At 40.5% G+C, this 132,898-nt stretch overlaps 1 protein-coding gene across 1 annotated transcript; it reads right to left on the minus strand.

Annotated features, from left to right (window-relative positions):
- Nucleotides 1-2,527: 2,527 nt before the first annotated feature.
- On the minus strand, nt 2,528-49,058 carry LOC126248041 (microsomal glutathione S-transferase 1-like). The gene is made up of 3 exons (XM_049948666.1): nt 48,871-49,058; nt 16,627-16,706; nt 2,528-3,390 (listed from the first exon to the last, which is right to left on the minus strand). Exons 1-3 carry the CDS (start codon nt 49,030-49,032, stop codon nt 3,147-3,149), a joined length of 486 nt encoding a protein of 161 aa, XP_049804623.1. The 5' UTR covers nt 49,033-49,058; the 3' UTR covers nt 2,528-3,146.
- Nucleotides 49,059-132,898: the final 83,840 nt, after the last annotated feature.

Genomic DNA, 132,898 nt, shown 5'->3' on the forward strand with positions numbered 1-132,898 from the left:
CTAAAATAACTGAGCCATTGGAAGTCAAGTGTGACCATGCAAATAAACGACATCACAGATTCCAGGCTAGTACTATGCCATCTCATACTCTCAGTGATGTTTCACAGTATTCCAGTTCCATTTGCTTTTGATACAGAGGCCTCAACTTCAATTATTAATCAAATCATGTATCTCCTATTGGGGTCTCCACCCTCAAATCAGTAACAGAAAAGCTGTGGACTTGTACTGATCATCAAATTAATTATGAGCAAGTAACCAGAAAACTTCCTCCCTTTGCAGTAGCAGAACTCTCAATGAAAAATATTTTTGGCCTTGATGCATATGCAACCTTGGGTTTCGTATCCAACAATCAATTCAGTTAATTCATAATGGAGTCCCATGTGCAGAGATGGATTCTTTGTGTCTCCAGTATATTCCCTTGTTTTCTTCTGGCCTGGGAAAGCTAATTATTTCAGCCACATTACATTAAAAAAAGCCAGAAACACCAAAATTTTTCAAAAGCCACCTGACACTTATAGCCTTGTGGGATGATGCAAAAATAGAACTGGATCACTTAGAGGGATTGCAACTACTACTCTAGATTCCTTATAGCAGATGGGAATCAGCTTTATGCATTGTTTGCAATTCTAGTGGTGCACTGTGTGTTCTGGGACTTCAGATATTAGGTAACCATTTAGTTGACTTGACTCATATCCCCTTCTGCATCCTGGTGAATTACTTCCTAAACTTAGTATTTCTCTAAGATAAATCTTTCAGAATCTTATTTCCAACTTCCTTTTGATGAATCTTCTGAGGCCATTTTTTTTATTATACAGCCTCTATCAGTATATCAGGTTACCTGTTAAAGTGTAACATGTCAAAATGCTGTGCCTTTCAGCCTTCAATTAAGTATAGGATATACACTTAGGTGGAAGTTCCTTACACTGTCAGAGAATATGACAGTTACTTCCCATATCCCAATGCCAAAGAATGTAAAGGTTCTGCAGATTTCAATGGGCATTGATAAGCATTATGCCCAATTTATACCCCAAACTGCAATAATTGCCCATTCATTGGATCAACTATGGAGAAAAGAAATCTATGATCACCAAGCATTTCTGAAGCTGAAGCAATGCATCCAAGCTGATCCATTCCTAACATTGTATGAGCCTCATTTATCATGTGTTTGGCCGTGGACACTTCACTAGCATCGGGGCCTTTCTGCCAAGCAAGTACCTGAATGTTCAGAATGATTATCATTTTACCTCTAAGATACTGACCCCAGTATGAGAAAATTATTCATGGATAGAGAAGGAGACACTGGCAATTATATTTAGTATCCAGAAGTTCTGCATTTTCTTGTATGGCAATGGATTTAATCTGGTCACAGATCACAAGTTGTTTTGGTTCATATTTGGCTGTAAGTGAAAGTTCTCTTAACAAACACTGCACAGGTTACAACACTGGGATTTTTTATATCAAATTTATGATACTCCATTTATTATCATACATCAGCTCAGCATGTGAATACCAATGTGCTGCCAACATTCCCTATGGTTTCTAAAGAGGAATTTGGTAAGCAAAAGACTGTTTGTTTCTACATTGATTCACAATTGGAACAGCCACTTCCAGAGAAGTTGCAGCAGCCACACAAAAAGATCCACTCTTGACACAAGTTGGCCAGTTCATACAAACTGATTGAGCACATACTCTTCCTTTGGCAGCGTCCACAGAATTTTGTAATATATTTTTTCCCTTCATGACACCATGCCTTACATCTTTTCAAAGGAGTCCTCTTGTTGAATTAAGATAGATGGTGAGTGTTGATTCCAGAGGTTTTGTGCTCCTGTCTATTGTGACTAATGCATCAGTTTCACTTTGCAGAATGAAGAATCATGCCCGACAGTATGTGTATTTGCCACATGTAGATGAGTATATTGTGCAAGTGACTCAAAAGTGTCAGGTATGCAGTTCCAGCAACAAGCACCAGTGCAAACCTACCAGCCATGGTCTACACCATGCAGCCATGGGACTGGATGCATTCAAATTTTGTGTGTCTTTTCTATGGGGCCATGTGTTTGATTTTGATAGGTGTATACTCTCATCTCTTACATGTAATAAAAGTGCTACAGACCTTGATGGAAAATACCACTAAGGTACTCACAACTATTTTTTATGTTGAAGGAGCCACACAAACTCTTGTTCCAGATAATGGTCTGCATTTGACATCCTCAGGTTTTCAGCAATTTTGCACCCACACCTTCATTTTCCCCTATGTCTAATGGCATGGCAGAATGCTTCATGAGAACATTTAAGATGTACATGGAAAAAAATCTTCACATGTACTCCTATGCAGTGATCTCCTTTCTACCATCATACCAACAACACTGGTCAAAGGCCAAAGCCCAGCATCACTTTTAAATACTTAACTGGTGTCCAATAACATCTGTGCTATTGAAGAAGTGGACATACAACATCCACTTTTTTATTGTCATATAAATCAGATTTTTTGTATGAAGTAGCATTGGAGCAGTTCCAACAGTAAATGTTATAGGAAAAAAGCCAAGTTTTATTGCACCAACAGAACTTTTGTTAATGAACACTTGTAAGGAATTCAGCATATAAAATTAACTTGTGATAGCTGGCATAGCCCAGTGATGTGTTTCCTGTCCATTCCACACCCACATTTATTCATATTTCATACTCTATCGAGCCATTATGGAGGAGAATGTTTATAAATATGCTATGAGTCATTTGAATACAGTAGTGAAGTGAGTCAATTGTTAAAGTCATTCCCTAACAACAAATCTTTTGGAACTTTATTGTCAACTATACTTACAAAGCTTAAATGTGTGTACAAAAGAATGAATTTATTAATGAAACTTAAAGTAGCTCAGTTTTTTAATAATTACAAATCTTAAAAATATATATTGCATTTCCAAAATATGATTCATATTTGTTTACTTATAATGCCTGTAAAAAAGTAGAAAAACTGCTAAATTTACTGACACATTGTAATAATCCAAACTACAGCAAAAATGTGAAACACTAAGTAAATATATAAGTAAACATTGTTAATTTGGATTAATAGTACACGTTTTGCATGTAACACAAAGATGCTGGAAGTATGAGCTAATGATTGTGTTTCTTTAATCAAACAATCTGTCTTAATAGAAAAACTTTAAAACCTTAAATCCCATAAAGACACAAATCGATAGTGCTCCAAAATGGCAAAGTGCTCTTGCCGGCTGTGGAACTGGATACACTGCATACACAATAGTGTGTGCAAGTCGGAAAGCAAAGTATCCACGGTACAGATTTAGTGCCAATTCTCGATCTGGATTAGTCAGTGTATACAAACCACCAATCAACATGAAAACAGGGATGTTTTCTAGATCATTGTGATGGGCCCTGAAACAAGATGAAGATTTTATTTAAAAATACATTGAATTTCAGCCTTGAGAATTGTGGACAGAATGTATTAATACATAATATGTGAACCCAAAATCTGATTCATTTTTCCATTCACTGTTTGTCTAAAATAATCATAATATCTACATCTCTTAGAATCTGCTTTCATTGTCATAAAATACAGTGAAAGTAACAGACAAAACTGATAAGTAAAATTTGTTCCTTGATGCTGTACATATCATTGTTTCAATATTGTATTTCTACTGAAAACGCTTCACTGCAGTCTATTATATAAGATTACTAGCAACCTGCCCTGGCTTCACATGGGTAGCACTAAGTATCTACAGCCAGACAATTTGTCTGAAGCAGTGGTAATAAATTATGTACATAAACCTTCCTTTTCTATTAGGCCGTCTGTTGGTGAAAACTGTACCCACCCCTCTACAGTAGTTCATGACATTAGCCTCCACACACAGACAGAAAAAGACACAGTGGGAGCTTTAATTTTTAGTATGTACTGATTTGTGTAAAAGATACATACAGGATGTTCAGTAGGAATGGTCAGTATTCAGGGATATGACAGGAACAATTATTCAAACAAAAATGTCTAGTAAACATGAGTGCTAAAATGAATACCTTGTGAGCTATGAGCACTTTATCTTCGATACTGTAAACAACTTTTGCTATCCATATTTTGAGAAGTGGTAGTAAGAACTAAAAGAAGAAACAAAAAGCCCAGTAATTATGGATTCTAAAGGGCATATCTTAAGAGCTATGAGCACTTGTTCATCTTTGTTAATATGAAATTTACCCTGTTACTGAACAAGTGTTCATAACTTAAGTTGTGCATTTTATGGGCCATGTTTATCACACAATTCTGTCTTATTTTGATCTACACTACCTCCTCCCTAAATATGGAAAACAAAGTGCTTGTGGTAGAAGAGATTCGTTTCACAGTACTGATGATGAAATGCTCATGGTATGGATTAAAGCCCATGTTTACTAGACTTTTTTTGCTTCGGATTATCATTCCTGCCATATCCCTGAATACTGACCATTCTTTTTGAGACATATATACATTCAAGTCGAGCTTCAGTGCTCGCCTGTGTTGTGACAGCTGTTTACTTTACTACTTTTCCCACCAGATACCACCTCCTATGCAGTTGACCAGCTCGAAGCTCCAATCATTGCTACGAGATGTCACTCTGAATGGAAATTAAATACAGAATGACTGACAATACATGTATCACACATCAAGCAAAACACCCAGAAGTGGAGGAGGAATCAAAATGAAACTTCATAGTTTGAGAAAGTATGTGATGTTATTTCAGTAATTACAAAACTGAGTCAAATTTATGAAGAATTTGTCAGTATGAGCCCACTTATCAGTATAATGTTGCACCATTTCTGGTCTGGATGCATGCACTGATTCAGTTGGGAAGAATGTAATAAAGCTGCTGTATTCTCTATAGGGGCATGCTGGTGCATAACTGCTGTAACTGATCTGTTACAGCCTGGGTATTGGGGTTGGTATGAAGTTGATCTCTGTGCTGCTTCCACACATGTTCAGTTGGTGACAGATCTGGGGAATCTTGCTGGGTACAGGAGTACCTCAGCATCATGCAGGCAGTTTATACAGACACAAGCCACGTGTGGACAAACATTATCCTGTTGAAAATAGCACCACCATATTGTCTCATGAGACGTAACATATGAGGGTGCAGGAGATCTGTGATGTACCGTTGCGCCACCAGTGTTCCCTCAGTCTCTACCACCTGCGACTGAAGTGATACCTTATGGGTCCCCATGTCATGACACCAAGAGTAATACTGCTGTACCTCTCAAAAACATTGGAAGAGTGGGATCCTTCCCCAGGTCGCCACCATACTTGCTGACAGTGACCATCTGGGATAGTGCAGAACTGCAATTCATAATCAGTCCATGCTTCCTAGTCATGGAACTGCTCCAAATACAGCTCTTTGTGTTGTGATATTAATGGCAGTCTACACATGGGATGACAGTTATATTGTCTGACTGCTGTTAGCCTCGGACCAATGGTTTTAAATGGTGCAGAATGTAGCAGTGAGTTCATTACTTGTCTTCAGATGGAAAGTGCAGATGTTAAGGGTTTCTGCTGTACTTGGTGTGTACTATGGTGCTCATCCCTTGTGGTAGTTAGCTGTGGTTGGTTGGACTTGTGATGATGTGTTTGCCTACCCTGACATTCTCATGCATCCAACATTGGGCTAATGGAGACCCACAATGGGGCTGCCTTCAAACTGCCAAATACTCATAATGCTCTCTCAGATGAATATGTGGCATCTCCATGCCCTTCACAGTGATCATTGAACTACAGATGCTGTTCATGCCTCTTATAGACTATCAGGCCTGGTAATGACACTAAACACAAACAACACTAATCCACTTTGGTGGCTGTTCTACCTGTCACAGAAAATTGCAGCTCCAGTCATTTACCAATTCACCATTGATGTGTACGTGTATGAAGTTACATTGACATCAATCTTTTCTTTTGGGTGCTTCACTTTTTTTATCAGGCAGTGTGTATACACAAACCTTCCTTGCGACTCATTCTAGGTATTAGTGAAAACTGAATCAAAATCCCTACAGTAGTTCCTGAGACTGTCCTTCACATGCAGACAGATTATTTATAATACATATAGATACAAATAAAATTAAATCATCTAACAGTAATGAAAAACTTATTACTGTAGTACAAAATTTATGAGAAAATAGTAATTAAACTAGAAGGATTGAGTAATTTATTGATTGGCTGACATGACTAATTTGCTTCTTCATTGACCCTTTTATGTGCTCATTGTAAAGAAACCTGCAGTGGCTACTTATGCTTATTAGTGTGTGTTCTGTAAGAATTATTAACAGGTAAAAGCAATGTGCTGGACCTGTACGTAACCTCTTGCGAAGACTCTCCTCTGGTACAATGTTGATTGCTAAAGACAAAAGTATGATCTTGCACAGTTTTAAGTTCTCTAAAAGATTCCAGGAAGCTCAGTACCACAAAATCTTAAGACCTGACTAAATTTTATCTGATATTAAACCTTACTTCAAACATCTTTATGCTGAATGTAAAAAAAAGAAATACTCAATAAAATCCACAAACTGTGTATTAGTAGCCATTAGTAGCTAAAAGCACATTCATAGATTTCATGTGTCAACCATGTAGAGTATGTTCTGTTATTAGCAGTCAGTGGCTAACAAAGAGGTAAAAATGGCAACTTATTGCAAAAATTGTAAGTAACACTTAATTTACATTAATTTATAGTTGTGCACTATGTCAACTGTCCCCCTCAGGAGACAACACCTTAATGAAACACTGTCCTTGTAGGTGAGGGGGTTTGCGTGACCCAATGAAGTGGAGGGCTATACTGGCGGTAGTCTAACTACTGGCAGGGCCCCCCCAAGCTGGAAAGGTCTCCATAGAGGATCCAGATGAAGTGTGTCTCACAACATCCTGTCTAGTGCCCTGTCCTGTCCTATCCTATCCTATCTCATCCCATCTTATACTCCCTCTTCCTTTACTTTTCCTCTAGGTGATTGTGTGGCAGCAGGCACAGTCCCCTAATGTGGACAAAAACACATATCATAGAAACTAAAAGGAGAAGGAGAACTATGTCAACTGCAAAAATTGATGTGTCTTTGACTGCAAGATTGATGGACTCCGGCTGCAGTTAATCATGTTCTAAAAATACACTGGAGTAACAGTGCATGTTGAAATGGGACAGTCACACTGGCTCATTTGTAGCCAAAGCAAATGACAGGCTTTGATATCTACAACCTACCCCCATGAACCATGGACCTTGCCGTTGGTGGGGAGGCTTGCGTGCCTCAGCGATACAGATAGCCTTACCGTAGGTGCAACCACAATGGAGGGGTATCTGTTGAGAGGCCAGACAAACGTGTGGTTCCTGAAGAGGGGCAGCAGCCTTTTCAGTAGTTGCAGGGGCAACAGTCTGGATGATTGACTGATCTGGCCTTGTAACAGTAACCAAAACGGCCTTGCTGTGCTGGTACTGCGAACGGCTGAAAGCGAGGGGAAACTATGGCCATAATTTTTCCCGAGGGCATGCAGGTTTACTGTATGGTTAAATGATGATGGCGTCCTCTTGGGTAAAACATTCCGGAGGTAAAATAGTCCCCCATTCGGATCACCGGGCGGGGACTACTCGAGAGGATGTCGTTATCAGGAGAAAGAAAACTGGTGTTCTACGGATCGGAGCGTGGAATGTCAGATCCCTTAATCGGGCAGGTAGGTTAGAAAATTTAAAAAGGGAAATGGATAGGTTACAGTTAGATATAGTGGGAATTAGTGAAGTTCGGTGGCAGGAGGAACAAGACTTCTGGTCAGGTGACTACAGGGTTATAAACACAAAATCAAATGGGGTAATGCAGGAGTAGGTTTAATAATGAATAGGAAAATAGGAATGTGGGTAATCTACTACAAACAGCATAGTGAACACATTATTGTGGCCAAGATAGATACGAAGCCCACGCCTACCACAATAGTACAAGTTTATATTCCAACTAGCTTCGCAGATGACGAAGAAATTGAAGAAATGTATGATGAAATAAAATAAATTATTCAGATAGTGAAGGGAGATGAAAATTTAATAGTCATGGGTGACTGGAATTCGACAGTAGGAAAAGGGAGAGAAGGAAACATAGTAGGTGTATATGGATTGGGGCTAAGAAATGAAAGATCATAACTTAATCATAGCTAACACTTGGTTCAAGAATCATAAAAGAAGGTTGTATACATGGAATAAGCCTGCAGATACTGACAGGTTTCAGATAGATTACATAACGGTAAGACAGAGATTTCAGAACCAGGTTTTAAATTGTAAGACATTTCCAGGACCAGATGTGGACTCTGACCACAATCTATTGGTTATGAACTGTAGATTAAAACTGAGGAATTTAAGGAGATGGCACCTGGATAAACTGACTAAACCAGAGGTTGTACAGAGTTTAAGGGAGAGCATAAGGGAACAATTGACAAGAATGGGGGAAAGAAATACAGTAGAAGAAGAATGGGTAGCTTTGAGGGATGAAGTGGTGAAGGCAGCAGAGGATCAAGTAGGTAAAAAGACGAGGGCTAGTAGAAATCCTTGGGTAACAGAAGAAAAATTGAATTTAATTGATGAAAGGAGAAAATATAAAAATGCAGTAAATGAAGCAGGCAAAAAGGAATACAAACATCTCAAAAATGAGGTCGACAGGAAGTGCAAAATGGCTAAGCAGGGATGGCTAGAGGACAAATGTAAGGATGTAGAGGCTTATCTCACTAGGGGTAAGATAGATACTGCCTACAGGAAAATTAAAGAGACCTTTGGAGAAAAGAGAGCCACTTGTATGAATATCAAGAGCTCAGATGGCAACCCAGTTCTAAGCAAAGAAGGGAAGGCAGAAAGGTGGAAGGAGTATATAGAGGGTCTATACAAGGGCAAAGTTCTTGCGGACAATATTATCGAAATAGAAGAGGATGTAGATGAAGATGAAATGGGAGATATGATACTGCGTGAAGAGTTTGACAGAGCACTGAAAGACCTGAGTCGCAACAAAGCTCCGGGAGTAGATAACATTCCATTAGAACTACTGACAGCCTTGGGAGAGCCAGCACTGACAAAACTCTACCATCTGGTGAGCAAGATGTATGAGACAGCAAAATACCCTCAGACTTCAAGAAGAATATAATAATGTCAATCCCAAAGAAAGCAGATGTTGACAGATGTGAAAATTACCGAACTATCAGTTTAATAAGTCACGGCTGCAAAATACTAACACAAATTCTTTACAGATGAATGGAAAAACTGATAGAAGCCGACCTCAGGGAAGATCAGTTTGGATTCTGTAGAAATATTGGAACACGTGAGGCAATACTGATCCTACAACTTATCTTAGAAGCTAGATTAAGGAAAGGCAAACCTACGTTCCTAGCATTTGTAGACTTAGAGAAAGCTTTTGACAATGTTGACTGGAATACTCTCTTTCAAATTCTGAAGGTGGCAGGGGTAAAATACAGGGAGTGAAAAGTTATTTACAATTTGTACAGAAAGCAGATGGCAGTTATAAGAGTCGAGGGACATGAAAGGGAAGCAGTGGTTGGGAAGGGTGTGAGACAGGGTTGTAGCCTCTCCCCGATGTTATTCAATCTGTATATTGAGCAAGCAGTAAAGGAAACAAAAGAAAAATTCAGAGTAGGAGAAGAAATAAAAACTTTGAGGTTCGCCGATGACATTGTAATTCTGTCCGAGACAGCAAAGGACTTGGAAGAGCAGTTGAAAGGAATGGACAGTGTCATGAAAGGAGGATATAAGATGAACATCAGCAAAAGCAAAACAAGGATAATGGAATGTAGTCGAATTAAATCGGGTGTTGCTGAGGGAATTAGATTAGGAAATGAGACACTTAAAGTAGTAAAGGAGTTTTGCTATTTGGGGAGCAAAATAACTGATGATGGTCGAAGTAGAGAGGATATAAAATGTAGACTGGCAATGGCAAGGAAAGCGTTTCTGAAGGAGAGAAATTTGTTAACTTCGAGTATAGGTTTAAGTGTCAGGAAGTCGTTTCTGAAAGTATTTGTATGGAGTGTAGCCATGTATGGAAATGAAACATGGACGATAAATAGTTTAGACAAGAAGAGAATTGAAGCTTTCAAAATGTGGTGATACAGAAGAATGCTGAAGATTAGATGGGTGGATCACATAACTAATGAGGAAGTATTGAATAGAATTGTGGAGAAGAGAAATTTGTGGCACAACTTGACTAGAAGGAGGGATCAGTTGGTAGGACATGTTCTGAGGCATCAAGCGATCACCAGTTTAGTAGTGGAGGGCAGCGTGGAGGGTAAAAATCATAGAGGGAGACCAAGAGGTGAATACACTAAGCAGATTCAGAAGGATGTAGGTTGCAGTAGGTACTGGGAGAAGAAGAAGCTTGCACAGGATAGAGTAGCATGGAGAGCTGCATCAAACCAGTCTCAGGAGTGAAGACCACAACAACGATATCTACAATTACATCTACACTCTAAAAACAACTGTGAAGTGCTTGACAGAGGGTAATTTCCATTGTACTGCAAAGGATTCTGGGATACTGTAAATTATCTACAGTTGAAGATTGCTTACAAAATACTAATATTGTGCATATTGAAGTACTGATCATGTGTGTGCAGTCTGTGTGTGTGTGTGTGTGTGGGGGGGGGGGGGCATCATGAGAGGCACATGACATGGAAAAATAGATTGGGAGGGGTAGATAGAATGGAAGAAGAGGAGGGGGATATTAGAGATGAAAGTGTGAGTGTAGATTAATGGTGTAAAGTGGGAGGCATGGGAAAAGGATGTAGCTGGGTGTGGGACAGTGGCTAGCAGGCTATGTTGGAAGAAATATTCTCATTTATGTAACTCACAATTTAGTTTGGGGCCCACACCCCTCAGCAATATTCTAGGAAGGGTCACACAAGTATTTCATAAACGATATCGTTTTGGATAGCCATTTCCCATTTGTATGGATTCGGAGTACATTGGTGTTGGGAGAGAGAATCCTGATGACCAGTTTGGTGAACTGAGTGCCCAAATCTTTGCTGCTACACGGCACCGAATGCTTAACAGCAGGCTAGGGTTTTTCACATTATAGATACGTTTTGCCAATGGTAGGGCTGGAGTATTTGGTACTGGTACTGGAAGGTGTTTATGACAACATATGCAATGGGGTCAGTCACTTTTGTAATATCTACATGCAGCTAATACAACATATGTCTCACAAAAAATGTAGCAATGGTTTTTATTTAAATATTCTGGGCTCTTGTGCCACGATGGGATGAACTTCTTGTTGTTAGTTTTGAACAAGAAATTCATCTGACCATAGCAAAATAGCTTGGAATATTTTAATTAGTGTGACATTTACAGCCATGAAAGTTTACATTTTGATAATGGTTTTTGGGAAAACCAAAAGGCTGCAGGGATGCCTTGAATTTTTATATCCAGTGAATGTTGTAAAAAATTGAAATTATTTTCAAAGATTTTAAATATTAGTTTTGTCTAGCATTTAATTGTAGCTTGTATTCTGAAACAGTTGAATAATACAAGTTATGTCAATATGAATATGGGTTTTCATGCTTATTACACCGTACCTCAGTATGTGTTACACTCTACCCCGCACTGGGAAACATTGTAACAATTTACATTCATACTTAACATGCTCAGTAACTGCACCAATTTCAAAGCCTCACTCAGTCTGTGAGCTTTAAATGATTGTTAAGGGATCCTTAAAAAAATACATAAAAGAAAAATGTCTTCACAAATACATTTTTCAAAATATAAGAAAATAACTTTTTTGTTACACAGTGCCCCATCTTCCCCTATGTATCATGTTCCATAAATCGTGTCATGCAGGAGGGAATACTTGGATGTGGAATGAATCAAATTACACATTAATATGCAGAAGCAGCAACTGTAGACTACTCCCATAATGTAAGATAACAACAAATTTTGACTAGGTATAGTCTACTTATACTGATGCTTATGGGAATGACTTCTAAGTTATTTTATATAGGTTTATCACATTAGTAAAAAAGCAACTGTTCTGATAAAAGCTATGCTCCTCTAATGTGACCTAGTACTCAAATGCTGATTTCATCCAATAAAAACTATGCATGCCAAAGACTCATTTGGTATCTTTTGGGCAGGCAGTGAGCCCAACCTTAATGAAGAGGATCAAAACTTCATTGAAAAGGCACGAGCTCAATTTGAGAGAGACAGACTAAAAGTAATCATAGAAAAATACATTATGTATTCCTGACATTGTATCAGTGTGGGGGCAACCTGCAGCAGGGTGGACTCTGAAGAAGCATTCAAATGCAAGATGGCTAGTAAGGCATGGATAAGCAGTTTCAGCAAGGCTACGTTGCCATCTTTGGATCTTGTGCTTGATGATGTAGTGTTATAAAACATTAAGATCCAAAGAGGCAACATAGCCTTGCCAAAAATGGTTACCTAAGCCAAATAAATGCTTTACTAGCGATCTTGGCATGTAAATGTTTCTTCAGAGCCAATATGAAAAACAAATATTAATTATGTTAATGAAAGAAGACATTAAGGTCATAAATAGTAGTGTGGAAATTCACAACAATGATATCTGGCATAAAACAGATTTCATGTGGGTACCAGAAGATTAACAAAAAAAAAAAAAAAAAAAAAAAAAAACTTTATGTCAAAGAAGCTGTAGGTGTTGATGAGAGCTGTTTTCTACAATTTGCTACAAAATGATCTTAAGATGTTGGCAGGAAGTACTTTTAGAAAGTGGCTTAAACAATAGTTTATACATAAAAACCCATATAACTTGGAAATAACAAATAATAATGTAAGTGCTACAATCTTCTCCTAGCAATAAATGTTGTACTTAATTACATATAAAATCAGCTGTTCATTTTGGGGTGAATGACTGTCCTACTGTATGAATTAAATCATAGAAGAGAGTGAAAATCTTCTTTGTGTTCACAAATAATGCTGTAAATGTTCTTTATATTTTACAGTTGTTTAAAACAACTTTATGCACAGAAAATAAATTACAGCATACAAGATCTGTGTAATATGAATGAACACTGTAGTGCAGACTCTATAACGCGACAGATGCATGCAAGTGTAACTAACAAGAGCTTAGACAGCCCAGAGAGGAGTGGTGCTGGGGAAAAAACCCACCACTCATGCAGTGCTAGCAGCGTACACCACTGTTTTATGCTTCTGCAAGAGCAGACTGGCACATTGTCAGAGGGAACACCAATTCCTTCTGATATTGTGAAAGTCATACCTCTTCGTGGAATACAATTAGTCTCTTCACTCATTTAGAAAAGAAAAGAAGACGATCAGCAATGCACAACCCAAAGCAAGCCAAAGTACACAAATTGTTTGGTAATGGTTACCCCACGATTACTTGCTTAGGTTGCTACTGTTATAAATGTGATACTTGAGATCCAACATCCAGCAGTAAGTTATATTACCATAACTCAATACACCTTCCACCTAAAACTGTCATGTTAAAGTGTCCTCAAAATAATAATTATTTACAACCAAAACAGAAACTGTTGGATTTCAGCTGAGAGAAGTAAAATTTCGTAAATATTGTTTGATCTCTGGTTTTCTGAATTTTCTAAAATTCTTTTGTTATGATAGTGATTAGAAGCAAGAAAAAGTGTTTTGCAGCAGTTTTCAGCAAAAACATTTCATACCTTCTTTACCTTCTTCTTGGCATCTATTCACACCCTCAAACCTTAGAAGTTGACACTCCTGTTGGAAACAACTTTATCTTCTACAAATAAGTCAAAGTGAAGCTGAAGTTATTGGACAACCATTCTGCCAACATACACATGTGTTAGTTATCATCATCATCATCATTATCAGGTTGCATGTTCATTTTTCCAGGTGCTGATGATGAGCCTCTTGCAACTTTTTCTATTCTTGTACAGCTCTTCTGTATGGACCCTCTCCTAGAGGAGACCACAGCATTCACAAAATTCTTATGCAAAAGCTAGAACTTTACAGAGTGAGAGGTGCACCATTCAGTCTGATAAAATCCTACTTAATGAACAGATATCAAAAAGTAGAAATATGAGATTAGCAGATTAATAAATGCTACTCATATATGGGGATGATTCTAAATGGTGTGCCTGAGGGAAGTGTCCAAAGGTCACTCACCTTTCAGATGAAATCAATTTTATTTGCAGATGACACAAATAGTTCAATTAAGGGGATGCATCTAAAAACATCTACACATGGAGCTGAAAGTGTGTTCATAGACTAGATAACAGGTTTGGAAATAATACACTGATATCGAATTAGAAAAAAAGAAACAGATATTATGAGCTTTAAAAACAATCATTAAAAAAGTAAAGAGTTAATGCAAAAAATCGGACAACAAACTTGCGCAAGTACTTTGTGTAAACTCTTTAGGGTCTCCACCTCAATGATAAATCAACATGGACTGAATACCTCAGTAGTATAAGCAGTAAATTAAATTCAGACTGCTATGCGCTATGAAAGTTAGCCAAAATTGTTAGTACTGAAGTCCTTTGCACACTTAGAATCCATAATGTCATATGGAACAGAACTATGGGGAAGGTAAATAAGTATGAAGGAGGTACTCATCTTACAGAAAAGGCCAGTATTCTTAATGACCAATGTGAAACAATGAACAAGATGCCTTCAAACATTCAAACTACTAAATATTTAAACAGTAACAGATATTTATGTATACACCAGATGTCTCCCCTAAAAGTCATAGGCATATTGTCTCTAATGTTTTGGCAGATATTTACAATTTTGTTCTTGAATTGTGTAATTGGAGTCAATCCAAACAATTACTGCTGATAAGGTTGTGACGGGATACTCAATGTAAAACAAGAGGCGTTAGTTTGTTATCCATTACAAAAAACTTATTTTTAAATCAAAATTTTACATGCCCATTTGATAGAGCTCTCCTAGATTAGTCTAGCCTTTCATTCTACTGACATGTATTAACAGGAATAGTAACTCATGATGAATAAACAGGAATCCAGCAGTAACTTAGTAGTGCTGCCTGCTTGGCGGTAGTAGTCAGAATGGGTCAGGGCAGTGCTGGGCACTTTAAAAAAATTCGTTGTGTGTGTGTGTGTGTGTGTGTGTGTGTGTGTGTGTGTGTGTGTGTGTGTGTGTGTAATACTAGTACACTCTGAGAAGAACATTAGTAATTAGAATTAACAAAAAAACATGAGGTTCATCTGTACGAAACAGTGAACTGTTGGATACTGAGAATAAACCAACGTGGGACTGGTCATTATGAGAAAAGTGTATCACATTCAACTGTCTTCAAAGCAATATTAGTCAAGTAAAGAATATTAATGCCTTTAAGCACACAGCAAGAGAAATACTGGAGAATAGCCTATTTTATTCTTTAAATGAATTTACTGATTGTTGCAAGGAAAAGCCAACAGTATGAGTTATGCAAAAGCAAGAAAAAAGAATTAATCATCATTCAGTCTTGATAAACAATGTATATGTATGTAAATTTAAACAAAAGGGAATTAGTCATATACTGTAAAGAAGAATTGAATATATGAAAATATCATACACCGCAGGTACTATGCTGCAGTTTGTGCTATAAATGCACTAAATTGCGAATACTGTATATAATTGTCATTAAGTGATCAAAGTATCAAGATCCATTTGTAATTATGAAACATGTATCAACTGAAGTACATCAAATAAATAAACTTTCAGTGACACCCTTATTATTTTGATCCATCTTCCCCTTCAACCATTCATCATGTTAACAAGGGGTTAAAAAATTTCACACATCACAGTGACCTCATGCTGAAGTGTGTAGGTAACCATCTTGCAAATATACACATGTATTAATAATGGTGTTGTAATTTTGTATATCTGTATTGACAGAATTAAGAATTTTAACTTCTGGAGTTAAATAATGGTCAACAATTTGGTGTCATAAGTTAGAAAGTATTAAAGACAATGTTAAGAAATACCAGTTGCAGAGAAGTAGGAAGGATTTTGGAAAGAAAATTTGTCATTTTGGTTCAGAATATGGGGATAGTAAAAGTTCTGACAGAGGCTGTGGTTCAGCTGATCCAGTCTATGATTTATTGTTAATGAGAGGATAATGGATGTCACCTGGTTGTGGGAGTGGTTGGAAAGTTGGAGGATATGCCACAGAAATTTGTTTATGATTAGTTTTGTGTGGTACTCGCAGCCTGTGAAGACAATGACCACAACTTCAGATACTGAGTTGGAATTGATCATCATGGCAGCTGTACTGTTTATGTATGTGGGTGGCAAGACTTTATGAAAAAGGCATATTTATGTACAAGGAGAGTGGTCAGGAAACTGGAGGTGTTGTTGGTGTACTAAATACGGATGGAGACTGACATCACAAGACTAAGTTTGTTTTAACAATAGTGAGATTGTAGAAACTGATGATAAAAATTTATCAATTTTTAAGGAACAAGTGATTTTTAATAAATTAAGAGTGGACTTTACATGTAGATCATTTTGTAAATCAGTTACAGAGTGATAAAATTACAGATTTATCATCCACTTCCTCCATTAATACAAGAAACTGTCATTTCAGCCTGCTTCAAAAAATTGTTCACTTGACTGAGCATCTCAAACATATTGTACCAACACGTGAACTTCCCACAATAGGTAATAAGTTTACCTGCGAACTCTTTCCACATCTGGATCATCTTGTTTTAAGGAACCATCAAAAAACTTTGCATCTTCAGGATTTACGAACACCTGAAAAGAAAGAACTTGATTAAGAGGTTATGACTTTATTATACAGAATTACTGATGAGCAATAATAAAAATATTTTTTTCATATAAATGACAATAAACAAGTTGTATTTACAACAGCAACTTAAATATCTCAATCATAAGGAGAAGGAATAGTGATGAACAATAACTATCATTACATTTTGTCATATAAAATAGTTTTTTAAATGCTCATACAAGGTTAGAATGAGATTATTGACTTGTCTTATCTCACTACATTACTGTTTATGAAAGCTCAGCTTGAAATATATGTTGGCTTTGTAATTAGTAGTTGACATGTTGTTACACAAATTTACACCACTGACCTTAGCCTGCAGCCATATTTCAGACATTCCCCCCACATAAACAATCTTCATTCATTAACACCATCATGCATCCCTAAGAAAGATCATTAAGTTCGTCTGGTACTGATCATAGTTGCATATTGTTACTAATTAGCAGATGTACGGTATGTTCTGTATAGAGCCGAAAAGCCATTTTAAAATAGGCTAACATTTCTGACTCTCATATCTAATTTTCGTCAGAGTTCATCAGCATGCCACTATGGTTCAAGAAGAATTAATGTTAGATATACATCTGCACACATGTTGTATGCAGTGATTATGTGCTCATCCACTACTTTGGCAACACAGTTTTATTGCTTCAATTGCACATCATCTGTGCAGACTCCCAGAATAATTTGAATCTTCAAGAAAAGAGCCAAGGAATGTATTAGTAGGCAATAAACAATTTTCAAACACTACTTCTAACTCATTTCACAGAAAACAATTACATGTTCTGAAAAATTACTTCTATATTTTATGATCACACTATTCATCATTTGTCTACATACTTAACAGATATGTGATCTAATGAATACTTGCAGGAGGAATGTACTGAATGAATGCAGGTTTTTAACTGTGATCGCTAACTCTTATAATCCCAAAAAGGATAAGTAATCTTTACAGTTTATTGATATAAATTACAGAATTGGCTCTGTGGGTAGTATTTTAGCTTTTTGAAATTTGTAATGGGCTATTCAGATATGTTTTGTGATGTAGGAAACTGTCAGTCTTTCTCAAATTACTTAAAGAAACAAGAACTTACTCTTGTATGGTGAGAGGTGGGAACACGTAATGCATCCAGGAACATTGTCAAACATGATTGTTTTGGATAAGATCATTTGACACTAACTAAAAACCAGTAACTTGTTTTGTTACCTTGGCATGTCCAGGGAAGCATTGAAATCTTGTGTGGACATGACTGGACTCAGCCATGTTAGCAGTCAGCTGCATGACCCAAGACATATTTGATAGCTATGCTGATGTGCTCATGTATATAATTGGGAAAAGGAAGGAATCTCTAAATATGGATCCCTTACTTTTCTGACAGTTATGTCAAAGGATTTTAAGAAAGTGTGATAAAATACATACACACTTCTTTGAAAGTAACTGATTAATAAGATCTTAGTTTGGATTTTATAAGAGAAAACTACTTTTATGTCTCACTTTCATTCATTCATTTGTTGTCAAGTTAAGATGTGATAGAATAAAATAAGAAAATAATCCTGCTTACATTTTCCATGATTTTTCTTCCACGCTGAATTGTGAAATTGCACTTCGGGTACAAAAATGTTACTTCATCAATAGCACATTATTTGCGTGGCACCGGTCTGGGTGGCCGAGCGGTTCTAGGTTGTAATGATGTATGTAGGGGTGACTAATTTTTTGTTGAGTGAGCTCACTACGTAAGAGTCTGGAACCGCGCGACTGCTATGGTCGCAGGTTCGAATCCTGCCTCGGGCATGAATGTGTGTTATGTCCTTAGGTTGGTTAGGTTTAACGAGTTCTAAGTTCTAGGGGACTGATGACCTCAGTAGTTAAGTCCCATAGTGCTCAGAGCCATTTGAGCCATTTGCATGGCCTAAATCTTATGCCCAAAATAGGAAATAGAAGACCATATTGACAACATTCATTAACAAACTTTAAAAATCATTAGAAGGTATTAAAAAACCTGTTATGCTCATTGATGATGCATAAAGTACTACTAAAAGACCTAATCTATACCACAACAGAACCAGTGACAAAGAGATGAACAGGGATATACTTGATTCAAAACAAACATCTAACTCTTGTACCTATAAGAAAATTATTATGCAGTTTCAAACCAATAGCAACTATTAATATGTCTCAGAGACAAATATTGTTGGTCACTTACAACATGAAATTTGTGCTCTTGTATGGCAAGAGGTGGGAACATGTAATGCATCCAAGAACATTGTCGAACATGATAGTTTTGGTGATCCAAATGTTACAGTGTAGAGAGACATAATATTGCATCCAAATCTTTGAACATGTTACACTCACCAATCAGCCCAGGTATGTCTTTTCAGGAGTGGATTTGGTTTTGACTTCATTGTTATGGATGACAATCTGCAAACACACTGAACTGTGCAGGTGGAGAAGCTTTAAGATATTCAGCAAAATGGACTGATCTGTCCATTCCCCCAACATAAATCCCATGGAGCATGTGTGCGATGCTTTGGGGAGATGTACTGTAGCACATCAATATGCACCAATGATCATCCAGTAGTTGTAAACCATGCTGGTGGAAGAATTGAATGCCCTACCACAGGAACTCCTTACCAACCTTGTGGCCAGCTTGGGAGCAAGTTAAAGAGCATGCATTGCCATCTGAGGTGATCACACACACTGAAGAACTATGTCTCAACTTTTGTAACATCCAGGGGACCATCATAAATCGTGTTGGCTTCAGTTAATTATTGTATTTGAATAAAAGTGTCATTTCTGTTCATCTCATTGCATATTTTTTTGTTTGCTTCTGTACTGTGCTGTGGCAGTTCTTTTTATGTGCAACCCAAGTTTTATTGAGCCATATTACTTGGTAGTGACACATTGTTCAAAAGTTACATTTATCCTTAAGTTTTGCTTACTAGTGTATTTGTAGTCTGTTGTAATTTAATTGTAAAAGATGGAAATTCTTGGTGGAAGGCAGTGATTATGGCAGAAGGAACTGCCTCTATAGCTGATGTGAAAAAATAAGGTGTGGTCTGGACAGTTCTTACAGTGCATATTTTACTTGACTTTCAGTTTTCTTATTATTCTCCTCATGGTTTATAGTCTCTTAAAGGTTCTCATTTGAGTCGCTGTCATTATCTCGCTCATTCCATATGATGTTTTAGAAGTTTACAAGTATTTTCTAGTGGCTCAGAAATTCCTATCTTTGCAGGAAAAAACATTTCAGTGGTCAAAGTGGAGACTTGCAGGCATTTATTTAGTGGCCAGCTTTAATTATGCAATATGGCAGGGCAGACTGAGGAAACAAGGAGCCAAATGGGGAAGTTTAGCTTCCTGGAGCCTTTTTATAAAGGTAAATGACGGCCTGGGAAGGATGAGGCACGTGGTCCAAGGATGTTCCAGTGCCTTGATCCCAAATGAGTTTCCTCCAGGCCTGCAAAATAGTTGTCAACTCCAGCTATCAATTCTTTGTTTGAAGTGAATCTTTGTCCACCAAGAACAATTTTCAGTTTTGGGGGAAAAGGAAGTCTGATGGAGCCATATCAGGTGAATGAGGCGGGCATGGCAACAATTCATACCTTCGTTCAACTAATTTTGCTATGGTGACAGCACATGTTTGCGGGTGCACATTCTCTTGATGGAAGATGACTTTCTTCCTTGCTAAACTGTCTTTTTTATTGGGTATCTTTTGTTGTAATTTGTCCAGGAGGTTATCATAGTATTCCCAGTAATTGATTGCCCAGTGGGGAGATAATCTACAAACAGAATCCCCGTCACATCCGAGAACACTGATGCCATGACCTTTTCCGCTGAAAGAATTGTCTTTGCTCTCTTTAGTGGCAAAGAATCAGCATGTTTCCACTGCTTTGACTGTTGTTTTGTCTGTGGGGTACAGTAGTGCACCCAAGTTTAATCTTAGATCACAAACTGGCACAAAAAATCTTGTTCGTTTCTCCTAAAATGAGCCAAACATTGTTCCGAGATGTCCATTCTCATGTGTTTTTGATCCAGCATCAAGAGTCATGGCACCCATCTTGCAGATATTTTTTTCATTTCCAGTTCTTCAGTTAAAATGTGTTATACACTTTCAGATGACATCTGCCAAATGTGAGTAATTTCATGCTCTTTCAATCAGCGATCCTCCATGACCATTTTGTGCACTTCTGCAATGATTCTGGAGTAGTGACAAATCTTGGCCGACCACTGTGCAAATCATCATCCAAGCTCTCCTGACCAAATTTAAATTCGTTTGTCCACTTGGCAACAGCTGAATATAAAGGAGCAAAGTCCCTCAGTGTATTCTGGAAATCGGCATGAATGTCCTTTGCTTCCATACCTTTCTTTATGAAATACTTAATCACTGCTCAAATCTTGATTTTTTCCATCTTTGCAAATCACTATGTGGGAACAACAAAAGAGCCACATCACTGCTACAGCTCTCTTCCAAGAGCACTGACATGGCATGTGTTTACAGGCAACGGTCCAATGAATATTACGTGAACAACTCATTGCACTAACACTGACCTCTCGTGGTGATTCCGAGAACATTTCAAACTACCCATCATGTTGTTGTTGTTGTGGTCTTCAGTCCTGAGACTGGTTTGATGCAGCTCTCCATGCTACTCTATCCTGTGCAAGCTCCTTCATCTCCCAGTACCTACTGCAACCTACATCCTTCTGAATCTGCTTAGTGTATTCATCTCTTGGTCTCCCTCAACAATTTTTACCCTCCACGCTGCCCTCCAATGCTAGATTTGTGATCCCTTGATGCCTCAAAACATGTCCTACCAACCGATCCCTTCTTCTGGTCAAGTTGTGCCACAAACTTCTCTTCTCCCCAATCCTATTCAATACCTCCTCATTAGTTACGTGATCTACCCACCTTATCTTCAGCATTCTTCTGTAGCACCACATTTCGAAAGCTTCTATTCTCTTCTTGTCCATACTAGTTATCGTCCATGTTTCACTTCCATACATGGCTACACTCCATACAAATACTTTCAGAAACGACTTCCTGACACTTAAATCTATACTCGATGTTAACAAATTTCTCTTCTTCAGAAACGATTTCCTTGCCATTGCCAGTCTACATTTTATATCCTCTCTACTTCGACCATCATCAGTTATTTTACTCCCTAAATAGCAGAACTCCTTTACTACTTTAAGTGTCTCATTTCCTAATCTAATTCCCTCAGCATCACCCGATTTAATTTGACTGCATTCCATTATCCTCGTTTTGCTTTTGTTGATGTTCATCTTATATCCTCCTTTCAAGACACTGTCCATGCCGTTCAACTGCTCTTCCAAGTCCTTTGCTGTCTCTGACAGAATTACAATGTCATCGGCAAACCTCAAAGTTTTTACTTCTTCTCCATGAATTTTAATACCTACTCCAAATTTTTCTTTTGTTTCCTTTACTGCTTGCTCAATATACAGATTGAATAACATCGGGGAGAGGCTACAACCCTGTCTCACTCCTTTCCCAACCACTGCTTCCCTTTCATGCCCCTCGACTCTTATAACTGCCATCTGGTTTCTATACAAATTGTAAATAACCTTTCGCTCCCTATATTTTACCCCTGCCACCTTCAGAATTTGAAAGAGAGTATTCCAGTCAACATTGTCAAAAGCTTTCTCTAAGTCTACAAATGCTAGAAACGTACGTTTGCCTTTTCTTAATCTTTCTTCTAAGATAAGTCGTAAGGTTAGTATTGCCTCACGTGTTCCAACATTTCTATGGAATCCAAACTGATCTTCCCCGAGGTCCGCTTCTACCAGGTTTTCCATTTGTCTGTAAAGAATTCGCGTTAGTATTTTGCAGCTGTGACTTATTAAACTGATAGTTTGGTAATTTTCACATCTGTCAACACCTGCTTTCTTTGGGATTGGAATTATTATATTCTTCTTGAAATCTGAGGGTATTTCACCTGTCTCATACATCTTGCTCACCAGATGGTAGAGTTTTGTCAGGACTGGCTCTCCCAAGGCCGTCAGTAGTTCTAATGGAATGTTGTCTACTCCCGGGGCCTTGTTTCGACTCAGGTCTTTCAGTGCTCTGTCAAACTCTTCACGCAGTATCGTATCTCCCATTTCATCTTCATCTACATCCTCTTCCATTTCCATAATATTGTCCTCAAGTACCCATCATATGATTAGTAGAAAAGCCTAAGCCCCTTACAGCCTTTACCACTGATTGGTTATGAGTTTAATAGAGTCTCATTCAAGTTATCAATCAGAACAGCTGTACTTTCTCAATTAATGAACCAAATATTTTCCGATATTAAATTTTCTTACATCTAAAATTGTTCAGGCAATTTAGTCATAAAAAAGTAAGACTACAGAAGAACATTTTCAGCACTTAGTTAAAGTTTTTTTTTCTGTCTTTGTGAACCATTTCTTATAGTTAACCCATATAAAATGAAGTTAGCGTGTCTTACAATTCAGTGTTTGGAGTATGTGGTTTCACCGGATGGCATTACTATAGATCCAGAATGGTTACAATCCATCCTGGGCTTTCTGCCTCCTAAAAATAATAAATTTATAGCCCATTTTATTGGGATGGCAAACTTCTTTAGAAAGCTTATTCCTAGATTCACCCATAAAATGACATCATTAAATGAGTTATGTAAGAAAGGCCAGAGTCTGAGTTTATCAAATCATGGAAGCCATCCTCTAGAGCTTTGAAGCACATTAAGCACCCCAGTGCTAGCTTTACCATATTTTAATAAACAGTTCACACTGTTCTGTAAACTGATTCACCCATAAAATGACATCATTAAATGAGTTATGTAAGAAAGGCCAGAGTCTGAGTTTATCAAATCATGGAAGCCATCCTCTAGAGCTTTGAAGCACATTAAGCACCCCAGTGCTAGCTTTACCATATTTTAATAAACAGTTCACACTGTTCTGTAAACTGATGCATCAGTGTTGTGAATAAGAGAAGTTTTACTGCAAGAAAGTGAGGAGGGGCAGTTAGAATATTGGCTTTCGGTTTTGAAGTTTGTAACATTTGAGAGAATGATAATGTCGTGGCCGATACTCTTAGTAGTGAAGCCTATACTCTCATGGGTGACATTTTATACTGTAATGCTCAAAAAGATGAAAAACCTAAAATTTTGAGCCCTCAAGATTTAGTAACATATACTTTCACCTACTTTCATGAGTCACCATTGGGGGGGGGGGGGGGATGTCATTAGATGTCTTTCAAACTAGAAATAGAGTAAGAGGGAATTCTTTATATGGCAAAATATGGGTGCAGATATTAATAACTGGATAGCAGTTTGCAAATATTGTGCTGTGAGCAAACCTGCACAGAATTCAGAACTTACTGTTTAGCATGGAATACAAATGACAGTCCAACTTAGCATTTTTCACTTACACGAAGCATTATTAGAGATCAAAGAAGTGATAAAAATAAAACCTGGACTAACGGATTTCTTGTTTACTGACACTTATCCACACAGCTATACACTCATCAAATATTGCGTCATTTTAAAAATGTATGAATAATAACAACTGATCAAACTGTGGGAGTGGTAGTTGCGGACATCACATAGCATTAGCATTGTGTTATGTCAAATACAGTGCCTGACAAAAAACATGAATCACCTAGAAGAGATAGTGAAAAGTCGGTGTAACTTCATACATGTTCACACCATCAATGAGTATTTAAATGGTTAGAGTTGCAACACTGTGACAGGTAGAAAGGCTGCCAGGGTGCATTTCATTGTCAGGCCTTGTAGGGTATGTAAGGGATGGAAATGGAACCAGATGTTGAGTGTTCACAGTGAAGGACATTGAGATGTAGTATACTTGTGTGAAACTGTGTTGTCAGCACCTGACAGTCTGAAAGGGGCCTCATTGTGGGCTGGTTGAATCATGTAATATCCAGATTTGTAGGGCAACTGGATATGACAATGGTCCAGTTTTGGACAACATGGGAATGTGAGGGCAGGAATAGTCATTGTAAAGGTTCCAATTGACCACATCTGTCCACTACAACTGAGTATGATGAACTATGCACCAAGCACGTAGCAACCCCTACATATCTACACCTGCCCTCCAAAAACATGAAACATTCTGTTCATATCGCACCATTGGTTGGAGACTAGTTATAGTTGGACTAAGGAGTTACAACCCTATATGTAGGGTGCCTTTAACACCACAACGCAAAAGACTGCATTTGGACATGGTGCAACATCATACAGATAAGTGGGGTCAAACTGCCCAGTCCTTGATAAATTTGACTCAATTTTGTGATCATTGAAATAACATAGCATACCCTCCAACACACAAATTTTCATATTGTTGGCTGCTCGCCTTCTGGGTGCTTCACTTTTCTCAGTCAGTGTAGTTGACAAAAATATACAATGTAGATGTTACCACATAGACATCCCCAGGAAAAACTTTTTACTTTATGTATAAAGGACATATAATTAGCAGGCAAAAATCCTTTCTTTTTGGGTTTGGCCAAAGGTTTAGTCAATAATTAACGTCAAAGGCTTTTGTTTATAGGAATGATCTTCGTACATTGACTGATCAGACAGATAACTGCGTGTGGATGTCTGAATAGGTACCTAGCAGTGAAGCCTGGAGGAAGTTCTGTGTTTTTAGAATTGTAAACCTCTTTTGCTTGATTCACTATTGAAACTTTTTGCACATTTTATGACCAATACACTCTGATAAGCTGACGCAGCTCCATGCAGTATCTGTAATCTGATAAGTACTAATTAAATAATAAATATGTTCTTTCAACTTGTTATTTGTGAGCTGTAGAGAAGTTCAGTAGCTCTGTAAATATTTATTTGTGTCAGAAATTGTGTATAAATTTTTGATTCCTTTCATCATTATCCATGTCATTTGATTTTGGCAGATATTTGTGATTTGTTTTTATAATGTGTAGATGAAGGCAGCCCAAATGAACAAGGCCATAACGTATTTAATGCAATGGCTAATAAGGAATAGTTATTGTGTGAGATGTGTAATTCAGTGGACCAGGTTGCACATAGTGAAATATACGATACCAGTCACTCATAACTAACATGATAGCCTTTTTATAAATTTTTCAAAGTTCAATTAAACTATTAATCATTCCAGATTAGGTTATTCAATATATCAATAAAACTCTAAATGTAAAAGGAACCCATGTCATTGATAGGAATACATGAATTAATTAATGGATTAATAAAAACTCAAACGTCTCTCACCAGAGTGAGTGGACAGTCCATTAATCCAATAGTTGTACATTACAACTGACACTATCCATGCACTGATAAAATGAAATTCCCACTATCTGCTGATACAGCATCTGATGTCTCTTTGAGAGACACCTGGAATACAGAGGCACTTTGACTCCTTACCCTCTCCAACATCACCACTTCTAAGCAACATTTAGTTTTACTGATGTACTGATATTCACTATCCAAACTGGTGATACTGATCACAACTTTTCTCCGTAGGTGATATTCGCGGGTAATCAGTATCTATGATGCCACTAAAGAGTTAGAACTTCAACCAGAGAAGTCCGCTTCTAATGTGCAAGTTCTAGCAGACTATAGCGTTGTATGTAATTAGTTACAAGTCTAAAAATGTTTATTTCATAGCATTGTATTGGAAATGAATTACCATTCTTCTTGACAGAGCATAGGGTAACGATGCGGGAGACCCGCACCGCCGTACTAGGCAAGGTCCTAAAGGAGGTAGTTTGCCAGCAATGTCCGTAATGGTGATGAAGACGACACAATGACACCAACAAATCTCGGAGCAGGTGAAAATCACTGACCCCGCAGGGAATCGAACCCGGGACCCCGGCTGTCAAACAATGTATCGTCATACGGGAATACTTTTTTAAAAAGCAGAATTTAATATTTCGGCTTTCTGTATGGTGTCTTCTCTTTTATCTCCATATTTATTTGTGAGAGACTGGATGGATAGTTTGAATCCGTTCGTTGAATTTATGTACGGCTAGAACTGCCTAGGATCCAGCGATTCACATCTTCTCTGTCTTTAAATGTAAGTTTCTTTGAAACCTACTTGCGAAGCCGAAAAATGCGTTTTATCATTTTGTGGTGTTGTTGTCCTTTATCTGGCCCCTGTTTAATGAAGAGTTTGCCTTGGGTGAAGTAAAAAAATATTGTTGTTGTGGTTTTCAGTCCTGAGACTGGTTTGATGCAGCTCTCCATGCTACTCTATCCTGTGCAAGCTCCTTCATCTCCCAGTACCTACTGCAACCTACATCCTTCTGAATCTGCTTAGTGCATTCATCTCTTGGCCTCCCTCTATGATTCTTACCCTCCACGCTGCCCTCCAATGCTAAATTTGTGATCCCTTGATGCCTCAGGACATGTCCTACCAGCCGATCCCTTCTTCTAATCAAGTTGTGCCACAAACTTCTCTTCTCCCCAATCCTATTCAATACTTCCTCATTAGTTACGTGATCTACCCACCTAATCTTCAACATTCTTCTGTAGCACCACATTTCGAAAGCTTCTATTCTCTTCTTGTCCAAACTGGTTATCGTCCATGTTTCACTTCCATACATGGCTACACTCCATACAAATACTTTCAGAAACGACTTCCTGACACTTAAATCTATACTCGATGTTAACAAATTTCTCTTCTTCAGAAACGCTTTCCTTGCCATTGCCAGTCTACATTTTATATCCTGTCTACTTCGACTATCATCAGTTATTTTGCTCCCCAAATAGCAAAACTCCTTTACTACTTTAAGTGTCTCATTTCCTAATCTAATTCCCTCAGCATCACCCGACTTAATTCGACTACATTCCATTATCCTTGTTTTGCTTTTGTTGATGTTCATCTTATATCCTCCTTTCAAGACACTGTCCATTCCATTCAACTGCTCTTCCAAGTCCTTTGCGGTCTCTGACAGAATTACAATGTCATCGGCGAACCTCAGAGTTTTTATTTCTTCTCCCTGGATTTTAATACCTACTCCAAATTTTTCTTTTGTTTCCTTTACTGCTTGCTCAATATACAGATTGAATAACACCGGTAGGAGGCTACAACCCTGTCTCACTCCCTTCCCAACCACTACTTCCCTTTCATGTCCCTCGACTCATAACTGCCATCTGGTTTCTGTACAAATTGTAAATTGCCTTTTCGCTTCCTGTATTTTACGCCTGCCACCTTTAGAATTTGAAAGAGAGTATTCTAGTCAACATTCTCAAATCTTTCTCTAAGTCTGCAAATGCTAGAAATGTAGGTTTGCCTTTCCTTAATCTTTCTTCTAAGATAAGTCGTAAGGTCAGTATTGCCTCACGTGTTCCAACATTTCTATGGAATCCAAACTGATCTTCCCCGAGGTCGGCTTCTATCAGATTTTCCATTCGTCTGTAAATAATTCGTGTTAGTATTTTGCAGCTGTGACTTATTGAACTGATAGCTCTGTAATTTTCACATCTGTCAACACCTGCTTTCTTTGGGATTGGAATTATTATATTCTTCTTGAAGTCTGAGGGTATTTCGCCTGTCTCATACATCTTGCTCAACAGATGGTAGAGTTTTGTCAGGACTGGCTCTCCCAAGGCTGTCAGTAGTTCTAATGGAATGTTGTCTACTCCAGGGGCCTTGTTTCGACTCAGCTCTTTCAGTGCTCTGTCAAACTCTTCACGCAGTATTGTATCTTCCATTTCATCTTCATCTACATCCTCTTCCAATTCCATAATATTGTCCTCAAGTACATCGCCCTTGTATAGACCCTCTATATACTCCTTCCACCTTTCTGCTTTCCCCTCTTTGCTTAGAACTGGTTTTCCATCTGAGCTCTTGATATTCATACAAGTGGTTCTCTTTTCTCCAAATGTCTCTTTAATTTTCCTGTAGGCTGTATCTATCTTACCCCTAGTGAGATAAGCCTCCACATCCTTACATTTGTCCTCTAGCCATGCCTGCTTAGCCATTTTGCACTTCCTATCGATCTCATTTTTGAGACGTTTGTATTCCTTTTTGCCTGCTTCATTTACTGCATTTTTATATTTTCTCCTTTCATCAATTAAATTCAATTTTTCTTCTGTTACCCAAGGATTTCTACTAGCCCTCCTCTTTTCACCTACTTGATCCTCTGCTGCCTTCACTACTTCATCCCTCAGAGCTACCCATTCGTCTTCTACTGTATTTCTTTCCCCCATTCCTGTTAATTGTTCCCTCATGCACTCCCTTAAACTCTGTACAACCTCTGGTTCAGTCAGTTTATCCAGGTCTCATCTCCTTAAATTCCCACCTTTTTGCAATTTCTTCAGTTTTAATTGACAGTTCATAACCAATAGATTGTGGTCAGAGTCCTGGAAATGTCCTACAATTTAAAACCTGGTTCCTAAATCTCTGTTTTACCATTATATAATCTATCTGATACCTTTTAGTATCTCCAGGATTCTTCCATGTATACAACCTTCTTTTATGATTCTTGAACCAAGTGTTAGCTATGATTAAGTTATGCTCTGTGCAAAATTCTAACAGACGGCTTCCTCTTTCATTTCTTAGCCCCAATCCATATTCACCTACTATGTTTCCTTCTCTCCCTTTTCCTACTGTCGAATTCCAGTCACCCATGACTATTAAATTTTCGTCTCCTTTCACTACCTGAATAATTTCTTTTATCTCATCATACATTTCTTCAATTTCTTCGTCATCTACAGAGCTAGTTGGCATATAAACTTGTACTAGGCATGGGCTTCGTGTCTATCTTGACCACTATAATACATTCACTATGCTGTTTGTAGTAGCTTACCCGTACTCCTATTTTTTTTATTCATTATTAAACCTACTCCTGCATTACCCCTATTTGATTTTGTATTTATAACCCTGTATTCACCTGATCAGAAGTCTTGTTCCTCCTGCCACCGAACTTCACTAATTCCCACTATATCTAATTTTAACCTATCCATTTCCCTTTTTAAATTTTTTAACCTGCCTGCCCGATTAAGTGATCTGACATTCCAGGCTCCGATCCGTAGAATGCCAGTTTTCTTTCTCCTGATAATGACATCCTCTTGAGTAGTTCCCGTCCGGAGATCCGAATGGGGGACTATTTTACCTCCGGAATATTTTACCCAAGAGGACGCCTTCATCATTTAACGATACAGTAAAGCTGCATGCCCTCGGGAAAAATTACGGCTGTAGTTTCCCCTTGCTTTCAGCCGTTCGCAGTACCACAACAGCAAGGCCGTTTTGGTTAATGTTACAAGGCCAGATCAGTCAATCATCCAGACTGTTGCCCCTACAACTACTGAAAAGGCTGCTGCCCCTCTTCAGGAACCACACGTTTGTCTGGCCTCTCAACACATACCCCTCCGTTGTGGTTGCACCTACGGTATGGCTATCTGTATCATTGAGGTATCGCAAGCCTCCCCACCAACGGCAAGGTCCATGGTTCATGGGGGAAGGAAAAAAATTATAAGCAACAGATAAGGACACATCATTGGCCATCAGTGTGTCGCAGGAAGGGCGTACATTCCGTAACAGAGATCATAAATTCCGAAAATTGCCTAGTGTTCACCTTGCACAACTCAAGTAATGCATGCAATTGTCGAGCAAATGGGATACGATCTGTCTACAAAAATATAACATTAGGCATTTACATACCAAAAATGAGTAGAAACGGAATAAAGAAAGTAGCTTATCTCACAGAAGGTCACACTTAATGGACTGTAGAAATTAACCAGCCCTAATTGTTCAGAAGTCGAGGATTTCTAGACAGCAGATCACATGTATTTCATCATCAGTATCATCAGGGTTATATATTTTATCCGCAGACACGAGACAAAATTATTACAGTCACAATAGAATACGACGCACAAACAAGACCCAAAATGTTTACGCGAAGTTCAGTCAGATGTGCGCAAGATCATATGCGGAAGATCTTCCAGAACGAGCCGACATATGAACTGTAGTGTGTGGAGGAGTTACCAAGGCTGCTCATAAAAGTGACGTCAGGAGCTATTACCGAGTACGTGCCGTCAGACGGAATGTTCGCCGCTGACTTCACTGAAACTTCTCTGAAGGGGAATATCGACAGTGCGATGTCCTAGCTGTCATATATTATAGATTTCTTCACAAGACAGCGTAGAGATGAGACCAGGCGTTCAGCATTTGATTTCAACGATACTTTTTGACTAGCTGCTGGCAATGTACTGTACTTTATCGCGAACTGACGCCACAAAGCCAAAGATTTTCCTGACCTTAACAGTCCTACACTGACAGCTGTTCTGTAAAATACTCAGTACAAATATTTAAACGTTATTTTCAGGAACACCATGGCAACCGACGTTCGATGTCCTTTTCTTGTGTCTCTTTGAAGCTATATGACCGAGTTTATAAAACGCTGAAATTGTTGTAACTTCTGTAGCAGGAGACAGGCAGATGTTAATCGAAATGAACGAAGCTTTTAGTGACAGTTTTATCAGAGGATCACTCCCACATATGTCTAAGACATTTCCGTCCTATCTTAACCCCAACTAAAGTTGCCAATGAATTTAAAAATTAATGTTGGCAACAATGATAATGCTATATACAATTTAATTGTTGCAAGCAGTTATGGACATTTTTCTTGGTTGTTTAAAGTTTGAAGTATCAGTACTCAGTCTGTTGTTGCTGTTTACGAATGTTAAATCTGTTAGTGTGTGTGAGTGTTGAAAACCGCTTCGACGAAAAATGTAAGTACAGCACAATATATGAGCATTTGAATTAAATTTTCTTTGCATGATGCATGTTGGGGAAAATAGGTCTGGCATCTTCAGTTGCCACTGGACACTTGTGTTGTCTTTCAGTTGTGACGATAATTTATGGACTGTGGACGAAACAATAAATGTTCTTGAAGCAGATCGAAACAGACACTATACGATCAGTTGGTATCATCCCTCCTTACGACACACTGATGAAGATTCTGATTTAGCAGGTGATAAAGTTCAAGGAAAACCATGTCATTTCCCTGCACGTACTACACATATACTAAGGGCACCGACACCAGTTCGAGCATGTCAAGGCAAAATTTTGCACTGAGTGACAGAAGTAAACGAGAAGAAGAAATTGAGAACTCTGCAGACATTCAAATTAAACTTCCTGGTGCAAATACTGAAGAAAGTAGGAAATGCACGTCATGTCAGAATTCTGCAGTGAGTGGAGAAAGTCAAGGGCTAAAAGAGGTAGAAGCTGAGGTTTGCTCCGAAACCCCAACCACACCAACTGCTATAAATATGGAGGGAAGGAAGAATGAGAGATTAAGTAAAAATTTTGCAGTCGGAGGTATAAGCCAAGGACAAGAAGCAGTACAAGATATTGACGATTCTGCAGAGCCTCCAACCGTATCCAGACGCTCAAGGACCAAATCATATATAAAATCCATCATCTGAACTTGGAACCAGATGAAGAAGCCAAGCTGGAAAGTAAAAGAAGTGAGAGAGTCTTATGGTCCACCTTTGTTAGATTTTCTTTCAAATGCAATAAAATCCCAACTGGATTCTTTTAAAAAGTTATTCTCTGAGGAATTAATAAATTTTATTGTTTCTCAAACAAATTTATATGCTGCACAGAAAGTTAATCAGAATCCGAAAGTTTCCTATGATGAGTTGTGCACTGTCCTGGGAATACTGATTCTCTCAGGTTGTCATAAATTTCCAAATAAAAGAATGTGATATATACACTTAAATCCAAATATCTCTTGCACATTGTGCAGCTGTAGATGAAAAATGGATCAATAAATCAAAAAAAATAAAAAAAGACAACACAAACATAAACGAAGATGGGTTTTGTAAATAAGGCCACTATCAAATACAAGCCAATTAGATATGGTTTCAAGCTATGGGTTTTGGCAAATCCTGATGGCTACATTATACCTGCAGAACCTTATTGTAGCACACACACGAAGATACCTAAAATTGGTCTTGATCAGGGTGAGGATGTAGTGATTGTTTGATTCAGCGTGGAAATATTCCAGGTGGAACAAAAATCTACTTTGACAATTTGTTTACATCAGTTCCATTGCTGGAAAACTGTGTAGAAGAAACCTGGGTGTCACAGGGACAAAGCGAGAGAACGAAGTTGGAAAGCAACTGAATTTGCCATCGAAGAATGAGTTATGGTTCAAATGGCTCTAAGCACTATGCGACTTAACTTCTGAGGTCATCAGTCGCCTAGAACTTAGAACTAATTAGACCTAACTAACCTAAGGACATCACACACATCCACGCCCGAGGCAGGATTCGAACCTGCGACCGTAGCGGTCGCTCGGTTCCAGACTGTAGCGCCTAGAACCGCACGGCCACTCTGTCCGGCGAAGAATGAGTTAGAAATACAAGAAAGAGAAAATGCGTTTCGTTATCTAACGGCTAGATGACAACAGTGAGATGGAATGACAATGCAGTAGTGATAGTTCGTTCCAACTGTGATAATGTAGAACCTTTAAGTATGGAAAGATTCAGCAGAACCGAAAGAATCGATAAAGATGCCTGATACTGTGAAACAATATAACCTGCATATGGGTGAGGTTGGTCTGAATGATCGATTCACACATCCATAATGTACAAAAATGAGGATTAAAAAATTGTGGTGGTCTCCGTTTGCGTGGAGTATTGACGTATGTTGCGGATAGGAATGGTTGTTATATCGGAGGTTGGAAAATGATGTGCCGTATTTCAGTTTCGAAGGCAAGTTTTTATTCAAATTTTGAAAACCCGTGGAACTACGAGAGCAAAACCTGGTCCATCATCACGATTTCTTCCATTAGATGATATAAAGCAGGACAGAAAAGATCGTCTCATCGTCAAAGGACAGCCTAAGTATTGTAGATGCCAGGTATACAAGAATCGAACTGGGTATATATATGAGAAATGCCAGGTACCACCACTTCATCCAGATTGCTTTTGAGGGGGTTCATAAATTTTGAAATAGCTGTAAGCTACGGTTCAGATCAAAATTTTTCTAATGATTCAAAACTGTTTCGCTGTTTAAATACCTTTTTAAAAAGCAATGTAAGAATGTATAATAAAAACAGTTAGGAAAATAAATATTGTAATAAAACCGGAAATGTGTTTCATTTGTTACCTTAACGTTCGTGACTGTATAAATGAAAATTAAACTGAAATTATGTTTTTACGTAAACCTGTTACAAAACAATAACCTACAATTATTTTAAGCAGAAAAACCGAACATAATAATTCTGGGCACTAATGGATTAAAGCTGTTTGTAGTAAGCAAGTTCTGCTGGATGAGTTAAAATCAAATACTACAGTGAAGGACAACTGGAAAAAATAACACATTGCCCGAATTTTAATCGTACCACCCTTGTTATGAATTTCGCATTCTGAATATGAATGCATCCTTGCCTTGATTGAAGACGGAAGTTACAGTTGAGTTTCCAGTTACAGTTACAGTTGAGTTACAATCACAACTACTCATAGTCGGTCGTAGTTGATTGGCCTCTTTCATGGAAAGGAACCGTAAATTGTACACTAATTACAAGAAAAGTAGCAGTACCGATTTATTCCGATCTCATATTTGTGTGCACTATACTTAGTCTAATTTTGTGTTCTCAGTCTTCACGGGAGCGATTACGAAGTGGCTGTAGTATACTCCTAGATTCCTCGCTTGATACTGATGGTTGCAAGTTTGCAACTGGGTTTTAATAGAATAACTGGCGTCTATTTTCAAGCAACTGCAGTTCAGATTTTGAGCATTTCCGTGAAGCTTACGTATGGATCAAAGAAACCTGTGATCACTCGTGCTGTCCTTCTCTGTATACCTTTTGTATTCCCTGTTACTCCTATTCAGTATGGATCTCACACAGTTGAGCAACAATCCAGGAAGAGTCGCACAAGTGGTTTGTCAGCAATTTTCTTTATGGAGTGACTGCCTTTTCCCATATCCTAGCAGTAAACTGAAGTCTGACATCTATTTCACCTACGACTGAGCATATGTGGTCATTTCATTTCACGTACGCACAAATTGTTACACCGAACTATTTGTGTGACGTTGTTGATTCCGAAGCTGACTCATTGATATTGTGGTAATAAGACATTATGTTTTTGCGTTTTGTGGAGTGCACGAATTTACATTTGTGAACATCGAAAAGAAGGTGCCAGTCTTTGCACCAGTTTGCACTCTTACCAAGAACTGGCAGAATGTGTGTGCAGCTTTTTTCAGGCTGCCTTTCATTATAGATAACTACATCATCAGCAAGAGCCTGGGTTATTATTAATATTTTCTATCGGGTCGTTATATACGACATGGATAGTAAGGGTCAGAAACTCTTCCTTGGACACAATTAAAATTACTTCTACATCTGTCGATGACTTTACATCCAAGATAACTTGCTGCATTCCTGCTAAGAAATCTTCAGTCCAATCACAGATTTAGCTTGTTATCCCATACGATAATACTATCATTAATAAGCACTGTTGTAGTACTAACTGAGTCAACTCCGACTTTTGGTGAAGCAATTTAGATGAGAGGTGTAGGGAATGATCGCATGGGCTGCACGGAGGCGAAGAATGTGACTGTGCTGACATTACGACGTTGTATTCGTGCTTGCGACTGTAAATGATCACGACCACGCCGGAGCTATGTGAACAGACGGAAAACAGTTTTCAGAGTCGCGAGATCTGCGCTGCAGATCAGTCGCAGTATGAACGCTGAAAGTATTTATACCCGCCAGGGTCAAGTTAGCGGACTGGAAGTTTGCAGAAGCGCACTCACAGGGCATACGAATTATTGGAATGTTTGCTCGCAAAGACGCTGACTATTTGCTTGCTTGTCGCGGGCTACGGTGGGAGATAAGACTGATATGCCTATTATGTAAGTGTTTCTCGCTCTCTGTTTTTGCTGTAGTTGTAGAACGTGTGCACTATGATCAAGTGGGTAATATTTAGCTCTCATCATAAAACTGAAGATAAAAGTGATCAATAGTATTGACTAATATGTTCACAGTTATTCAGCTTCGTATGTTACCGACACTACTTCTAGAGAAATTCAGATATGGTAGTAGTGACACAGGTGAATCGAATAAGGTATGACCAACACTTCGTCAAGGGGTTTTCCTAGCATCTGAAGGCTCCACAGTAAACAGGAGAGGTGTTGTTGTATGGTGGAGTCTTCCTCATTTACAGTCTGTGTAGATAAATTCTTCTGGTTGTGGCGTCGCATCGTGGCGCAATGATATGCACTACCGTTTGGTCCACCAATGCAGTGCTCCTTGTCAATGTGATGATGTTTCCTGCCCTACTTGCCTAAACGCTGAAGTATTTTCAATCATAATGATGTCACACAGAGGAACTTTATTTATTAGGTTGGTGCATAAGTTCGTAGCGTTTTTGTTTTGCATGTTGGTATTTCGGCTGCTATGGATTTGTTTATCGATTGTAATTTTTTATTTGTAGTTCGCTGTTGCTATTTGAGTTGTCATTTCGAGGTAGTAAGTGGCAATGTGGACGCTACGAAATGGAGTGCCATGTGGAGAAATTGGAACATTTCTGACGTATTCTTCTGTTTGAGTTCAAAACAGAGGTGACAGCAGCGGAGGCAGCCAGAAACATTTGCGCCATATATGGGGATAATGCCATTGGACAGAGCACGGCAAGAAAATGGTTTTAAGGAGGATCGTTTTGACATTGGTGACTCTCCACGTTTAGGAAGACCTTCGGGGTTTGATGAAGATCGTTTAAACACATTAATCCACAATAATTAACGTCAGTGTAGTCGAGAAATGGCAAATCTGAATACTCTACCATCGTGCGACATTTACAGGCAATGGGGAAGGTTCAACGCCGGCCGGTGTGGCCGAGCGGTTCTAGGCGCTTCAGTCTGGAACTGCGCGACCGCTACGGTCGCAGGTTCGAATCCTGCCTCGGGCATGGATGTGTGTGATGTCCTTAGGTTAGTTAGGTTTAAGTAGTTCTAAGTTCTACCAGACTGATGACCTCAGATGTTAAGTCCCATAGTGCTCAGAGCCATTTTTTTGAAGGTTCAAAAATCGGGTGTATGGGTACCGCATGCTCTAAGCCAAAATCATAAAAATCAACGGATGACCATATGTTCATCTCTGCTTGCTAGTCATGAATTGGCCCATCTATAACACCTACCATTCCTGTCCCGTAGCATTACTGGTGATTAGAAATGGTTTCTGTATGATAACATAAGGAAAAGAAAGATGTGGTTGAATCCAAAAATAGTAACAACTCCTCGTTCAAAGACCTACGCCCATCCGCAAAAGATAATGCAATGCATCTGATGGAACAGTAACGGTATGGTGTACTATGAATTGCTTCACTGAGGTGTAACTGCCACTGCTGACATTTGTTGTCAACAATTGAGACGTCTTGCAGTCGCAGTCCGAGAACAACGACAAGGACGACGGCGTGAAGTGATGCTACTCTACGGTAACGTTGAAGAAGCAATCCAAAAGCAACGACCAACAGGCTGTGTGAAGCGATGCTGCTCCGTGAGGACGCCCGCCCGCATTCTGCACTATTCACCTGATCTTGCGCCCTCAGATTGTCACTTTTTCGGCTCTGTATCGAACGATCTTCAAGGAACTTTCCAGATGAAAATGCGCAACGATTTCTTCGCCTCACAATCACGTGATTTTTATAGTCGCGGAATCTAGAAGCTACCCCAGCGTTGGCAGACTCTTGTAAATTGTGAAGGAGAATATACAGGATTATTGATGACGGAAGTCTTTGTTACGTGTATCTGTTGTGTTTATTAAACTTCTGGTAAAACGCTTCGAACTTTTGCACCAACCTAACAGATACCAGCATTTTAATGATGAATCCACTAGCCGAACCTGAAGTGAAGATGAAAACCATATACGGAGATGGCATTTGTGTCAAGTGAAGATTTTAGTTAAAGTTCGTTGTAATATTTGTACTACGTAATTTGGTTTGTGGTCCAGTTAGTGTCACATTGGTCCTAATACATTCAGTTCACATTGGCCATCTACCAGATTGAATTAGTTATATGGGCACTTCAAACACTTCTATGGGTCTGTAACTCCTGAAGATGGAAATTACACTACAGACCATTAAAATTGCTACACCACGAAGATGACGTGCTACAGACGCGAAATTTAACCGACAGGAAGAAGATGCTGTGATATGCAAATGATTAGCTTTTCAGAACATTCACACAAGGTTGTCGCCGGTGGCGACACCTACAACATGCTGACATGAGGGAAGTTTCCAACCGATTTCTCATACACAAACAGCAGTTGACCGGCGTTGCCTGGCGAAACGTTACTGTAACGCCTCGTGTAAGGAGGAGAAATGCGTACCATCACGTTTCCGATTTTGATAAAGGTCGGATTGTAGCCTATCGCCATTGCGGTTTATCGTATCGCGACATTGCAGCTCGCGGTGGTCGAGATCCAATGACTGTTAGTAGAATATGGAATCGGTGGGTTCAGGAGGTTAAAACGGAACGCCGTGATGGATCGCACGGCCTCGTATCACTAGCAGTCGAGATGGCTGTAACGGATCATGCAGCCACGTCTCGTTCCCTGAGTCAACATATGGGGACGTTTGCAAGACAACAACCATCTGCACGAACAGTTCGACGACGTTTGCAGCAGCATGGACTATCAGCTCGGAGACCATGGCTTCGGTTACCCTTGACGCTGCATCACAGGCACGAGCGCGTGTGATGGTGTACTCAACGACGAACCTGGGTGCACGAATGGCAAAACGTCATTTTTTCGGACGAATCCAGGTTCTGTTTACAGCATCGTGATGGTCGCATCCGTGTTTGGCGACATCGCTCTGAACGCACTTTGGAAGCGTGCATTCGTCATCGCCATACTGGCATATCACCCGGCGTGATGGAATGGGGTGCCATTGGTTACACGTCTCGGTCACCTCTTGTTCGCATTGTCGTCACTTTGAACAGTGGACGTTACATTTCAGATATGTTACGACCCGTGGCTCTACCCTTCATTCGATCCGTGGAAACCCTACATTTCAGCAGGATAATGCACGACCGCATGTTGCAGGTCCTGTACGGGCCTTTCTGGATACAGAAAATGTTCGACTGCTGCCCTGGCCAGCACATTCTTCAGATCTCCCACCAACTAAAAATGTCTGGTCAATGGTGGCCGAGCAACTGGCTCGTCACAATACACCAGTCACTAACTACTCTTGATGAACTGTGATATCGTGTTGAAGCTGCATGGGCAGCTGTACCTGTACACGCCATCCAAGCTCTGTTTGACTCAATGCCCAGGCGTATCAAGGCCGTTATTATGGCCAGAGGTGGTGGTTCTACGTACTGATTTCTCAGGATGTATGCACCCAAATTGCGTGAAAATGTAATCAAATGATTCAAATGGCTCTGAGCACTATGAGACTTAACATCTGAGGTCATCAGTCCCCTAGAACTTAGAACTACTTAAACCTAACTAACATAAGGACATCACCACATCCATGCCCGAGGCAGGATTCGAACCTGCGACCGTAGCGGTTGCGCGGTTCCAGACTGTAGCGCCTAGAACCGCTCGGCCACTCCGGCCGGCAAAATGTAATCACATGTCAGTTCTAGTATAATATATTTGTCCAATGAATACCCGTTTATGATCTGCATTTTTTCTTGGTGAAGCAATTTTAATTGCCAGTAGTGTAATAGATACAACCTGTCGTACAACTTTTGTCTGATAATAGCATTTATTTGAATCATTTTAAATTTTATAGCTCTTTAGTCATTATGTACTGTTTCAGGCAGCTGAAACGCGACGTTTAATTACATTTTTTTTGCCTGGGGCATACATATACCGTGGAAAAGGATATATAAAAAGACTTCAAAATACGGCGGCTTCCTATTCTGATTGAATTACTTTTAAGGTTAATTTTAATTTCATTAGATATACTTTTGGTGCAGTGGTCTGGCGAACATATCATAAAACAAGACTGCATGATACATATTTACAGAAAAAACAAAAGAAATATGCTGATGTCCTTTTCATAAATCCTAACTAGAATGGTCCTAATCGATGTGGAATAAGAAAAACAATTTTAAACATATTTTCATTAAGAGATGGTAACAAATTCGTCAGACACTATGTAAATGTTCAGTGCATCGAGGTGCATAACCGTTATAATTGTGAGGCCGTTGTAGGCAGGTACCATCGTACAGAAAATCAGTTTATAACATTTATTTACATTGAACGAATTAACAATTATTAATAATATGTATGTCAGTCGATACTACGAACAAATTCGGCAGTGGAGTAGAAGGAGGTCGTCACCAATAAGTTCTTTAAGCCCCTCTTAAACTGAACTGTTAGTAGTTCGACATCTTATAGTTTCAGCTGATTGAGAATGAGGGGCATGGTGTTATAGCACGGGGACTTAATTGAGGTTATTGTAGTGTCCTATAGGAAGTAGGATATATTTCATTTCCAGCAGCAACTGGACCCAGTGTGTGGGTATCTACAGTGCAAGTGACTTAGCATGATTTTTCGAAACTGATAGCGTAATTGACGTTTCAGGTTCATGTAATCAGCGGGGAATGGTATGACACAGATTAAAACTGTCTGCCAGTGATGTGCGCTGTCATGTTTACCGTATGAAACTGATAAGAGGGTCAGCTATCCTTTTTTTACCCATGATAACATATAAGCTCTATGCTGCAGTCGAGATCTTACTTAGCATAGCTGTTGTTAACGCAACATTCTGTGAATGAAGAAAGGCTAAACACTGGACGTGCGGCTCCAAGGTCTCTGCTGCGAAGATCCACGTCCTTCAAATTGACGGAAGACAAATTACGAAAAGAAACAGGGTAATTAAATCACATCAAATTGATAACTTTTTATTGCAACAGCTTTATAAATAGATTCATTCCTACATTTCGTACTGACGTTTATGAAACGCGCAGAGGCAATATTATTTTTGTGTGTTACCTACCGCGAGTGACCACGGATTGGATATTTATTTTCAAACACCCCACACCGCAAGTCATTTTCGTTACGTTCCAGCATTTCACTAGAAATTCTCCTTCGCTCCATGCGGAACAGTGTGGATGCACTACATGAGTACTTTCTGTTTATGAAATAAGACAACATGTTCGTTCTGCTATTATATCTGTGAGTTTTTACTGGGGATTTATTTCCTTTTACCAATATATGACGGTATGCTTTTGTTAATACTAGATATCTTCCTTTGTCCCAATGCGAAGTAAAGCCACACACGAGATGCTGAAGAACGATCTTTTATCGATGGGGTGAGTGAATACCGAAAGTAGTAATGCACTGTTTTCTGTCATTCTGACTACATCGTCTGTCTCATTCTATATTCATTAATATAGTTGCGAAGATATTAAATGATTGCCTGTCTTCTGTCTCCCTTTTCTTATGCGGTTTTATACAGAAAGACACTCTTCTCAAAAATCGCATTTGCACAGTTTGGATTTATGAGTACTCGCGAATCCAGCAATGCTTCACAATTGCTAAATATGTAAGGACATCGGAAGTACGTCATAATCTTCTTCTCTCCCTCTCTCTGTTCATCACCTCCTTCTCCACCCCCCCCTCTTCTCTCTGCCGATCTCCTCCTTCCCCCCTCCCTGTCCATCTCCTCCTTCAACTTTCTATGCCCAATTCTTCCCGCCCCCACCCTCCCTCCCTCCCTCTCTGACCACGAACAGCTTTTATTGTTACTGCAAACGGAACGTTAATTGGGAGTTGAAGTCGCTTAAAATGAATTGGTAAATCAGATGGGATCAGTGGTAGACGGATATGAGAGACTGCTGGATCTGTGTCGATATTAGCTTCAATGCCAGTAATTCGCATACTTTTGATCTGTGGGCGGCCAGGACGATTCAGATTCCGTAGTAGTCTAATCATAAGCCATAAATATAAATCTCCTGTTTTCGATTAAAACCGATTGCATTTACAATTTTTGTTCAAAATTATATACAAGGCGAAAGAATATACTTGGGAGAGACAATTTGCCCTGCTATCGTAGCTGAGGGAAAAAAAAAAAAAAAAAAAAAAAAAAAAAAAAAAAAAAAAAAAATGAATCGCACGTGTCGCAGCACAGCGTTTTCTTTCAACAGAAAACCTGTACAGTGTTGTTTAACAATCTACATAACCTATGTCCTTCAGAATATTTATTAGCCTATTGTGTAAACATGTGAAGTAAGAAGTTTTCGAGATTTTACGTTTCCGAATTATACACAGAATGATTTAGCAGCCTCTATCGACGCCGTTTTATGCAACCCGCAATGTTATATCTAGCCTTCGAAAACCACGAGCGAGATTTTCATATTTTCTAGTTCGCTACGCGAAACTGTTAGTCTTACAGAAAAAAATGAAAAGGATTTTTTGTAGGAAATTGAATGTAGCTAAATTTTGTTGTGGGATACATATTTGCTAGAGGCCGCAATTTTCGAGTTATTCAAGAAAAACATACTGAAATGTAATTGCTACAAAGTACTATTGTATGGTACTACCGCTAAGAAAGTTGGTTGCTAAGATTTGCGCTGACTCGCCACGCCCCGTGAGAAGTAAGAAGTTACATGCGTGTATAGTTTGGAAGAGAGTGAACGCTTACGAGAGATTAAAACTATGCTGTACCAGCATTCGCATCCACAGATCTGCCCGTGGTGGGCAGTGTTTTTGTGATTGATCAGTACCTACAAGCTTCTGCGGTTTCATCATGCTATTTCCTACATCTACTCGTAAGTTACTGTGAAGCACATGGCAGAGATTATTTCCTATGTTGCCGAATGTTAACATTTTCCATCGTTCTAATCGTAGCTGGGGCCCGGGGAAAATGATTTCTTAGAAAAATATCTGTACGATCTGTATTGAATCTGCGTTTAATCTTCACTGTCTCTGTTGAACCAATGTCTTGTGGATTGAAAAATTTTCGTTGGTCCACTCTGAAAACTCCTTGTCAGATATCAGACTCTTCGTTCGAGTGCTGAGATTTTCCGGCATGCTTGTTACAGCCAGCCGCAAATTTAGGAAGACTCTGAGCAATCATGCTGGACTTCCTTGTTCACTCTCGATTAGCTGAACCCTATTTTGATCTCTCACATTTGATCATCAGGGCCGTTCAAGTACCTTGTGAGCTATCTCTGTCATCGATATTGTTATGACTTGACGGAACTATAGTCTTCTCGTCATAACTGTGGGTTACTCTGGGAGATGGCAGATCGGAATTACAAAATATGAAACATTAATTCATACTAATAAAGAATGTTAAAAGATTTACTTAACTTTATACAATAAATTGCCACAGGAATGGGTTGAATGTTTATAACTGTCTTCGAAGGCATTACTTAATGCACACAAATACAAACTCTTCTCTTGAAGTACAAGTTCAACATTTACAAAAGTACAGAAAATGTGGGACTTGAGTAGCACTAGTGTCCTTACTAGATGATGCTGACTGCTTCATCGGAGGTCATGAACTGGGGGTGAACGAGTCCTAGCTCGTTTCTTTATCGACCTCCATACGATGGCACTGAGGGAGAGGGCGTCTTCAGAAGCACCTCGCACTCGTCGTTGTAGATTGCAGCTCGACATAGCTGATGTCTATGGTATCGTTCCGTGCTCCCAACTTTGGTACTGCACCGCGATATTTGGACGATACTACATGTATACCGTTTTTTCGCCAATCGCTATATTTACTTTTCACCTTCCACAGACATGAGTAGATTCCAGTAAAAAACAACAAGCCAATCATTCGGGTTAGCATACGGCATGATTCGCGCTTCAGCTAGGTCAAGTATGTGGCGATTCCCAGTCCGTACTCACTAGTTTGTCTGTGGTATTAAGACCGGCATCGGTGCAGACAAATTTGAGCAATTCCAGTTAAACATGAGACTCAGTACTTTGGCTTGCCATTACTGTGTGAACTGGGCAGGCAGCTCATAAGAGTGTGCTCAGACCCTAAGAGACAAATCGTTTACGTTTGATGTAGACATTGTAATGGTCATCATTCATCGCAGATTGAAATTTCGTATCCGACAGACATACAGCTTAGGTTAAGCAAATGGCTCTCTTCAGTTTACTGGAACGAAGATGGATGACTACAGTATACTGCAGGAGCGGATCGAAGGGCGGGAGGAGGGTGCTACGGTGGGAGTCATGATCCACTCCACCCATCCCCCTTCCCCATCTCCCCAAAGAATATTTTACTAAAAGCGTTCATATTTTTAGGTGTATCAATTTCCAAGTTGTTTAGCTAATTTCTAGAAAAAAGCACGAAAACAGTTCATAAATGGCAAGGGATTCTAGAAATTTGTAAGGGATGTTTAACACAGGACGCTTTTCAGGTGCTCGATTGAGGATTAGGCCATGCGCATGAGCTTGCGAACTGGCGGATTGCAGACAGCATTCGAAACAGGTTCACATTCACAGGTTGGCCACACCTGCTATCAGCAACGAACCCGAAGCAGTTCTTGAGTCCGTAAGTGGTACCGGAAAATCACAGCAAGTTGCGTAAGGCGAGACAGAGTGGCAACATCTTCGAGTACGGAAAGAATGATAGAAATGCTGACTTTCCTGATTGTAGGCGAAACGATTTACAGGTGAGGCTTTCCTGTTATTTACACGCTCGCACAGCCGTAGTCTGCAGACCTGTGTTCACAATCGTAGTGTTTAGTGAAATACTGATAATGGTGATTGCATACTTCGAATTCATGTCGTGTTAAGTATTATTCTTGTTAAGTTACGATAAAGTTACACACTGAGCATTATTGTAAGCAAATTATTATTATATTTAAAATATTTTATTTCTGTTATTAAATCCTAGGCAGCTTTGGTACCTACGTTAAAAGTGGAAGTGAAAGTACATTATATTTCGGGGAGGGTGGGGAGGGAGGGGGGAGGGGGAAGTAAGAAACTTATCTCCTATCCAGAACTCAACCTTGGATGCGCGAGCCTGCCAGCATATCCCTTTAAAGCCCATTTTACAAGAGAGAATTTCTGGTCAAAAACGACTTTCTGTACTCGATGTGGGTGCACTTAACCTGCGTATGTGTAAGTCAGCCTTCAACCACGTTACGAGGGGGCACTATCGTCAGTGGTCAGTTAACTGTACCTAGTTTGAGTATGCTGCACGCTGCGCATGCGCATAAATAGTGTACTGTGGCGCCGTTTACTAAAATCGGAAGCTTCTCATTGAGTTCGTACCTACTTCTTCTTTGTTTCCTTTTGCCTTTTCCCGTTTCTGTACGGGGTCGGCATTGTTAAAGGTCGGTTTTGGCAGTGAGACTGGTGTTTTTAAAGAGTGTATTTGAGTATTTGAGGGGGACTTGGATGCGAGCCCGGTTAGGTAGTTGGATGTGGAAAACCCCCTAAAAATCGCAACCTTGCTGGCTGGCTGGCTGGCTCAGCAGTCCTCATCGTTAACCAGCGAGGTGGATTCGGGCCGGGAGCAGGCGCGTTAGCGCTCTCGGCTATCCAAGTGGGTAGATCTCTTCTATTATAGTTATGCATTTTGTGGTTTTATGACTTTTTAATCTTTATTTGGTTGTTTGTTTTGTTTTCATGACGTACTGCAAAGGTTACACGATCACTTGGTATTTTTTCCACTAGCATTTTGCCACAAGTAATATCTAAACGTAAGAAATTTATGTTTTAGAATACAAACAGTACTACACTATTCATAAATATGAACGTCAATACATAACTTTTGTAATGAAATTTGTTTCAAGAGTGAAGAATTTTACTCAGAAAAATGATTTTCGATGTTGATAGCTTGAGGTGTAGGGTGATATGCTGGATATAAGCTGATATCCTGTAGCACCTGATGAACATAACGAGTTACGTTGTCAAAATATTGTGCCTGAACGGGTTTTATCTCAGGCGGTATACCAGTCTCAGGTAGCTCTGATGAAGACAACGAGTCACGTTTTGCATAACGACGCTGATTTCCAGTAGAATACCCGAAGCCTCAAGATGTTAATAGAGCACTGGGAAAGCCCAGAGAATTAAAATTTTCGATGTTATTTAGCACACAGAAAGGAAAAAAGGTAGAACGGATAAAATAAAAGCCGGCCGGCGTGGCCGAGCGGTTCTAGGCGCTACAGTCTGGAACCGCGCGACGGCTACGGTCGCAGGTTCGAATCCTGCTTCGGGCATGGATGTGTGTGATGTCCTTAGGTTAGGTAGGTTTAAGTAGTTCTAAGTTCTAGGGGACTGATGACCTTAGAAGTTAAGTTCTATAGTACTCAGAGCCATTTGAACCATTTGATAAAATAAAAAGGCAGTAATTACTGCCATCTAAATATTGTCTGATGTATTTGTAAGTATATGTTTTCTCGAGGAAATAAATGTAGACTTCTGAAATGTTTGGACAACAATATTCATATTCTATCAGTTATCGGGGATGAGGAACATTTAGCATATGACCTTTATCAAGAGCATCCACTGTGAATTTCTATTTTTGGTCATTAATAAACTCTATTATCATTGCTTCTTCTTACATTCATAACTGTATTCCGATTTTTTCTTAAAAAGGATGATCCCTCGTAACCTCACTTTCACCTTATGGCTGCCAAACTGCCCAGCAGAGAGCTCACACAAAACGTAAGTATGTCAGTGACGTGTAAACGAAAACGACCTCTCGACAAAGGTGAGACTCAGTACAGGAAGCATACGCCACGAGCGCTACTGAAGACTCGCTTGCTACGGGTGGTGGATTGAGACACGAAAGTCGCTCGTGTGAAAGGGACTAGACCTATGGTTCCGAACCTTTCTTAGACCCCTAAGTGCAATGATACATTAGCTAGTACCTCCGTCCTCCGCTTCCCCCTGCCGTCTGTTGCCACCCGACACATCATCACCATCTTTAGCACCTAACTAACTATAGAATGAAAGACTTTTCTTGGAATACTTTATTTTTAAAAATATAAAGATAAAATGGTATTTAGTTTGTGTTTGTGTGTGTGGGAAGGGGAGAAGGGGCGGGGTGCGGGGTGGGCGTGGGGGCGGGGGGTGTTAGAATGAATGACGAAGGAATTTTTAAAAAAATGGTTCAAATGGCTCTGAGCACTGTGGGACTTAACATCTGAGGTCATCAGTCCCGTAGAACTTAGAACTACTTAAACCTAACTAACCTAAGGACATCACACGCATTCTTGCCCGAAGCAGGATTCGAACCAGCGACAGTAGCGGTCGCGCGGTTCCAGACTGTAGCGCCTAGAACCGCCCGGCCACACCGGCCAGCGAAGGAATTTGTGGTGCATCGCAAGTGCTACCCTCAACTCCTTCTCATACAAGAAACCTAACTATTGACAGAGAGGATAGACACTTGTTACAAAACATACTTCCCCTGCATTGGTCCTCTCCATTGATGCACTTGCTTGACCTTCATACTGGAACCCCATTTCAAATCAACCAAGTTAAAATGTGTGCACTATACCTACTGTTCGTAAATCACTTGATTGCTGAACTATTTACTTCTGAACTGGCAGAAATTGGAAGACTTCGGGCTGTTAATGCTTTGTGTCTGACCACAGCCACGAATAGTGATAATAATAGTAATGTGTACAGCACTATAGTAGACCTTACGTAGTTACTGTTGTGTCGTGGTGTCAATTTATTTTTCTGTTTCGAAGCGAATGAAGAAGCAATTGCTGGACTACTGCAGGCAGTATGGTTCAAATGGCTCTGAGCACTATGGGACTCAACTGCTGAGGTTATTAGTCCCCTAGAACTTAGAACTAGTTAAACCTAACTAACCTAAGGACATCAGAAACATCCATGCCCGAGGCAGGATTCGAACCTGCGACCGTAGCGGTCTTGCGGTTCCAGACTGCAGCGCCTTTAACCGCACGGCCACTTCGGCCGGCGCAGGCAGTATCTACGTCTTGCAGAAGATATTTTCTTGATATATTTGGCATTTGTTACGTTTATATGCCTCGTTTTTATCATCAGCGATGTACGGGACAAAGCACAGCATACGTGTGTATTGGGTGGACTGTGTGAGGAACTTGTAATCTCCATAGTATTAATACTACTAACTGAAAAAAGTAATTATTGATAACTTATACAGTATAATCAGTACTAGAGTCTTACAAAATTTTAGCCGGCTGGAGTGGCCGAGCGGTTAGTCTGGAACCGCGCGACCGCTAAGGTCGCAGGTTCGAATCCTGCCTCGGGCATGGATGTGTGTGATGTCTTTAGGTTAGTGAGGTTTCAATTGAACGGAATGGACAGTGTCTTGAAAGGAGGGTATAAGATGAACATCAACAAAAGCAAATCGAGGATAATGGAATGTAGTCGAACTAAATCGGGTGATGCTGATGGAATTAGATTACGAAATGAGACACTTAAAGTAGTAAAGGAGTTTTGCTATTTGGGGAGCAAAATAACTGATGATGGTCGAAGTAGAGAGGATATAAAATGTAGACTGGTAATGGCAAGGAAAGCGTTTCTGAAGAAGAGAAATTTGCTAACATCGAGTATTGATTTAAGTATCAGGAAGTCGTTTGTGAAAGTATTTGTATGGAGTGTAGCCATGTATGGAAGTGAAACGTGGACGATAAATAGTTTAGACAAGAAGAGAATAGAAGCTTTCGAAATGTGGTGCTACAGAAGAATGCTGGAGATTAGATAGGTAGATCACATAACTAATGAGGAGTTATTGAATAGAACTGGGGAGAAGAGACATTTGTGGCACAACTTGACTAGAAGAATGGATCGATCGGTAGGATATGTTCTGAGGCATCAAGGAATCACCAATTTGGTACTAGAGGGCAGCGTGGAGGGTAAAAATCGTAGAGGGAGACGAAGAGATGAATACACTAAACAGATTCAGAAGGATATAGGCTGCAGTAGGTACTGGGAGATGAAGAAGCTTGCACAGGATAGAGTAGCATGGAGAGCTGCATCAAACCAGTCTCAGGACTGAAGACCACAACAACAACGACAGCAGCAAGTAGTCTAAGTTCTAGGGGACTGATGACCTCAGAATTTAAGTCCCGTAGTGCTCAGAGCAATTTGAACTATTTTTGAACCATCTTACAAAATTTTGATAGTAGTAATGATCTTTTGAAAATAATTTAGTTTCGTGATTAAAATAGAATCGAATCGTTTAGTTTCTAGCCCTCAGGGGTTAATTACCCCCCGGTTGGGGACCACTGGACCAGGCAGTACTAACCTTCTTGCGGAAGCGCTGGCGCGCCGTGAGCGGCCCCAAGGCGAGCACCTTGAGCCCGAGCAGCGCGCTGTAGTAGGCATAGTCCCTGAGCACGGGGTTGGCCACTACCAGGGCGGTGGTGGCGGCGGTCGCGGCGCCGCGGAGCTCCGACTCGAACGACATGCTGCTCGCTTCTGCGCGGCTGCAAGTGCCGCCTGCAAGCTGACCGCGGCCGTGCCTTGCGTCATCCCCGCCAAGGCCACCGCGCCGGCCGCGGCCGAGCGATAATAACCCAGCTAGCTAGCGGAACTCGGCGTTCGCCGAGCGCAGCTTCTTACCTCCTAGGTGCGCCCTCTGCGCCAAACCGGTTTTCTGCGTTGAACCCTATAGATGAGGTCAATCCCAGTCGCCCAACCTTGTAGGGGGCGAGCGGAAAACTTGCGTCCTTTCCAGCACAGTGAGTCCAAAAAGTATTATGTATATAAAGTCTGTAAATTTTATATACAGACTGATTCACGAAGATATGCAAATGTTTTAATACGTTATTCTACACGTAAAACTGAACAAAAAAATTCATATAAACATAGGTCCACAAATGTTTAGTTACGCCTAAGAAAAAATTTTGCCCGAAATTTAACAACTTTGCTAATATGAAGCCATCGTAAAACAGTACGAGGTTAAAGCACAATTTCCACCTGTTTTGTTATTACTGGTCTGGTTAATCTAATAAAACTTGCCTCTGACTTGTATCTGCAGTAGTTTTCCTGAAAGTCCAGAGCAGCAAAGATTATTATACAAGTAAATTTATAATAAATGAAAAGCACCAGTTTGCTTTTGTTCCACAATTTTACTTTTATTGTTAACCGGTTTTCGGCTTACAAGGCCATCTTCAGACGTTTACTGAGTATTATCACCAAAGAAGTTAAATGTTAACAAACGACATTGGAAGAGAAGTAACACATCTAGAATGAAGTAGAAACATACAGTAAGTAACATCTTTGCGATGAAAAAGTAAAAACTGAGCAGTACATAAATAACAATGGAATAGACAGGAAAAACTTTAGCACAAAATAGGAATAGCATGCCTGCATAACAGTTTCTATTAATAAACAAAACTAATAAAATAAAATAAAATAAGTACTAGACAAGGCTGCATCAGGAGGTATGAAACGTGGAGAGTGATACACAACCAATTAAAAGAAGAGACAGTTGTCAATGTAAATACAGAATACATAAGGAACTTAAGCAATGTCAGTAACATAAACAGAAATAAATAAATGCAGGAAAATGGAGGTGTTTGAGGGAACCTACAGTTTGAGAGTGTGGTGGTACTGCATTTTAACATTAACATTATAATCAAAGCAGTGGCTGTGTAACAGGTTTCATTAAATAAATGAGCAAAGTAGAATATGAACAGTATTTGATGAGACAAATACAAGGAGTGTTAAACATGGGTAGTAATACGAGTACCAGTTAAAAGAAAGCCTTAACTATTGAAACTACAGTCTATGTGGAATACAAAGATAACTTCAACAAAACAAAACAACTTAATGAATACAGGAAAATGGGAATATGTAGGAAGAGAGAGTGTGGGAAATAATGAACAACAAAGATGATTATATGAAGTTTAGGAGAGGGGAAGTGTTGAGCTGTGTCTGGTCATTTAGGATGTGATCTGGACTGTGAGCAAGATGTTAATTTCCAGGGCTTCCAGCAGGTTGAGTTTATGGCCTTTGTTTGCTAAGTGAAGTACATGGGACACTGGCTGGTAGTTGTGACCCTCACTCAGTACATGCTCAGCAAATGCAGAGTCTGAATTCTGCAACCTCCAGCTGCGTTCATATTCAGCCAGCCTAGTTGATATGTCTCTGCCTGACTGACCAATGTAAAATTTGTCACAATCAGAACAGGTACTGCTCAGTTTTTACTTTTTCATTGCAAAGATGTTACTTACTGTATGTTTCTACTTCAGTTTAGATGTGTTACTTCTCTTCCAATGTTATTTGCTAACATTTAACTTCTTTGGTGATAATACTCAGTAAATATCAGAAGATGGCCTTGTAAGCCGAAAACTGGTAAACAATAAAAGTAGTATTGTAGAACAAAAGCAAACTGGTGCTTTTCATTTATTATAATGTTGTTCTACCAAGAACCGACGGAAGATTCTGTTAATACAAGTAAATTTGTTTACTTTCCGTTAAGAATGCAGAAACGTTTATGTCGTTGTTGGCAACCGTTAGTGATTTTTTTCTGTCGTTTACTACCTTGAAACGAGTTAGTTTTCTGTATCGTTTAGTGAAAGAACACAGTAAAAACAATGCATTTAAGTGAAACCACATAGTAACTGTTGTAATTTGTATATTATTTATGAAATAGGAATGCCTTTCAAATTTACGGCTGAGGAATACTCCGATATTGTGTTTATTTATGGCAAATGTGATGGTAACGCTACGGCTGCAGTTAACGAATATCGCGTAAGTTATCCAACTCGGAAGATTCCGAATGCACGAGCTATTAGTGGAGTATTTCGAATGTTACGGGAGGCAGGTTCTCTATCTAGCGATCATAATCAGTACGAGCGCTCGATAAGTGAAGACGATGACGAGGATATTATGGATGCTGTTCAACGTAGCCCGGGTACCAGTACACGACGTATCTCTCAACGATTAGGCATTTCACAATCTAAGATACGGCGTACATTGAAGTGCAATAATCTGTGTCCTCACCACAAACAAAAAGTGCATCATTTACGCCTGGGAGATCTTGCCCTTCCCTTGGAGTTGTGCGACTGGTTAGATACTAATCGGCAATTACGCAAATACATTTTATTTACTGATGAGGCACTGTTTACTCGAGATGGTATAAACAATTTACATAACTAGCTCGTATGGCCTGAAGCAAACCTACATGCAACAGTGCAAAGCAATTACCAACAGTGATTTAGCATAAATGTGTGGAGTGGTATAATCAACACACACTTTATTGGACCATTCATTTTCCCAGGACGTCTAATTGGCGAGACGTACTTACAACTCCTTCAAGAAGAAATGTCCCGCTTGCTCGAAGATGTTCGACTTCCTACGCGATTGTAAATGTATTTTCAACATGACGGCACGCCTACACTTTTCACCAACGCCGTTATTACACATTTAAATGAACATTTTTCCCAGAAATGAGTTGGTCGTGGTGCGACACATCTGTGGCCTCACAGATCGCCCGATTTAACACGAACGGATGTTTGTGTATGGGGATGGATGAAAGACATAGTTTATGAGGACAAAGTCAATACACATGAGGCACTATTTGCTCGCATTGAGAATGCAATAGACGAAATTAAGAACAACCCTGTCAAACTGAAAAGAGCAACAAAATCTTTTCATGAATGTGGAACAGCAAATAAATTGACGCCACCACATGTAACTGCTCTAACACAGCATGCGACAGCTTTATGTCATTGAGTGGGTTACTATACCCCACGTATATAGCTTTGAAATTTTAACTTGCAACGTTTTCATTTTCATAATGACGTGGCCGGCCGCGGTGGTCTAGCGGTTCTAGGCGCTCAGTCCGGAGCCGCGCGGCCGCTACGGTCGCAGGTTCGAATCCTGCCTCGGGCATGGATGTGTGTGATGTCCTTAGGTTAGTTAGGTTTAAGTAGTTCTAAGTTCTAAGGGACTGATGACCACAGATGTTAAGTCCCATAGTGCTCAGAGCCATTTGAACCATAATGACGTGTATTATATTTGACGACTGTCTGCTTTCAGAATGCTTGAACAGGACCACGTATCGAAATTTCAGCCGCAATAAATAACGTTTTAACAACCTAAAGCGGAATTATTTCATTTAAAAATACAAAAATTAATATTTAGTGGGACTTCCCTTTAATGTTACGAGGCGTGTTTTTTTAAGTAAGTACCGTTTTGAAATTAAAAAAAGACATGTTAAGATATCTCAATAATTTTATTTTTACATGAAAGCCTGTACCTTAATCTACGCACTGACGCCATTACAATCTGATTCTTCCTTGTTTACGTTGTGTACTGAGTGTTTAAGATGCCTCCGATAATCGTGAGTCCCGCCGACTGTAAAGTACGGGCTGTTATAAGATTTCTTAGTGCTAAAGGCCTAAAAGCGATTGATATTCATCGTGAGATCTGTGCAGTTTACGGAGAAAACATTATGAGTGATGGAATGGTAAGAAAGTGGGTGAGAGCATTTAAAGATGGTGGCACAAATGTGCATGATGAACAACGGAGTGGGCGTCCTTCGGTCGTTAATGAAAGTTTGGTGCAGGAAGTGGACAATAAGGTGAGAGAAAACAGACGCTTTACGATTTCCTCCTTGCGGGATGACTTTCCTAATGTTTCTCGTAGTGTTTTGTATGGCATTGTGACCGAGCACTTGAATTACCGAAAATTGTGCGCACGTTGGGTACCGAAAATGTAGACGGATGTGCACAAAACCAGACGTTTAGGCAGTGCATTGACTTTCCTTGAGCGGTACCACAACGACGGTCATGATTTCTTAAGCCAAATTTTACGGGCGATGAAACATGGGTGGCCTATGTCACACCAGAATCAAAGCAACAGTCCATGGAAGTTGAGCGAGGACATCGTTTTGCTGCAATACAATGCCCGTCCGCATGTGGCGAATCAGACCAAAGATCTCATCACATCTTTTCGATGGGAAACTCTAGATCATCCTCCTTACAGCCCCGATCTTGCGCCCAGTGACTGCCATCTGTTCCTGCACTTGAAGAAACACCTGGGCGGTCAGCGTCTTCAAGACGATGACGAAGTCAAAGAAGTGGTGATGCAGTGGATAAGTCAGGCGGCAGACTTCTATGAGGAGAGTATTCAAAAACTGGTACAACGTTATGACAATTGCCTCAATATTGACGGAAAATATGTAGAAAAGTAGATTAAGGTACAGGCTTTCATGTAAAAATAAAATTATTGAGATATCTTAGCACGTCTTTTTTTAATTTCAAAACGGTACTTACTGAAAAAACACGCCTCGTATACTGCTTGCAGTTGTCTGGGTATAATGCTGATTAAATCTGCTGTCACAGAGGATGGAATTTTGTCCCATTCTTCTTGAAGAGCTTGTTTTAGGTTTCTCTTGTAAGAAATTTGTCTTTTTTTAATGTTCTGTTCTATCACTTTCCAAAAGATGTCCAGTGGGATTAATATCCGGGCCCTGAGGAGAGATGTTGAGTTGTTTTGGTGCAGGAACCACATCCTCGTGTTTCTAGCCGTGTGCTTCGAGTCATTGTCCCGTGGAAAGGTGTAGTTTCCTTAGAGATCTAATTTTTTCGGCACTGTAGACTTTGTGATATATCGTAACCTCAATAAAATGTAGTTTTCCAACACTTGCGGCACTCATACATCCACATACCATCAGGGACCATCTCCCCCTCCCTTTGGCCCCTCAACGTGTTTCACCGTGGGGACGAGGTTCTGCTGCAGAATATTCGTGTTCTTCTTACGCCACATCATGCGCCTGACATCCGAACCGAATATGTTATATTTATTTTCATCAGGAAATATAACTCTATTCCAGGAGGCTTCTTTCTTGAATCTGTGCCCCTGGACAAAATCAAAAAATTTCTCCTGATTCTGTTCGCTGACACAAATTTCTTGCGAGCCACCCTACCATTAGGCACGTACTTCTTGCAGGTATTTCTGACTGTTGGCACATATCTTCCTGCCCCTCGACTCTAACTCCCTAGTCAGCATCGAGCGATGATTTTGGAAGTTTTCGTGATTTCTCGCACGATAGCCCTCGCGTCTGCATCGATCAACGTGCGAGGGCGTCCGGTCCGTGACCGGTTTCTCAATGTTCTGGTTACACGAAAGAGATCTATTATTATGGACTGAACCGTCGATCTAGGCCTGTTGACTACTTTAGCAATTTCTTAATATGATCTGGACTGGTTATGCAAGCATAGTATAAGTTTTCTTTCAGTTAGGGTCGTCTCGCTATCCTTACAGCCCATGTTGCAAATTGTACCGTCCCCGAACGGCTCAAAACAACAATAGTGGTTATGGACGTTTGACGCCAGAGCCTGAGTCAGCATTAACATTTCATCCGCGGGTCTGAATTTTAGGCGTATTCAGATGGTGGACGAATACTTTATGTTGTAGGTTTTGTATGAGATTTTCTATTTTGTTAATCTCATTAGTGCTACGAATGTATGTTGTTCCTTGTTTTTCAATAAAAATGATTTGCTGAAGTAGTTTCCACAAGATTGGTTCTTCAGATTTTGTATTCGTCTCTTTTCACGTACTACATGCTTACTTTTTAAAACAATATACAACTAGGCGAATACTTTTTGGACTCAATATATATCGTTTTCTAGTCCTGATGCATATAAACCAAATACGATTTGGTTCCCAGAAAATCCCAAATTAAGATAATTAAAATTGTTACACATTATCCAGACCGTATTCTGCGCCAACATCTTCAAAGTAGTCCCCTCGGGAGCGAATACACCGATTCCAAGGTTTCTGCCACTTTTGGAAAGCATGCTGGAAGTGTTTCTTTGTTGTGGTGTTTAGAGTCATCCGTGAGTCCGCTTGAATCTCGTCCACTGCTTTAAATTGTCTCCCCTCCAACTTGATTTTCATCTTGGAGAGGATGAAAAAGTCACGTAGGGTTAAGTCGGGTGAATATGTCTGGTGGAGAACAACTGTCATCTTGTTTTCAATCAAAAAATATCTGAGTGATGTAGGCCGTATTGTCATAGTGGAGTACCCAGCCGCTGGTATACTGCTTTTGTGGACGTTTTCTCCATTTGTTCTTCCTCAAACGTTGTAGAACTTATCAATATGGATTTAATGTTACTCTTCATGAGCTTTTTTTTTTTTTTTTTTTTTTTTTTTTTGCAGAGCTGCTGCTGAGGTTGACGGCCATAACCACTGATTCATTTTTCGTCACCTGACAACCTCTGAAAAGTTTGGAATGTCTTAGAGCAGTTAAGTCCCTTGTAGACTTTCAAGCGATAGAGATGAGAGAGAACAGAGCAAAGTGAAGAGAAGGGAGAAGAGAGAAGGCACAAGAGAAGAAAGAGGAGAATAAACAACAGTGACATGACAACAATTGTTCAGTTCGTTTAACAGAATACGTTATGTATTCCTTAACTTATTGCCAGGCTATTACAGAGGTTCTGAACTGTCTACTATCATGCCAAATCTTATCTCTCACTTCATGAACATATACTAGTGTGATGTTGGTTCTGATCGTCTTTCTTATTATTTGCCCATATTAATCTCTTTTTCATATATAATCACAAACATGATGTTGCACAGAAAATCTTTTCACCTGTTGATTTTACAACTTATAAATGTATGTAATTTTAATTAATATAACAAATTGGATCTATAATGAACAGTTAAAAATTTGAGCATATACTGTATTTACATCTTCTTTATGCTATTAATAGTACGCTGCATGAGGTACTGTGAGATTGAGGCAAAGCAGTTTTGCAGGAATTAGGACGTCACAATTAAAGGGGCACTCCTCTGAACCCCATAATTGTCTCCCACTGCTACGAAGAAGTTTGAAATTTGGCGCAAAGGTGCCTACAGCCATCCTCTGTAGTGGTGCAAAAGCCTGGCACCCTGCGGAATCACGTATCGGGTTCAGCGACGCTTCAAACAGCAAGGTGTCGACAAATGCGAAAGAAACGCCAGGACACCGAAGTTCATGTGAGGGGTAAGGTGTGATAATGATTTCACGTTAGAACCACAGTTCTGCCCGACGTAACCGTGGATGTGTCAAACTATATAGAAAGGTCGTCACACCCCGTATTGCCGGTCGGGGTGGCCGAGCGGTTCTTGGCGCTACAATCTGGAACCGCGCGACCGCTACGGTCGCAGGTTAGAATCCTGCCTCGGGCATGGTTGTGTGTGATGTGCTTAGCTTAGTTAGGTTTAATTAGTTCTAAGTTCTAGGGGACTGATGACCTCAGAAGCTAAGTCCCATAGTGCTCAGAGCCATTTGAACCACGCCCCGTATTACTACACACTTCACCCCTTCACTTGATGCCTCTACGACGGATGCTAGAACTGCGACTCCCAGCGTTGAAATCACTCCGTTTTTTTTATGGGTAGACGAAGAAAACATTTCAGACACACTGTCACTCAGTAACTGACATGAAAAGATCGCAGGAGGTGGCATAAAGAGCGTCAGTGAAACCACACGTTACGTTATGGCGGATTTCCACGCATTTCAGGTCGAAAACAACAGTTCGCAGTGCGGTGAATAACAAAGACGACGTTCTTGACAAGTTTCACACTGCTGACACTCCCTCCCTCCCAAACGTTCAACACTTTTCTAAGGACATCGTGGGTCCGCAATCCCCTTGAAGGTGTCTGACTTCTTTGGAGTGTAGCGTAGCAGAATTAACCACTGAAGACCTTTCAATACTATTCGACTATATCTGAAAGTGAAAGTGATTTAAAGCAGTAAAGGGTGTTTCAGCCCTACTGTTTCACGCCCTCCTGTGGCGTGACCACAAGGGGGTGTGACATTGCACGTGCTTGAATAAAAGGGAAAAGGATCTCGTTAATAAATCCTCTCCCCCCCCCCCCCCCCCCCCAATGTCGGCAACACCCACCCACACATTGTTGTTGGGTACTTTAAAACAGTTCCTGTACGTGATGATGATGTTTGGTTTGTGGGGCGCTCAAGTGCGTGGTTATCAGCGCCCATACATATTCCCAATCGGTACACAGTCCAATCTAGCAACTTTTATGAATGATGAGAACAACACAAACACCAGTCCCCGGGGCAGAGAAAATCCCCAACTCGGCTGGGAATCGAACCCGGCACCCCGTGACCCACAGGTAGCACCGCTAGTCACTAGACGACGAGCTGCGGTCGTTCCTGTATAGAGACAGCCATTCACTGACTCCTATGCTTCAGCATGACAGGCACCCCTTTAGACACTCTTTAGTTTTCGCATGCGGCCAGCAGACGTTAGTTTAACGACGTGGCGCCACTCAAAATCGTTGCCTGTTACTCCTGCGCCAAGGAATCAGTGAACAGCTGTCTCTGTACAGGGACAATTTTGAAGCGCCCAACAAAGATGCGCAGGTGGCACCGAGGGTATTGCCGGATTGGAAAGCGGCGGGGGTTCTTAAAGGGAACCACTGCCATTTTATTCACGGGATGTCAATGTCGCACCCTCTGTTATCACGCCATAGGAGGGCGCTGAAACAGGAGTACTGAAAAAGCTTAAACACTATTTCCTGCTTCAGATAAGGTTCAAATTTTGTCGAATGGTCTTCAAAGTTCCCGAGTGATTCCCCTCTGTATACCAGAGCAAAAAATAGCGATCGCACTACACTCCAAATGGCTCATATCGCTTTCAATGAGACTGTATCCCCACAACGCTCTTACAGAGTTGTCGAATCGTCTGGAGCGGTATCAGCAGCATCAAAGATTGACAAGAACGTCGTCCTGTAAATCACAGCACTGCGAAGTGTCACTTTCGACAGTGAAATGTGTGGGAATCAATGACTGAAGGGAAGGGCTGGTTTCATAGACGCCCTTTATGTCACCCTCTGACGTTTTTTAGTGTCGTTTCTGAGCAGTGGTGTGTCTGCCTCGGCCACCAATGAGGGAAGACGCATCAAGAGAAGGAGTGAAATGCGGATAAGATGGGGCGTGACGACCTTCCCATGGTGTGACACATTCACCGTGGCAGTGGACAGAATTGTGGTGAAATATGGTGCTAGTGTGACATCACTAACCCACCTCGCGCCTCACATGAACTTCTGAGCTCTGACTTTCCTTTCGCATGTGTCAACACATTGTTGTTCGAAGCATCGCCGAGCTCATGCAGAAAATCGCAGAACGCCACGCTTTTGCACTTCTACAAAGGAAAGTTGTAGGCATCCTTGAGCCAAATTTCAAACTTTCGCGTCGGGACAATTACGAGTTTTCGAAAAAGTGACTCATTAATTGAGTTATGCAATGTAGTTCAAAACGACATTTTTGTGTGTCTGGCTGGTCTGTTGTACAGTATCAATCTTCCACGATACACACATTTATGGCACAAGGTGACGTTAAAACGAGTAATATGTAAGTCATTGTTGAACTTGATACTGTAATGATACAAAATTTTTTTTGAATAAAAACAATTTTCTTTCGTCAGTTCTCTTTGATGATATACATAACTGCTTCCAGTATATAAATGCTGCGAAGGAGTAAGTGTTTCATACTGAAATACAGAATGAAAGGGTAATTTTTTATACCCCGTCATTTTCTTCCATTGCGATGCACAAGATCAAAATAGGCTCGAAGGTGCCTAGAACCTTCCCTTGTAATGGTGCAAAAACCGTGACGCCTCCTAGGAATCGGCGTCACTTCAAACATGAAGGGGCTGACTCACACAAAAAAGAAGCCAGTGCTCCGAGGTTCATATGAGGTGTAAAGTGGGTTAATGATGTCGCGCTGGCACCACATTTCCTCACTATTCTGTCTGTGGTGTGCGTACTGTAAGACTTTCGGTACACACACCATCAGATTATTTGACTTGTCGCTCTAACGAAGTAGGCGAGTGTCAGCAATATGTCTCTTGGTCTTATCGTGGCGTGTTTATCTTCTGCCTTTAGGTCAGACGATAGAAGTGCCACTTTCACGCTTAGAGTAGCAGATTGACGGTGACCAACTTTAAACAGAACTTGATTAATTTTCACACACATTTATTTAAATAATAAAAAAGCATAGACATTACGTGACTTGATTCTGGATGCTGTTTACAAGTTCCTTTGGTCTTGGTACGTTAATCTTGTTCTCACATATCTCTGATACCTGACAAAGTGTCTATTCATTTATCTTCATGGCTATGTACAGGAATATGATAATCTTCTTAGGTGCAGACTGAAACTTGACTATAGACTGGTACAGACTAATGCAGACTGGTACAGACTGGTGCAGACAAATGCAGACTGACTAATCGGAGGTCTGTACACTCGTTATAATACCTCGCGCGTTCAGGTATCACTGCGCGAGTGTGATCCGCGAGGAGAAAAGGTTCTACGTTAGCAGCGATCTCATTGGCTGCGTTACATATTAATACGCGGATCGGCGGAAGCAGAATTTGGTCCGTCTCTAAGGCAGCGCCATCTTGTAGTGCGGAGACGGACGAGCGCTGCGCCTGCGCTGTTGTGCTTAGCGGGGCGCGCTCTAGTGGGAAAGTTGTGTACGCGCTGACTACGCGGAACTATGTACAGAACACTGTCCAAACCCACCGTGGACGCGTCGCGACCCACACCCATATCTCACCGCTTCTCCGGACGCCTCTGCGCTGGAGGTCAGAACCGCAACGCGCAGCGTTGGAATCACGTGGTGTTCTTGTGGGTGGCAGAGGAAAACATTTCAGACAAACTGCTGCTCAGAATAGACACTCAAAGGCCTTTGGAGATGTAAGGGAGTGAATGAAACCACTCCTTCTCTTGGAGCGTTCATTTTCACCCTTTTTGTGGTCGAAAACGACAGTTCCCAGTGTGATGTGCCACATGACGACGTTCGTGACAACTTTTGACACTGATGGCATCTTCCAGACCGCCGGGAAAGTCGATCCTTGTCTGAGGACAAGGGTCTACAACTCTATTGAACGTGATCTCACCCACTTGGAATCTAGCATGACCGCAATTTTTGCTCTGGTGCACAGAGTGCAACCACTAGAGACCACCCTAAACCGTCAGACGAAATTTGGCCGCGATCGAAGCAGAAAACGTTGTTTATGCTTTTTCATCCCCCCTTATTCGCGCCGTCCTATGGCGTGTGCATGGCGCAGGGGGTTCCAAAATGACACGCACGCGAATAAAACGGCAAAGGGTCCCTTTAAGACTCCAGATCACCATACCCTCGATGCCACCCGCGTATCTTTGTTGGTCCCTCTAAACGTGTTACTATACAGACACACCCACCTAACAGGCGCCGGCGGGATAGGCAACCCTTTCGACACTAGTGTCTGCTGGCCACACAAAATCTAACCTCACGAGAGGAAGATTGTAGTTGTCGGATCATGCGTCATTGATGGAATTGCTAGCTCACCTCGACTAAATCTCAGACGAGTCATTTGGCAAGCAATTTCGAGCAGTATTACGGGACGCCACCTTGTCAAGTATTTCTTCTATGGAAAATGAACTGCTACGTTTAGTAGCAGCTGCAGTTGACATCCGTAACCCTATTAACACTTGCAAAAAATATATTAAATAAATGGGAGCTGTAATTTACTAAACTTGTTTTGTAACACTACAGGCTATCTTACGGATCAAATCTCACTTTTCAGCCGGCCGCGGTGGTCTAGCGGTTCTAGGCGCGCAGTCCGGAACCGCGCGACTGCTACGGTCGCAGGTTCGAATCCTGCCTCGGGCTTGGATGTGTGTGATGTCCTTAGGTTAGTTAGGTTTAAGTAGTTCTAAGTTATAGGGGACTGATGACCACAGATGTTAAGTCCCATAGTGCTCAGAACCATTTTTTTCTCACTTTTCACTGACGCCAAGTGAGTTGTGTACATCTTTCCATTGTGCTAAAACAATTCGTTTTTAGTTTATTAGACCTCACTTCCTTTCTCATTCACTTGTTTCATAGCTTATCTGCAAGTATTTACACAGTTTGTTTCGCAATGTTGACGTGTTATAGAAATGTTGTCAGTAGCAGCACTGCTGATAACCATAACTCTTTTTTATAAATTATATGAGGGAGAGTGATAGTTTATGAAGTGACTATGGACTTGAATATTGCTGTACAATGGATTTGCCCTTAACAGTTGATTAAAATGCCCACTAAATATTACATTAGGTCATTCTATTTAGAAATAAAGTAATTAAATAACTCGGGAAATAGTTTCATAAGTAACTGAAAAGCATCAGCTGCAGCTCAGTATCTTGTGACTAAAGCAGTGAATTTCCGATCATTTCTACTTCTTCAGCACAAGGTTAAAAATACTATTTACTGAAAAATTGGAGGGTGTATTTTGTGGCACTTCTTAATATGAATGGCAGCTCCAGCCTTAACTTCATTTCTTAAAGTGGTTTGTGGTCCCTGAATATCTACAAATTCTAATGTAAAGTTTTTATTCAGCGTTGGCAAAGGGAAACGAACCAAAACTACGTAACTGTACCTGGTGCATAAAAATTTCTCGGTTCACTTGCCGCATCAATTGAACCAAGAAATTTTTATGCAAGGAGTCCGTCGCGAAAAACTTCGTAGCCAGCTATGCCTAATAACTATCAAATGAGTCACAGTCATATTGTCACACACCGTTGCTAATTAGCCAGTCAGCCATATTGCATATGCAAATCGTATGTGATCTATAAGACTGTCTGGGATTCCCATGCAATCAGTGACCAATCGCTGTGATTTGCCCACAGGTGAGCGATATACGAAGCGATTAAATGCCTATGCGACGCATCACTGCAATCTGTAGCTCTTGTGAGACTCTTAAAGTGCCCAACAGTGGTGTACGGGAGGTTGACACCCAACAGTAGTGCGCGGGAGATGACACCGAGGGTGTTGCCAAACTGAGGTATCATAGAGAGAGCCTTTGCCCGTGTCAGTGTTTTATCCCCCTCCCCTCCCCGTGCAAACGCCACAAGAGGATGCGAAAAAGGAGGGATGAAAAAGCATAAACACCGTTTTCTGCTCTGAATTTCGTCGAATGGTTTTGATCGGCCCCTAATGGTTCCACCCCCTGTGCCAAAGCAGTAATTCTTCACAATTTCGCTAGCAACACTGCGGTCCTCAGGATCCCATCACATGTCTCAGCCTTTCGTAAACTTTGTGAACTTCTTCGCCATACTTCACTAACAGTGCTGTCATCTGATTGCAGCGTTGTTGTACGTACACTATGTGATCAAAAGTATATGGACACCTGGCTGAAAATGACTTACAAGTTCGTGGCACCCTCCACCGGCAATTCTGGAATTCAGTATGGTGTTGACCCACCCTTAGCCTTGGTGACAGCTTCCCATCTCGTAGGCATACGTTCAATCAGGTGCTGGAAGGTTTCTTGGGGAGTGGCAACCCATTCTTCGCGGAGTGCTGCACTCAGGAGAGGTATCGATGTCGGTCGGTGAGGCCTGTCACGAAATCGCGTTCAAAAACATCCCAGAGGTGTTCTATAGGATTCAGGTCAGGACTCTGTGCAGGGCAGTCAATTACAGGGATGTTGTTGTCGTGTAACCACTCCGCCACAGGCCGTGCAGTATCAACAGTCGCTCGATCGTGTTGAAAGGTACGGTCACCATCCCGGAATTGATCTCCAACAGTGAGAAGCAGGAAGGTGCTTAGAACATCATCGTAGGCCTGTGCTGAGATAGTGCCACGCAAAACAACAAGGGGTGCAAGCCTCCTCATGAAAAGCACGACCTCACCATAACCCCACCCCCTCAGAATTTCACTATCGGCACTACACGCGCTGGCAGATGACGTTCACCGGGCATTCGCCATACACACACCCTGCCATCGGATCGCCACATTGTGTACCGTTTACGCTTCTTACACCAAGCGAAGGGTCGTTTGGCATTTACCGGCGTGATGTATGGCTTATGAACAGCCGCTCGACCATGTAATCCAAGTTTTCTCTCCTCCCGCCTAATTGTCATAGTACTTGCAGTGGATCCTGATGCAGTTTGGAATTCCTGTGTGATGGTCTGGATAGATGTTTGCCTATTACACATTACGAGCCTATTCAACTGTCGGCGGTCTCTGCCAGTCAACAGACGAGGTCAGTCTGTACGTTTTTGTGCTGTACGTGTTCCTTCAGGTTTCCACTTCATTATCACATCGGGAACAGTTGACCTAGGGATTTTTAGGAGTGTGAAAATCTCGCGTACAGACGTGTGATACAAGAGACACTCAATCATGTGACCACGTTCGAAGTCCGTGAGTTCCGCGGAGCGCCCCATTCTATTCTCTCATGATGTCTAATGACTACTGAGGTCGCTGATACGGAGTAACTGGCAGTAGGTGGCAGCACAATGCACCAGATATGAAAAACGTATGTTTTGGGTGGTGTCCGGATACTTCTGATCACATAGTGTATAAAGTATCTCAACAATGTCGTGTCGCCGAAATTTTAACTGTTATGCTTTAATTATTTTCTTGTATTCATAGTTTAACCAAGAACTTACGTCATGCTTTTAAAATCATTAAGATATGTAGCTATTACTGGCAATTCATTAACATGTGATTTTTAATCTATCCTGTATGAATAGCTGAAATCACAGCGAGCCTTCTCTTTATGATGGACCGAAGTTACACTCAAGGGGAACAAAATGGAAACCTTAAATAATGGCAGGATTCATGTGGTTTACTTTGTGCAATTTATCTCCCTAATTTCATACGGACTAATTCTATGTAGCAACTCAATTCAAGCACAAAAGGTATCTGTAGTCCATAAGAATGTTACAAGAATCGTATGTTAATTCATGAAATTGAAGGAAAGTAAAAATGAGCCAAGGTACCACACTGAAGGATGGATACATCATGAAAGAAGAAGTTGGGCTTTAACTGCAGCACAGAACAGTATATCCGCTCTCTCGTGCGATTTGCTATTGATGAAATGCACTTGTTCAGAAGAAACAACTGTGTAGCTTCGATAAACAAAAGACGCTGGTGGCGGTGATGATTCTGGTGGCACTGAACAGCTTGCGACGACAGTATTTCCAGTGAGCCACTGTATAGTTCGGTGCGAGAGCGTGCAGTAAGTTTGTTAGAAACTTTTTGCCTCAACACCAGCTATCTTCTGTCCACCGAGTGTAGTCGTATGTGAAATATTGATTTAGGAGTGCATGAGCACCCGACTCACTCTACGTTACTCGTTTACTTAATCAACTAGAGAGCTTCGAGCAGTCGGCAAAAGGTGTTTTGTTACTCTTCCAGAGCAGTTCTGAAAATATCTCCTGACGAACTAAAGCATATTAATGAGACTGACATCTCGCAGTGACGTAAATTACAACATGAATTTCTACATTCATCAGAAAGATCAGGATATATTGCTTGAAATAATTTGTACACCTGACTGTTTTTTTACAAAATCCTAATATTGCTACGTAATTGATAAGTGGCGTGACTATACAAGCCAAAAAAATTATAGGCTGCAATTACACAAAAGTGTACTGCGGTGTTACACTTTGCATAGAGTGCGTGTGCTGTTTTGTTTCCAAGAATACCCAGAAACGGTGACACTGCTAATTATGAGATTTAATATCACATTATTGATACAACTAGATGATCACAATAATTCAAACGCTGATATGGAATCTGAGGGAGAATTGAACTGATCTACATCTACATCTACACGCATATTTCGCAAGCCACTGTATGATGTGTGTGATCATCTAGATGTTTCCAGGCGTAATGAAGGTTCTTTGCATAGCCGAAAATCTGACTGGTATATCTGTTACTTCATCAGGTCGTCCGCTGTTATCTCAGAGGCACAGCCGTTTCCAACTTCTTCCCTAGAGTAGCTAGTGTATGTGTGTCTGTTGGCTGGAGAATTACTCAAATGAAACGCATTGATTTGAGTGTCGAAAGTGAAGTTTCAAGGTTAATACAATTTGAAGCTGCAATACATCTCATATTCTAGTTGAATGTAGAGTAATTTTTCTAGATTACTTAACTTCATTTGTATATGAACTGGTATCCATGTATTCCTCAACAAGAATAAGAAGACCAACACAGTACTATGATTTGTATCTCAAGTCCTTTAAGATAGCCGGCCGGTGTGGCCGAGCGGTCCTAGGCGCTTCAGTCTGGAACCGCGCTACCGCTACGGTCGCAGGTTCGAATCCTGCCTCGGGCATGGATGTGTGTGATGTCCTTAGTTAGGTTTAAGTAGTTCTACGTTCTAGGGGACTGATGACCTCCGATGTTAAGTCCCATAGTGATCAGAGCCATTTGAACCTTTAAGATATAACTTTTTTGCAGTATTTGACCTTGTGCTAACAACGACGATGCAAAAAATATTTCACACTTAGGCATGGTTAACGTAACTGTTGTATGGCTCATTTTCCTCGAATAGAATAAAGCTAGTAAGTGAAGACTACGTTGTCCTTACACACACTCTAAACGCTTTATAATGAAATTTATCAATTGGTTTGGAAACACTGAAATGCATAATTCGTCTATGGCCATATTAAGTAAAGAGATAATCTTAGTCTAATATCTCCATCCGCTCCCCAGACCACATCCACCATAGCAGGCAAATTATTGCTCTAATTTTCCCAGTTTACGACGAATGCAATGATATGAGTCTTCCATCCGTTTCTATTATCACTGTAGGTTCCAAAGTACTATCTTCGTCTCTGTTGTTCAGCTGTACCTTTCAAACATTACCTCCCCTGGACGTCTCATTGTCCTTATTTGCGTATTCGGGAATTATTTGTGTGTGGCACAGCTTTCATGGAACTGTAGCACATATACGTTTCATTCATGACGCTATAGAGTTTCTAATATCACAAAAAGAAGTTTTACACCCAAATTTTGTAAATTAGGAATGCATCGGAAAGTAACTCTTCTTTTAGTATGTAGCCTCACACATAAAAGTACGGGTTGTTTCAAAAACTTTCATCCGATTTCACAAGACTATCAGTATGAGTGAATGAAGATACATCCATAGGACCATCCATAGGACTACAAAGTTTATTTTTTCAGAACAACCATCCGATTTTACAGCAGTGATATACATAAGGGGCGATAAAAACAGTTTCCGTTCGGAGACCGTACCATCCAGATCGGTATGCCAGTTAGGCAAAATTGCCATGAGCACAGAGGCAATCGTGCCACTGGCACACCAGGTTGAAGATATCTTTCTGGTAAAACGCCGTGTCCTGCTGCGTGAAGAAGACAGGAATTGTCTGCTGCATATTCTCGTCCGACAGGAATCCCCGACCCTTCGAGGTCTTTTTGAATGGAGTATAGGTGTGATAATCGCTTCATTCCGCTAACCTAATGTAAAACAGACATTTACACTGTCGTTGTAGAGGAGCTCAGGGTTTCTAGGACAGGTACTACAATATCACTGTCTTCTTGGTCGCCGCAGGCTTAATAAATTTCATATGCTTATTTGACTGAATTGTCTACACTTACTTCTATACTCTGCAGACCGCCATGCATTAGGTGGAAGAGGGTACTTTCTGTACGACTATGAAGAGGATGTAGATGAAGATGAAATGGGAGACATTATACTGCGTGAAGAGTTTGACAGAGCACTGAAAGACCTAAGCCGAAACAAGGCCCCGGGAGTAGACAACATTCCATTAGAACAGGGCTTCACAACATACGTGCTCGCGGAGCAAGCTGTGAGCAGCAAGGCGCGAGCACGGAGCAGCGCGAGCACGCTACCCCCACTACCGGACCAGAGCGGAGAGTGGGGAGAGTCACGTGGGGCACACAACAGCTGCCGCCAGTCAATGTAAATCCGCGGCCACCTGCAGGGATATCACTCACGAATTATTACTGTGACGAATGAAACAAATAAAGGAGAATGTACACACGCCACATAATTTTATTAGCTTAGTGTATGCCTCTACATTCGCATTAATTTGTGAACTGTTACACAATAAAAGGTGTCACTGAAGTGTGTGATTCTCGGTTATCTTGTACTTTTTGCCCTTTACAGTTGCGTCTATGTTCGGAGTAATTATTCTTGTGCATCGTAGGCGCAGCGTGCAGTTTAAATTTCGATCAGACAATGCGTTTCTCAGGTGCGTCTTGTCACATTTCATTGCAGAGAACAGTTGTTCACAAACATACCTGGAACCGAACATTGATATTATTGTAGCCGCCAGTTTGTGCAAACGAGGAAATCTATCCTGAGGGAAGTGTCTGTAGAATTCCAAAATGTTTTTCTTGTTCTGAAATTTGTCTGTGTATTTTCTGTCACACTGCAGGTCAATAATTTCTAGTTGCAGCTCAGGACGAATCTCTTCAATATTTGCTGAATATGGAGAGGAGAACAGATCAAAATCACTGTCTAGTGCTGTCAGATCTTGAAAGCGTTGATCAAATTCTTCCTTAAGGGCAACTAAACTATGTGAATAACGTTCACAGTCTTTGTGAACATCTTCCATGGATGATAATTTAGGAAAATGAGCTAGATTTCCTGTTTCCAGCTAACTCACCCAAAGTGTCAATTTCATTTTAAAAGCTCGTATTCGATCTATGAAATGAGTAATTAGCAGATCTTTACCTTGTAGTGAAATGTTCAAAGCATTCAGATGGGTAGTTAAATCTGCTAAGAATGCGAGATCACATTTCCATGAAGACTCAATTCAGGAACACACATGTTATTTATTTCCATGAACATATTTATCTCATCTAATAGGCAAAAAAATCGATTTAATAATTCGCCACGACTAAGCCAGCGGACCTCGCTGTAGTAAGGCGGGCTACCACACTGGCTTTCTACATCCTCAAGAAAGCTTTTAAATTGCCTGTGTTGTAGCCCATGCTTCCTTATATAATTGGTTGTACGAACAACAACACTCATTGCATTTTTTAGAGTGATACTCTTTGCACATAAGTTTTCCTGGTGGATCACACAGTAAACGCCCCATATTTCATTCGGCACGGTCAGTTTTTGCATTTTCTCCTTCAACAGCGCAACGAAACCTGATTTTTTCCCTGTCATCGCTGGTGCACCATCTGTAGACAATGAAACTAAAGAATTCCACGACAATCCTATATTTTCAACACTTTCTTCAATACTACTTAAAATATCACCTCCGGTTGTAGTGTTCTTCATGGCTACTACATCGAGGAGCTCCTCCCTCACCTGAAGATCTCTTTTAACACCTCTAATAAATATGGCAAGCTGCGCTGTTCCAGTGATATCAACACTTTCGTCTAGAGCTAGAGAAAAGCCATAAAATCTATACAGATATTTGCAAACTGGCTCTGGACGTCGTTTGCCATGTCCTGTATGCGACGCATAATGGTCATGTTAGATAATGGCACAATCCGAAACTGTTCAACTTGAGATGGACACAAATGTTCCGCTGCAACTACCAAACATTCTTTTATTAAATCGCCATCAGTGAAGGGGCGCTGGGATTTTGCTAAAAGCAAAGCAATTTTGTAACTCACTCTGAGACCTCCCTCAGTTGATTTTCCTTCGTCGTCCAGATCTTCTTCGGACAGCTTTCTTTTAAGTTTAATACCTTCCTGTGCACGATCTGGTCCATCACATTTTCCACTTCCGTAGTCTTTCGCGTGGTACGACATATAATGTCGCTGCAAATTAAATTTCCTAAAAGAATTCAGCGTTTTGTGACATACTAAACATTTTGCAACACCATCTTTTTCTGTAAACAGATACAATTCCTCCCAACTGCGAAAGCATCGTTGTGGTTACACAACGGCTACTTGACATGATTCTTAACCAGCGAAGTGACTGTTAGAGCTGATCGTAGTACTTTAAACGTTACACAGTCAGCGCTATTTCAATAGGCAAGCTGCGGCCCTATTCAAACGTGCGCGCGCATTCCCCTGCCTCCCCTCCCTCCCTATTCCGCGACCATGCACCTGCTCGCGAGCACGTGCCTGAGCAGACGCGGGTACTCGAGCTCAAAACCGGCCAGTTGTTAAGCCGTGAATTAGAACTACTGACAGCCTTGGGAGAGCCAGTCCTGACAAAACTCTACCATCTGGTGAGCAAGATGTATGAGACAGACGAAATACCCTCAGACTTCAAGAAGAATATAATAATTCCAATCCCAAAGAAAGCAGGTGTTGACAGATGTAAAAATTACCGAACTATCAGTTTAATAAGTCACAGCTGCAAAATACTAAAGCGAATTCTTTACAGACGAATGGAAAAACTAGTAGAAGCCGACCTCGGGAAAGATCAGTTTGGATTCCGTAGAAATAATGGAACACGTGAGGTACTACTGACCCTACGACTTATCTTAGTAGATAGATTAAGGAAAGGCAAACCTACGTTTCTAGCATTTGTAGACTTAGAGAAAGCTTTTGACAGTGTTGACTGGAGTACTCTCTTTCAAACTCTGAAGGTGGCAGGGGTAAAATACAGGCAGCGAGGGCTATTTACAATTTGTACAGAAACCAGATGGCAGTTATAAGAGTCGAGGGACATGAAAGGGAAGCAGTGGTTGGGAAGGGTGTGAGACAGGGTTGTAGCCTCTACCCGATGTTATTCAATCTGTATATTGAGCAAGCAGTAAAGGAAACAAAAGAAAAATTCGGAGTAGGTATTACAATCCATGGAGAAGAAATAAAAACTTTGAGGTTCGCCGATGACATTGTAATTCTGTCCGAGACAGCAAAGGACTTGGAAGAGCAGTTGAAAGGAATGGACAGTGTCATGAAAGGAGGATATAAGATGAACATCAGCAAAAGCAAACAAGGATAATGGAATGTAGTCGAATTAAATCGGGTGATGCTGAGGGAATTAGATTAGGAAATGAGACACTTAAAGTAGTAAATGAGTTTTGCTATTTGGGGAGCAAAATAACTGATGATGGTCGAAGTAGAGGATATAAAATGTAGACTGGCAATGGCAAGAAAAGCGTTTCTGAAGAAGAGAAATTTGCTAACATCGAGTATAGATTTAAGTGTCAGAAAGTCGTTTCTGAAAGTATTTGTATGGAGTGTAGCCATGTATGGAAGTGAAAATTGGACGATAAATAGTTTGGACAAGAAGAGAATAGAAGCTTTCGAAATGTGGTGCTACAGAAGAATGCTGAAGATTAGATGGGTTGATCACATAACTAATGAGGAGGTATTGAGTAGAATTTGGGAGAAGAGGAGTTTGTGGCACAACTTGACTAGAAGAAGGGATCGATTGGTGAGACATGTTCTGAGGTATCAAGGGATCACCGATTTAGTATTGGAGGGCAGCGTGGAGGGTAAAAACCGCAGAGGGAGACGAAGAGATGAATACACTAAGCAGATTCAGAAGGATGTAGGTTGCAGCAGGTACTGGCAGATGAATAAGCTTGCACAGGATAGAGTAGAATGGAGAGCTGCATCAAACCAGTCTCAGGACTGAGGACCATAACAACAACATGATTCCCCCCTCCCCCCGTTTTTTTCCCAGTTCCAGTCGCTAGTAATACGCGAGGCAAATGACCGTTGCTAAGCCTCCGTATCACCTGTAATTTATTTAATTTACAGTCATCGCTATTTCATGATTTATATGTGGGAGGACGTAGTATATTGTTTGACTCCTCTTGAAACATCGGTTCTTGGAAGTTTAATAGTAACACTCTCCATTATGTAGAACGCTTCTTTTGTTAGTGTCTGGTACTGGAGATAGATGAGTATTTTCGTTCATCCTCCCCCTAGCTACACGAACCCGTGACGAAACGCACCGCTTTCCTTTGGATAGTCCATACCCCATTTCTTAATCTGGTAAGGGTTCCAGATCGACGGGAATTGTTAAGAACCTATGGAACGGGGAATATTTAAACTATCATCTTAGTAGATGAATTCCAGTGACTCTCAGTCTGGGATCTGCAGTAAATTTGGTCGCTATACTAGAACTGTTCGCATTACGTCTCTTCGAACCGAGTGTCCCTACCTTAAGTTTCAAAGGTAGAACATCTAGTACTAGACGAAGTATATGACAAAAGTGTTTATACTGAAGGTCTGAACTAAAGTGTCTTCAGAATTAATGACTAAATAAAATTCATTACCGAAGAGCTTTCTTCTCGTTGCCACTGGCGTCCATCTTGACTAAGATATCTTTTGAATTTAATCTCATCAATTCAAGTGTTAGTTTTGAAATGCACCAGAAGACTTGAATTACCAGATACAGAATGTGTCTTCTTTTACCTTTAACTTGGTTTGCTCCTTGGAGTCAACACTTTCTTGTTTCTTCTAAAGCGAACAATACGGGGCATGATATTCCACAGCCGTCGTTTCCCGGTTACCAGCAAGGAATACCTCCTGCGTTTCCCCTTGACAAGCCTTCAGACTCTCCTCAATCTGGCTTTCCTTAGTAAGTGAAGTTCATTAGGACCCATACCGCATACTACTGAATCGAACTATTTTAATCAAAACTGACATGAAATGGAACAAGAAGAATCTCCATCTCCAATTAAAAGTGGATTGCTCAATCAATATAGGAGACTAATAGATTTCTTGTAAACTTTTCTCCTTGTCTAGGTTTCGGGATGGTATTCTACGCTCCAATAAAGTCTTTGCGAAGTTTCCTGTAATCACAGGGCTAGAAATTGGTAATTCCAAAAATTTCAACAGAAAATTAAAAATGTACCTTACTTGCCATTCCTCCTGCAAATTATACATTTCTCCTGATAAATAACAAAGCTCATAGTAAATAAGCTAGCATTTTTATAGCATGTATATCAGTGGTTTCCAACTTTTCTTAGACCATTACCCCTGAGAAGATTAGAAATTAGCTAGAATCCCCCCTCCTGCCAGCTGTGCTCAGAGCCATTTGAACCATTTTTTTAACCTTCGTGGTAAGCCATCATGGGCTTACATTTCAGAAAGACAAAACCCGCCTGCACACAGCAAAAGTTTCTACTGTTTGTCTTCGTGCTTTCCAAGCCACACCTTGGCCATCAAGTCCGCCGGCTCTCTACTCGACTGAGGAAGTTTGGAGCATTATGGGCAGGGCCGTTCAACCAGCTCGGGATTTTGACAGTCTAATGCACCAATTGGACAGAATTTGGCAGGACATCCCTCAGGAGTACATGCAACAACACTGTCAATCAACGCCAACCCGAATCAGTGCTTGCGCAAGGGCTAGAGGGCAATGACTTGCTCAGTTTGTGAAGCTCTTTCCCTTGAATAAATCATGCTATTTTTCTGAAAATGTAATAATCTGTTTGTTCGTACATGTACATCAGTACCAAGCGAGGGCGCATTAGTTAGCACACTGGACTCGCATTCGCAAGGACGACGATCCAAACCCGAGTCCGGCCACCCTGATGCAGGTTTCCCGTGATTTCCCTAAATCGCTTCGGACAAATGCCGGGATGGTTCATCGAAAGGGCACAGCGGCTCTCCTTCCCGACCCTTCCTTAATCCGATGGGACTGATGACATCGCTGTTTAGTCCCCTCTTCAGAATCAACCAACCAACTATGTATATCACATCTACTGATTTCCGTACCATTCGGATAATTCCTTCGCAGTGCTCCGTTTTCTTAAGCCTTAGAGTTTATATTATTGTTGTCTTCAGTCCGAAGAAAGTTTTGTTGCAACTCTCCTCCCTAGTTTATTCTGTGCAAGTCTCTTCATCTCTGCATAACTGATGGAACCTCCATCGATTTGAACACGCGTGTTGTAATCGAGCGTTCGTCTCCCTGGGCAATTTTTACCTCCGCCTCTCTCCCACTTTCTACACACACACATTTCTCTCCATTACCAAAATGACGATTCCTTGAGGCCTCAGAGTACGTTCTATCAATTGATCCATTGTTTTACTCATTTAGTGCCATAAATATCTCCAGTAGTTTGATCCAGTACCTCTGCAATAGTTATACTTTCTACCCATCTAACCCTGAGCATTGTTCTTTAGCACAACATTTACAAAGCTTCTACTCTCTTCTTGTCTGAACTGCTTATTGTTCACGTTTCACTCTCGCAAAAGGCTACACTCCAGACAAATACCTTCAGAAAACGCTTCCTAATACTTAAATTTAAATTCGATGTTAACAAATCTCTCTTTTTCATAAACGCTTTTCTGACCATTTCCAATCTGCGTTCTCTATCCTCTTTATTTCGGCCTAGTCTTGTTGTTTTGTTATTCAAGTAGCAAACTCACCTACTTTTAGTGCGTCGCTTCCTAATATAATTGTCTCATCGTCGCATGATTTAATTTGATTACATTTCATTACCTTTGTTGTGCCTTTGTTAATATTCACCGTATAACTTCTTTTCAAGACGTTGTCAATTCCATTCAAATAATCTTCCAAATCTTTCACTGTCTGCGACAGAATTACAATACCATCTTATAATTTTTATTTCTGCTCTCTTTCCGGAATTATTCTTGGTTTCTTTTTACGGTTGCTCAATGTATGGATAGAGTATTATCACGAATGCGTCATAAACTTGTGTCACTCCCTTCTCAATATCTGCTTACCAGTCATGTCCTTCGACTCTTATAATTGTTGTCTAGATTCTGTACAAGTTGCAGGTAACCTTTCGCTTCCTGTATTTTCTTCCTGCTACGTTCAGAATTTTAAAAATTTTACCCTGGTGAACACTATCAAAAATCTAAATATAGACATAGGTTTGCATTTCTGCAACCTATCTTCTACTACACATCGTAGACTCAGTATAACCTCTCGTGAGCCTACTTGGACGTGCTGAAAATTAATATCTCCGACTATATGAGAAAACTCTAAAAAGATTTTTTTAAAAAACAAACATTATTAACATTGTACATCTTTAGTCTTCATGTCCACATGTTTATTTTTCGACATAATTACCCTCGCGACGAATATGTTTCTACCAACGACAGATCAGTTAGTTGATACCATCGCTGTAGAATGTTTGAGATTGTTCACAGAGCAACAACCTCACTTCTGCTTACACCGCTTCTTCACTATCAAAGTGAAGTCCTCGAATGTTTACTTTAAATTTTGGAAACAGATTAACATCGGATGGGGCCAATTCGGGACTGTATGGGGTACGATCAATGACAGCGAACCGAAGGCGTCACATTGCTGCAGATGTCGCAGCGCTCATGTATGATGTGGCATTGTCATGCTGAAGGAGAGGATGCTCCATGTGTGTACGAACTCTTCGAATTCGAAATTTCATTACTGCACTCTGTTTGTCACGAAACGTCATAGTTACACTACTGGCCATTAAAATTGCTACACCAAGAAGGAATGCAAATGATAAACGGCTATTCATTGGACAAACATATTATACTAGAACTGACATGTGATTACATTTTCACGCAATTTGGATGCATAGATTCTGAGAAATCAGTACCCAGAACAACCACCGCTGGCCGCAATAACGGCCTTGATACGCCTGGGCATTGAGTTAAACAGAGCTTGGATGGCGTGTACAGGTACAGCTGCCCATGCAGCTTCAACAAGATACCACAGTTCATCGAGAGTAGTGACTGGCGTATTGTGACGAGCCAGTTGCTCGGCCATCATTGACCAGACGTTTTCAATTGGTGAGAGATCTGGAGAATGTGCTGGCCAGGGCAGCAGTCGAACATTTTCTGTATCCGGAAAGGCCCGTACAGGACCTGCAACATGCGGTCGTGCATTATCCTGTTGAAATGTAGGGTTTCGCAGCGATCGAATGAAGGGTAGAGCCACGGGTCGTAACATATCTGGAATGTAACGTCTACTGTTCAAAGTGCTGTCAATGCGAACAAGAGGTGACCGAGACGTGTAACCAATGGCACCCCATACCATCACGCCGCGTGATACGCAAGTATGGCGATGACGAATACACGCTTCCAATGTGTGTTCACCGAGATGTCGCCACACACGGATGCGACCATCATGATGCTGTAAACAGAACCTGGATTCATACAAAAAAATGACGTTTTGCCATTCGTGCACCCAGGTTCGTCGTTGAGTACACCATCGCAGGCGCTCCTGTCTGTGATGCAGCGTCAAGGGTAACCGCAGCCATGGTCTCCGAGCTGATAGTCCATGCTGCTGCAAACGTCGTCGAACTGTTCGAGCAGAAGTTTTTTGTCTTGCGAACGTCCCCTTCTGTTGACTCAGGGATCGAGACATGGCTGCACGATCCGTTACAGCCATGCGGATAAGATGCTTGTCTTCTCGACTGCTAGTGAATGATACGACGCCGTTGGGAACCAGCGTGGCGTTCCGTTATTACCCTCCTGAACCCACCGATTCCATATTCTGCTAATGGTCATAGGATCGCGACCAACGCGAGCAGCAATGTCGCGATACGATAAACCGCAATCGCGATAGGCTACAATCCGACCTTTATCAAAATCGGAAACGTGATGGTACACATTTCTCCTCCTTACACGAGGCATCACAACAACGTTTCACCAGGCAACGCTGGTCAACTGCTGTTTGTGTATGAGAAATCGGTTGGAAACTTAGCACGTTGTAGGTGTCGCCATCGCAGCCAACCTTGTGTGAATGCTCTGAAAAGCAAATCATTGGCATATCACAGCATCTTCTTCCTGTCGGTTAAATTTCGCGTCTGTAGCACGTCATCTTCGTGGTGTAGCAATTTTAATGGCCAGTAGTGTACGCTGCACACCGCCACGTTACAGGCTACAATTTGGAGCCCTCTCGCAGCAGAGAACTGCAAATATGTAAACACGAAGAATAAAGATGCAGAACGTTAATGACCTTTCGCAGTTTTCAAATAAAAATTAGAAGGCATTACTTTTCAGCATCCTCCCATACATTTCTCTGGACCCCACTGATCATCCCCGAATTTGCCTTCTACCAGTTTTCCATTCGTCTGTAGATAATATGTATTAGTATTTTGCAACTATGGCTCATTAAACGGATGAATCGGTATACTCACACCTGTCTGCATCTGCCTTTTCAGGAATTGGGATCGTTCCTCTTGAAGTTTGGGGATATTTCACCTATCCCTTATTTACTTGCTTACCTAATGGAATGGTATTTCTCCCTTACCTCAATAATTCTGAGGGAATGTCACCTTGTTTCAAATTCGGTCTTTCAGTGTTCCGTTAAGTTTTTCTTGCAGTATCATAGCTCCTATTCCTTCGCCTATTTCCTCTCCCCGTTCCATAATATCGTTTCCAACCTGATGACGGACACTCGACCGAGACTGGTTATGTAGATACAGAATTTTATCAGCAGCTGAAGGCGGTAACGCGACTTTTTCAAATTTTTCAAAAATTATCACTTTCGTTACCTTGATATAGGTCTTCTACGTATTCTTTCCACCCTTCAGCTTTCCTTTCTTTGCAGAGTACAGACTTTCCATCTGAGCTGTTGATATTCGTACAGGTGCTTCTCCTTCCTCCAAAGGTCTCTTTAATTTTTCTATAGACGTGGTCATGCAGGCTTCTACAACTTTGCGTTTCTTCCCGTCCGTTTCCTTTGTCATTTTGCACTTTCTGTTATTTGTTAAACGTCTATATTCCCTTTTGCGTACTTTGGTTGCTGTGGTTTTATATTTTGAACTTTCGTCAGTTAAATTCAGTGTATGGTGTTAATGTATGATATTCACTTACTGTGTGTCGCAGCATCAACAGAATGTAGAAGATTAATGGTACTGTAGTTATTTATTAATACAACTTTCAGATGTTATGTCTTGCAGCTACTGCTTCCAGTTAATTTGTACCTTGATTGAAACCACATCCCTAAGGGATTCGCTTTAATGGTAAAAGCTACGATACGCCATGTGTGATTGAAAGAATAAAGTAGCAGACGTTGAAGGAAATCTAAAAATTTGTTGCTTTTTTCTATTAATATTTAACGATTCATACAGCTAGATCATTGTCTCAGTTCATAAAGAGCAGGGGAAGGAAGAGATTCTAACATTGTGGAAATAATCTTTCCAACATACCCCAGGAGTGATATGAAGAAACCACAAAACCTTCATACTGGCAGTCGTTATCACACTGGACTCTCATTCGGGAGGACGACGGTTCAGATCTGCGTCTTGCCATCCAGGTTTAGGTTTTGCGTGATTTCCCTAAATCGCTCCTGGAAAATGACGCGATGGTTCCTCTGAAAAGGCACGGCCCATTTCTTCCCCATCCTTGAAAGAATCCGAGCTTGTGCTCCGTCTCCAGTCACCCCAGTGTCGACGGGACGCTAAACTCTAAACTTCGTCCCTTTTCTTCCTTCTTAATATTGACATTTGATCTCCGTCATCGCCGAATGTGCGTCCAGTGTCTTGCCCAGTGCGACGCTGCGGTAGATGGCAGCCAAGTTGTTTGTGAAGCACAGTTAGGACGTCTCTAGCGGAAGGACGAGAGCAGTAAGCGCTAGGTCGCGAAGTTGTTAGTGGTGCAGCCGATGTTTTTCTTGCGTTCGAGAGTGCGCCTCGCAAATTAGCGAAGAAACGCTGGTTATTTTGCACCTCTGGCTGACCTGTTCGTTCGTGACTAAGTAATAGCAGTCTCCTTCCCTGGGGAAGCTACATGTAAAATATAAACTTGCACAGGTGGAAATTTCCCCGTAATAAAATATTCCGGTCTGCTATGCCTTTATCGAATAAATTTGTTAGAGGAGCCTAATGTTTTGTCAATTTCTGGGTCTTTGACAGTCAGCACAGCTTTAGTAACAGCATAGTGGGTGGGGTGAGGTAGTCACTACACACTGTTGTCTACAGAGCAGAACTTCAAAGCGGAATGAGGCGGCAGTGACCTCCCTCTCCCTTTTTAAACTGTCCTAGCACATGAAGCGTTCTGAGATTACTGTCACCTCTCTCTCTTGTATGTGTATAAATGGTTTCGCTTCTTTACTACAGATGCGTTGTAAGGTGGCGATCAAGGCAAGTAATCTACATAGTGTTCCAAACAATTTTAACGATATCATAGTGACACGCCGAAGGCAGGGTCGTCAATGAAGTTCAACCCTTAGTAATGAAGTTCATTTATTACTGGCAGCAACATATAGCTAGAGCAGAACTGACCTGCTGGATAGAGAGCGGAGGTATTTAGACAAAAATCGAATTTTTCAGACTCCTACTATTTATACAAACATCAGATATTCCAGAATACAAAAACGTAAGGCGTTACAAGAATCTCCCAGAAACCATACATTTTAAATAACAGATAATTGCTGGTGGTCGGGTTTGAACCGGCGAGTCGCGGCACGGCAACCAGTCACGCTGACCACTACGCCAGGCTGCATGCTACTATTTCAGCGACCTACTATTTCAGAAGTTATCAGTGGATCCCACTGCAGCACCCTGGTCCTTGTTCTTGTCAATGGTCCACTGTATGCCGACGCTGGCGGATCCTCGCTTTCTGGTCGTATTGTTACATCATCTCCGCTGTGATGAGCTTTGACGGTAGCTCCAGCCGTATAAGTTTCGATCGTCGAGTTGGCCTTCTGTTTCCTTTAACCTCCCATCGTTGATCTGCGCGTGTGGACTGTGGTAGGGCTTCATATGAAGGACATGGACGACGTCTTTTATGTTGACTGCACGTTCTTTCATTATATATTGTTCACTCCCTCATATGGTACAGTACATCTTTTTTCCTATGACCATATTATGCTCTGAGATTACTTATTTTCGTCATGAGCAGAGAGCATAGACTGAAGTTATCTTGTGGTACATTGTTAGTTTTGGGGCCACGGTTTTACATATTACTGTATGGATAGGATTGCCCGGCCAGTTTCTTTTTATTGTGCGATTGTACCTCAATAAATGTGATAGACTGTTCTTGTGGACCATTACAATTATTGTTTTTACCATTTGGTGTTCAACAGAAAATATGAATATTACCATGGAACAGCACTTTTAGTTATGATTGTTTTATGGTTTGCTTCTTTTGTGACGGCTCCCAAACCCAAGGTCCTCGGCGGTACTTTTGGGGCAGCCACCACAAATTGTATAAAGCGTGGGTAGTGACCAGGATGTAGCTAAGTCTGTTGGCCGAAAAATAATTAATGACAAGAATTGCGCCAGCTAGAATGAAGAGATAACTTATCTTTATTTCTGACGAAACGTGCACCAGCAATACAATTCCAAGTAATATCCAAGAGTAATCAGTGTACTGAGCCTAGTCGAATACAATAGCAAATATCACACTGTAATGGCTCCGCTATAAACTCCACGAAAGGCTGGCAATAGACAATCGACAATAGACTGCCCGTCTCGGGGCCAGCGCTCCTCCTTATATGCAAAAGGCAGAGGGCGCTGCGGACCCGAGCTCAGCCATGGCGCGACCTCTTTCGTCGGCGGTAACGCCCTGAGATGCCGACGGCCGCGACAGGAACTGTGGCCAGCGCTGTCACTGTCAGGGCGCGCGTGCGCGAGTTGGTTGGTTGACTGGTTGGGTCCGTGGATACAACAGCTTCAAAACAGTTGCTACTGAGAATGTGATGCTGTTTTAGCCATTTGGTTTTGAAAAGTAAATACGTTTGTAATTATGGATCTTTTATGGCTTTCGGATTTTGATAGCAACACGAAAAGACTTAATTTCATTTGGTTTACTATAATAACGGTTTACACAATTTAGTTTGATAACAGGTACTATCGTCATTACGGTGTTGCATTTTACTGATATGTGATGCTAATGTTATACTTTCTGTGTCGAAGGGCCTGATGAGGGTGGAGTGGACTACCGAAACTGCCGGCAATTTCATACAGACACACAGCTGACGAAGTTTTTAATTGTTCCACATATATTCATCAGCAGATATCCCACATCCATTTGTTGATGGATATATGAAATTCGTGTGAAGCCTGTAGTGTCTTGCTCTGCTGTGTTGAAAGCAAATGTCATTACGGCAAGTATCGTGCCCCAACCTCCCTGTTCAGCATCAGCTTACATCGAGAGAATATCTGACAATGTCTTATTAGAAGTTCTGTGAGATGATTCGTCTATGGATGGTAGGCAGTTGTCATTGCTTCTGATACTAGCTTCAAGTGGAAAACTTTTTCATAATCAGAGATCATCGCATACGGTGCTCCGCGCGTCAAAATGATGTCTTCTACAAGAAACTTTCCAATTTCTGGGTCTTTGACAGTCAGCACAGCTTTAGTAACAGCATAGTGGGTGGGGTGAGGTAGTCACTACACACTGTTGACGATTTCTGGAACTTCCCCAAGATGTCGAACCGAATTTGGTGGTCATCTAGGGTATTAATAAACCGCTTCAGCTGTATATAGTCCTTTATTATTGGATCACTACCGGTGTCGCGGCACTAAAAGCCACATCTTCAGGTGAACATATAACTATAACATTAGCTAAAAGTCGGTATGTTATAGAATTAAACAGCCGGATTTCAGTATAGTGGATGGACCCGCTTCTCCGACCTATACGCAGTCGCGAACAGGGGATGCGGCCGCATGCTAGGACATACTCCACATCCAGGTAACAAATACACGTCGTCTATTTAAGGTGTCAAAGCAGCTTGTCCATCATATTCTTCAAGGTGGCAGAAGCGCTGGGTATTCAAATGACATAACACGGAGGCAGTCTTTTCCTGGTCGGCCTCATCAACCTCGGTTTGCCAACAGACTGCTGCAAGCCCATAGTTGAGAAAGACTCTGCTCCTTCCAACCAGTCTAGGGTATCATCAGTGCTCAGCACCAGGTAGACATTTTTGTTTATGACTTTTTTTTGCTCAGTGCAGAAACACAATGTGCTGTCTTTCTTCTCCACAGGGACCATAGGAGAGGACCAACGACTCTCTGAAGGTTCGATGACGTCATCTTGCAGCATCCTTCCCACTTCCTCCAGGATTATCTGTCGTTTAGCTGCGACATCCTATGTGAGCACTCGCTAATTGGTGAATGATCCTAAATTTTACCAAAGGCCGCATAGTCCCTCTTTTCACCACTTCATGTTTGAGAGAATCTGAAAACTGACGCAGAATGGGTGTCACTCACCGTCGTTGTGCCTCGGTCAAGTCAAATCCTGTTGGCAGCTTGATAGCAGCTTCTTCCCCTGCGCTGTCTGTAGTGGTAATGGAGCAAGATTCTTTGTCAGTGACGCTAAGCTGTCCTTCCTGGACTGGTTTGGCTGTCCCTACGCAATATCTGAAGTGGTACACGGATCGTGTCCAGTTGATGAGGCTTAAACTGTGTGGTTCAAATGGTTCAAATGGCTCTGAGCACTATGGGACTCAACTGCTGTGGTCATCAGTCCCCTAGAACTTAGAACTACTGAAACCTAACTAACCTAAGGACATCACACACATCCATGCCCGAGGCAGGATTCGAACCTGCGACCGTAGCAGTCGCACGGTTCCGGACTGCGCGCCTAGAACCGCGAGACCACCGCGGCCGGCGCTTAAACTGTGTACTCATTTGAGTAATTAGATGGCATGTTGAAAACATTAAGTGTAATAATTATGTTGCCAAAAGTGGGGAAAGATACATACACTTACGTATAGAAAGGAGCCTGTGACCACTGGAGGTATTCTATTTCAGTTGGTTTATTTGCACATTTACGTTGGTCAAAAACTTTCACAGAGTTATGTTCTGACATATTGTTTTGTTACTCTACTAGACAGTGCCACAGGTTACCCCAAAAAACGCACACTTGTCGTATTATTACAAACAAATCCACCTGAGAATGGTGGTTTGAAACCCATTGTGGAAATAAATTCAACCGTGACTGGCAACAGTAAACTGATTAATTATTTTCTCGTAGAATGGATAAACACCTTCTATAAATTTTGTAAAGGATTTCGTCTTGCTAGAATTTTATTTTGCGACTGCAATTTCGGTATTAAGCCATTCCCAAGCATCTACAAAACATATACATCGTAATGTGAATGATTTGCTGTGGGATTAACAGTAGGTGCAAACATTTTTATAGTTTTTGACATTCATATACCGTGCGTACAAGATTTTGACAGACAGGCAGAATTAACAACGTAATATGCACAACTGCAGATCAAAGAGCTACTAGTCAGCTATTGTTTTTACCTCTGCCTACACGTCAAAATCTTGCGAGTACTATACATGAACGTCAAAAACTACAAAACTGGTTGTAAACTGTTCTCATTACGTTGTATTATGTTTTGCCGATGTTTGAAAATAGCTTAATGCCGTAACTGGAATGGCAAAATAAAATTCTAACAGCTGAAAGCATGATGAAATCCTTTAAAATGTAAACTTTTTGTTTCATTCCATATTTCTACAAACATCGAATATTCCAAAATTCTTGTATTTATACAAACATAAGATATTTCAAGAAACTCCCAGAATTGATAAATTGTAAATAACAGATCTGAGCCGGCGACCCGTAGCTGTTTAGCCAATGACGCTAACTGCTACGCCACATTGCGTATACGAGGGTTGCCCAGAAAGTAATGCATCGCATTTTTTTTCCTCAGCCAAAAACAATGCTACGAATGCGAAACGTTACGTATGTATCATTTGAAGTCTCTTGGGTAAGCGCGCCAAGTTTCCGTCACTTCTGACAGCGTAGCTGCAGCACAGTTTCAAAGCGGCGTCTGTAGGTGATGTACGCTACAAGCAACGTGCCGTCATTAAATTTCTCACTGCAGAGAAAGAAACTGTGGGGCATATTCACAAACGCTCGTACAAAGTCTACGGAGCATCTGCTATCTGCTGTCGACAGAAGTACAGTTAGTCGCTGGGCACGGTGGATGAGGTCATCAGAAGAGGGTTCAGCGGAGCTCCATTATTTGCAGCGGCTGTCACTCCTGACATGTTGCAGCGAGCTGATGTTGTCATTCCACTTGTTTGGGCCATTAAAGGATGCCATTCATTGAAGACATTTTGAGGACCAAGAGGAGGTGATCCACCCAGTGAAGCAGTGGTTCCGCCACCAGGACAAGCATTGGTGCTGACAGAGCACACACACCCTTGTTCTCGCTGGAGGAAGGCCATAGAATGGGATGGAGATTACGTGGAAAAATAGGGTGTGTAGATAAAACACCATTTTTTCGTGTGTGTAATTCTCATTATGTGCAATAAAGAAGCGCTCAAGGAAAAAAAAGTGCGGTGCATTACTTTCTGGGCAAACCTCGTACCACAGCTCGTTGCAATATTTATGTAGGCAAGCAGAAGAACAGTTCTTGGTCTCTGCCACACAAAATGATAAGACGTCATTTCTGATGGAAACTGTCCAATTAGCATTAATATATATTTCTGTTATTTACTGTAAGTAACTCGCTCTATGTGTTAGTAACTGCCCTTTCTTCTCAATGATGAAGTGGCACATATGTGATTATGGAATGTAGGCAGCAACAGTATTTTATGACAGGCATGTGTCAAAGTTATTTATAGTTGCTACTAAAAAAAGAACAAAACTGTTTTATTTTAAAGGAAAAATTAAATGGCCTGGGAAATGCTGCGTTCCTGCTATATATAAAACAAGATATGTGTTTCAACTTGTCCGTCACATAAATCATCGGTATATGCATATTCTATGGCATTTCGTATGCATATACGCATGAAAACGTTGGCGTTTGTAAAACTTGCAGTTTTGATTGTATGTCTTTTAAATCGTTCTTTATTTGACGTTGACGGCTTACAATGTTTACAGTTCTGGATGTAGAATCGGATTTTATTTCTGTACATAAAAAGCATAGAAATACACTCGGCAGAATATTATGACTTATAGCATGTTACATCTCGCGCAGAATTATTTGCAATATGAGGAACTATTGAGCTTTGATGTGGCCCAGATATGGCGACCTGGGTGGGCAGCAGTCACTGCGGCGGTTATCTTGCCTGTGGCACTTCGTCTCGTCTTTACTTCGCTGTCAATTTGTAAAATGGCCTCGGTGTCTTTAGAAGAGCTCACACCTGCCACACCGAAGGTACTAAGTCACTTGCTCATTCTGGAGGCTTCAGCCTCCGTTTCCAAGAGAGGTGGTACAGTTGTTAAGACACTGGACTGTGATTCGGGTGGGGAGAGGGGTGTTGAAATCCGCATCTGCCCATCAATATTCAAATGGTTCAAATGGCACTGAGCACTATGGGACTTAACATCGGAGGTCATCAGTCCCCTAGAACTTAGAACTACTTAAACCTAACTAACCTAAGGACATCACACACATCCATGCCCGAGGCAGGATTCGAACCTGCGACCGTAGCAGTCGCGTGGTTCCGGACTGAAGCGCCTAGAACCGCTCGGCCACATCGGTCGGCCCATCGATATTAACATTTTCCATAGTCCCCCTCCCCCAAGTTATCATTAAAGAAAAATGTCGCGCCTTTGAAAAGGAAGCGGCTGGTATTCTTCCCTAGTCAGATCTTGTCCTCTGTCTTTAATGACCTCGTCATCGATAAGGAGTTTGTTTCTAATCTTCGTTCCTTGTACGTATCAAAATCTGTCAATTGTTTCGTTAGCATACTGGCAAGCACTTGTATTTGATAACTGGGCAATAGCTAGGCAATGTGAACTGAAGATAAGGCAGAGGCGTTGTAACAAACGGATTCATTTAATTAAGAATGTAGTTGTAGTGATCAAAAGTAAATAGGGGCATTTGTAAAATTATAAAACGCAAAGTCTTAAAATTATTAAAATTCTCCTGGCTACTAATCCGTGACCTGCTGGGATCTTTAGATAACACGACGTTTCGTCCGCACATGTGGAGGAAAGATATTTCCAAGGTTCAAGGGAGAAGGGAGGGTGGGGGGGGGGGTGGGGTGGGGTGGGAAGAGTCGTGTCTTCGTTGTCGGTCTGGAGCACACGGCGGCTCGCTACTGACACTAAACTGTCTTGTCGCGTACTGCGGCGTCGAGGAGTGACGTCACGTGAATTTTGAATGCGGCCGTGGTTCGACCGTTGCCCGTTGTTGACGTCATCGTCCTTGTCTTCCCACTGAGGAAGCCTTGTGCGTTTCTCAAGAATCGGAATCTAGCCAGATGCCTTCTTCCCTCCGATAAAAGCCGTCGGATTGACTACTAGTCTCCATCGTCTCTCTATGCAATCTCTCGTAGTAAACGCTCGTGGTGCCTGTCAGGAATTAGGTTCTCTCAAATAGTATCTTACGGTTCTTCATTGCGAAGTGTGTTCTACTAAAGTTGATTTATCTGTAGTCCCTCTCCGATGTTTGCCTTCTGTTCTTCAATTCCTTATTTATAAAGACACCTTGGTGGTGTCCACCTATACATGTCCGCAGCTACAAGGTACTCTGTACAGTCCTGCTTCGTCCAGAGGCTGACAAGCCTTCTTGGGCGACTTTGGATAGTCTCGAATCTACTTCTTGGGTCTATATATTACGGTAATGTTCCGTTTGTCTAAGATATTCCGTATGCTGCCAGTGGCAGCTGTAAGAAAGGGTGACGTCAGTCATTGTCGAGCCGCCGTGTGCTCCAGACCGACATCGAAGCCACGGGCCCCCAAGAAGGTGTCCACGGCAGACTGGGACGAAACGTTCGATTATGTAATAGGTCCCAGAAGACTACGGCATAGTAGCCCGGATAATTTTAGAAATTTGCAAAATTGTACCTGTTTGAACTAAAATACGAATTACAAGATGTGGCAAGATATCTTAAATCTCTAAAAAAGACTGTATAATGGGTTCTTTCTAACTGACATTCAACAGTAAGTAACAGGTCTTCTTAAACGATTTGGAATAGTGTTATGTTATTATTAAAAAGCACACTGCAGGTATCCTCAACAACTATGTTTTGAATTTATTACCTATTACTCATAATATATTTCTATTATCTTTAGAAAGAAAAGCCAGACGAGGGAGTCATAGAGGTGAAAAATATGACGGAAAGAGTGAACGGCGAGCTGGAGAAAAGAGCCGTCCTTATCATAACTTCTGATTCATTAATATTACCAGGCTGCATTAGGGGAGGCTTTCTCCCCTTTAATGGTCGGCCATTTATTCCCAACTCTGTGTGGCCCTAAATATCAACGTTATGGTCATTCTACATTAATTTATAAGAGGCAGGGAACCTGCAGAAGAGGACGCTAGGCTGCCGACAAAGCAGAAGCCTTATGCTGATGAGAGAAAAGCATACAAAACATCCTTATCTGTTATATTTAAGAATCTGTATGAAATGTTTCCGTTACGGAATAAACACTGGCAAGTATGAATGTTGGTTTTTTAAGTGTACTCGCATTAAAACAGTTTTTGTCATAGAGCTTGTGCCGTTTAGGGTAGGCAACATGCCACATTTGTTTGCCATCTGATAGCGCTATGGAGAACGGGACTCCGACTGACCTCATGATGAAAATGTTGGCTTGGGGCTCAGCATCAATTTCCTATATGGGCAGAATTTTTGACAGCTTCATAATACCTCGAAACTTTGACACTACTGTGAAGCCATTCTCTTTAATTACAGCCTTGTCTCTTCCCCCTCCCCCGCTCCCGTCCCTCTTGCCAGCCCCCTCCCCTCCACTTCCCCTTTCTCTAGCTGTCAGCTCTGTCCTCTCCTCCACCACATTGCTCCTTCAGACTATGATCATTGGAAAATGGTCGGTAGCTTTTTATTTCAGTGTCCAGGTAACAAGCGCCGTGACCGATTGAGGGAACTTTGGACTAGCACAATGTCATGTGGCGGAACCGCCAGTATCATTAGGAAATTTAATAGAAGTGAAACGTCCCCTTTCAATAATAGTACACTACTGTGCTTAAACTGACGCACAATATTTTTTTTAGCGCAACGCAATCTGATTTTAAATAATCTCTACAAGAGAATGGCCCTGACTAACATTAACCTGTACTTTTCACAAATCACTTACCTCACAAAAATCTTGGTTACTCCCACTACTGCAATACAGCGAGCGCCACTACTGCCAGCTAAATAAAAGATTCAAACTATGGAAGGCACTAACTACTGATAGGGATAGTTAGCAAATGAAAGATATTAATAGAGAACAAACGTTGTATTTACCTTAATAGTCATCGTATATATATATATATATATATATATATATATATATACATACACTCCTGGAAATTGAAATAAGAACACCGTGAATTCATTGTCCCAGGAAGGGGAAACTTTATTGACACATTCCTGGGGTCAGATACATCACATGATCACACTGACAGAACCACAGGCACATAGACACAGGCAACAGAGCATGCACAATGTCGGCACTAGTACAGTGTATATCCACCTTTCGCAGCAATGCAGGCTGCTATTCTCCCATGGAGACGATCGTAGAGATGCTGGATGTAGTCCTGTGGAACGGCTTGCCATGCCATTTCCAGCTGGCGCCTCAGTTGGACCAGCGTTCGTGCTGGACGTGCAGACCGCGTGAGACGACGCTTCATCCAGTCCCAAACATGCTCAATGGGGGACAGATCCGGAGATCTTGCTGGCCAGGGTAGTTGACTTACACCTTCTAGAGCACGTTGGGTGGCACGGGATACATGCGGACGTGCATTGTCCTGTTGGAACAGCAAGTTCCCTTGCCGGTCTAGGAATGGTAGAACGATGGGTTCGATGACGGTTTGGATGTACCGTGCACTATTCAGTGTCCCCTCGACGATCACCAGTGGTGTACGGCCAGTGTAGGAGATCGCTCCCCACACCATGATGCCGGGTGTTGGCCCTGTGTGCCTCGGTCGTATGCAGTCCTGATTGTGGCGCTCACCTGCACGGCGCCAAACACGCATACGACCATCATTGGCACCAAGGCAGAAGCGACTCTCATCGCTGAAGACGACACGTCTCCATTCGTCCCTCCATTCACGCCTGTCGCGACACCACTGGAGGCGGGCTGCACGATGTTGGGGCGTGAGCGGAAGACGGCCTAACGGTGTGCGGGACCGTAGCCCAGCTTCCTGGAGACGGTTGCGAATGGTCCTCGCCGATACCCCAGGAGCAACAGTGTCGCTAATTTGCTGGGAAGTGGCGGTGCGGTCCCCTACGGCACTGCGTAGGATCCTACAGTCTTGGCGTGCATCCGTGCGTCGCTGCGGTCCGGTCCCAGGTCGACGGGCACGTGCACCTTCCGCCGACCACTGGCGACAACATCGATGTACTGTGGAGACCTCACGCCCCACGTGTTGAGCAATTCGGCGGTACGTCCACCCGGCCTCCCGCATGCCCACTATACGCCCTCGCTCAAAGTCCGTCAACTGCACATACGGTTCACGTCCACGCTGTCGCGGCATGCTACCAGTGTTAAAGACTGCGATGGAGCTCCGTATGCCACGGCAAACTGTCTGACACTGACGGCGGCGGTGCACAAATGCTGCACAGCTAGCGCCATTCGACGGCCAACACCGCGGTTCCTGGTGTGTCCGCTGTGCTGTGCGTGTAATCATTTCTTGTACAGCCCTCTCGCAGTGTCCGGAGCAAGTATGGTGGGTCTGACACACCGGTGTCAATGTGTTCTTATTTCCATTTCCAGGAGTGTATATATATAGCAGTTCATGACAAATTTCAAAACTCCGCCATCTCTCTCCCCACATCTACCACTGCTGGTGGCTCACCTCCAACTGTGCAACGCTACGCGCTGTTCACAGCCAGCTGCCTAACACTACAATGGCGAGTATTACAACAATGCAAAGCAGCCACAGGCTGCACACAGCACAGCCAGTGATTTTCATACAGAGGTGGCGTTACCAATAAAAAAACCTAAACAGCCTACTTACATAGCCCCCATGCTACCCACAAAAAATTTTACAAATTTTTTTGGGCACTGGCCAATACATATTTGTTAAAATTTTTTTCACAATTACAATAACAAAGAAATCAAATGCACACACTTATTGATACAATGTTGGTCAAAAGCTAAAATTTTCTCACAGTCCATAAAGACAGTCCTGATCGTTGAATTGCAGTGTTTTTCTCAAAGACTGAGCAGTAAAAGACAATGCACACAGACGTAGTGGATTTCCATGCAGTCTTGAAGTAGTAGTGTTGTCCTTCCAACGGAAAGACAGTGCTGACTCGACATGCAGACAGGTAATGGGCCACAACAGAGGAAACCCACAGCGGAGTCAGTCGAAGTTTTGAAGAGTATTGGTGGGTAGGTCATCACAGAGCAGACCCACTGCAGTCCTGGTAGAGATTACGGTATTGGTGGGCTACCAGAGGCGCAGACCCACTGCAGTCCTTGTAGAAATAATGGTATTGATGGATCATCAAAGATGTAGACCCACTGTAGTCCTTGTAGAGATGGCCAGCAGCCATCTGTTGTGACTGTGCAGGTGCACAATCACCATTGAAGAGTCTTGCGGCTAATAGAGCAAGTCCATAACCACCACTTGTGCACTCACAAAGTTTTTGAATTGTCCTGAGAACCAGCAATGCTGTTATCCAGTCCCTTGCTGAATTATTAACACACATGCAAACACTAACAGTCCCTACTTCTCACATATTGTCCATATACTATGACCAATAGAAATGTGTGCAGTGAAATGAATGCTTACAAGTTACTTAGTTTGATAAACTGGTGTCAATTACAATTTTATAACATGAGAATACAATTACAAAGGTACAAAATACATCATTAAAAACATAATAATACAGATAACATTTGTAGTACAGGCTTTACAAAAGAATCAAAATAACATATACATCAGTGTTACAGGAATTATGACATAAGTAAACACATAAAGATCAGAAGAACTTTTGAAACATCACCTTCACATGTGAGCAACAAACCAGAATAAATAATGTCTATAAACATTTTTACAAAGAAAATAACATGTTATTAATGCAAATTATATTTGAGGGTAACAGTATTCCTCATCATAGTGAATGTAGCTTAGTACTACAACAGAAAAAAATTTCTATGAAACAGTACACAGAGACAGGAAGAAAAGAAATACACAAGGGTACACAAACACATAGTATAATAACACAGGGGGAAAGGACAGGGTTTGTTTTCAATATAACATTTGGTACTGCAGTATTTTGCGAACAAAACCTTTTTTGTTCTTGGAGATCTCCCTTCATTCATCATTATTCCCAAAAGGTCCTATCTATACCTCCTTTTTGTATTCCAACCATATTTCTTTCAAAATAATTATGGCTCATTGTACAATACTTATTTTGGCCCAAAACGTTTTCATATACCTTGTCAATGCATTGCTTCCAATTCATCATAGTTAGTTTCTTATATAGTCTACCCCCTCTTAAGCTAACTTAAATCTACTGAGCTCAGATGCTAAACTAAGGGAAGAGGCAATGCAGCAGCACAAAACAATTAACACAAACAGCAATGATCAAAAATACAAATGGCGAATCAAGCAGCATAAATTACAACTAATATAAGGCAATGAGCAGCAAACAAGAAAAATAAATCAGTAGTAAAACTGGCTTAGAAGAGTAACACAAATTAAAATTCAGTAGCACTATTCCTGGCAAACAGCATAACTTATACCTAAACATGACAAAGTTCAAGCAGAAAAAGTATTACACTAAAAATGGCCATGTCTAATACCTATGTCACATCTTAACACTAGAGTGATGCATCACAATTTATTCTACAAAAGAAATTAACAAGTACTTGAAAAGAAAACTATGATTGCAGTTCCTGTGAAGGTAAATGTCTTTTTGTGCTCCCTCATTTTTTTGAAAAAATTATTATTTACTCGATCTGTAGACAGAAAATATTTATATTAGTACATCTATAAAATTTTATTTTAACCAATGCTGCAGTGCAGCTGGAAACTAGATATTAAACAAAATGAGTAAATATGTACAAAGGAAGGCATGAAACATCATTCATTAGCCATAGGGCATTTCATAAGGTAGTACAGAAAATCTCTCAACTCTCGTAGAAAGACGCTTGTCATAATCAGGTGTGCAGATGTAAAAATATTTCTCGTCATTTCATTAGGCATTTCAGTAAATATCATAAATTAAGAGCTCCACAGTGTCAACATATGTTTTCAAGTTCGACCATGTCGTTTTTGCGATGCTCTCTACAAAGGAACGTCAATAGCGAGGATAATGGCCTCCCCTTTTTTTTTTCTACCTGTGCCACTGAAAAGGGCTCGCAATAATGGCTTTTTCTCCAGGCGTCTGACACACCTGGCCGCTCACAACGAATTACTTCACGGTCACTTACCTTTCTTAACGAAATATTTACGACAGCAGTTTTCGCTTCAGCGACAGTCTCATATAAAAATTTCATAGGTCAAGAATTTGCGTTACAAATCTGTAGAAACAAAATCGTATGAATATAACAGTGTCCAAAAAATTGTTTGCCGGCATTATGATAAATTCACGCATTTACACACATTTCATAACTCTTAAAGTACGATTCTTGGTTTCCAACATCCTTTTCCACAAGTCAAGAGTCCCTAACCGCTACTCATTACTCCTTACCTTATTACACATATACTTGTCGACACTTCTTTAATATTTCATCATATGAAATACGTAGCATAATCAAATTCCTCATATAGCATCATCTCATTGATAATAAACATACCTCAACAACATAATACACTTCGTCGCCGTAATAATAACATCATAAAACCTCAGTCAAATCTCAAAAACGTCGTAGCTTCCTCCAATAATTTCAAAACCTAAAAAAATTCTCTGCACATGTCAAAAGTGTCATCTACCTCAAATGTACTTTAAAATCATGCTCCCTTACCAAATACATCATTCAAAGCTCTCATAGTATCACAATGGTTCCGAAAAAATATGAACAGTTCACAAAGTACAGACAAAATGCAATTTCATAAGTGTGAAGTTATTCAACTGTGTAATTACGTAAACATCTGTCACTAATGCAGTAAAAAAAATGTTTATCTCTCAGTTAAATGATCAGATAGCTGTGTAATTTGTGTGTTAGAGAAATATGGTACCGATGTGTAAAGTTGTATAAGCAAATACCATATTAGCTAGGGCTCCTTGTGCGTGCCAAACACATGGTACACAAAGTAGGCGTGTACCCCCCTGAGGATTAATGTAATTATACCCTCAGGTGTTACAGATTACAGCAATGGAATGAAATGTATCACGGAAAACTTTCTTTGCAATTCAAAAATCTTTAAAAATAAACGTTTTAAGTACAAAATTAATCACTCAAATACGTGTCCTGTAGCGCTAAACTGTGCGTCATGTTGTAAGATAATCTCTGTGGAAGTCTCATAGTTATAGTCCTCCGAAAGCTAAGTTCTGCAGAAGTCAATGTACTTACCTCATGACAAACAAAAGTGAAATGCTTTGTGTATAGATATCGTAGTTATTACGCTTATTGTTGTGATGAAGAAAGTACTGTACTGTAACGTATTGTTGTGCCACGAAAAAGGCTGTCTCATTGTTGCTATACCACAAAAGTTACTACTAAAACATGTTTTTCTTTCCAGAAGAATTCAGAAAACTGTGCAGATATAAAACAGATACACCGCAAAAGCAACATTGTAAATTGTGACTCATTAGTAGCATCGTGATAAAATCGTGTACCTGTCACATAAACTAATCACTGTATCATCTGGTATCTCACAGAAAGTACTTTAAATCCAGAATGTATTTTCAAGTATACCAAAATGTTGCATTAGAATCTCATTAGCAGTACCAGTATGTGTCCTAAGTATGTAAGCCTGATAGTCGTTACGTAATCGTGCAGCTAACAAGCAAGAATGTACGCACACAATAACACGGTGACGTCTGTTCACTATAACAATGCATTCGTAATTTCTGTTTAAAAATGTTCCCTAGGTTCTAGACTGGATATTTAACTTCAAACATTGTTGCTTGTTAACAGATTCTAAGTCTGACAAAGCCTACTAGAAATGTGAAGTGAAAAGTTTTATGGCAAAGACAAAGTTAAAAAGCAGATTATCTTTCAATAAACGGTTTTACATGTGAAATGTGGTGTAAACCTTTACTCTTCCTAGTACGCAGACTTTCAACTGAAAAGCAATTGTCATGTTTTATACGTCGGTAAAGAATACTGGAATTTTACTCAAGGTTAGCGTCTTTGTTATTTTTCCCTGAACCAGCTGGCGCACGCGGCTGCCTGCTGTGCGGGTCATTGTCTGTCTCTTTGTTGGCGCGCGCCGTTATAGGGATTTGGAGACCTAACTTCTACAAATTCACTCTGACGAGAAGGCCCTGCCCTGTTTAAATCCCGCCAGTTCTGATGCAATTCAGGTCTGTCGTTACGAATATATCGTCTGTCGTCATGTCGGTAGGTTCCGTAGTTTCTTCCTTGTCCGTCACGTGGTGGAGAATTTCTCCCTGAATCGTAACTGTGCGCCGAACTGTTGCGTCTAAAGTTATTCTGTCTCTCGTAATAATAATTGTTTTGGTTCCCATATTGTCTGTTTATGTGGTTATCTCTGTCATATTCATTACTACGGAAATGCGATCTTTCTCTGTAACTATTATTCTGCCAACGGTTGTCATACGGGTGATGTCTGTTTTGGTCACGATTTGCGTTGTAAGAATAGCCTTGTCGTGTCCAGTTATTGTTTCTGTCGTCACGGAATTGTGACGTATGTGACCTGTAGTGTTTGTTTTCCTGTTTTCGCATCCGGCGACTGTCTGTGTCAATTTCTAATTCTTGTAGGAGTCCCTGGAAAGCTTCAATGTCGTCTTTGCAACGTCCTGCCAAAATAATATGTCGTAAATGTTCAGGCAATTTGAGTAAGCAAATGCGGATGAGTTCTGAGGGGCTGTATGGGTTTGAAAGATACTGATTCTTATGCAACATGTCTTCAAAATATTTCATAATACTGGAAAATTCAGATTGTTCGAAACGTTTCATCATTATGATGCTATGTTTTACTCGGTATTGTGTGGCTTGAGACCAATATGCTGAGAGGAAGGCATGATAAAAATCTCCTTCACTGTGACAATCGTGAATGACCGATCGCATTCTTACAGCTGGTTCATACTCCAATTAGCCACACATAAATTCTAACCTGTGCTCCAATGACCAGTTGGGGAGAAAACAATGAGAGAATTGATGGAGCCACGCTTGTGGATGAATGTCGTTGGCAGAATTCTTAAATGTTTTGAATTTACGTGTAGTAATGAACAGCTTATAGTCAAAGTCATCATGTCGGCGAGTCGCGTATCGGTCATTGTTACGTCGTTTCGGCGGTTCCACTTCAAAATTCGGTGCACCTTGCCAATTTATTTCATAATTTCCGAAATGCGCTGTGTTATTCTTTTGCGGCTGTTCCGTATTTCTATGTCCCTCTTCCTGTATTGGGGCGCGAGCGTCCTCTGAAACACGTAATTCTTGTATTACCTGTGTCAGCTGATCTTCTACTTCTCGGATTTCTCTTTGGTGTTGCGTATTAATTTGATTCTGATTTTGTTTGAATTTTCTAATTTGTTCGCACTCTTCTGTGTCATTCAGATTATCATCTACCTTCGTAGATAAATTATTTAGCTGATCCGAAAGTTCAACTACTTTCTCTGATAGTGTACTTATTTCCTCAGTGTGTTTTTCTGAACCAAGTTTCAGAGTGTCCATTTGTGTTGAAATCGTATCTACTGTGTCCTTTAAGTTTTCTTGAGTTTTTGCAAATTGCGTAACCGAATCGGTAGATGCAACTGAGTCAATTTTAGCTTGCAGGGTGTCGTGATTTTCATGAACAATAGTTTGCAGTTCTTTTATGGCTGCTTCTTGATTCTGTAATGCATTTTCATGACGCGAAAAAATAGGTTGGAAATGGTCACAAATTTGTGTTTTTACGTCATTACAGACTTTTTGACATTTCGATTCAATGTGATGTAACTCAGTAGTTAAATCCTCACGTGTTTGTTCAAGAGTTTGCTCCAATGAGTCTAACTTTTGAAGCTTTTGCTGTGTTTGTCTCTGATTTTGTTCCATTGTGTCTAACTGTTGCTGTGTTTGTCTCTGGTGTTGTTCCATTGTGTCTAACTTTTTAAGATTTTGTTCCACTGTGTCTAACTTTTTAAGATTTTGTCCCATTTGTTGCATTAATTGCAATAATAATGTATTAGTGTCTGGAATATGTTTCTCTATGCTTTTTTGCAGTGAATTTGCACCGGCAACATTCACATTTTGACAAGTGGAAAATGTGTCTTGACTCATTTGAGAAAACGGTGAGAACCCAAAACCGGAGTCTACAGTATTTGCAATATTGTGTTCTGTCATTCCCGATTCCTGAGGCGAGCTGTTGCCGACCGATCGATCGATAATGCTTCCCTCTTCACTAATTGTTTCACTGTCCACGCCATTGTTTGCCGCCCGCTCCATTTCCCTATGCACAATTACCAAATTACTACTTTGAACATTAGTTAATTCATTACACAGCGGTGCTGATAAGCTACGCTCGTCGTCACTATTATTTCTCAGTTTACTTTGGAGCCTAGTGTTACGTTTTTCAAACGCCATTATTGTCACAGTATTTCACACGACAACACAGAAAAACACAGTTTGAAGAGCAAAAATAGGGGAACACATTAACATAGCACTGAAAATAATATCTAGTTAATTGCAGCTGCGAAATACTTGGTGCAAATCTACATGCGTGCCACATCTGTTTTACTGTACAACAATGAAAGACTGCAACTACACAGGAGATTCTCTCTACAATTACGCGCTAGCAATAAACAAAATCTACACTAATTACACAAACTACAAGAAAAAATCAGAAGATTCCAGTGAGGTATCCTAGGCTAAGGGTCGACATATGAAACGCCTCCTTTCAATAATAGTACACTACTGTGCTTAAACTGACGCACAATATTTTTTTTAGCGCAACGCAATCTGACTTTAAATAATCTCTACAAGAGAATGGCCCTGACTAACATTAACCTGTACTTTTCACAAATCACTTACCTCACAAAAATCTTGGTTACTCCCACTACTGCAATACAGCGAGCGCCACTACTGCCAGCTAAATAAAAGATTCAAACTATGGAAGGCACTAACTACTGATAGGGATAGTTAGCAAATGAAAGATATTAATAGAGAACAAACGTTGTATTTACCTTAATAGTCATCATATATATATATATATATATATATATATATATATATATAGCAGTTCATGACAAATTTCAAAACTCCGCCATCTCTCTCCCCACATCCACCACTGCTGGCGGCTCACCTCCAACTGCGCAACGCTACGCGCTGTTCACAGCCAGCTGCCTAACACTACAATGGCGAGTATTACAACAATGCAAAGCAGCCACAGGCTGCACACAGCACAGCCAGTGATTTTCATACAGAGGTGGCGTTACCAATAAAAAAACCTAAACAGCCTACTTACAGAAGTTGTACATCAATGACGTCCATTCCACTCGCTTACACTCTACAAATATACGTACGATACAACTATCACATATCCGCAAGTAAGGTGCTAATGCACGTGGGAGAATAATACCCTCTCCCACACCGTGGGATTTCCCGGCCGGCCCTCAGTGCCACGGGTTTACATTATTTCATTGTACATTCGTCAATCTCTCTCTCGCTTATTACTCAGTCGCTGTACTTTATTTTTATATGCTTTTGAAGACAACAAAATATCTATTTTATTCGAGTCCAGCTACGAGTCTCCTCTGTCTAATGTCGTAAAGCTCCCCTTCTGTCCTATAATGCTATCTGTAGCTTAAATCATGTCAGATGTAGTTCAGCTGTAAGGATGGGCTTCATTTGGATCTACTAGTAGGACATGAAATCTGATGCTCGGTATCATGGTCAGTACAGGAAGCTTGTGAGGTAACGGGCGAATTGTGGCACCCTGGAAATATTCTAAGTTGGCGTGGCCGCACGGGCCGCTCGGCCAGCCCGGGCCCGGCAGCAAACACGTGGGGGCGAACGTTAGCCGGACGAGAGGTGTAGCCCCAGCGCATGGTCCAGCCGCGTGGCTGAGATTTCCGGGGTGACACTGTGTCAATGAAAGACACTTGTATCCCGAGAGTGTCAAAGATGGCGGACTTTGTGGAACCATCATGGCAGATATTTCACAGTTTGTATAGGAAGTAATAGTAGCCAGATGAATCATGATACCTCAAAACGAAACATGTACATTACTATTATTTGCATGACGATTCAGATGGTGTAAACAGATTTTCAATATCTTTATTAGTTTAAAGTTTAGTATCTGACGGTAAATTATACAAGTAACACCCAGCAACGAATTTCCAAAATCTAAACAGTTCATCCGATTTCGTCGACCGAAGTGTCTATAGAAAGCTATTAGTGTAAACTTAAATTGGTAAATTACAGGCATGTAACTTGAATAGTACATGCGTTCATCTACATCTACATCTACATTTATACTCCGCAAGCCACCCAACGGTGTGTGGCGGAGGGCATTTTACGTGCCACTGTCATTACCTCCCTTTTCTGTTCCAGTCGCGTATGGCTCGCGGGAAGAAAGCCTCCGTGCGCGCTCGAATCTCTCTAATTTTACATTCGTGATCTCCTCGGGAGGTATAAGTAGGGGGAAGCAATATATTCGATACCTCATCCAGAAACGCACCCTCTCGAAACCTGGACAGCAAGCTACACCGCGATGCAGAGCGCCTCTCTTGCAGAGTCTGCCACTTGAGTTTGCTAAACATCTCCGTAACGCTATCACGGTTACCAAATAACCCTGTGACGAAACGCGCCGCTCTTCTTTGGATCTTCTCTATGTCCTCCGTCAACCCGATCTGGTACGGATCCCACACTGATGAGCAATACTCAAGTATAGGTCGAACGAGTGTTTTGCAAACCACCTCCTTTGTTGATGGACTACATTTTCTAAGGACTCTCCCAATGAATCTCAACCTGGTACCAGCCTTACCAACAATTAATTTTATGTGACATTCCACTTCAAATCGTTCCGCACGCATACTGCCAGATATTTTACAGAAGTAACTGCTACCAGTGTTTGTTCCGCTATCATATAATCATACAATAAAGGATCCTTGTTTCTATGTATTCGCAATACATTACATTTGTCTATGTTAAGGGTCAGTTGCCACTCCCTGCACCAAGTGCCTATCCGCTGCAGATCTTCCTGCATTTCGCTACAATTTTCTAATGCTGCAACTTCTCTGTATACTACAGCATCATTGGCGAAAAGCCGCATGGAACTTCCGGCACTACCTACTAGGTCATTTATATATATTGTGAAAAGCAATGGTCCCATAACACTCCCCTGTGGCACGCCAGAGGTTACTTTAACGTCTGTAGACGCCTCTCCATTGATAACAACATGCTGTGTTCTGTTTGCTAAAAACTCTTCAATCCAGCCACACAGCTGGTCTGATATTCCATAGGCTCTTACTTTGTTTATCAGGCGACAGTGCGGAACTGTATCGAACGCCTTCCGGAAGTCAAGGAAAATAGCATCTACCTGGGAGCCTGTATCTAATATTTTCTGGGTCTAATGAACAAATAAAGCGAGTTGGGTCTCACACGATCGCTGTTTACGGAATCCATGTTGATTTCTACAGAGTAGATTCTGGGTTTCCAAAAACGACATGATACGTGAGTAAAAAACATGTTCTAAAATTCTACAACAGATCGACGTCAGAGATATAGGTCTATAGTTTTGCGCATCTGCTCGACGACCCTTCTTGAAGACTGGGACTACCTGTGCTGTTTTCCAATCATTTGGAACCTTCCGTTCCTCTAGAGACTTGCGGTACACCGCTGTTAGGAGGGGGGCAAGTTCTTTCGCGTACTCTGTGTAGAATCGAATTGGTATCCCGTCAGGTCCAGTGGACTTTCCTCTGATAAGTGATTCCAGTTGCTGGAGGTCAAAGCGGCCGATTACTATCGATGGCGTCAGGCCTTAAGTACTCTACAGTTACACGAAAAAACGGTAGCAGCATGCTTATAAATATATTTATTCATCTATGTCTTTTTTTATATCCGATATTTATATTCATGAAGAAATTAGTTAAATATTTACTGTGTTAAATAAAGCACAGAGACATTAGGCTACTGGCCTACGTTTTGTTCTATTCCTTTGGTATGTGTTTATTTAATTTATTTGTGTGTTACAGCGTGTTTATGGTCCAGCCGTAGGAATATTTATATAATTTCAAGTTATTTAAATGTAAATCCAGTACTTCGAATGTGTTTCATTATGTTTGTGTGGGTGCGTTAGCTTGAAGACATGGCGCGAGCGCTCTACCCAATCCCAGCACTCGTGAATGGGGAGACTGGATGGAAGCGGGAGAAGAGCATCGTTTCGACAGAGGACAGGGGTACGGCACACGACAGGGGAAGCGCTGGACGCGACGGCGCTAGGTTCGCGGAGTCGGCGGGAAGACTTGGAGAGTGGAGGGGTTTGCGCGTCGTCGCAAGAGATAGAAATACTTCGGAGTGTCGACTTGTGAACTTGTGAGATTTCCGTGGTTTCTACAGTGAAGACGTACTACCCGTTTCGAAGTGAATGTCTCGCGAGCTATGTTGTTGTTCATAACTAATTACGTGAAGTATGAATCTATTGTTTCCCTGTTATTCAGCTTATATTTTATTTAATTGCTGGACCATCGACACCAATAAGTGTTTTGCAGAAATGTACCGCATTCTCAGAAGTACTTCTACTATCTTACTCACCATTTAAAGTCGTTAAGATAGTACCTGCAGAATTTATTTAATTGCAATCTTTTATTTATAGATTTATATGTTACATTCATAATTCGCAATTGCCGAGTGATAGAAACCTTCGACCATTCGATTCATATGTGTATTCTTATCGTATACTGTAGACTCAGCAGTATTTGGCCTGTAATGCGCCAACTACGTATCCCAGCCCCTAGACAACGAAACCAGCCAAAAATTTTAATATTGCAACTCTGAGTCTGTGGGTGCGTAGTTGAGGGCCACCGACATCATTTTATTTATTAGTTAGAAATCCCGCAAGCTATCAGGTAGAGTCCCACTTCTAATACAATTTAGCGGAGTGCAGGGGAGACAATAATTTTTAGTATTTTTGTGCATGAAATCGTTTTCCCAAGAATAGCGCGTACCACTATAAGTTTGACTTGCACTTTCGGCTTAAATATCGCCCATCGAACACGTCAGGAGTATCGGAGGCGTCCAGCTTCTTCCTTACTGTACTCCAGCGACCACTTTTGATGATCTGTGACTCGCCTGGAGGGGGACTTCGCTGGCATGAACTAAATTTTTTTGGATTTAGTGTAACAATAATTAGACGTTTGATTGCAGCACACTGATGATTCACACCTTACTGAATTCTCAAAGCCTGAGATCATGCACAGTTCCAGAAAGAATTGTTAAGAAGGAATGATTTTAGGCACTATTTAAAGTTTCCTTAGCTATCTGTCGCATATTTTATGTTATTAAGCAAACGATAAAACATATTTTTGACTGCATATTGAATGACTTTCTGAGCCAGTGACAGCAATGTAAACGAACAACGAGTCTTAGGAACAATGTGCGGAGTACCACACTGTCCGTAAAGGAAAAAGGAAACTTACAACAAGTAGAAGCGAAAATGAGAGGGTCATGACATGGGTTGGAGGCGGAGTCATTTCAGAAACCTATGGTGTGGAAGGTAAGTTCGCATAGCAGCTAGTAGATTTTGCCATTTTCAAATAAACATATTTAGATTGGCAATCTCAATGTAATATGCCTGAAGGTGAAAAATTATGTTAATGAGATTCAGTACACATTGTGCAGTCATAAAAAAAAATCATGTGTGGAAAGTGTGGTAGAAAGATAAGGTCATTATCTGAGCAGTTTAATCTACTTCACTGACAAACGTTTTGTGTTACGAGGGGCCCGTCCGGTACTCTCACACTTTTGTAGGTTTGATTAATGACAGTATTTGGAATAAGTGTAGTCGTTGGGATAAGGATGGTTGTGGGAACGAAGAGAAAACATCTTTAAAAGTGAACCGAACGACGTGAAATAATCAATTTATGATATATACGTGTATATACATTTTCATGGGTCCAAAAATGTGGTTCGCATTTGGAATGTTTGTTCCACCTCGTATAAGGGCAGAGATCAGCGACTGTCAGTAGAGGCACATAAGCGTGGGAACTTACTTCAGATATTATAACTCCCGTAGTGCCAGTGTCACACGACAATATAAGAGTAAATTTCCGATTAAATTTATAGTGATTTAAGGGTATACAGGATTCCAAATTTACTTCACAAATGTGCCATCTATGACAGAAACAATGCACTAACTGAGCTTGGTAGAAACAGGCACGTCATCCCATGCCGCTGCAACTTTATGCCAGAGCACATCAATCATAATGGCTGGCTAATGGCAGCCTGTCAAGTCTCTCAACGACCCACGCCCAGGTGTTATCTGTTACGTCTGCCACAGACGGCCCCTGCCAGGCAGACTACACCCAAGACATCCGTGTGTACCATATCACATACACAAGCACTTGCAGGCGCAACCGAGAGGAAAACGATTCTTCAAAATAAACAGAACTTGCTAGAGACTAATGCGAACCTTTTTCTGCAGAGGTCGCCTCACAGACACAGGGAAAGTTGGAGTACTCTGCCGACCTCTGCCGGCATTATAAGGCCAGCACAGCAGCAGTATAGCCAGTTCTTCGCCGAGCTAGGACCAGCTCCGACAGACCTCACCGACGCTCTTGATGAATAGTCGTCTGCATGTTATTTGTTTTCTTTGTGTGTATATTGTGATTGTTCGAGAAGTGTAGTTCAGTTTCAACAAACGACATTATACTGAGTGTTCTACAATACTGAGTATTCTTCATTATCCTTGGGTGACAGATGTGGAGAACGTGGTGGCCAGGGCAGCAGTCGAATACCCTCTGTATCGAGCTTAGGCAGGACAGCAGGAGCAAATGCAGCCTTGTGTTATCTTGTTGAAAGATAACGTTATGGACACATCGAAAACGGGATACGGCCGTCGGCCTTAAAGCGTCAAAAAATGTGACAGATTTTGTCCAAATTACTGGCTATGTATCCAATAACACCTCGACCATCGCACCATGTACTGGGCCCATGTGACGATGATGATGAATGCAATGTGGCGATGTGCCACCACAAACAGACACGTCTATCGTGATGCTGTATGACAGTCTTTTTAACCAACGTGACTAGCAATATTGCAAAACGATGAGCCGCAGCCTCGGTAGGCCACAATTGTGCTGCTGCGGAATTACGACACATAGTGGTAGAGGTTTCTCCTCCTTACACGAGGCATTACACAATCTTCTCATTAAGAGCCTTTAGTATCCAACAGTGATTCGGATTCCGCAACCAGCCTGAGTATTGAGTTGGAGGAAAAGTCAGAGACACTCTGGCTGCATATTAACATCGCAGCTTGCTCCTGCTAAGGGAACCGTCGCCACTGGCGTGTCACATGGGTCCATTATTTGTAAATACCGAGCCCCCCCCCCCCCACCACCCCCACAAGTCGCTAGGTTCCTCGCTATTCTCTGGAATCTTCGACATGCGCCGTTGATGGATGATGATTAACCTTGTCTGTGTTGATATTTTTCGATCCAGATCACTCACTGGACTGTTCTGCACTAGATTATGATGACTTTTGCTATGCTCCGGACTTTGCGTCTGGTTATCATTCATTTCATGAGCTTCGTCATCATCGGACTATATGTTAAGCTCACATCTGTATCACATTCTTAGGCCAGAGGAGTAGGTAGCAGAGGTAGCTGGGAGCCAATGTTTTTCTAAAATAAATGTCGCTGGCACCTGTTATCAGCTACTTGTACATGATGTGACAAAACAAGTTTTAGTGACTAATATAGAATTTGGCACATATTGCTAGTAAAGTTTACCATCTGGTGTCACAAGTACTCTCACAACATTTCAGAAACACCTTGAGTAAATCATTCAAGATATCATCAGTTGTGATAATTATTTAGATCATATGGTAATTACCGCAGCCATGTGGGAGCAGGACCTGCAAGATCTACAGGTTTTATCTGAGTGTTTGAAACCCCATGGTCTGCGTTATTGGCAAGTGTAAGCATTTAGGATATATATATATATATATATATATATATATATATATATATATATATATATATATATATATTACGTCAAAGAAGCAACTGGGGGGTGTTTGGAAAAATTATACCTACCGTTTGCAGTGCTTCTTACGAATCACTATAGACGCAGTGGCCAGGCTTGCTTGGGGCAGGGTTTTATTTCCCTCAAGTGTGTTAAGACTGCATGGAATAGAAATTAATAACACTAATCGAAGAAACGCTTCTGGATAGAATCTACGTAAATCTCTGCACACTGTTTTACAGTACTAGAGGGGAAATTGTCATCCTGTATGGCAGTTTATGTGTTAATTAGGGAAATACAACTTCCCCCAGCATAAGCGTTGTTCACTTTTCAATTTGTGGAGAGACTATGCCTCCCCAGCGTTTCCTGTCCAGTGCTCTGGTCAAAATAACTTCACTGAGCACGTTTTTATATACTGAAGCAATTTTCAGTTTTCTGAACAAGTACTTATCTACAGTTTTTTACGTGAGCTTTGTGTAAAATATGTTCCTAGAAACAATAGGCCGATAAGTGCTTAATTTGCAAGTGTGATGTCAGTAGTGACCTGTGTAGTGTTGGTGGGGAACGGGCTGAATTGGTAAATGTGGCATCTCGCTACTGTCTGTCGTTGACAACATTTTTTAAAGCCGCGCATACGTATTGTAGTCACCTGGTAGTGAATTAATGAATGACCAGAAGGTTACTGCACTTCTCTCAAATTTAATGGATTTCTTTCCGAAGATACAGGCACTCGTAGTGTGGGCTGCAGTCAGTGGGGTCACATACCACACATCCTCCTAGATGGGTGTGAATATGTCTGATGGAATGGAACTGATTTTTTTCAAGTTTAGAACAGTAATCTGTCGTAAAGCATTGCTTGACATATGTTGAAATATCTGAAGCTCCATAACATCTAAGTGATCTAGTTGTGTTGCAGAGGGAGTCAATTCAAGCTCTGGGCCTCTTCAGATATTGGGAGAGATGAGGCTGAAGTGATGCATTTGATACCTCTCATGCTGTGAAAACTATTCCAACCAGTGATAATGGAGACAATGAAATCGACATTGTCGAATACATATTGACGTCACGTAACAGGCTGTTCACTGTAGTAAGACAACTGACAGCTCCAGCAGTTGAGTTTTCTTCATAACAGCTCACTTAACAACTGCAAATAATTACACATTTAATAAACTGAAAGTAACTCGTCTATATAAACACGAGCTTAGTGAAGCTATTTTCTCTAATCACATATTAGGACGGGACAGGAAACGCTGAGGAGATATAGTCCGTCAGTAAACTGAAAAGCGTGCAGCGCTCGCGTAAGGGGAAGTCGCCTTTCCCGAAAGAACGCTACAGCTGCCGTAAAGGACGAGTAAGAATCAATTTCCCTCTAGCAGTGTAGAACAACAGTGTTCTGAGATTTACGTAGTTCTGTCCGTATGTGTTTCTTGCGTTAGTTTTATTGATAATAAATATTTGTATTCCATGTAGTGCGCCAGCCGGAGTGGCCGAGCAGTTCTAGGCGCTTCAGTCTGGAACCGCGCGACAGTTACGGTCGCAGGTTCGAATCCTGCCTCGGGCATGGATGTGTGTGATGTCCTTAGGTTAGTTAGGTTTAAGTAGTTCTACGTTCTAGGGGACTGATGACCTCAGAAGTTAAGTCCCATAGTGCTCAGAGCCTTTTGAACCATATTCCATGTAGTGCAAACGCACTTGTGGAAAATAAACTTCCCCGGGCATGTCTATGCACTGCGTCGCCAGTGTTTTGTCAGGCGCACTGCGGAGGATCGTTATAAGCAGGTGGAGTGGGGAATCACCTCCTCGCTCTTAAGTTTGCACACCGACAAGGTGCCAATTTTTGAATTATATGAAAAAAACGTAAATTAATTACAAACTACGGCGTGCACACGCTTTATTCAACATGCAAACGTCTTTACAGATATTAGGATTTAGGTTATGATATGTCCGATATGTCTGCCACCATTGGTGATGATGTGGCGCAGACGAATAGCAAATTGTGCATGATCCGCTTAAGTGTCGGAACATCGATGCTGTCAGTGACCTCTTGAATGGCTTTTTTCAGCACAGCAATGGTCTTGGCGTTATTGCTGTACACCTTGTCTATAATACAGCCCCACAAAAAGGAGTCGCATATGTTCAGATCCGGAGAATATGGCGTCTAATCGAGGCCCATGCCAATGGCCTCTAGGTATCCCAGAGCCAGAATGCGGTCCCCAAAGTGCTCGTCCAGGACTTCAAACACTCTTCTGCTTCGATGGGATCGAGCTCCGTCTGGCATGAACCACATCTTGTCTAGGTCAGGATCACTTTGGATGTTGTTGTTGTTGTTGTGGTCTTCAGTCCTGAGACTAGTTTGATGCAGCTCTCCATGCTACTCTATCCTGTGCAAGCTCCTTCATCTCCCAGTACCTACTGCAACCTACATCCTTCTGAATCTGCTCAGTGCATTCATCTCTTGGCCTCCCTCTATGATTTTTACCCTCCACGCTGCCCTCCAATGCTAAATATGTGATCCCTTGATGCCTCAGGACATGTCCTACCAGCCGATCCCTTCTTCTAATCAAGTAGTGCCACAAATTTCTCTTCTCCCCAATTCTATTCAATACCTCGTCATTAGTTATGTGAACTACCCATATAATCTTCAGCATTCTTCTGTAGCACCACATTTCGAAAGCTTCTATTCTCTTCTTGTCCAAACTATTTATCGTCTACGTTTCACTTCCATACATGGCTGCACTCCATACAAATACTTTCAGAAACGATTTCCTGACACTTAAATCTATACTCGATGTTAACAAATTTCTCTTCTTCAGAAACGCTTTCCTTGCCATTGCCAGTCTACATTTTATATCCTCCCTACTTCGGCCATCATCAGTTATTTTGCTCCCCAAATAGCAAAACTCCTTTACTACTTTAAGCCTCTCATTTCCTAGTCTAATTCCTGCAGCATCACCCGATTTAATTCGACTACATTCCATTATACTCGTTTTTCTTCTGTTGATGTCATCTTATATCCTCCTTTCAAGACACTGTCCATTCCGTTCAGCTGCTCTTCCAGGTCCTTTGCTGTCTCTGACAGAATTACAATGTCATCGGCGAACCTCAAAGTTTTTATTTCTTCTCCATGGTTTGTAATACCTACTCCGAACTTTTCTTTTGTTTCCTTTACTGCTTGCTCAATATACAGATTGAATAGCACCCGGGAGAGGCTACAACCCTGTCTCACTCCCTTCCCAACCACTGCTTCCCTTTCATACCCCTCGACTCTTATAACTGCCATCTGCTTTCTGTACAAATTGTAAATAACTTTTCGCTCCCTGTATTTTACCCCTTCCATCTTCAGAATTTGAAAGAGAGTATTCCAGTTAACGTTGTCAAAAGCTTTCTCTAAGTCTACAAATGCTAGAAACGTAGGTTTGCCTTTCCTTAATCTATTTTCTAAGATAAGTCGTAGGGTCAGTATCGCCTCATGTGTTCCAACATTTTTAAGGAATCCAAACTGATCTTCCCCGAGGTCGGCTTCTACCAGTTTTTCCATTCGTCTGTAAAGAATTCGCGTTAGTATTTTGCAGCCGTGGCTTATTAAACTGATAGTTCGGTAATTTTCACATCTGTCAACACCTGCTTCCTTTGGGATTGGAATTATTATATTCATCTTGAAGTCTGAGGGGATTTCGCTTGTCTCATACATCTTCCTCACCAGATGGTAGAGTTTTGTTAGGCCTGGCTCTCCCAAGGCTGTCACTTCCAAAACTTCCACGTGCCGTTAGGTAGTCACCGTGCCATCGAGGAATATCGCTCCGATTATTCCGTGACAAGGCATTACACACCACACAGTCTCACGTGGAAGGTGAAGAGACTTCTCAGTCGTGAAATGCAGTCTCAGTCCCTCAAATGCGCCAATTTTGCTTATTGACGAACCCATCCAAATCAAATTGTGCTTCATCTCTAAATCAACCCATAATGCGCATGCTAATTCCCATAATGCCCCGAAGCCAACTTCGCAGTTTTAACGCCCTAACGCAAACCGTTCAGAAATTATGACGATTTTATTTTATATAGTTCAATAACTGTTATCCTGTATGAAGAAAGGAAGTGCATTGTACGAGAGCCGTTGTTTGGAGGGAGCTGGGATAGAATATTTTAAAATTTTTATTGAAAATTTTCGTTCCTGTGCTTTGAGTTCGGTGCTGTGGAATCCATTCGCAGCTCGTCCACGGTCTCAGCACATGGTGCTAACCTGTCGCGGATCACACGGTCAAGATTTCTGATTGAGGGACGCCTTGGTCGGACTTCTTTCTCAATCCCTGGCCAGTACGGATGTGGGAAGGTGTCAAGTGGTGAAATGGACGCTGGCAGCTAAGGGATGAGGCAGGGGCTTTCTTGTTTGATGGCTTCCAAACGGTTAACAAGGTCCACTCCTGGTCTTCCACGGTATCCTCGTGACTTCGGCCGTAGCGGCCACCTACCAAGCAGAGGGCTGCTTCTCCAGGTGCTCCATTTGCACCCCTTTTACATGAATAAAAGCCCTCTGGAATCTTTACTTGATTTCTCTGGTTGTAATTTATAAAAACCTTACTGTTTCGGATGCTCATGCCTTAACCCACTCCAGCCGCCATCTACAACATGAGCACAATCCGGCGACCTACTTCCTTCCCTCGCCCTTCTACCTTCCACCCTCTCCCTTAATACGGCTCTATTGCACTTACACTTGGTACACAAACATCTAATAAACGCCATTAACCCACTTCATTTTACAACACTATTTTTAGTAAACTGCGAGTTTTCCAAAGCGGAACCTATTGATCGTAGAGAAAAAATAACACAACATTTTTTGTAGGAAATTAAATGTAATTTCATTTAGTACAGAGAAAGATATTCGCTAGAAGTCGCGGTATTCGATCATTCAAGAAAAATTTTAAAAAGTGATCTCTAAGTGCCACCCTTCCTCCCCATCCAAACGCGCACCCTCACCCAACTGGTCGGTATATTTCGTACATTATTCACAGCATTTCCTCCTACCACTCTTCAGAGATCTGCACTTACATGAATTTTTTATTCTATTCGATCTTCATTGACGGGGCTAACGAGGGAATGCTGTGGAAGCCTTTGGAAGGGTTTGTAGCGCTACTCTCTCCTCTTCCTTGACAAAATCAGCACAGGCCAGACCATTTCCGATCTTGTGCGCCAGTTAAAGGGAGGGGAACTTTCTGAACAGTGCCGGTTTCACAAGGACAACGAAAACAAATATTACTGAGCAAAAGCCTTGCTTATCGAAACTTTATGTAAGCGAGGAAATATTAATTTGCTGGCGTATGTAAACGTTCGTTAGCTAAGTTTTTCTTCGTCCACTGCACTCTCATCCAGCTCGCCTTATAAGATGGAAGATGGTTAGTTAGTGGTAACAATTAGACCTACTCTTAAGGCAAAGAGTTGTTGTTGTGGTCTTCAGTCCAGAGACTGGTTTGATGCAGATTTCCATCGTACTCTATCCTGCGCAAGCTTCTTCATCTCCAAGTACCTACTGCAACCTACATCCTTCTGAATCTGCTTAGTGTATTCATCTCTTGGTCTCCCTCTACGATTTTTACCCTCCACGCTGCCCTCCAATACTAAATTGGTGATCCCTTGATGCCTCAGAATATGTCCTACCAACCATTCCCTTCATCTAGTCAAGTTGTGCCACAAATTTCTCTTCTCCCCAATTCTATTCAATACCTCCTCATTAGTTATGTGATCTACCCATCTAATCTTCAGCATTCTTCTGTAGCACCACGTTTTCGAAAGCTTCTATTCTCATCTTGCCCAAACTATTTATCGTCCATGTTTCACTTCCATACATGGTTACACTCCATACAAATACTTTCAGAAACGACTTCCTGACACTTAAATCTATACTCGATGTTAACAAATTTCTCGTAAGATTTCACACACATTTGAACATTTTGAACCATCATCAGTTATTTTGCTCCCCAAATTGCAAAACTCATTTACTACTTTAAGTATCCCATTTACTAATCTAATTCCCTCAGCATCATCCGACTTAATTCGACTACATTCCATTATCCTCGTTTTGTTTTGTTGATGTTCATCTTATATCCTCCTTTCAAGACACTGTCCATTCTGTTCAACTACTCTTCCAAGACCTTTGCTGTCTCTGTCAGAATTGCAATGTCATCAGCGAACCTCAAAGTTTTTGATTCTTCTCCATGGATTTTAATACCTACTCAAAGAGTAGTAAATATGTGAAATGGTTACGAAATACTAAAATGTCTCAAGCCTCATGCGTTTTATAAATGTAGATGTTGCTGATTTGCTGTGAAATGTTTAAGTGGTAAAGGTTTTGTATCCCGCCTGGATAGGCGGTGCGTGGGCCTGCTCCTGTAAACTGCTTCTGTAATGCAGGCCGAGAGTGAAGGAAGCGAATAGGAGCAGGAGAGCTGAAGCACTTAGGTACTGCATACAACTTTAACACTTTTAATAGAGTCAAAAACACAAGTAAATATCAAATGCATACATAACTTTGGTTAGGATGAGCACGTTGGTGTGAAGCCGTAGTCCATGTCTAATCCTGTGAAGTTAGGGTGACTGTTCTGTATAATCTCAAAACTAACAAATACTTGTTGCTGTCCAAACTTTAACTGAACGTAACTAACACAAAGTCTCAATAGCAAGCTATCTCTCTCGGTAGTAGAAGCGATATTTCCAAGCCGTCTGCTCTTGATGAAATGGGCCAAAATCCAGACGGCATTCCCTGAGTTCCACAGCGTCGGCCAGAGGGCTCTGTGGTCGGCGTAGTTAGTCTTCTCTCGTAGTGCCAACTTACGAGAGCGTGCACCTACGTTGTGGCATCATAACTACCGACGCCACAAAAGCGTCGATTTCGTTGATAATTTGTGATATTATATGTATATGTAAACCAAAACCAGTGCATTTTACTGGTTTTGGTGGTAATATTTAGGAAAGATATTATGAATGTCAGCCGCTAGAGACTGATGAGAAGCATGATTTTGTTGTTTTGAGGACGAAATGGTCAATAAAGGTGGGTTCAGTGAAGTAGGATAGGTGATGTGGAACCGTTATTGTTTGGGATGAGAAGTGCTAGACTATTTGGGAAGAAAATCTCGAGTAAAATTGTTGGAAAGGGAAGGAAGAGAGTGCAGAGAAAAGGAGCACTGATGTGGAGAGGTGAACAACGTTTATGTAAAATATGGAAGTTTGGCTGGATTTCTGTGTGTGTTTCATGGTCAGCTTGGGGAGGTGATTGAAGTTTCGTTGGGAAAAATTGAAGTGAGTGTGTATATGTGAGACTGTGAATATACTCCGGGGTATGTGTAGCGTAGTTCAATGGTTGTACGTGCGGTGATTGGTGTCAGATTTGCAGAGTGCTGTAGATATGATGTTCAATATAGGGAATAGTGAGGAAATTTTGTAATTTTATGCAAGTTTAGAATGGAGGAAGGTAAAGGGATGCTAAAAGTTAGGAATAGTGGTAGACCTCTGGTGGAGTGGAAATTCATATGACGTTTTCATTGGAGAGGATAGGTAATGTAACGTTACGTGTATTTAGGCGAGCTAAATGGCTACACATTGTTGGCACGAGGTAAGATGAATTTGTTGTATGATTGAGCGCTGGGGTCAGTCCTACGGCCGTCCAAGCACCGCGGCCGATCCAGAGGCAGCGGGCACTGCTGGTAAGTCCAGGTGTGGGCACAAAGGTTTGGCCGGAAGTGGGGAAAATCCCGGTACGGAGAAGTTTGATATTTAAGAGGACAGACAAATCTCCAAGAGATGGAGGAGCGTCATACATCTATAACAATTTACAGTCAAATGTTAATACAAATCTGAATACATATGCGATCTCAGATAAATGAAGTGCATCCAATGACACACCAATATTTTCAGTATCTTTAAAACTACAGAAGTTAATATTTCACAACGAATAAACATTTTCACAATGAACCTCTGACTTAAACAACTTTTAAACGTTTCATAACATATCAGCATACGATATCTCAGATGGTAGCATTTCACTATAGCTGTCATACCTGAAAGCTACATATTTTTATCTATTTTATTTCTTGATTTATCATGTGTTTTATATCTTTTTGTTACGCAAATGTTTATCAGAACATCATATTCTCCACATTTACATAGCAAATGAACACAGCATTAGTACGTCATATTGTGTCATGCTTCTGTTTTTATATAATGAACGGTTTACTATTTTCCACTAACTTTATTTAAACGTTCATTACAAGTGCTATTAAGAAACTGTGCTAATTTAACAGCGGTCAATCGCACTTGTTAGCAGACACCACAATTGAAAAGAGAACCAAAAGACGCTTCTGTCAAGAGGACATAAACAACAGTTTAAACAATATTTAATGACAGTCTGTTGTGATTTATCGTGAACACACTTGCGCAAAAATGCTGGCTCATTTATTTATAAACCAACTATTATTTATTTTTATTGTAAATGATTTGAGAGCAACCGAATGTTTATGACATTCCTTTATGTAAATATTGTTGTAATGTATCAGTTTTGTCTAGGAAGTGCTCTTGTTGAGTCGAATCATGTCTGTAGAGCTTAAGAATGCGGGGTAGCGGGGTAGCCTCATGGTCTAAGGCGTCTGGTCACGGTCCTCGCGGCTCTCCCCGTCGGAGGTTCGAGTCCACCCTCGGGCATGGGACTGTGTGTCGTCCTTAGCGTTTGTTGTTGTGGTCTTCAGTCCAGAGACTGGTTTGATGCAGCTCTCCATGCTACTCTATCCTGTGCAAGCTTCTTCATCTCCCAGTACCTACTGTAACCTACATCCTTCTGAATCTGTTTAGTGTAAATCTGTTTACTGTATTCATCTCTTGGTCTCCCTCTACGATTTTTACCCTCCATGGTGCCCTCCAATACTAAATTGGTGATCTCTTGATGCCTCAGGATATGTCCTACCAAGAGACCCCTTCTCCTAGTCAAGTTGTGCCACAAATTTCTCTTCTCCCCAATTCTGTTCAATATCTCCTCATTAGTTATGTGATCTACCCATCTAATCTTCGGTATTATTGTGTAGCACCACATTTCGAAAGCTTCTATTCTCTTCTGTCTAAACTATTTATCGTCCACGTTTCACTTTCATACATGGCTACACTCCATACAAATACTTTCAGAAACGACTTCCTGACACTTAAATCTATACTCGATGTTAACAAATTTCTCATCTTCAGAAATGCTTTCCTTGCTATTGCCAGTCTGCATTTTATATCCTCTCTACTTCGAACATAATCAGTTATTTTGCTCCCCAAATAGCAATTCTCATTTACTACTTTAAGCGTCTCATTTCCTAATCTAATTCCCTCAGCATCACCCGATTTAATTCGACTACATTCCATTATCGTTGTTTTTCTTTTGTTGATGATCATCTTATATCCTCCTTTCAAGACACAGGATGTGAGGCCGCTGAGGTGGAACTGAAGCTATCTTGAAATATATAGAGCCTGGGATGCACGATGACGAAATTGGTATCATCGTCAGACTGAAATAAATATACGGAAAGGATGACTTGTGACGTCATGTATGTACAGGGGATCAGGGAATACTAATAGGACGAATACATGAGGCAGTCTTGAAACTGGATGGAAAACATCAGCTGTGAGTCAACAATGCGCACATATCACACAACATGAACATGACTGAAAGGATGGAGATTGTAATGGTTCTTTATTTACGTGACCATTAAGGCACTCCAATCCCAGTTCTAGATACCAGTAATATCGTACTACTTTTCTGCGAAGTAACAGACATATTTTTGTGACAATATTCACATTTGGTTTTATTAATGTATAGGTACTGCGATGTATCGATATATTACAGTGATATGGTTCTTGTGTGTATTCATTTCTGTGAGACTGTCATAATCTTTGACTTACTTGTAACCATTTGGCGCGAATGTGCACAGAGCAGTCTTTGTTTCACTTTGCAGAAGTTAAGTTGTTATTTCGCTTTGTAAAAGAACAGTCAAGTCTTGTGTTTGCTTAAAGTGGAAATTAAATATATGAAGATTGATACAAAACTGTTTTCTTGATGATGTGACAATTAAGAAGAAGTATATGTGAATTTACAAGAAGTTTAATAAAAAAGTGGATCGTAAACACCAAGTCAAAAATTATTTCTACCATACCACTGTTCTGATCCGGGATTGTTTGATCATTAAGAATTTCCTGAAAAACGCATTTGTTAGGTCTTCAAATATTGCTAAAACACAGATCTGGACCTTCTAGCAGTGAAAGTGGAATCACGCTAGGATCAACAAGATGAGCCATAATAACTTCGACGAAATGTACGTGGGAATCCATTCAAGATAAGTGCCAAAATTAATGATTTTTTTACAGTGACTTCATTATTTCCATTCTGACGATACCATCCACAGTCAATAACTTTGTTATTGCCCGATAAAGCGAACATATGCTGCGTGAGCAACATTATTAATCTGATTTCTAACCTACTTTGCAAGTGGTGGTATTTTAAGAAGATGCATGATTGCCTTTACAGCTTTAGGGGAGTTATCAGTTGGATGGGTTCAGATAGAAAGGAGATTTACCGATTGTGTGGTTTTAAATACATCGGGAATTATTAAAGTTGTTGCCGGCCGCGGTGGTCTCGCGGTTCTAGGCGCTCAGTCCGGTGCCGCGCGACTGCTACGGTCGCAGGTTCGAATCCTGCCTCGGGCATGGATGTGTGTGATGTCCTTAGGTTAGTTAGGTTTAAGTAGTTCTAAGTTCTAGGGGACTGATGACCACAGATGTTAAGTCCCATAGTGCTCAGAGCCATTTGAGCCATTTGAGCCATTAAAGTTGTTCGGTGCTTATATACAGTGAAGGACACGCACGCGTCTGATGTATTTGAAACCTCTAGACTGAATTCCTTAAAAAATAATTAATACTTGCCATAATGTGATGTTTGCAACTCTCAACAAAACGAAGGTTCATTAAATTTATTTGACAGGATGTGTGAAAAATAGTGGTCATTTTCATCCAGGACACAGTAAACGTACATTAGAAAGCTGAAAGCCCAATGTATCGTGGAACTGTATCAACATTGCCAACGTATCGACAGTGCAAGATCGATGAGCGAATACTCATATTTTTGCTATATTGATAAGTTGTTGCCACCTCTGGTTGAGGGAGCTGAGGATATTCTGCATGAGGTTCGACTCACAGATGCGACTGCCTTTATACGTTGCATCACATCCAATCTTCTCGCAAACAATAATAGTTTATAAATATTGCACTAGCTACAAAAATTAATTCAAAATAAACGGGAAAATAAAGAGAAAGTGTATCAGGTTTCTGTTTTGGCTAAGTAGTGATGGGTACCGACAGCAGAAGGGAACGGTGCCGGTGAGCTATTTTCACGCTGTTCTGCCTCTCATCGGCACAGACGGAGCGGAATCCGCGCTGTCTATTTCTGCACACAGTGGCCCTCCCATCAACACCGGGAGGGCGCTCAAGGAAAATGCTTTGGTGTTTGACAAGGATGATAGACGAACAGAGAGTAGTGTGTTCTGATACTCGACATCCCAGTACTGATCAGTAAGCTTCCCAGATATCTGAAAGAGCTAAAGATTGCTTAATGTCATGTACCTTGTGCATCATCACACGTCAACATTTTAGTAAAGCCCAGTCTGCAGTGATCCTTGTTTGCTATCGCGTATGTACTACACTAAAACATCTCAACCATTTTATTAATCCTTAGATTACGATTACTATCCTGGATAATTTGAATAGGAGTCACCATCCAAACTAGTAAATCGATTGTGAAGCCTGCACCTCCTATCAAGTTTAGCATTTTTTGAGCTTATGATCTCAATTTTATGGAGTCTCCCATCAACTTTCTCTATCTGCTCTCCGACTGCAGTCTATCACTCTAATAACCTGGTGCTCTAGTATTCACACATACCTCACATGTTCATTGTTCCTTGTATTCCATTACCCTACATCAAATTCGCTGGATTCAGTAGCACCTTCTCCAACGGCTGCATTGCATCTAATGTTGTCAACACACGAGTCTCCTCACCCAAGAAATCCAGGTATCGGCTTTCTACGCATTTTACTTAACGCTCAAGCAATTTTTAAAAATATATACTGTTTATTGACGAAAACATGGTCTTTCATGTTTGTAAATAGCTTCCATCACCACGGCCATCATACCAATTCTGATTTGTTTCAAACTGTGTCAAATTTTACCTAAATACCTTCCACTGAATCAAAAGGTAAATCTGTTTCATATATCACCATTGCTGATTCCGGTGCACAGCTTCAATCCTTCGGAATGATATTACAATATTTAATGTAAAGATAAATGATTAATTTCCGCATAAAAACGCATCAGCTATCGATTGCGACAGTAAATCGGAACTTCCCAGGGGAGAAACAAAGTTGTATTAGTTGTATCCCCATCCACTACGTTCCTCTGCTCACAGTCTTCGGTAACCAAAATGTCTTGTTGTTAATTGATGCCTTCACGAAAACAATAAATGACTGTTTAGATCGGTATTCTGCATCCTGTTGTAATCACAAACACTTGCTGTGTATGACTTATATTTTGCCACCTATTCCAAAAAGCGAGAAGTAGGTAGTTATGACCTGCTTTGAAAGTGTCGTGGAGTGTAAAAGGAGTTCACAATCATGGTTATATATTTACGGTGCTTTATAGCCCTCCCTACAACTCGTTGTGAAATCTGTTGGAAAAAGTAGAGCTGAAGTACTTGACATTTTAAAGAGACATCACCAACACCCTCCACTTATAGCCCCAAATTATAGCGAATTGGTGCTTGGTGCACACAGTGCGAGGAAACAGGAGAAACTGGAGTTGGTCAGCCACAGCACAGTTGTTTCCTGTAGAGTGAGTGAGTGAGTGAGAGAGACAGAGAGAGAGAGAGAGAGAGAGAGAGAGAGAGAGAGAGAGAGAGAGAGAGAGAAATGTTTATCCACTTTACTACTGCCAAAAATGTCTCAACTTCCATGCAGTAAAACAACAAAAATTATAAACAAGATAGTAATCTCTAAGTTCTTAGGCGTGTATATTGATGAAAACTTGAACTAGAAAAAAAAAACACATTAAAACTTTCATGTTCCACTACTTTTGACATGAGAAGAATTTCCAGTTCTAGGGACGTGGGATCATCAAGTTAAAGTGTTTTATATATTTCCATTCGCTGAAGTCCTATGGTTACCGCTTGGAGTAGCTCCTGACTTAGGCTAAAACTGTTAATTGTCAAAAAGAAAATAGTTAGGAGTGTATGTGGGGTTAACACATGTACGTCATATAGGCATCTCTCTAAGCAACTAAAGATATTAACCACTTCTCACAGTGAATGTATTCACAGCACTTTGACAGTTATATAGATGCTAGCTTAGCTCCTGCTGCTTCGCTCCCGTAGACTTTATGGTCTGCACACATCTTTTTTATTCAACCGAATTTTTGTGTAGTTCGCAAAATGCAACATCTTTTAGAGTTTGCATGGGGGCTTAATAAAAATATTAATGCAAATAATTTTAATTTTTTTTTTGCTTTAGTAGCTGTCTGTCCGATTACGAAGTCTCGTACCGGTTGGCCCTGACTAATATTATTACGCAATCTGACTGCTTAGAACAATAACAAAGAATGAAATGGAAATTTTCATTAACACAATTAATTAATTAAGTCCCCAGCAACTATAAAACCTACGAAACCAAAGCACAAGTGTAACTGTTCTGTGTGTGGAAGTATGACTCAACGTACGCATCTGGCACGGTTCTTCTTCAAAAGACAAGAATTTCAAATACCATTTATACTGAATTAATTAAAGAAAATACGAATACCATAATTACTCAAGAGAACCACAATTACACTCTAATCCAAGAACACAAGCCAGATGCTTTGTTGACTGAACCTGTAATGACGCATTATTTAAAACATGGAAATAATGAAAAATAAATCAAGTTTCGTTACCTTCATATATTGACCAAAATCACTCTAATCATTACAATATCTCTCCACACCGACTCGCTATTACCACATCTCAACAAGAACTTTACAGTATCACATCTCAGCAAGCACTCCCTACTAGCACATCTGAACACGAACTGACTACCACGAGTCCTGGACAAGCACTGACTTCTAGCACATCTCAATAATGACTGTGCCAGTGGAGGCGGCGGAACAATGCTCTCTAGCGATCTCTGGCGCTGTGGCTCAGTGTAGCCACCTTTCATATGCCCTTCCTCCATGGCTAGAATTTGATGGTATTTTTGCCAGCATTGGTGGTGAAAATACCACCAAATTCGTCAAAAAAATACAGACAAAAATAAAAGATAATATTAATACGTAAATATCATATAACTAGATAAAATTTTGGCTTTGCACTGACCTTTCAATAACCTAATATATAAAATACAGTAAGCAATACAAATTCTTTCATACATGTGACTTTACATAACAGTTTACACAAGTATTATGTGGTTAAACAGTTCAATCAATAGCGTCAGCAATGACGAATATGTGCAGGTAAGAGTCTCATAGCTTTTCACAAACAGTAATACACAAAAAATCAGTTTATACAAATATTCACATAAACGCTTTCCATAGCCCAAGAATAAGCAGTTGACAGTTCCAGCAGTAGCACCCAGCAATGGTCAACAGGTGCAAATACCAACAAGTAACATTTTTTCAATAGAAGCAGTCCATCAGTGGCACCCGCAATGTTGATCAGGTGCACACATCAACAGGTGACTTCATTTCAGTAGAAGCAATCCATCCGTGGCACCAGTAATGTTGATCAGGTGCACACAGCAACAGGTGACTTCATTTCAGTAGAAGCAATCCATCAGTGGCACCCAGCAATGTTTAGCAGGTGCAGACATCAACAGGTGACATCTTTTCAGTAGAAGCAGTCCATCAGTGGTACCAGCAATGTTGATCAGGTGCACACAGCAACAGGTGACTTCATTTCAGTAGAAGCAATCCATCAGTGGCACCCAGCAATGTTTAGCAGGTGCAGACATCAACAGGTGACATCTTTTCAGTAGAAGCAGTCCATCAGTGGCACCCAGCAATGTTGAGCAGGTACACACAGCAACAAGTTACATTTCTCAGTAGAAGCAGTTCCATAAAATACACTGTCACTGATCACACTGTTCATCAGAGTTTATAAGCAGAAATTAAACATGTCCTAGTGGCACCAATCATGTAGAAAAGGTACAAGTAACAGTCCATAATTTTTTACAATCACTGATCACACAGTTCATCAGCAGAAATTAAACATGTCCTTGTGGCACCAATCATGTAGAAAAAGTGCAAGTAACAGTCCATACTATTCACCATAACTACTGAGACAGTTCAGTCATGAACAATAGTTTGAATGCACATACAATTTCTTTAACAAATTATTATCAATGCTCTTACACTAAACATACAAATCATAATAAACACACAAATGATATCAGGTAATTGTCACATTAACTATTACAGTACACAATAACAGTTAACCTATAATATTTATGGGTGTCAGTGCAAGTCACAACAAACAAGTGAAATAATATTTAGGAGATAGGTTGGGATCACTTCTCTGGGATTATAAAAGGAAAACACACAAAACACACTCACTCATCTTTCATCCACATTAGTGCTACTGTGTAATTGAATAGTGTTAACTGTGTAAATGCAATTCTGTCGAAATTTTATGTTCATTATGTGTATCAAGTAGTAGTGGCAGCAATGTATAACAGTCAATAATAGTTAGTCAACGTCATAGTCATCATGTCTAGACCAATGTTTGCCAAGCCAGATCAAATTGTACTGTTGCTGAACAACTGTCAGTGAGCCAAGATATGCAAATACTTCCTCTCTTCAAAAAAAGTGTATACTGCTTATTGATTTAACAAAGTGTGTGTGTAGGCAATCTTCTTTCTACTTTAGTGTTCTAGTCTGCCATCTTCATCCTCCTTGTTCCATATAAACCAACAAAAACAATATGCTCCTCATTTACTTTACCTCTTATCCACCAAAACTCCAATAATCATTAGCATCACAACATCTCAATACTTCACTAATACCTTTTCAATACGTCGATCATCAATATCATTTACCTTACCTTTTGTCCACGAAAACTCCAATAATCATCTACTTCACCTAATCTCAATACCTCAATAATACGTCGATACATATAAACCTCAGCACCAATATCATTTCGCTTCCATAGCAACACTTTCCTCTAGTCAGTCTCCTCGAACAAGTACAGATAAAAACCTAATGCAAACCTCATCATCCCATACAATCCGAAGACACAGTGTCCACACACAACCTCTGTGTAATCCATCTGACACAAATTTTCTACTCATTATAAATTATAAGATACATTTTGGTTCCTTGTCCATCATTAAATAAAAGAAATGCATACATGACCTCTAACAGACTTAGTTCGAATAACTCTCAGTAATTAAGTACGATTACGGAGTGTGAATGATCATAATATTTCACAGTGTGTACACCACTTCAAGAATCATAGCAGAAGCAAACATGTGGAGTATTTTTTGTGTCAAGTGTCACCTCCTATTTCAATTGCTCACGAAAAATGCAGTGTAATACTGTCAATGGTCTAAACCTAGTTTTGGTATGTCATGTCGTTAGCTTCCTTCCTATTAGCATAAATTTATACAGCTTCCATAAAACCTCAGCTCATGTGACTTCTATGACTTTCTTGTACTAATGTCGTTCGTAGAATTACTGCAGTTCATTTTCTTATCTTAAAAATATAAGGCACTGAGCGTAAGCAAAACATGCAATAGCGAGTAAATATACCAGTAGAGAACAGAATGTCAACAAGTGGATGCAGCACAATCCCTATAACAAGGCTCTGCCAAGCGAACAATCTATAATTAATACCACAGTGTAACCTAAACTCTATATTTGTACACAGTATATCAGCATTTCTATATACTAGATTGAAGAGTAGTTATGACAACAAAACAGAAATGTGTAAATATGCAATCCATACGCACAGCAGCAAACATGCCTTACACAATAAACAGGTCATTAGAATCACATCGCCATAAGCAAATAAATCTTCATATGTAATCTTAATAAGTAAACATGAAGGCGCAAGCAGATAAATCACAAAGTATAACTTACATATCTAACCACATCAGCACAATTAATCAGGTGACAATTATAATTTAAATAACTAAGCACAGCAGGCACATAATAAAAAAAAATATGACGTCAGTGAAAAAGCATAGCAGCCAAGCGATGCATAATATACGCAAGTAATAACCCTGTTCATTAATCAATAATTGTCAAAATCAGTAAATGTACACAAGCACGTCGCTTCACAAGTAATTTCATAGAACATAAAATTTAGCACAAAGTATGAGTCACGTAATCGCGAGCAGCAAATTACGTCTAAAGTACGTACCTAAGTGAAATTATGTTACCTGAAAAATAAACTCAATTAATAGTTACCCTTTTTAGTTTATTAGTTTCATCTTCGAAATGACCTTCTTCCTGAAAATTTTCTCCAAAGCAAGTCGTCTTAACGTCGGACACGCACAGAATTTACCTGAAGGTCTTAAATACTTTATACAACCGTATCCTGAAAAATACTGAACGTTAATAACATAATTTATGAAGTCCTTATAGCTTTATACAGAATTTAGTCGGAGAAATTAGACTGTGTATTTGTTTACGTCTGTCAGTGCATTCGCACTGAGCGCTCGATCAGCTGTAGGCGCGTGACGTAGGAAGGTAATTGTTTGCGGTCAACGACTGCCTTGTGCGGCGCGCAGACTGACTGTTGCTTTGAGTATGTGCCGCCGCCAAACACAGCGCGGTATCCTTGTACTCTCTCCATGTTTACGTAAACTGTTGGTTTCTCACAAGTATGTCATTCCACAAAAATTTTTACGTTAGATATGTGATGTATTCCCTTAGAGCGTCGAGATTTAAGAGTTTCTACTTCAACAGTGTTATCATGTATAATTTTGCGAACTCTATATGGACCGTTATAAAGCAGAAAAAATTTGCGACACAAGCCTTTTCCTTTATGAGACAAACGGTGGGACTTAATTAACACCTTCTGGCCAACTGACAAGATTTTTAAACGACCAGGACGTTTCGCTGATTTCTCTCTTCTAGCAGCCGCCGATGCAATATTTTGTAGAGCCAGGTTGACAACTTCAGAATGCCGCAGTTTCCGTGAAGGCGGAAAAGGAACGATTTCAGAAATGCGATTTGTCGGTGCTTTATTCTTTAATATCAGTGTAGGCGGTAAAGAAGTTGAATCATTAGGAAGTTCTTTCAGAATGTTTTGAAAAAGATGAAGATACTGATCCCACGTTCTGTGATTCTGATGACAATAAAGACGACACAATTTATTGATTTCCTTCATCCATCTTTCTGAAGCATTAGATTGAGGGTGAAAAAGTGAAATAAAAATTGGTTTAATCTTACGACGCCGTAGAGTACGAAGCCAAATTTTAGAGCGAAACTGTGATCCATTATCTGATATAACCTTATCAACATGACCCACTTCTTTAAGAAAATGTTTGATGAAAGCATTAGATACTGAACGAGCTGTTGCTTTGCGTAAAGGTGTAAAACACACATATTTTGATGTCAATTCCACTGCTACGAAAATATACGCAAAACCATTAGTAGAACGAACCACAGGACCGAACAAATCGCCTGCAGCCATGTCCTTTAATTTCGCTGGAATGATAGGAAACAATGGTGCTCTGTGAGAAACAGTTGGCGGCTTAGCCTGTTGACATAATTTGCATTTGGCAAGAACAAATCGAATACGTTTTTCCATATTATTGAAGTAGCAATTTTTTCGTAATTTATGAAAACATTTTCTGGGACCAAAGTGTGCATAACTGAAATGTAAACGAGGTGTGGCCAAATCATCCAATCTAACAAAGCGTCTAAGAAAATTACAGACACCAAGGAAACTACGAACATCACGTTTTGTGGTAGGAACAGCATAATTACGAATAGCGTCTAGTTTCTCTGGATCAGGGAGAATACCTTCTGTAGAAATAATGTGACCTAGAAATTTCACCTGAGAACGACCAAATTCAGATTTTTCCAAGTTCACTGTAATGGCAACTCTTGCAAAAATACGTAATAATGAATCCAAAATTTTGTTGTGCTCACTCCAAGAACGTTTAGCAATAAGAATGTCGTCAACATATGAAGTAATATTGTCACGAAGATAAACAGGTAAAATTTCGTTTAAACTACGAATGAATGCTGCAGAAAATATAGTAAGTCGAAACGGTAATTTAACTAAAAGGGAAATAGCACCACTACAGCTCGGGGTCCTGTGATCGCTACGGCACATATTCACTTAGTGTAGTGAATCCCCTGAGGACTTTAATAGCTGCTCATTAATTTCAGTTTGTGACTCAGTGGCAAATCTGGCGGAAGTGCGCACGTAAATCGATCCAACCATGAACATGGACGTATGTCATTCCTAGAATTGCAAAAGATCTTAAATTTCCGAACAGTCAAGAAGTGTTTACAGTCAAAGCTTCCGCCTCGCGGCGACAAAGACCTACCGCGTCTGTTCCAGTTTGAATGTCGATTATTGTCAAGTTCGCGCGCCTGGCGCTCTCTTGTTGCGTCCCGTAAATGAAACAAATTATCTTCTTCAAAGCCCTCTGCTATCTGTGATTCTAAATTTCTTCTGCCGTCTTTTCCTACGCTTTCGCCTTCAATTTGTTTGACTTGCTTTTTTAATGCCTCAAATTCCCTTTTCACGCGTTCATTAAATTTTCCCTGATTTTCAACATGCTTATTTATGTCCTGATACTCTTCGGTTTCTGCAAATGGCAATGGTGCTGTATCATCTGAATCTCTGTCCCCATGTAAACTAAGATTTGTCAATTTATCTGAAATCTCCTCAACTCTTTCCGATAAGTCACCTATTTTTTCTTTCTGTTTACCTACGTCTTCCGTAAGTGTCGCGACTCGGGTTTCAGTGTTGACACATTTGGTAGTTAACTGTTCATATTGTTGTGTTAGTTTATTTATTCTGTCATTTGGTACGGATTCCTCGATTCTCTCAAATATTTCTTCCTTATCGTGTGCACGTTGTAAATTTAACTCTGAAAATTTCTGTACTATCACGCGATCTCTCTCCTCCTGTTCTCTATCCTGTTCCCTTTGTCTAATCTCTACTGCAATTAATCTATTATTGTGAGCATTCAAAATCGGTTGTACTTCTTCTCTGATTTCTTTCTTTAATTCATCTTTCATATTTTTGAAACATGTCCCTATTCGTGAATCTAACCGTGTTTCCATTGTTTCCATCTCTGTTTTAATTGTGCCTATTTGTGATCCCAACTGTGATCCCAGTGAGTCTAACCGTGTTTCCATTGTTCCCCTATCTGTTTTTAATTCAGATCGTAACTGTGATCCCAGTGAGTCTAACCGTGTTTCCATTGTTCCCATCTGTGTTTTAATTGTTCCTATTTGTGATCCCAAATTTAATATTGCACCCATCAACTGCTCCATATTAGCTTGTTCGCAATTCCTTTCGCCCCTAACATTTCCCGCAAAACCAGTTTCATTCGTCATAGCTGTAAAGCTATCTGTGTTTGATGCTATTCCAGAATTTTCTATCGTTAATCTCGTATTCTGTGAATTTTCTGATTGAGAAAAATTTTGAAATGGTTCCGGACTACTTTCCCGACTTATTAAATTGATTTCCACTTCATTATTCAACATACTGTTCTCCTGTGTTGGCGAGTTCGCCATGTCAACAGTTTCGTCATTCTCACTATTCATCATTTTTGCCTTTTTCATTGATCGCGTAATCATTTACAAAATATACAAAACTCGTCACTATATGAAAATTACACACAATGACTCTTTATCTCCAACAATACCCTTCACACGAAATGCTTCCCTCAAACACGATTAACGAACAATTGAAATAATTGCATTAAATTGTCAAACGCGTATACAAGGCAATAAAAATTAAATTTTGAAAAATACCATTAGAAGAATGCTAATTACCAAATCTACACATGCAATATAGACTACAATTACTAACTACAAATTACTACAACAATCCTACTGTCTACTATTTCTACAATCAGAAGAATTCCAAGGGACGATCCGAAGCAGTGGACGCCACGTGCATGGGGGCTTAATAAAAATATTAATGCAAATAATTTTAATTTTTTTTTTTTTGCTTTAGTAGCTGTCTGTCCGATTACGAAGTCTCGTACCGGTTGGCCCTGACTAGTATTATTACGCAATCTGACTGCTTAGAACAATAACAAAGAATGAAATGGAAATTTTCATTAACACAATTAATTAATTAAGTCCCCAGCAACTATAAAACCTACGAAACCAAAGCACAAGTGTAACTGTTCTGTGTGTGGAAGTATGACTCAACGTACGCATCTGGCACGGTTCTTCTTCAAAAGACAAGAATTTCAAATACCATTTATACTGAATTAATTAAAGAAAATACGAATACCATAATTACTCAAGAGAACCACAATTACACTCTAATCCAAGAACACAAGCCAGATGCTTTGTTGACTGAACCTGTAATGACGCATTATTTAAAACATGGAAATAATGAAAAATAAATCAAGTTTCGTTACCTTCATATATTGACCAAAATCACTCTAATCATTACAATATCTCTCCACACCGACTCGCTATTACCACATCTCAACAAGAACTTTACAGTATCACATCTCAGCAAGCACTCCCTACTAGCACATCTGAACACGAACTGACTACCACGAGTCCTGGACAAGCACTGACTTCTAGCACATCTCAATAATGACTGTGCCAGTGGAGGCGGCGGAACAATGCTCTCTAGCGATCTCTGGCGCTGTGGCTCAGTGTAGCCACCTTTCAAGTTTTCATGCTAACTAAGACCACAGAAGTATAGTCTTTTCCGAATGTACATCTCGTCAAAAAGCGATTCTGGTAGCTGGGGTTCAAGGTTTCTGTTAATCATGCCTTTTGCGTTCTTGTGGACATATTTCCACAGAAACTTTCATCCCCTAACACATATTCCTTTATATCTAACCGAGAAGTTAAATAATAGCTTTTATAGATTTAGCTTTAAAAATTTTAGTACAACGAAATATTTTATTCAATATTATCATACCCTATTTCACCCTATTAGGGGTTGAACTTAAAAAAACAGTGACACAAGTATTTTTTTACTGCTAACTGAGAAACCAAATTCAAATTTTCATGGATGTAGCTTCGAAAATGCGTTCATAATGAAATATTTCATAAAACATTTCGTCTTCTATTTCACCCCCCTAGATGCCGAATTTCCAAAAACAGTGAAACACAAAATTTTTTATTTGCAATAGAGAAGTCAAATACCAGTTTTCATAGCTGTAGCTTTAAAAATACTTTAGCAGTTCTTTAACGATGATTTACTTTCAAAAATATTTTCACCCACTATTTCACTCGAATAGGGGTTAAATTTCCAAAATTTTTAACACTTATTTTTTTACTTCTGACCGGAAACCAAATACCAATTTTCGTAGATCTAGCTTCAAAATTGCCTTGGCAGCGACACATTTTCAAAAAACCTTTCATTCCCTGTTTCATCCACTTATGGGTGTAATTTCACAAAACCCCTTCTTAAACGACGCCTACAGCGTAAGATCAACACCCTCTCCAAATTTCAAGTTTCTATCCTTAGAAATTGGGCTACGCGATGATGGCCAGTGAGTGAATGAGTGAGTCAGTCGGGACACTGCCCTTGATGTATAGATTCACCAGTACAATATTAGAAGGAAAAATGATCTACATCTCCTTCTAGTGAATCCAACTTAGCCTCGGAAAGTCATAGACCACAATACATATAGACTGTGCACGCCCTATCTAGTATGTATTAACGTTCGAAAACGTCTGAGTTACGTGACAAAGGGCTAAGAGACAGTTTTTGTCATTATGCATTATGCGAAACGGTGCCGACATTTACAGTTTTTTTGTTTAACCCTTTATTTTTGGTACACACAGAAATACTGTGAAGAAAAAGTATTAATTTACTTAAATTGCATGTGTACAGTGGCGTGAACAATTTTGCATACATTGTCGCAAAGTACAGTAGATTACCTGTAAGTATCACTCCCCATAAAAGAGGCATTATTGCTACAATGAAAATACTAATGTGTTGTTCCTGCGGCTGAAAGAATGTTTGCATTTTGCACTCTTGCATGTGAAATGCCTTAAAACAATTCCATTTTGGTATAAAACACAGAAAGTTCCACATTTTCTTCATTTTACAGTCGCTATCCCAGAGAGCAAATTCTACATTTTTCCATTTGGTCTATACTCTGGTCAGTGACCAAAACTGTCATATCATCTATCTTCATTAGCACAGTAGCTGCTGTTTTCTTCTTCCTCTGGTCTAGATGTGCACCCAATACTCAAAGTCAGGCTTCATGTTCCCAGAAAAGATAAGTCCATCTACAAAGTGCCAGTTATGAATGCGTCAACACATGTGTATAATAACCCGCCTTCAAGACTTTCTCTTTCTGTTTTCAAGCAGTTTCCGTTGCACAGTAAAAAATAGCGCCACAAAATCGAAAGTAACTGCTACACCGTAACTGGTACTTATGAAATCTTGCACCATCTCAGTTAAAGATATTATTCGGAAACTGTTCGCCTGAGACAACAGAATATCGCTTTACATGAGAGCTTAAACGTTGCTTTCAAGCACTATTATACATCTAAGGACGAAACTTGAGACATGTTACAGAAAAAATATGTCTGTTTTGCTGTTGCTTGGTTAAAGCTCAAATCGAGTAGTGATTTTAACAATTAAACGACTTGTTGTGTTAATATTATACGTGAAATAGTACAGGTAGCTTAATTTCTCCGAAATTTCCAATATTAATTGGATGGTTACCTTTTTTACACGTGGCTGGTGAATCCGCAACAGTTTGAAACATCATATTGACAGTTTTTTCTTCTTTTTTCAAGCGGCAGAACTACCGTTCTCCAGTGAATTACAGTGTTGTTTTTTCAGTGTTAGTCATTTAGTTCATCGCTTGTACAGGAGCACAAGACAAAATATCAGTTTGGAAGGAAATATTTAGCTTTTTGGCCATTCTCAACAATACGTGTGAAATTTTTTATTATGCCTTTGCAAGAAACATATCTTCGAATGTAGGTTAAGGAAAGGCAAACCTACGTTTATAGTATTTGTGGACTTCGAGAAAGCTTTCAACAATATTGACTGGAACACTCTCTGTGAAATTCTGGAGATAGCAGGGGTAAAATCCAGGGGGCGAAATGCTATTTACAGCTTGTACAGAAACCAGATGGCAGTTATAAGTGACGACGGGCGTGAATGGGTGGTTGAAAAGGGAGTGGGACAGGGTTATAGCGTATCCCCGATGTTATTCAATCTGTGCATTGAACAAGCAGTAAAGGAAACCAAAGAAAAATTTGGAGCAGGAATTAAAGTTCAAGAAGACGAAAGAAAAACATCGAGTTTTAAAATGTTCAAATTTGTGTGAATTCCTAAGGAACAAAACTTCTGAGGTCATCGGTCCATAGACTTATACCACACTTAAACTAACTTACGATAAGAACAACACACACATCCATGACCGAGAGAGGATTCGAAATCCGGTGGGAAGGGCCGCGCAATGCGTGACATGGCGCCTCTAATCGCGCGGCTTTCGAGTTTTGCTGATGCCGTTGTAATTCTGTCAGACACAGTACAGGACTTTGAAGAGTAGTTGAACGGAATGGATAGTGTTTTTAAAGAAGGGTGTAAGATGAACAACAACAAAATCAAAACAACAATAATGGTATGTAGTCGAATTTAATCTGACGATGCTAATAGAATTAGATTAGGGCAAGCGTCAAGTAAAGTAGTAGAAGAGTTTTGCTGTTTGGGCAGCTTAATAACTGATGATGGCCGAAGTAGAGAGGATATAGGATGTAGACAGGCAATGACAAGAAAAGCATTAATGAAGAAGAGAAATTTGTTAACATCGAATATAGATTTAAGTGTTAGGAATTCTTTTCTGAAGACATTTGCCTGGAGTGTAGCCATGTATGGAAGTGAAATATGAACGACAACCAGCTTAGACAGGAAGAGAATAGAAACTTTCGAAATGTGGTGTTACGGCAGAACGTTGACGATTTGATGGGTGGATCACATAACTAATGAGGAGGTACTGAATAGAATCGGGCAGGCAAGAAATTTGTGGCAAAAATTGACCAAAAGAAGCGATCGGTTGATAGGACACATTGCGAGACATCAATGGAGTATCAGTTTAATATTGAAGGGAAGTGTGTGGGGAAAAATCGTAGAGGGAGAATATATTAAGCAGATTCAGAAGGATGTAAAGTGCTGTAGTTATTTGGAGTTGAAGAGGTTCGCACAGGATAGAGTAGCACGGAGAGCTGCATCAAGCCAATCGTTGGACTGAAGATCACAACAACAACAACAACAACAAAAGATCAGAAAACCACCATCTCTGATTCTTTAAAGAATCGAATTCCCATGTATAAAATAGCTTCAAACATCTGATCACCGTACAAATCAGTCAATGTATTAAATATTTGACGTTCAGCACGCAAGCGGAAAAAAATTAGAATAGCTTTGAAATGTGTTTAAATTTTGTGGAACTATTTAAGTGTCACCCCCCCCCCCCTTCCACCACATGGATCATGGACCTAGCTGTTGGTGAGGAGCCTTGCGTCCTCAGTGATACAGATAGCTGTACCATAGGTGCAACCACAGTGGAGGGGTATCTGTTGAGAGGCCCAGGCAAACGTGTGGCTCCTGAAGTGGGGCAGCAGCCTTTTCAGTTGTTGCAGCGGCAGCAGTCTGGATGATTGACTGATCTGGCCTTGTAACATCAACCGAAACGGCCTTGCTATGCTGGTATTACGAACGGCTGAAAGCAAGGGGAAACTACAGCCATAATTTTTCCCCGGGGCATGTGCTTTACTGTGTGGTTAAACGATGATGGGATCCTCTTGGGTAAAACATTCTGGAGTAAAACAGTCCCCCACTCGGATCTCCAGGAGGGGATTACTCGGGAGGACGCCGTTATCAGGAAAATCAAAACTGGTGTTCTACATATCATAGCGTGGAATGTCAGATCCTTTAATCGAGCAGGTAGGCTAGAAAATTTAAAAGGGAAATGAGTAGGTTAAAGTTAGATATAGAGGGAATTAGTGATGTTTAGTGGCAGGAGGAATAGGGCTTGCGGTCAGATGAATACAGGGGTATAAGTACAAAATAAAATAGGGGTAATTCAGGAATCGGTTTAATAATGAATAAAAAAATAGGAACACGGATAAGCTACTATGAACAGCATAGTGAACGCATTATTGTAGCCAAGATAGACACGAAGCACACACTCACCACAGTAGTAAAGTTTATATGTTAACTAGCTCTGCAGACGAGGAGGAGATTGAGGAAATGTATGATGAGATAAAAGAAATTATTCAGATAGTTAAGGCAACCGACAATTTAATAGTCATGGGGACTGGAATTCGATAGTAGGAAATGGAAGAGAAGGAAAAGTAATTGGTGAATATGGACTGCAGGAAAGGAATGAAAGAGGAAGCTGCCTGGTAGAATTTTGCGTAGAGCATTTAAAGAAATTAAAAATAAAAATAAAGAAATAAGTAGTTACCCTTTTTTTAAATAGTTTTTTATTATTTTAACTTTCTTTCAGTCAGTACGTACGAACTTTGTTGTAGAACGTCATATTTACGTGTGGTAATAAAAATTCATTTACACAGAATTAAGTACATTTAAAATTACGTGAATTCATATTAACTGATTAAGAATATTTAGTTGAGAATTAAATCCTTTACATAATTCGGCCTTGGCACACATTTTCTAAATGCAGTGGTTTTTTTTTTTTAAATATTTACAGAATTCTTTCCCGGCGTTAGCTATGGAACACAAGACTGTCTCTATTAGCAGAAAATGGTTAAATATTGCCAAGCCGACGTTTAATTATCATTGATAAAACACACTTCACTATACATTTAAGTTATTTGAAAGAACCAACAAATTGTTAAATTTCAACGTTAACTATCCGCCTATGAATGCACAAATGTGAAACTAGTAATAAACTCCGTCAGTCTCAGGATCGCTGTAAAAGAAAAACATTTTCTTAATTCACTGCTAATTTTTATATGCTCCCGATTTACGGGTTTGGTTAATTTTTCTTAGCGGAACAATTTTTTTAAATGTGCCGCCGCTGCAAATCGTTCGGTCGCGGCACAGCCCAGCAACACCAGCGATCCTTGCTAAAAATGCTGAAAATTCTTTAAAGAAATATTATAGATGACAAGGGCAAGCTAATTTACATTAGTAATACACGCTTTTGATAAATTATAATGTATTTAGACCACAACAATAATTCAACTTACATTAGTTTGTAATTTCTCCTCTAATGGCGGCTAACTCTAGATACAGACAAAAGAAGTCTACCCATTCATAAAATGCTACGTCACAGGTTCCTCTCACTTTCAGCTCTCCAGGAAGACGACAAAGAATACACACTACGTGGTGCTTTTTACACTACTGCTGACCATTAACATCTCTTTGTAGTCTTACAACATTATTTTCCTCTGTGGCTGAATTTTACATTTTTGTTATCGCAGATATTGACACATTTTGCAATTACATTATGAGTATAGAAATATTACAATCATAAATACATCGAGAATATTACTACAGAAAATATTACAATAATAACGAATGTCCTTTACACAAAATTAAATAATATTTTTTGTTAAATAATTACAGTATATACAAATTGCTTCATAGCGGCGTATATAGTACAATTAAAATTTAGTTTATTAATAGTGTGAGTGTTGCCAGGGAACGTTACATTGCCCCCTGGCAGCATTTGGCAAAGAGTTTCTATACTTTGACACAATGGTGCTAGTAACGTTCTTTATAATTCTGTATTTTTTTATGGAATGGCTCTATTAATTAGTCCCAGGGTTATATATGTTCATGGCTCCCCCATTTGGGCGAAGGCAGACAGGAAACCTGGGCAAAACTGTACCGGCGCCCAGCCATCCCAGTTGGTTCATGATTAATCTTGTCTCTTTAACAGTCATTCTTTTGAATTGATTTAGCAGTTTGTCATCAATGGTTACATAATATCACAGTCACATACAGTTCAACGAAAGTTTTTTGTGTGTGATTAACATCTCGTTATTATTAATTTTGCGATATACTGCAAGGTCACTTGTCCTAGGATATATCACTTAGTTTTTTGAAATCATTTAGCACAACGTCACTTTTCATAATGTTCCCACTACCTACGTGTTACAAATCCATCTCCTACACTTGTTAGTGTTCATTTTCTCTTGTCAACTTACGGGTATACATAATAAATGTTCAATGTTTATCAAAAAATCGAGTTCATTGACATGTTATGCAGTTTGTGTAAATATTTCGGAATATGTCAATAATGCTGTAGTTGGTGAGCGGTGCGGAGTGATTGTTGAGCGGCGCTCGGCGCGGCGCGTCTGCTCCGTGTAGGTCACCGCCCCCGGTGTTGACAGCTACGGCGCGGAGAGGCGTGTGGCTGTCAGGTCTGCTACGGGCTGCTGCGGCCGCTGCATGGCTGAGGTAGCCGGATGCGCGTTGTATATCAGCTCGCCCGTGTGACATCTTCTTGCAGTGCTCCAGCAAACATGCAACAAGTTCACAAACAGTGTACTATCCTTATGGGCATTTTTCCTGCTGTGGGAAAAAAACGCACACAGTTATTGGCAGTTATTATTCAGTAGGCCTTCACTAGTCTGGTTTGCACAATGTTTCGTTGTCACAGTAACACGTTTTATGGGCACACAATATTTTTTCACCATGTCATGACTTGTCATTAGTCACACGCAAGTTTTCATCTTAGGACAAAATGTATCTCTGTAGTCAATGCGGTTTCCTGGCGTCCCTTGACACACAAAGAGTTATAGTTTGACACTAACTTGGTCCACCGTCCGTTATCGGCTCACTGTTCGTGTCGTGCTAGTTCCTTGTCCACTTGCACACACGGCGATGATACAGTTTCTTATTGCTTGTTCAAAACAACCTCGTGACGTATTGCTGCAGGTTTAACAGTCACTGTCTGTCTCTGCCACACAATACTGCACTTTTGTTTAAGTTTTTTCATTTACAATGTCCGTTGTGCAATTTTTGTAACAGCACATTCGTAACTTCTTTGTTCGCTCTTTACCAAGGTGTGTGATATTTGCGTACATGGTAACAAATATTAAAATTTCGTATTAGTTTGCCCAAAAAATCATCTATATTTATGTTCGAGTAGATTTTATTTGTGCATTCCAGCCGGATTCAGGCATATTGTTCAATAACTCCTTTGAAATTATGTCTCACTTTACTTGCAAGGTCCTACGTAACTACAGTGTAGTCTCTGTAGGCTAAAATTGACTCGGACTGTATCAGGCTAGCTCCTTTTTACTGATTGGATCTGCACATGCTTCAATTGAAGCTTCTTTGTGCGTACCCTTGCGCTACTTAAATTTGCAATAAGTTTGCCTCCCATGGTG

This window comes from Schistocerca nitens, chromosome 1 (assembly GCF_023898315.1).
Source record: "Schistocerca nitens isolate TAMUIC-IGC-003100 chromosome 1, iqSchNite1.1, whole genome shotgun sequence".
Taxonomy (NCBI): domain Eukaryota; kingdom Metazoa; phylum Arthropoda; class Insecta; order Orthoptera; family Acrididae; genus Schistocerca; species Schistocerca nitens.

Coding starts and splice junctions, on each gene's coding strand:
- LOC126248041 (XM_049948666.1), bottom strand. CDS start 49,032: ATGTCGTTCGAGTCGGAGCTCCGCGGCGCCGCGACCGCCGCCACCACC. Junction 16,707..48,870: donor GCCAGCGCTTCCGCAAGAAG/GTTAGTACTGCC, acceptor CTTTCTTTTCAG/GTGTTCGTAAATCCTGAAGA. Junction 3,391..16,626: donor GATGTGGAAAGAGTTCGCAG/GTAAACTTATTA, acceptor ATCTTGTTTCAG/GGCCCATCACAATGATCTAG.